The 144,179-nt window shown below is 35.7% G+C and overlaps 1 long non-coding RNA gene and 1 pseudogene across 2 annotated transcripts; one reads left to right on the top strand and one right to left on the bottom strand.

Annotated features, from left to right (window-relative positions):
• The first annotated feature begins 37,627 nt into the window (after positions 1-37,627).
• On the top strand, positions 37,628-38,262 carry LOC103892328 (transcription factor BTF3-like; annotated as a pseudogene).
• A 2,409-nt stretch (positions 38,263-40,671) lies between these two features.
• Positions 40,672-141,615, bottom strand: LOC129049732 (uncharacterized). Of its 2 annotated transcripts, none has more exons than XR_008513019.2 (3): positions 141,415-141,615; positions 73,667-73,828; positions 40,672-40,688 (listed from the first exon to the last, which is right to left on the bottom strand). It is a non-coding gene; the product is annotated as an uncharacterized LOC129049732 (long non-coding RNA). The 2 variants fall into 2 exon arrangements; XR_010136947.1 differs by lacking the exons at positions 40,672-40,688; positions 73,667-73,828 and adding exons at positions 105,276-105,865; positions 110,828-111,038.
• Positions 141,616-144,179: the final 2,564 nt, after the last annotated feature.

The following is a 144,179-nucleotide window of genomic DNA, read 5'->3' as shown; positions in this document are numbered from 1 at the left end:
TTAGGAAAGAAGTAATAAACCACTTGTAAATAATGGTAGTCTTGCATTCTGTATACTTAAATGTCAATTATCTGAACATAAATTTTCTCCTGTTCTTAGTTACAAAAGTATGTTTTTGAGATAATTCAGAGACAGGTATTATTACCATTGTGGCAGTTCCATTTTCTATAGCTGTAAATGTATTAATGTAAAACATGGAGGATAAATGAAGAGTTCCACCACCATTGAAAACTGTAGTGCATAGAAGTTAAATCAATATATGGCTTTTAAAAACACAACATGGTGATAGCAGAGAAGTGAAATCTGACTGCATTCAAGGAAAGTGACAAAAGTGGTAGGTGTCTATTAAAATAACAATCACAGGGAGGAGAAATAAGAACATATCTTTTCCACACTTTCATTGCATGATGTTCTGCCTTTTGATTTCTCAAGATTAATAACCTCAGTAAGGAGGAGGCTTTTATAAACATGTGTGAATAATGACAGATTTTAAGAAAATATAGAGAAGGATTTTTTTCTTCATCATTTGAAATAGACTTGCTTTTACACTGTTAATTTTTTGGCAGCTGGGATAGTGTGCTCATATGTCACCTAGGTTAATTCAGTTCTCAGTAACTAATGCCAATGATAGCAACTTCCTTTTGAAGCAATTTAGGTATTTAATTATGCCACAGATCAATCATGAAACAAAACACATATCCAGGCATTAAACAGTAAAATGTAAATTCAGCCTTACTATTCAGGAGTTCAGGTAACATCAGCAGTTATCTTACCAGGAAACAGCTCAATGGACAACTTAAAAGCTGTAGTAGATGATGAGAGATTGACAAAAAATGTCAGAGAACAATATTATCACCATAAGTTAAAGGATAATAGTAAAAATAAATAGCAAAGTACCGTTGTTCTAAATAATGTGGTCTCTAACTGAATTTTTTAAAATTATTTATTTATTTATTTATTTATTTATTTATTTTAGACAGAGTCTCGCTCTGTCACCAGGCTGGAGTGCAGTGGCGTGATCTTGGCTCACTGCAGCCTCCACCTCTCGGGTTCAAGTGATTCTCCTGCCTCAGCCTCCCGAGTAGCTGGGATTACAGGTGCGTACCACCACGCCCAGCTAATTTTTTTTTGTATTTTCACTAGAGACAGGGTTTCACCATGTTGGCCAGGATGGTCTCTATCTCTTGACCTCATGCTCTGCCTACTTCAGGCTCCCAAAGTGGTGGGATTAGAGGCGTGAGCCACCGTGCTAGGCCTGAATTGTATTCTTAACAGTTAGTGCTTATCTCAAGGGAGCGCCAATAAAAAGGGAAATCTAGGAACCCTGTAATAAAAATTGTGGTCATGTTATGCAGAGTTAATATGCTTTTAAGATATACTATGCATACTTTTAAGGTGTTATAAGTTTATATACATGTCTTTGCATACTAAGATACAAGGTAGATCCCAAATTACATTTGATTATATTCTGGAAAATCGATGTTGAATTGGTTGTTTGAAACTCACAGCTTGTTTTTCAAATAAACATTTTTATAATTAAGATTTTTGTCTTTCAGCCCAACTCACAAAGTAATTTGGTCCACAATGTAGGTTAAATCTTGTCAAACAGAAAATAGATGAAAACAATTTAAGTCAGAAACATAAATTAAAATTAAAGTCTGAACTTGGATAAGGAATTATTTCATTTCCTTTTTTGCAAGTTAGTGCTCAAAGGGAAGTGAACTTGTTTACAGAATTAAATAGAGAAATCTGTGGAGCTTTTGAAAGAGACTTTTGAACACTTTTATAGATATTACACATTGAAGATAGATATGATCTCTTTACACATATATTTGATGTCATTTTCTAACATAACTCTCATATTCCTTAAAACATGTGAATTGTTAGAATTCTTCTAGCCTGTACTAGTTTATTAGGGCTGCCATAACAAAATACTACAGACTGGTTGGCTTAAACAACAAAAATTTGTTTTCTCAAGGTTCTGGTGCCTAGAATTCCAAGATCAAGGTGTTGGCAGGGTGTTTCTTCTGGGATCTCTGTCTTTAGCTTGCAGATGGTCACCTTCTCACTGTGTCCTCATAAAGTCTTTCTTCTGTATGGGCACATGTTTGTGTCCTAATCTCCTCTTATAAGGACACCAGTCATACTGGTAACCTCATTTTACTTGAATTATCTCAAAGACAAAACTACACTTGTACCCTTTAAATTTATACAAATGTTTTTAAAAGACTCTATCTCCAAATAAGGTCACATTCTGAAATACTGGGGGCTACAGCTTCAACATATGGATTTTGGGGGGGATACAATTCAGCTATACCATATCCCTAATTGGATCATGGCTAAGTTGGATAGCTAGAATTCTTTTAGCCTTAGTTACGTTCTTGTTAACTTAAGAAGGAAGAATAAGCATTAGAGAAGAAATGGAGGTCAGGGGATCCATGAAAGGATATTCTTTTTATTTTGTCACAAACAAAAATATTTGGAAAGAAAGGGTGTGCATGTATGGGATTAACTGAGCATAGAATGGCCCTGACCAGGGAATAAAGAGATGTTAGGGATACTATTGGGTCAGTTTTCTTTTGCAGATAGGTTGCTGTGCAAGGAGAACAGGTACGAGGCGGGCTGAAAAGCTGGGTTGGGGTCTAGAGGGGAAACAAGTGTGCAACCTGCTGTTTGCATTCATGGGCACATCACAGATTGAACATCAAAATCTAGGAGTTGCTGTAGATCGCTTACATCAAGGCATCATTCATTTGATAAAAAAGAAAACTTTATAGAACTGAGCTTTTGGAGAGGGACGGCTCTGTGTTTGAAATTTGATTATTACTCACTAATTGTGTAAATTTGGGCAAGTTATTTTTATCTCTCTGAGTCTGTTCTCTTATCTGTAAAATGTGGATAATATTGTATATATCAAGGGAATAAAGCATGGATATAGAGTATCTGCATTATGGTTAGTCTCTGTAAAATGTAGCTATAACAACAACAACAACGATATTAATAATAATTCACTTATTTGTTTCATTGAAGCACATAATAAACTCACAGATAGGGTAGATGAAAAAATCTGACCCTTAGAAATAAACAGACATACACTTAATGACATGAATTTAATGTATTCACTTTCTAGGCCTACTGTAACAAATTACCACAAATTTGGTGGTTTAGAACAACAGAAATTTTATTCTTTCATAATTCTGGAAGCCTAAGACTCAAATCAAGGTATTGGTAGTGCTCATTCTTTCTGGAAGCTCTGAAGGAGAATCTGTTCCATGTTTCTCCACTAGCTGCTGGCAGTCCTTGGTATTTTTTGGTTTGGAGGTGCATTAGTCTAATTTCTGCCTCTATCTTCACATCACCTTCTGTTTTCCTCTGAAGAAAATTGTCATTGGATTTGGGGTCCATCCTAATTCAGAATGATCTCATCTCAACATCCTTGATTTAATTACCTTTGCAAAGACCCTTTATCCAAATAAGGTACCATTCACAAGTGGACACATCTTTTGGAGGACTACCATTCAATCTACTACAAGAGAGAAATAAAATAATTTAATAAAACTTTAAGGATAATTTAGGTAATACTATTAGACATTTGATAAATGCTTTATAAATTAGGTTTTTAGCTCATTTAAGGCTTTATATTTAAAAGAAAGCATGAAATAAAATTAAAAGTATTTTTTGTTTTATCATATATCTAATTGATATTAAATTAGACATACATTATAATAGGTAGAATCTGACACTACAAATGAAGTAGGATTGGGATAATAATAAGTTGTAATAACTAATATTGATTTTTTTTTTTTGCATGCTAGGGCATATTTAACACACATTCCTTTACCTTAAATAATCCTTGGCTGGGTGCGGTGGCTCACGCGTGTAATCCCAGCACTTTGGGAGGCTGAGGCAGGCAGATCATGAAGTCAGGAGATAGAGACCATCCTGGCTAACACGGTGAAATCCCGACTCTACTAAAAATACAAAAAATTAGCACAGCGTGGTGGCATGCACCTGTAGTCCCAGCTACTCAGGAGGCTGAGGCAGGAGAATCTCTTGAACCTGGGAGGCGGAGGTTGCAGTAAGCTGAGATCACACCAGCTTACTGTGCACTCCAGTCTGGGAGACACAGCAAGACTCCATCTCAAAAAATAAATTATAATAGTAATAATAATAATAATAATAATAATAATAATCCTCATAAAAACCATAGGGAACACAATGGTGAGCCTAAAATAGCTTGACAAGGCTTCCACATTTGAAAAATTGTAATGACAGTGGACGAAATTCACAATGACTTATAAATATCTTAAACTTGAAATTTTATTGAATAGGTAATGAGTCATAGTAAAGACTTTTAGAACTATGACAGGCCAAATGATCACATGGGAGAAGGTAACAAGATGGTTTTCTTCTGAAGGAACTTTCTAGTTTCCTGAACATGAAAGCAATGAATTAACATGAAGCCTGTTCATTCATCATTTAACAAGAGAGCTCTTGAAAGATTGAGGATTTCTTCTGGGTGTTGGTATTGACAAGAAAAACAGAATGAATGCTTCACAAAATGGCGGCACATGAGCTGCTTCTTGTCCAGTACCTTGTGGATGTGATAAAACCTCATTATCTGGGGAAATCTGACTCTGAAAAGGTAATGTTACCATTTCAGGTGCCAAATAAAAAGGGAGTAATATCTCTTAATGTATGAAAAGAACCATTTTGTTAAAGAAGAAATATCTTCTTTCGGAGAGAGAGAGGATTTGTGACTCTTAGTGGTTAACATTAAGCATTTGAAGTGATTGGTGGTGGGGGCAGCCACAGTACAGCGGTGTCCTCAGGAGAGCAGTGGGATTAGGACCTGGCTACGCTTAGCTGGAGCCTGCAGAGGTGATGGGTATCGAAGTGCTAATTTACAGCAGCAGTATTGAGAGCCAAACTAGGGAAGGATGTTAATTAGACAAACTGTGCTTTGCACTGCCCTCTTCAAATAGAATAAAATTGTGACTTGAAGATTATAGAATTGATCTTGGCAGAAAACTAGGTGTCATTTGAGCTGAAGATCTTTTGATGTTTACATGTACTCTTGATTGTACACATTTTCTCGTAGCTAAAGGGACCAGTAGAAATAAGTCTTCAGAAGTTTTTTGTTTTGTTTTGCTGTTCTTTAATCATGCAAGAAATACCTTCTTTCTGAAGACTAGAAGTTGGAATTCTCAACATATCTATGACATCATATTATTAAAATAAATTAAAAGTAATCATGTAGAATGACTAAAATTTGTAGAAAGTGTAATCTTGTCATTTGATTAGCCTGTAACCCATTAAAAATTTATAGAGCACTATATTCATCACAATATAAACCCTCTTAGTAGATAAAATAATATGTCTTTGGGATCTAATGCTCTTCCTCTCTCTCTCTCCTTTTATTCAAAATATAATAAATTAAAAAAATAGAAAAAGTAAAATTAATATCGTATTTTGAAAATTTTGATCTGGGTCAAAAGTGGACTGTAACAGATCTCACCAAATACTAATTTGGAAATCTAAAGACAACTTTACTTGCTCTTAAACCTTTATTGAATTATAGGACAACTAATAATTAGGATTTATAGCAGAGAACAGTTATAAAGGATAATTGTTGAAGTTGTTTTAGAATAGAATAACTTACTGCTGACCCCAACACACACTTATTTTTAATGTTAGTGCTTAAGTAATCTTCAGAAAGCATTAAAACACCCACAAATCCTTTTTGTGGTTTAGTAGGAAGAATAATATATAAGAAAAACTCATAGTTATGTAATCTGCTAATCTATTTTCTTTCATTTATTTTTTTCATATTCTGTCTGTATTACATTTAATGGTCCTAATTCCCAATCCATACCTAAATGTGGAAGAGGAAGAGATGGGAAAGGATATTTTTTGAATTCTCTTTTCTCCTTTCCATAGCAATGTTCCACCATAAGCTCATTAAGGTGACTAATCCAGGGTATTCAAGGAACACTACTAGTTCATCTCATCTACATAAATATGAACATAAAGTACATGACATGAACATAAAGTATATGACAGTGGCAGCTTGTGGAAAGGGCCACTTACAGCACTTCAAAATTTCTTCTATGGGCCTTGAAATAAGTGTGAAGGAAATTAACAGATTTAGAAATGATTTTGAGAACTTACTTCTATGACTGATGACTTTTCAGTTCTGATTTCTATTTACATGTGTCCTTATCATAAGTCTTTTTTGTGCTTCTGCTAGCTTGAATCTTTCTCCCTACTTTGTAACTATGTTCTGTTAAGAAAACAAACCTAGCTGGATGTGGTGGCTCATGCCTGTAATCCTAGCACTTTGGGAGGCTGAGGTAGGAAGATCCCTTGCGGTCAGGAGTTCAAGACCAGCCTGGGCAATATATGGAGACCCTGTCCCTACAAAAAATAAAAATAAATTACTTGGCATGGTGGCACATGCCTGTAGTCTCAGCTACTCAGGAGGCTGAGGTGGGGTTTCTTGCTTGAGCCTGGAAAGTTGAGGCTGCAGTGAGCAGTGATTGCACTACTGCACACCAGCCTGAACAACAGAGTGAGACCCTTCCTCAAAAAAAAAAGACAAAAAAAGGAAAACAAACCTAAAATTAGGTTTTGCAGATCTCTTACATAGGATCTGCAGCTATCAAAAATAGCTCCCTTCTAAAGGTAAACCTAGAGCTCAAGGCTGTTTTAATCTTGTGACTTTGCCTTCTCAATAAATGGATTCCACTGTTGCCACAGCAGGGAAAGGGAGCAGAAGGGCTATACATTGGCTTTTAAATGCCTCAGCCTGGAATGGACACACATCATTTTTGTACACAGTCTGTTGTCCAGAGTTAGTTCAATAGTATTGTCAAACTGCAGGAGGGCTCTGAAAGGTGGGGCGCGCATGGATAGGCAGCGTGTAGTAAACGCTTCTGCCACACAACTAAATGAGCCTCAGTGAAACAACCCTATTAACACAGATTATAAGTAGCATAAACTGTACAGTAAGGAGATGGATTATAGTCCTTTGTCAATTGTGTTGAAAGATTCTGGCTCCTGCACTTGGTTAGGTTGAACATTCTTATAGAAATATCATTTCTTCCTCTAATTATTATTTGAGATAATGAAGGGAAGATTACTTGTGAATATGGGAAAAAATGGAAGAAATTTGTTCTTTTATAGGAAGTGACATGACAACAGTTCTAGTAATAAAGGTGAAATAAGTGGTTAAGCAACATAAAACTGATGAATTAAGTGAGGATCAGTCCTGTAGATTTCATTGTCTATTTACTCATAACTTTATTTTCCTCTACTAGAAGCATACCAGTGAAACACTATAATTTCATACTGAATACATTTGTGCATTTATGTTCTGGTTTTTCTTTCCACGGAGGAATTGAAGGATGTTTGTTATAATTGCTATCATAAATATTTTATTCTTTGGATTTGAATCCCTTATCTAAATAAAAATACGGAAAGTTTAAAGTAGTTAGATTAATATGTTGAAAGATGCAATAAATAAGTGAATGTTTCAAATGATTTTTATAAAACTAAGTTTTTGGGTTATTAAAACTCTTAGTGTGGCTGGGCACTGTGGCTCATGCCTGTAATCCCAGCACTTTGGGAGGCCGAGGTGGGTGGATCACCTGAGGTCAGGAGTTTGAGACCAGCCTGACCCACATAGCGAAACCCCATCTCTACCAAAATATAAAATTAGTGGGCCATGGTGGCACATGCCTATAATCTCAGCTACACAGGAGGCTGAGGCAGGAGAATCGCTTGAATCTGGAAGGTGGAAGTTGCAGTGAGATGAGATCACGCCATTGCCCGCCAGCCTGGTCAACAAGAGCAAAACTCCATCTCCAAACAACAACAACAACAACAACAACAACAAACAACAGCAACAACAAACCAAACAACAACAGCAACAAAAAACTCTTAATGATATAACACAAATAGTGAGGATGATGGAGATGGTGATGGTGATGATGAGGATGATGTTAATGATCGTAGCTAACACTTACTGTCTGTCATATGTGAAACATTGTTCCAAGCACTTTCTATCTGTTATCTCTTAATTTTACACTAATCCTTCTAGGTAAGTTGGCTAGTATTTTAAAGATAAAGAACTTTAGGCACAGCCATGTTAAGTGACTTGTCCAGATAACTTGAAAAGTATTTTATGTCTGGAAGGGAACTAAAGTTACCTGTTCTTCTGCTTCTTCCCCCATCCCCCTTAGAGACAAGGCCCAAATCAGCTCAGGTTTCTAAACTAGAAATCCAGAGTTATGACTTAGGTCTCCTGACTCCTAGATCAGGTTAAAAATCAGCATGCTTTAAAGCCAAAAAGCTGTTATTTAATCTCTCTAAAGTGTTTAAATTGCCTTTTCAACTCTTTGGATGTAAACATATTGTTATCTAGGGTTACGGTACTGCTATGGAATAAGGTGTATATAGGGTAAGGTAGGCTTTGGCGAGGCATGGGCACTGAAAGCAAATTGTGAGCCAAAAAGTGTGCTGACTTTAGTGCAGCATTTTATTTGGGAATAGTGAAAGAATAAAAGAAACCTATGATCTCCTAAACTGTGGTGAAGGCATATTTTTAAAGAAGAAATAATATGTCAAGTTTTGCTTTAATTGGCTCTCTATGTAAATGCCTTTTGCATCATATGGAGTGTCTTAAATAGTTACATGCTAAATGTAGGTAATGTGTCAATATATGTGCTAGAGAAGAGTTGGTATAGATGGGCTTATTAAAATTTCCACCACCTGTTAATATTCCTTAAGGCAGTACCTTGGAAATGTATTAGTTGGTATTATTAGCTGGTAATTTAGATGGGTACACCAAAGAGTCATTTATTTTATAGTGCCATTCGCTTTCAAAATTATCTTACCACATTTTAAAAAGTTAGATATTTAAAAAATACAGAAATATACATGAAAAAATATAACCCACACCTCCATACTATCAGTGGGAATTAATCCAAGTTATTTTTTCTTTTTTTAAATTTAATTTTTTTTTTATTATTATTATTATTATACTTTAGGTTTTATGGTACATGTGCGCAATGTGCAGGTAAGTTACATATGTATATATGTGCCATGCTGGTGCGCTGCACCCATTAACTCGTCATCTAGCATTAGGTATATCTCCCAGTGCTATCCCTCCCCCCTCCCCCCACCCCACAACAGTCCCCGAAGTGTGATGTTCCCCTTCCTGTGTCCACATGTTCTCATTGTTCAATTCCCACCTATGAGTGAGAATATGTGGTGTTTGGTTTTTTGTTCTTGCGATAGTTTACTGAGAATGATGATTTCCAATTTCATCCATGTCCCTACAAAGGACGTGAACTCATCATTTTTTATGGCTGCATAGTATTCCATGGTGTATATGTGCCACATTTTCTTAATCCAGTCTATCATTGTTGGACATTTGGGTTGGTTCCAAGTCTTTGCTATTGTGAATAATGCTGCAATAAACATATGTGTGCATGTGTCTTTATAGCAGCATGATTTATAGTCCTTTGGGTATATACCCAGCAATGGGATGGCTGGGTCAAATGGAATTTCTAGTTCTAGATCCCTGAGGAATCGCCACACTGACTTCCACAAGGGTTGAACTAGTTTACAGTCCCACCAACAGTGTAAAAGTGTTCCTATTTCTCCACATCCTCTCCAGCACCTGTTGTTTCCTGACTTTTTAATGATTGCCATTCTAACTGGTGTGAGATGGTATCTCATTGTGGTTTTGATTTGCATTTCTCTGATGGCCAGTGATGGTGAGCATTTTTTCATGTTTTTTTTGTCTGCATAAATGTCTTCTTTTGAGAAGTGTCTGTTCATGTCCTTCGCCCACTTTTTGATGGGGTTGTTTGTTTTTATCTTGTAAATTTGTTGGAGTTCATTGTAGATTCTAGATATTAGCCCTCTGTCAGATGAGTAGGTTGTGAAAATTTTCTCCCATTTTGTAGGTTGCCTGTTCACTCTGATGGTAGTTTCTTTTGCTGTGCAGAAGCTCTTTAGTTTAATTAGATCCCATTTGTCAATTTTGGCTTTTGCTGCCATTGCTTTTGGTGTTTTAGACATGAAGTCCTTGCCCATGCCTATGTCCTGAATGGTAATGCCTAGGTTTTCTTCTAGGGTTTTTATGATTTTAGGTCTAACATTTAAGTCTTTAATCCATCTTGAATTGATTTTTGTATAAGGTGTAAGGAAGGGATCCAGTTTCAGCTTTCTACATATGGCTAGCCAGTTTTCCCAGCACCATTTATTAAATAGGGAATGCTTTCCCCATTTCTTGTTTTTCTCAGGTTTGTCAAAGATCAGATAGCTGTGGATGTGTGGCGTTATTTCTGACGGCTCTGTTCTGTTCCATTGATCTATATCTCTGTTTTGGTACCAATACCATGCTGTTTTGGTTACTGTAGCCTTGTAGTATAGTTTGAAGTCAGGTAGTGTGATGCCTCCAGCTTTGTTCTTTTGGCTTAGGATTGACTTGGCGATGCGGGCTCTTTTTTGGTTCCATATGAACTTTAAAGTAGTTTTTCCCAATTCTGTGAAGAAAGTCATTGGTAGATTGATGGGGATGGCATTGAATCTGTAAATTACCTTGGGAAGGATGGCCATTTTCACGACATTGATTCTTCCTATCCATGAGCATGGAATGTTCTTCCATTTGTTTGTATCCTCTATTATTTCATTGAGTGGTGGTTTGTAGTTCTCCTTGAAGAGGTCCTTCATGTCCCTTGTAAGTTGGATTCCTAAGTATTTTATTCTCTTTGAAGCAATTGTGAATGGGAGTTCACTCATGATTTGGCTCTCTGTTTGTCTGTTATTGATGTATAAGAATGCTTGTGATTTTTGTACATTGATTTTGTATCCTGAGACTTTGCTGAAGTTGCTTATCAGCTTAAGGAGATTTTGGGCTGAGACAATGGGGTTTTCTAGATATACAATCATGTCATCTGCAAACAGGGACAATTTGACTTCCTCTTTTCCTAATTGAATACCCTTTATTTCCTTCTTCTGCCTAATTGCCCTGGCCAGAACTTCCAACACTATGTTGAATAGAAGTGGTGAGAGAAGGCATCCCTGTCTTGTGCCAGTTTTCAAAGGGAATGCTTCCAGTTTTTGCCCATTCAGTATGATATTGGCTGTGGGTTTGTCATAGATAGCTCTTATTATTTTGAGATACGTCCCATCAATACCTAATTTATTGAGAGTTTTTAGCATGAAGTGTTGTTGAATTTTGTCAAAGGCCTTTTCTGCATCTATTGAGATAATCATGTGGTTTTTGTCTTTGGTTCTGTTTATATGCTGGATTACATTGATTGATTTGCGTATATTGAACCAGCCTTGCATCCCAGGGATGAAGCCCACTTGATCATGGTGGATAAGCTTTTTGATGTGCTGCTGGATTTGGTTTGCCAGTATTTTATTGAGGATTTTTGCATCAATGTTCATCAAGGATATTGGTCTAAAATTCTCTTTTTTTGTTGTGTCTCTGCCAGGCTTTGGTATCAGGAAGATGCTGGCCTCATAAAATGAGTTAGGGAGGATTCCCTCTTTTTCTATTGATTGGAATAGTTTCAGAAGGAATGGTACCAGTTCCTCCTTGTACCTCTGGTAGAATTCGGCTGTGAACCCATCTGGTCCTGGACTTTTTTTGGTTGGTAAGCTATTGATTATTGCCACAATTTCAGCTCCTGTTATTGGTCTGTTCAGAGATTCAACTTCTTCCTGGTTTAGTCTTGGGAGGGTGTATGTGTTGAGGAATTTATCCATTTCTTCTAGATTTTCTAGTTTATTTGCATAGAGGTGTTTGTAGTATTCTCTGATGTTAGTTTGTATTTCTGTGGGATCAGTGGTGATATTCCCTTTATCATTTGTTATTGCATCTATTTGATTCTTCTCTCTTTTTTTCTTTATTAATCTTGTTAGCGGTCTATTAATTTTGTTGATCCTTTCAAAAAACCAGCTCCTGGATTCATTAATTTTTTGAAGGGTTTTTTGTGTCTCTATTTCCTTCAGTTCTGCTCTGATTTTAGTTATTTCTTGCCTTCTGCTAGCTTTTGAATGTGTTTGCTCTTGCTTTTCCAGTTCTTTTAATTGTTATGTTAGGGTGTCAATTTTGGATCTTTCCTGCTTTCTCTTGTGGGCATTTAGTGCTATAAATTTCCCTCTACACACTGCTTTGAATGCATCCCAGAGTTTCTGGTATGTTGTGTCTTGGTTCTCGTTGGTTTCAAAGAACATCTTTATTTCTGCCTTCATTTCATTATGTACCCAGTAGTCATTCAGGAGCAGGTTGTTCAGTTTCCATGTAGTTGAGTGGTTTTGAGTGAGATTCTTAATCCTGAGTTCTAGCTTGATTGCACTGTGATCTGAGAGATAGTTTGTTATAATTTCTGTTCTTTTACATTTATTGAGGAGAGCTTTACTTCCCAGTATGTGGTCAATTTTGGAATAGGTGTGGTGTGGTGCTGAAAAAAATGTATATTCTGTTGATTTGGGGTGAAGAGTTCTGTAGATGTTTATTAGGTCCGCTTGGTGCAGAGCTGAGTTCAATTCCTGGGTATCCTTGTTGACTTTCTGTCTCGTTGATCTGTCTAATGTTGACAGTGGGGTGTTAAAGTCTCCCATTATTAATGTGTGGGAGTGTAAGTCTCTTTGTAGGTCACTCAGGACTTGCTTTATGAATCTGGGTGCTCCTGTATTGGGTGCATATATATTTAGGATAGTTAGCTCTTCTTGTTGAATTAATCCCTTTGCCATTATGTAATGGCCTTCTTTGTCTCTTTTGATCTTTGTTGGTTTAAAGTCTGTTTTATCAGAGACTAGGATTGCAACCCCTGCCTTTTTTTGTTTTCCATTGGCTTGGTAGATCTTCCTCCATCCTTTTATTTTTAACCTATGTGTGTCTCTGCATGTGAGATGGGTTTCCTGAATACAGCACACTGATGGGTCTTGAGTCTTTATCCAATTTGCCAGTCTGTGTCTTTTAATTGGAGCATTTAGTCCATTTACATTTAAAGTTAATATTGTTATGTGTGAAAGTTAATATTGTTATGTGTGAATTTGATCCTGTCATTATGATGTTAGCTGGTTATTTTGCTCGTTAGTTGATGCAGTCTCTTCCTAGTCTTAATGGTCTTTACATTTTGGCATGATTTTGCAGTGGCTGGTACCGGTTTTGCCTTTCCATGTTTAGCGCTTCCTTCAGGAGCTCTTTTAGGGCAGGCCTGGTGGTGACAAAATCTCTCAGCATTTGCTTGTCTGTAAAGTATTTTATTTCTCCTTCACTTATGAAGCTTAGTTTGGCAGGATATGAAATTCTGGGTTGAAAATTCTTTTCTTTAAGAATGTTGAATAGTGGCCTCCACTCTCTTCCGGCTTGTAGGGTTTCTGCCGAGAGATCCGCTGTTAGTCTGATGGGCTTCCCTTTGATGGTAACCTGGACCTTTCTCTCTGGCTGCCCTTAACATTTTTTCCTTCATTTCAGCTTTGGTGAATCTGACAATTATGTGTCTTGGAGTTGCTCTTCTCGAGGAGTATCTTTGTGGCGTTCTCTGTATTTCCTGAATCTGAATGTTGGCCTGCCTTGCTAGATTGGGGAATTTCTCCTGGATGATATCCTGCAGAGTGTTTTCCAACTTGTTTCCATTCTCCCTGTCACTTTCAGGTACACCAATCAGATGTAGATTTGGTCTTTTCACATAGTCCCACATTTCTTGGAGGCTCTGCTCGTTTCTTTTTATTCTTTTTTCTCTAAACTTCCCTTCTCGCTTCATTTCATTCATTTCATCTTCCAGGGCTGATACCCTTTCTTCCATTTGATAGCATTGGCTCCTGAGGCTTCTGCATTCTTCACGTAGTTCTTGAGCCTTGGTTTTCAGCTCCATCAGCTCCTTTAAGCACTTCTCTGTATTGGTTATTCTAGTTATACATTCCTCTAAATTTTTTTCAAAGTTTTCAACTTCTTTGCCTTTGGTTTGAATATCCTCCCATAGTTTGGAGTAATTTGATCGTCTGAAGCCTTCTTCTCTGAGCTCGTCAAAGTCATTCTCCATCCAGCTTGTTCCGTTGCTGGTGAGGAACTGCGTTCCTTTGGAGGAGGAGAGGCACTCTGCTTTTTAGAGTTTCCAGTTTTTCTGCTCTGTTTTTTCCCCATCTTTTTGGTTTTATCTACTTTTGGTCTTTGATGATGGTGATGTAGAGATGGGTTTTTGGTGTGGATGTCCTTTCAGTTAGTTTTCTGTCTAACAGACAGGACCCTCAGCTGCAGGTCTGTTGGATTACCGGGCCGGCCATGTGAGGTGTCAGTCTGCCCCTGCTGGGGGGTGCCTCCCAGTTAGGCTGCTCGGGGGTCAGGGGTCAGGGACCCACTTGAGGAGGCAGTCTGCCCGTTCTCAGATCTCCAGCTGCGTGCTGGGAGAACCACTGCTCTCCTCAAAGCTGTCAGACAGGGACATTTAAGTCTGCAGAGGTTACCGCTGTCTTTTTGTTTGTCTGTGCCCTGCCCCCAGAGGTGGAGCCTACAGAGGCAGGCAGGCCTCCTTGAGCTGTGGTGGGCTCCACCCAGTTCAAGCTTCCCGGCTGCTTTTTTTACCTAAGCGAGCCTGGGCAATGGCGGGCGCCCCTCCCCCAGCCTCGCTGCCGCCTTGCTGTTTGATCTCAGACTGCTGTGCTAGCAATCAGCGAGACTCCGTGGGCGTAGGACCCTCCGAGCCAGGTGCGGGCTATAATCTCCTGGGGCACCGTTTCGTAAGCCCGTCAGAAAAGCACAGTATTTGGGTGGGAGTGGCCCGATTTTCCAGGTGCTGTCTGTCACCCCTGGAAAGAGAACTCCCTGACCCCTTGCGCTTCCCGAGTGAGGCAATGTCTCGCCCCTGCTTCGGCTGGCGCACGGTGCACTCCCCCACTGACCTGCGCCCACTGTCTGGCACTCCCTAGTGAGATGAACACGGTACCTCAGATGGAAATGCAGAAATCACCCGTCTTCTGCGTCGCTCACGCTGGGAGCTGTAGACTGGAGCTGTTCCTATTCGGCCATCTTGGCTCCTCCCCCCCATTTTTTTCTTAATTTATAAAACTTTACTGGCAGATGTGAAGTTCTCTTTCTACTTCTTTTCAATGCTATATTTTTCTTATGTCCTCCTTGAGAGTCAACCTCTTTTATAAATTTGGAGCTATGTTCCTCCACTGTCTGTTATTAAACCTTAGCATCTTATGTTTGTACCCATAAACAATATACATTTAAAAATCTATAAATGGAAACATGTTTAATATCTTTCTACAACTTATTTTTTCCCACTTATGTTTTAAATCTGTTCTAATACGTTTAGATATAGTTCATTCAGTTTAATTGAGATTTCTTTGTATTTATCTCCCTGGAAGAAATGGAATTATGGGTTGTATGTTGTGCTTTTAAAAAACTTCATTAGATAATGCTAAAATGCTCTTTAAAGTGGCTGTAAAAATTTATTCTTCCACCAGCATATAGAGAGGTCTCATGATTTTCCCACATTCTTAGCAATATGTGAGTAATAGATTTTTAAAATTGCTTACTTCCCTCAATTTTTAGTTGCTTTTCATTTAAAAAATCAAATTACTGTAAATCTTTAATTTTCTTGCTAACCATATAACGTTACCTACTTCTTATAGAGCAGCATTTTTGTTATGATAAATGTACATCAACAGTGTTTAAGAAAACTATATTAAACATGTTATGTTCTCAGTTAATAGGATTGTACTTGATAATTGTTTCATGAATAAAATCACTGTATCTGTTCAGAGTAACTTATTCCAATTAATTCAATGACCTGCATTCAATCCCAGCTATAGTCTGAGTAAATTATATGATTATATATTATAAATACACACGTAAATAAGATGTTATTTTTATACATACATATATTGTCTATCTGTAACCTATCTGTCTTTAGTTTATAGTGAACAACATAAAAGCACCTCCAGAGTATCTACTTTGTCCTGCTTGTATACTTTGTCACTCACAGCTGCTCTTCAAATCATTGCATTTAGCCCTGAAGATAAGTTCACAGCTTGAACTTTTCATTTAGCTAATTGGTACTTGTTTTTACTACTGAGTTGTCCTCATTCAACTGGGTAATGGAACTGGAAATTACTTCCTCTAAGAATCTTATTTAAGTGAAGACAAACCATAAACATAGAAGTACTTTGCTTGAAAGCAGCAACACAAATATAAGATAGCCCTTGACTTTAGATAAAAATGTCATATCTAAGGTGGAACTTTTAGTATGGCACAAGAAGGAGCTACACTAAAAGTTCCATCTCAGATATAGAAACATCAGCAAATTCTGATCTTTAGATCAGAATTTTCAAAGACGAGATCAGCAAATTCTCTCCTCAAAAAGTAACTGTAAAATTGGACAGATTGTCAAAAACAACCATTTCATAACTGGAAATCTACCAAAGGCAGGCAACAAAGTGAGAAGTGTGAATTCATGAAAAATTATTGAATATCATGTAAATACAGTGAGAATCAGTCTCATTCTTGCCTGGGGCTATTCCCTTTCCTCTCAGTTTGGATGGTGCAGTAATTTTACCATTATGGGGAAGGCCAGGAAAACCAGAAGCTTCACCGCTGGAGGTGCCTCTCTTTTCTGAGTGGAAGGTGAAAAGTCCAATGCTCAGCAGTGTTGTCAGTAAAATTAGTGATCTTGATGACAAGGCACCAGTGAAGGCCAATAGTTCTGCTAGTCTGAGATCATCATCATGGCTGCAGCATGCAGAAGACAAGTGAACTAGACAGAAATTTAACGGTGAGATCCAAAAAATGAGGTAGCCGTAGGAGGGCTTGTTATACTTTTTTGCACCTTCAATTAACTGGAAGTCTGTAAATGTGCATGGGAGACTGAACAAGGTCTAGACTTTTCACATATCTGAAAAGTGGTGGTCTGCATGCACAGATAAAAAGCAAGAGGACCTGATGGAAAGTAAAACCTGGAGTGTACCTGAAAACTTCTGAACTTTTAATATGCTCTCTAACCAGCACTCATATACTTGGAAAGAAGGTTGAAGGCTTTCTTGGATAAAAGTGTTTGAGCACAGCTTATGACATATAACTGCCTGACCATTAATCTGTGGAAACATGGGGCTAGTGCAGAAGAAATGAATCTTAAAAGTTAAAACAGAATTAAAAAAAATTGAATATAAGCATCAGTAGTAACACACTGCAAGTGAGACATATTTCCCAGATTTGGTCCAGGAACGTTGCTAAACAAATAAACAGCAATAACTACAACCCCAAGGAGGGAAATATTTGAATCTGGAGTGTTTATGATACATTTTTTATTGAAATGTTCACTTTCAACAAAATTGTGAGAAAGGGAAAGAAATGGAAAAATACAGCCATAATCAGTAAAAAGGAAGCAATTAGAGAGTGTTTGTGAGTTTACCTAGATGATGCATTTAGAAGACAAAGATTTCAAAGGAGCTATTACATTATGTTCAAAGAATTAAAGAAAAACAAGTTTAAACAATTGAAGAATTGAATGACAGCATGATGGCACTTGTTTAATAACTAGATCTTGATAAAGATAGTTTTTATTTTTAAAACTAGTAAAAAAGCAAAAGGAAATTCTCTCTCTTTGAAGAGTATAATATCTAAAATGAAAACTTTACTAGAGGGGCTTAACAGCAGCTCTGAGATGGTAGAAAAAAGAGTAAATAAATTGGAGAATCCATCAATAGAAATAATCTAATCTAAGGAATGGAAACAAAAAAATACTATTTCAGAAAAATAAGCAGAGTTTAAAGGAGCGGTGGGAAATCATTACATGTACCAGCATTCGTGTAATGAGAATACTGGTAGGAGAGAAGAGGGGAAAAAAAGGCAGAAAAATATTAGAAGATTCAAAGGTCAGAAACTTCCTACATTTGATTAAAAGTATTAGCATATAGTTCTAAGCAGCTCAACAGTCTCCAAGTAGGATAAACAGAAAGAAATCCCTTCCTCCCTTCCTTTCTTTCTTTTCTTTTCTTTCTTTCTTTTTTTTTTTTTGAGATGTTGATTTGGTCTTGTTGCTCAAGCTGGAGTGCAATGGTGCAATCTCAGCTCACTGCAATCTCTGCCTCCTTGGTTCAAGTGATTCTCCTGCCTTAGCCTCCCAAGTAACTGGGATTATAGGAGCCCACCACCATGCCCAGCTAATTTTTTGTATTTTTAGTAGAGTCGGGGTTTCACCATGCTGGTCAGGCTGGTCTCAAACTCCTGACCTCAGTTGATCCACCCATCTTGGCCTCCCAAAGTTCTGGGATTACAGGCATGAGCCACCGTGCCCGGCCAGAAATACATGTTTCAAAATAAAAATTTTGAAAGACAGAGGAAGTCTTGAACATAACGGGAAAAAAATAGAGATATAACAGTAAACTTAATGGCTGATTTTCCATCATAAACAATGAAAGCCAAGCCGGGCGCGGTGGTTCACGCCTGTAATCCCAGGACTTTGGGAGGCTGAGATGGGCTGATCACGAGGTCAGGAGATCAAGACCATCCTGGCTAACACGGTGAAACCCGGTCGCTACTAAAAAATACAAAAAATTAGCCGGACGTGGTGGTGGGTGCCGGGAGGCGGAGCTTGCAGTAAGCCAAGATCGCGCCACTGCACTCCAGCCTGGGCATCAGAGCGAGACTCCGTCTCAAAAAAAAAAAAAAGAAAGCCAGAGCGCCAGAGACATAGCATATTTAAAATGCAAGGAAAAAGCAAAATAAGGACTTTTAGTATGGCACAAAAAGGAGCTACTAATAAGAATTCTATATGCAGCAAAATTATTCTTAAAAATGAAGGTGAAATAAAGACATTCCCAGGTAAGCAAGAAGAGAAATAATTTGTTACTAGTAGACCTGTCTTACAAGAAATATTAAATATTAAAGGACACTACTTAGGCTGAAAGGAAATGACATTACAGGGCAACTCAAATCCACAGGAAAAAATGAAAATCACAGGAAATGGCAAATATTAAAAAAAGGAAATATATTTTTTCTACTTCATTTTCTTAACTTTAAAGAATATAGAATTTTATGAAGCAAAATTTGTGGATTTTAAAAAAATATAGAGAGACCCTTGTTTTCCTGTAGATTCTGGGAGAACGGTAAGATTCTTAAGTCTGTTCCTTAATTGGTGTGCTCCTTAGTTCCAGACCTGTGTGAAGACAAGTACAGGTACAGGTGACAGGACTTCAGCCATAATGTAGTCTTTATCTGAGGTGAAAGGTTCAGGACCCTCCACAAGTTCCCTTTTTGTGGTGAGAGGAAATGTCCTTAAAACTTGTATTGAGGCTGGGCGCGGTGGCTCACGCCTGTAACCCCAGCACTTTGGGAGGCCTCTGTGGGCGGATCACGAGGTCAGGAGATCGAGACCATCCTGGCTAACATAGTGAAATCCCGTCTCTACTAAAAATACAAAACATTAGCCGGGCATGGTGGCGGGTGCCTGTAGTCCCAGCTACTCGAGAGGCTGAGGCAGGAGAATGGTGTGAATCCGGGAGGCGGAGCTTGCAGTGAGCCGAGATCGTGCCACTGCACTCCAGCCTGGGTGACAGAGCGAGACTCCGTCTCAAAAAACAAACAAACAAACAAACAAACAAAAAACACCCAAAAAACTGGTATTGAGGGGAGGACAGCCAAGGTTGCTGAGTAGACATAGCCAGGAGGAACATCTCCCAGCAAGAGACTGGGACAATGGGAAGATTGGCACACTCTGAACAGAACTTCAGAGGGAAAGCATTGAAATGGATGAAGGAAGGACACAGACTCTGGGCTGAAGGAAGAGGAAGTGGGGAACCCTGCATGCTGCTATCAAGCACCGGGACTCGTTCCTGGTCCACAGTGACTTCTGGGGAAGCAGTGAGTTGAACAGGAGAGGAGTGGTCCACTTTTGCCATGGGCCTGGCAGAAGGAGACCCCACAACCGCCATGGACGCTTGAACTGGAAGGGAGAGCTGCTTAGAGAGGTAGTAGAGGCAGGATTCCTGCCTGTGTGGAGCCCAAAAGGTTTGGTGTGGGAATGTCTAAAGTGGAACCTGGCCAGTGACAACTATCCCCGAAAGCTTGCCATACTCCTGTAGGAGACTTTAACCTTAGGGTGACTCTTGGACCTGGATAGAGGTGGGTGGTCTTGCCCATGAGATAGGGCCAGTCTGATCTGAGGACCTCCTTGTCTGCTGGCCTCTCTTGGGGAGCCAGTCTAATCACACCTGCCTGCAGCACAGTCTTGGATGCCCAACCAGCATGCTTCCTGAGGGCCCTCATCACAGCTCCTTCACTGGCAGACCACAGTTGACCACCAGAGAGCTCCAGCAGACCAGCTCCCACTGATGCATAACAGCCTACCTGTACCTTCCCCAACTGCAGCCTGTCTTGTGCCACTTTGCCGGTAGGCACTCGCCAATGGCCATTCCCCCATTTTGCTGGCGTGCACACATGGGTACCTCACCTCCTATCCCCCACTGATATGTGCAACTGATAATGGCATGAGCACACCCACTGTCCTGCCAAACTGCTAACACGTGGGCACCTGGCTGTGTTACCATCACTAGTGTAAATGCATGTAGCAGATGCCAGTGGCACTACCCCTCTGCAGTGCCACTATAGTTGGTGTGAATGTGTGCACAAATGCCAGCAACCATGCACCCGCAAATGCCCTGCCCCTGTCACCAACACCGCTGGCCTCAGTGTGAGCATGGATGCTGACAACCCTGCTCCTGCCAGTGCCCTGCTCCTGCTATGTGGCCCACTGCTGCCAGTGTGAGTGCGCGCAGGAATGCTGCAGCCCTACTCCTGCCAGAACCCCACCACAGGCAATGCTCATGCACCCCACCATGCTGCCGTGGCTGACGGCATGCATAAGTGAGCATGGATAACCTGGCCACTGCTCTGATGAAGCGCTTTAGCCAGCACCACCCATTGTAGTGTTGTGGCCAGAGAACTGGGAACACCTTGGCCTCTCTAGTGCAGCAAGTTCCTAACCTCGAGGGGACAGAGAACAAAGCTGGGGGGCCTGGTAGCAACCTCCTCAGAGTTACAGCACACAGCCCAGGAGTGCTGAGCTGAGAAGTAGCCCCTGAAAATCTTTCAGAAATGAAGCAGTCAACTGAAACCACCTTATGCTACAATCAAACCCCCAAGGACATCGAAAAAGATAAAAGCAAAAAATCCCATTCAAAGGACATTAACCTCAAAGATTAAGGGAATATCAGCTCACAAAGATGAGATGAAAACAACACAAGAGCTCTGGCAACTCAAAGTGCCAGAGTGTTTTCTCACCTCCAAATGACCAAACTAATTCCTCAGGTTCTTAACTAGGCTGAAATGGCTGAAATGATAGAAATATAATTCAGAATATGGAGAGGAATGAAGATCACCAAGATTCAGGAGAAAGTTGAAAATCCAAAGAATACAAGGAATATGATAATACAGGAGATAAAAGACGAAATGACCATTGTAAGAAAGAACTAAATTGATCTAATAGAGCTGAAAAACTCACTTGGAGAATTTAATAATAAAATTATAAGTGTTAACAGCAGAAACAATGCAGCTGAGGAAAAAATCTCAGAGCTCAAAGACCTGTTCTTCGAAATAAGTCAGTCAGACAATAAGAAACAAAAAGGAATAAAGGAGAATGAACAAAGCCTCTGAGGAATATGTGATTATGTAAAGAGACTAAATCTATGACTCATTGGTGTCCCTGAAAGAGAGGGAGATAAAGCAAGCAACTTGGAAAACGTATTTGAAGATATCATCCATGAAAAATTCCCAAAGAGGCCAACGTTCAAATTGAGGAAATGCAGGTAATCCCTGAAAGATACTATACAAGATGACCCTCCCAGCCTACATCTTTCTCCTGTGCTAGATGCTTCATGCCCTCAAACATTGCACTCCAAGTTCTTCAGTTTTAGAACTTGGACTGGCTATCCTTGCTCCTCAGCCTGCAAATGGGCTATTGTAGGACCTTGTGATCATGTGAGTTAATACTTTATATACATATACATATATATATATATGCCATTAGTTATATATATACACCATTAGTTATATATATACACACCATTAGTTTTATATATATATACACCATTAGTTGTATATATATTTTTTATATACACATATATATATACATATATATGTGTACCATTAGTTCTGTTCCTCTAGAGAACCCTGAGTAATAAAATGATCATCCTGAAGACACACAGTCATCAGATTTTCCATGGTCAAAATAAAAGAAAAAAATGTTAAAGTGAGATAGAGATAAGGGGAAGCCACCTACAAAGGGAACCCCATCTGGCTCACAGTGAGCCTTTCTGTAGAAATCCTGCAAGCCAGAAGAGAATGGGGGACCATATTTAACATTTTTAAATAAAATAAATTCCAACCAAAAACTTTTTATCTGCTTAAACTAAGCTTCGTAAGTGAAGGAGAAATATGGTCCTTTTCAGACAAGCAAATGCTAAGGGAATTCATTACCACCAGACCTGACTTACAAGAGATCCTTGAAGGAGTGCTAAATATAGAAAGGAGAGTTTTTGTGGTCACCACAAAAACACACTTAAGTACATATATCATTCACACAATAAAGCAACAGCAAAATCATGTCTGCATAATAACCAGCTAATGACATGATGACAGGATCAAATCTGCCCATATCAATATTGACCTTGAATGCAAATGGGCTAAATGCCCAAATAAAAGACACAGAGTGGGAAGTTGGATAAAGGAGCAAGACTCAACTTGCTTAAAGTAAAGGGATGGTGGAAAATCTACCAAGCAAATAGAAAAACATAATGAGACAGGTGTTGCTATTCTAATTTCAGAAACAAAAACAAAAACAAAAACAAAACCAGACCTTAAACCAACAAAGATAAAACAAAAAAAAGGACAAAAAAATGGCATTACATGATGGTAAAGGGCTCAATTCAACCAGAGGACCAAACCTAAATATATATGCACCAAACACAGAAGCACCCAGATTCATGAAAAAGTTCCTGGAGACCTAAGAAGATACTTAGATAACCACAAAATAGTAGTGAGAGACACCCCACTGATGGAATTAGACAGATTATTGAGGCAGAAAACTAACAAAGATATTCAGGCTCTGAAGTCAACACTTATCCAAATGGACCTCACAGACATCTACAAAACTCACTACCCAAACATAAAAGAATATAGATTCTTCTCACCTACACATGGCACAAACTCAAAATTGATCAATCAGCTATAAAACAATCCTCAGCAAATGCAAAAGAATTGAAATCATACCAAACACACTCTCAGGCCACAGCGCGATAAAAGTAGAAATCAGTACTAAGAAAATCACTCAAAACCATACAATTACATGGAAATTAAACAACCTGCTCTGGAATGACTTTTGGGTGAACGACAAAATTAAGACAAATCAAATTCTTTGAAACTAATGAGAAAAAATTTACAACATACCAGATTCTCTGGGACATGGTTAAAGCAGCATAAAGAAAGTTTATAGCACCAAACACCCACATGAAAAAGTTAGAAAGATCTCAAATTAGGCACTGAACATCACACCTAGAGGTACTAGAAAACTAACAGCAAACCAACCCCAAAGCTATCAGAAGACAAGATAACCAAAATCATAGCTGAACTGAAGGAAATTGAGACAAGAAAAATCATTCAAAAGATCAACAAATCCAGGCACTGATTATTTGAAAGAATAAATAAGGTTGATAGACCATAGCTAGACTACTAAAAAGAAAAAAGGGAGAAGGTCCAGATAAACACAATCAGAAATGACAAAGAGGACATTATCACTGACTCCACAGAAAGGCAGAAAACCCTCGGACCTACTATTATGAACACTTCTATGAACACAGACCAGAAAACCTAGCATAAATGGGTAAATACCTGTAAACATACAACCTCCCAAGATTGAAGCAGGAATAAATTGAATCCCGGAGTAGACCAATAAAAAGTTCTGAAATTGAATCAGTAATTAAAGCCTACCAACCAGAAAAAGCCTAGGACCAGATGTATTTACTGGTAAATTTTACCAGATGTACAAGGAAAAGCTAGTACCATTCCTACTAAAAATATTCCAAAAATTGAGGAGGAGGGATTCCTCCCTAACTCATTCTATGGGGCCAGCATCATTCTGATACCAAAACCTGGCAGAAACACAATAGAAAAAGAAAACTGCAGGCTAATATACTTGATAAACATAGATGCGAAAATCCTCAACAAAATACTAGCAAACGAAATCCAGCAGCACATCAAACATCTAATCCACCATAACCAAGTAGGCTTTATGCAAGATTGTTTCAACATATGCTAATCAATAAATGTGATTCATCACATAAACAGAACTGAAAACAAAAAACACATGATCATCTCAATAGATGCAGAAAAATCTTTCAGTAAAATTAAACATCATGGTAAAACCTCTCAACAAACTAGCCATTGAAGAAACATACCTCAAAATAGTAAGAGCCATCTATGACAAACCCAGAGCCAACATCGTACAGAATGTGCAAAAGCTGGAATCATTCCCCTTGAAAACTGGAGCAAGACAAGAATGCTCACTCTCACTACTGCTATTCAACATAGTACTAAAAGCCCTAGCCAGAGCAATCAAGCAAGACAAAAAAATACAAGGCATCCAAATAAGAAAAGAAGATGTCAAAATATTTCTGTTTGCAGACAATATGATTTTCTACCTAGAAAACCCTGTAATTTCTGCCCCAAAGCTCCTAAATCTGATAAACAACTTCAGCAAAGTTTCAGAATACAAAATGAATGTAGAAAAGTCAGTAGCAATTCTATGCACAAACAACATCCAAGCTGAGTGTTAAATCAAGAATGCAATCCCATTTACAATGGCCACACACACAAAATAAAATACCTAGGAATAGAGCTAACTAGGAAGGTGAAAAATCTCCACAAGGAGAAGTACAAAGCATTGCTGAAAGAAATCAGAGTTGACACAAACAAACGGAAAAACATTCCATCATCATGGATAGGAAGAATCAATATTGTTAAAATGGCCATACTGCCCAATGCAATTTACAGATTCAATGCTATTCCTACCAAACTATCAATGCTATTTTTCACAGAATTAGAGAAAAACGATTCTAAAATTCATATGCAACCAGAAAAGTGCCTTAATGGACAAAGCAATCCAAAGCAAAATGTACAAAGCTCGAGGCATCAGATTACCTAACTTCAAAGTATGGTACAGAGGAATAATAACCAAAGTGGCATAGTTCTGGTACCAAAACAGACATATAAACCAATGGAACAGAATAGAGAGCCCAGAAATAAAGCCCCACACTTACAGCCATCTGATCTTTGACAAAGTTGACAAAAGTAAGTAATGAAGAAAGGACTCCCTATTCAATAAGTGGTCCTAGGATAACTGGTTAGTCATATGCAGTAGATTGAAACTGGACCCCTTCATTACACCGTGTACAAAAATCAACTTAAGATGGATCAAAGACTTAAATGTAAAACCGCAAACTATAGAAACCCTGGAAGATAACCTAGGAAATACCATTATGGACATAGGACCTGGCAAAGATTTCATGATGAAGATGCCAAAGGCAAATAGCAAAAAAAACAAAAATTGATAAATGGGACCTAATTAAACTAAAGAGCTTCTGCACAGCAAAGGAAACTATTGAGAGAGTAAACAGATAACCTACAGAATGGGAAAAAATGTTTGCAAACTGGACATCTATATTAGTCCGTTTTCATGCTGGTGATAAAGACATAACTGAGACTGGGAAGAAAAGGAGGTTTAATTGGACTTACAGTTCCACATGGCTGGGGAGGCCTCAGAATCATGGCAGGAGGTGAAAGGCACATCTTACATGGTGGCAGCAAAGGAAAATGAGGAAGAAGCAAAAGCAGAAGCCTCTGATAAACCCATCAGATCTTGTGAGACTTATTCACTATCATGAGAATAGCATGGGAAAGACTGCCTCCCATGATTCAGTTATGTCCCCCTGGATGCGTCCCACAACACATGGAAATTCTGGGAGAAACAATTCAAGTTGAGATTTGTGTGGGGACACAGCCAAACTATATCATTCCACCCCTGGCCCTTCCAAATCTCATGTCCTCACATTTCAAAACCAATCATGCCTTCACAAAAGTTTCCTAAAGTCTTAATTCATTTCAGCATTAACCCAAAAGTCCACAGTCCAAAGTCTCATCTGAGACAAGGCAAGTCCCTTTCACCTGTGAGTCTGTAAAGTCAAAAGCAAGCTAGTTACTTCCTAGCTACAATGAGGGTACAGGTATTGGGTAACCACAGCCATTCCAAATGGGATAAGTTGGCTAAAACAAAGGGGCTAGAGAGCCCATGCAAGTCCGAAATCCAGCAGGGCAGTCAAATTTTAAAGCTCCAAAATGATCTCCTTGTCTCCATGTCTCACTTATAGATTACGCTGATGCTAAAGGTAGGTTCCCATGGTCTTGGGCAGCTTCACCCCTGTGGCTTTGCAGGGTACAGCCTTCCTCCTGGCTGCTTTCATGGGCTGGCATTCAGTGTCTGTGGCTTTTCCAGGTTCACAGTGCAAGCAGTGGATATACCATTCTGGGGTCTGGAGGATGGTGGCCCTATTCTCACAGCTCCACTAGGATATGCCCCAATGGGGACTCTGTGTGGGGGTTTTGACTCCACATTTCCCTTCCACACTGCTCTAGCAGAGTTTCTCCATGAGGGCCTTGCCCCTGCAGCAAACTTTTGCCTGGGCATCCAGGCATTTCCATACACCTTCTGAAATCTAGGTGGAGGTTTCCAAACCTCAATTCTTGACTTCTGTGCACCCACACACTCAACACCATGTGGAAGCTGCCAAGGCTTGGGGCTTCCACCCTCTGAAGCCACGGTCTGAGCTCTACATTGTCCCCTTTCTGCCATGGCTGGAGCATCTGGGACACAAGGCACCAAGTCCCTAGACTACACGTGGACCCTTGGCCTGGCCCACAAAACCACTTTTTCCTCCTGGGCCTGCAGGCCTGTGATGTGAGGGGCTGCCATGAAGGTCTCTGACATGGCCTGGAGATATTTCCCCATGGTCTTTGGAAGTAACATTAGGCTTTTTGCTACTTAGGCAAATTTCTACAGCTGACTTGAATTTCTTCTCAAAAAATGGGGTTTTCTTTCCTACTCCATCGTCAGGCTGCAAATTTTCTGAACTGTTATGGTCTGTTTCCCTTTTAAAATGGAATGCTTTTAACAGCACCCAAGTCACCTTTTGAATACTTTGCTGCTTAGAAATTTCTTCTGCCAGATACCCTAAATCACAGGGCGGGGCAAAATGCCACCGGTCTCTTTGCTAAAACATAACAAGAGTCACTTTTGCTCTAGTTCCCAATGAGTTCCTCATCTCCATCTGAGACCACCTCAGGCTGGACCTTATTGTTCATATCACTATTAGCATTTTTGTTAAACCCATTCAACAAGTTTCTAGGAGGTTCTAAACTTTCCCACATTTTCTTATCTTCTTTTGAGCCCTCCAAACTGTTCCAGCCTCTCTGCCTGTTACCCAGTTCCAAAGTCCCTTCCACATTTTTGAGTATCTTTTCAGCAACCCCCACTCTACTGGTACTAATTTACTGTATTAATCTGTTTTCACACAGCTGATAAAGACATGCCTGAGACTTGGAAGAAAAAGAGGTTTAACTGGAGTTATACTTCCACATGTCTGGGGAGGCCTCAGAAACATGGCGGGAGGCGAAATTTGCTTCTTACCTGGTGGTGGCAAGAGAAAAATGAGGAAGAAGCAAAAGCAGGAACCCCTGAGAAACCCCTGATAAAAGTCTCCGATAAAAGTCTCAGATCTTATGAGACTTTTTCACTATCACAAGAATAGCGACGGGCCCCCATGATTCAATTACATCCCCCTGGATCCCTTCCACACCTGGGAATTCTGGGAAACACAATTCAATTTGAGATTTGGGTGGGGACACAGCCAAACCGTATCAGTATCCGAGTAAGGTCTAATATGCAGAATCTTTAAGGAACTTAAACGAATTTACAAGCATAAAACCCCAATAAAAAGTGGGCAAAGGATGTGAGCAGAAACTATTCAAAGAAGACATACATGCAGCCAACATGCATATGAAAAAAATGCTCAACACCACTAATCATTATAGAATTGCAAATCAAACCCACAATGAAATACTATTTCACATCAGTCAGAATGGCTATTATTAACAAGTCAAAAAATAACATGTTGCTGAGATTGTGGAGAAAAGGAAATGCTTATACACTGCTGGTGGGAATGTAAATTAGTTCAGCCATGGTGAAAAGCAGTTTAGTGATTTCTTAAAGAACTTATAACAGAACTACCAGTAGACCCAGCAATCCCATTATTAGGTATATGCCCAAAGGAACATAAATCATTCTACCATAAGGACACATGCATGCGTATGTTCCTCACAGCACTATTCACAATAACAAAAACATGGAATCAACCTAAATGTCCACTAATGGTAGATTGGATAAAAAGAATGTGGTATATATACAGCATGGAATACTATGTAGCCATGAAAAGGAACAAGATCCATGTCCTTTGCAGCAATATGGAGTGGGAGGCCATTATCCTACACAAACTAACACAGGAACAGAAAACCAAATACTGCATGTTCTCATTTCTAAGTGGGAGTGAAAAATTCAGTATACATGCACACAAAGAAGGGAACAATAGACTCCAAGCCATATTTAAGGGTGGAGGGTGGGAGAAGGGTGAGGATCGAAAAACTTCCTATCAGGTACTATGTTTATTACCTGGGCAATGAAATAATCTCTTCACCAAACCTCTGTGCTGCACCATTTACCTAAATAACAAACTTCCACATGTACCCCTGAACCTAAAATAAAAGTTTAAAAAAGAGCTTATATTTACCTACAGAGCTACAGTGCAATAGAGGGGAGAGAAAATAAACTATAACAGAACAAAATTTTTGTACTTTATAGCAGGGGTCCCGAACCCCCAGGCTGCAGACCAGTGCCAGTCAGCGGCCTGTTAAGAGCCTGGGACACACAGCAGGAGGTGAGTGGCAGGTGAGCAGGCATTACCACCTGAGCTCCACCTCCTGGCAGATCAAGGCAGTAGATTCTCACAGGAGTGCAAACTATTGTGAACAGTGCATACAACGGATCTAGGTTGCAGGCTTCTTATGAGATTCTAACTAATGCCTGATGATCTGAGGTGGAGCAGTTTTGTCTGAAACCCTCCCCCCACCTCCATCTCCAATCTCCCCATTGGTAAAATTGTCTTCCATCTTCCATGAAACTGGTTCCTGGTACCAAAGTGTTGGGGACTGCTGCTTTATAGGAATTGAGTTACTGTTAATCTCAGGCAGATTATGATGTCACTAAATTAGATTAGTTGCTAAGAAAATAACAAGTAAATGTAGCAATATATCAAGATATATTAATATGTTAAACTAAATATTTTTACTTAGCACAAAAAAAGGCAGAAAAGGAGGAACAGAAAAACAAATGAATAAACAAGACATGAATCAAATGGCAAGTGTAAATTCAGCCATATCAGGTCAGGAGTGGTGGCTCACACGTGTAATCCCAGCTTTTTGGGAGTCTGAGGTGGGTGAATTACTTGAGCTCAGGAGTTTGAGACCAGCCTGGCCAATATGGTGAAACTCTGTCTCTACCAAAAAATACACAAATTAGCTGGATGTGGTGGCATGGCCTGTAGTCCCAGCTACTTGAGAGGCTAAGGAAGGAGGATAACTTGATTCTGGGAGGTGGCGGTTGCAGAGAGCAGAGGTGTCACCACTGTACTCTAGCCTGGGTGACAGAGTGAGATCTTGTCTCAAAAAATAATAATAACAAAAATAAATAAATAAATGCAACCATATTAATAATAACATTATATGTGAATGGGCTGAGAACTCATATTCAAAGGCAGAGATTGTCATCCTGAATAAAAAAATCAAGATCCAACTATATGCTGTGTAGGAGAGACACATAATAGATTAAAAAACACAAATGGGTAGAAAGTAAAAGAATGGGAAAAAAAAATCCACTATGTAAACAGTCACCATAAAAGAATTGGAGTGGCTATTTTTATATTAGACAACATAGACATTAAGACAAGAATATTACTAGTGACAGAGAAAGATATTACCTAATGTAAATGGCCAATATATTTTAAAGACATAACAATTATAAGTGTATACACACTTAACAAGATAGCCCCAAACTAAGTAAAGCACAAATATAATTAAAAGGAGAAATACAGAATTTGATAATAACTGTTGGATAATTTAATTCCTAAATCTGAAAATTAATATAGAATACTGGGCAAAAATCAGAAAGTATACAGAAAATCTGATCAACATTTTCAACAAACTTGGCAACTAAAATTTATATATTACTCCATAGATTGACAAGATAATAAGCATTCTTTTAAAATACATTAGATCACACTTCACAATAGCCCATATACTAGACCCTCAAACAAATCTCAATAATAAGGTCTCAAATCAAATGAACACATTAGGATCAAATTAGAAATCAACAAAAGAAAAAATTGGGGAAATTGCCAAATATTGTAAAATTATAAACATTTCTAGGTAACTCATGAGTCAGAGAATTAATCACAAGGTAAAATAGAAAATATTTTGGTCTAAATGAAAATAAAAACACAAAATTTAATTGATATGATTAAACCAGTGCTTAGAGAAATTTATAGCTTGAAACACCTTATATATCAGTAAAGAAAAAAATTCAAATCAATAATTTGTTTGCCCCTGAGAAACGAGGTAAAAGCCATGAATTTAACCCAAATCAAGTACAAGGAATGCAATGATACAGACTAGTATGAATTAGAACCATAAAGTAGAATACAGAACAGTAACAGGGATAATTAATAAAACCAAAATTTGAAAAGATAAAATTGTTAAACTTTAGTTAGAGTAATCAAGAAAATAAATGACTGAAGACACAAACTGACAAAATTAGGAATGAAAAAAGGAACATAGAATCCTACGGAAATTAAATAGGCTATAAAGGGCATTACGAATATATAAGTTTTGATGAAATGGAAAAATTCCTAAAAAGACAGAAATTACTAAACCTAACACAAGAAGAAATAGAAAATTTGAATAAACTCATAACAATTAAAGATTGACTTAGTAATTATAAATCCTCTTTCAAATAAATTCCCAGGTCCAGATGCCTTACTGGTTATTTATATCAAATATGTAAAGAAAAAATTTCACCAATTCTTCACAAACTTCACATCCCAACTCATTCTGCCATGTTTTATTATTGTGCTCCCAAAGGCAGACAGAGACATTACAGAAAAGAAAATCACAGACCAAAATCTCTCAACAAAATATTAGAAACAAAATCTATCAGCATATTAAAAAAAGATGATATACTATGATTAAATGGGACTTATCTCAGCATTCAAGTTTAGTTTAAAATCCAAAAACCAATTAATATGATACAATGTATTAGTCGAATAAAAGACAAAAAACATTATTTCATTAGACACAGAAAAAGTTTTAAAAAATCCAGCACCCATTAACAAGAACAACAACAACAACAAAAATCTCTCAGCAAACTTGGAAGACTAGGGAACTTCCTCAACCCAATAAAAGACACCTGCCAAAAACCTACAACTAATGTCATATTTACTAGTAAAAGATTAAATTCCTTCCTCCTAAAATTAGAAATGAAGATTTTCACCTTTTCCCCCTTTTTATTCAATATTTAATAAGATTTTAGTGGTTGCAACAAGTTAGGAGTCAGCTAACTATATCCTGTGGATCCAATCCGGTCTGTCACTGTTTTTGTAAATATTTACTTTGTATCTTGGTTAAACCCTTTTGTTTACATAGTGGCTTTTGCAATACAGCAGCTAAATTGAACAGCAAAGTAGTTGTGATAGAGAATGTATGGCCTGCAAACAAAAATACTAACTGCCTGGCCCTTTATATAAAAAGTGGACTGACTCATAAAGCAAGTAATGTTTGAGGTTGGTACTAAATACATTGAAAAGGAAGAAATAAAACTGTCTTTATTCTCAGATGATATGATGTCTTATGTAGAAAACCACTCAAATAATGACTATAACTGATTAACATGTTTAGCAGGGTCTTGGGATACGAGATCAATATAAAAAAATTTAGAGCATTTTGTTCAAGGCAATGAACAAAGTTTCCTGAGAATATTAGTGTTCCATGCTTTGGTGTCAGCTGCCATCCTCTAATGGCAGCTCCTTTGACTCATGCAGCCCCAGCTCCTGAAACAGTTGTGTAAACCCCTGATTCCTAAATAAAATCCTTACAGAACATATTTACAGAGTGGTTCTTATTCTACCAACTGAATCCTGATAGATACATCAAGAAATCGAATTTTATTCTAAGTACAATAGGGAGATTTTGAAGAATTTAAGAATAAACTGATTTATGGTTTTATAACATTACTCTTTTTATATGCTGTCAAGATCCTTGCTTTTGAAGCCTTACTGGTATGCAGACTCTATTTTTAACTAGGTGTTTGCACAATCTGTATCTTTGGATATTGGTTCTGATTCATTGATTTGGCATCTTGGGTGTTATCTCTATCTTGGCTTGAGACCCTGGATTTCAGACTTATTTCAGCCAATCATTTTGTATTTGGTTTTAGATCTACCTTTTCTGGTCCAGCTGCTCAATGAGTTTTGCCTACCACTTTTCATGACCAAATTCTAATATATACAGAATTTATGAAATAATGTTTTTTTCCTTATGTAAAATTTAGTTCCTTTGGGCCTGGTAAAAAGCTTGTTTTCTAGGAAATACATTATTTCTTAAGGGCAAGAATTTTTATGATGATATGCCATTTCATCTTAGATATTATTACATGTGTAACTATGTCTGCCACTAACCAATACAAACACAATAAAAATGACAGTTTTAAAATATGATTATTTTGGAGCCATTTTGATAAGTCAAAGGATCTTTGAGTCATGATAGACCTTGAGTTTATCTAACACTTTTTCAGAAAAAAAATCTTCCTGTAATTAGAAAGGAGAATGATAGTAATAAGACAATCAGATTTATTTTTGTTTCAGGAGTAAACTAGAAATTCTTGTAATAAATATAGTATTAATATCACAGAGATCTGAAGAACCATTATCATAGTCTTCATTTACAGATAGTACTTAGTAGACTAGTATAGTTGTAGGCTCTATTTATAGTAATCAATTAGATGTGTACTGTTCTAAATCTATATACAGTACCATTTGTCATAAGCAGTCATATTGAGTATCTGCAAAATTGCTTAGAAGGCCACTGAGCTAGCAAATAAGAGTGCATGCTTTAGCCTAGTTGTATTGGTACATTGGTAAAACAATGAATTGCTAAATCTGGGTCTATATTAAAAAGGTGAAAACTGTTGTATATAATGGTTTTAATATATCTCCAATTGAAGACATATATATATATCTCCAACTAAAAATAAGCAATTTAAAAACAACCAGAATAAATAAAAACCAAACCAAACCAAACCAAATTCCAATCTCCAATACTTGATAGAAGCGTATATATTAATACGGTATTAACAAGATATATAAGGAATTGTCTTATGGCTAATTTGGTATAAATACCAGAATGCAGAAGATATATTAAAATTTCATTTTTATATAACACCATTTGTGATAAGCAGGAGTCTAAGAAGGCCCCTGGTGCATATACACTTTCTCCCAGTTACTCAATCAAAAAGTAATCTAAGTACTGTCCGCAAAGAAACTTTGCAGGTGCAATTAAAGTCCCAAATCAGTAGATCTTAAAATAGAGAGATTACTCATGTGGTCAGATTTAATCAATTGAGCTCTTTAAAAGCAGAGTCTTTTCTTTGGCTAGTCACAGAAGATGAAATTAGAGATACAAAGCATGAAAGGATTTGACCTATAGCTGCTGACTTGGAGGTGAAAGAGGTTATGTGGTGAGGAATGTTGGCAGGTTCAGGGAACTGAGAATGGCTCTAGCTGATAGCAAGCAAGAAAATGGGTCCTGACTCCTACAACAGCAAGGACGTGAATTTTGTCTACACAAAGAATGACCATGAAATGAGATTTTTCCCAGATCCTCAGACAAGTACTCAGTCTGGCTGATACCTTGATTTCAGCCTTGTGACATTCTGAGCAGAGAACCTAAGCATGCTGAGAGGGCCCTCTGACTTACAGAACTGTGAACTAATAAATGGGTCCTGTTATAAGCCTTTAAGTTTGTGATAATTTGTTACACAGCATAAAATCTAACACATTGTTTAAATAGGAATGACAATTACCGTTTCATTTTACTTTTTCAGAGTGAAGTATGAAATAATTTCATGATTATGAACCTTGGATGAACTATGAACTTTAAATCAAAATGTTCTGTACTACATTTTGTTAATCAAGGGCAAAAGGGGAAATGTAAACACATTTAATATCTCAACCTTTTTTTTCAGGGCGGTACATTGATATTCTGTTCCCCTGGGAAATCTATTTTAATGAAATGACCTTGAAACCAGCACTGAAAAATATGTATTTCAGTCAAAGCTTAATATATAGACTCGTCATTTATTCATTAGAGAATAATTATGGCTACCAGAATAGGAAATACACTCCCTATTAGGTCTAAAAATAATTGTAAGAGCTTAACTGTTCTCATGGATATGACAACATCAATCTCATTAACCACTGAAACTTACCACACTAGGGTGCATAGCATTGATTTTTCAGCCAGGGTCTATGGTGGTGACTTTGACAGGCATTACTCACGATAACTGATATGAGTCATAGGACTATGACTGATAGAGAACACTCCCAGAAAGCTTCTGCATGGGTCCATAAAGCTGTTGTTCTTGCCAAACACGTTTTCAATTTAAATTTGGAGGTGATTCATTTGAATTAGTGCATAAATACCAAAGATCTCAGAGAAGAGAGCACTAGCATGGGAAAGCATGGGCCTGTCTACAATCTAATTCTGTCTCAATCAAAGTAACAGTTCAAATTTAGTCTCAATCAAGGCAACCTTCAATGATTAGAACTCATTTCCAGGACCATGAAGTTTTGGTTTCCTGGGCTGATTTTTACAGCAAATTGCTTTGTGACCTTGAGCAAGTTTTTAAATCTCTTTCCTTTTTCTAAAATAGTAACAACAAAATTGGAATGTCCGAAGCTCTTTCCTGAAGTGTTCAGGAAATTACTTTTTTTGTAAACAGCATTGAGAGACTCAGAGTGATGGGACAAAAAGTCAAATCTCATAAACAAGATAAACAGCTCATCAAATATTTTTAACTTATAGTGTTAAATCAGAACTGAAAAAGAAAATTCTTGGCAATAAATGGTGAAGGTATTTCTTAGAGTGAAGGTACAAAAGTACCAAGAGAATACCTAACAGGAATCATAGCCCACTTTTAACTTTTAAAGCCTTTTATAAAAATGTTCAAGCATAAATTTCTCAAGTAGAGGAATGCTATAATAAACCTCAAGCACCCATAAATCACATTAATAATTACCAACTTATTTCAAATCTTGTTGGAGTTAAAATTCTCAAGTAGACAGATGATATAATAAACCTCAAGTACCCATAAACCACATTAATAATTATCAACTTATTTCAAATCTTGTTGGAGTTATGTTATCCCAGATCATTTTGAAGAAAATCCCTGCATCATATAATTTCACATTAGAGTCTAAGCGTTCAGGTAAAATACAATATATTTTCAAATATATTTCAAAAAAGTTCAACTATATTTCAAAAACATGCAATCCCAAGAGATTCTTTTGAAATACAAAAAATAGTCAAATAGACAATACTGAAGTTTTCTTTAACATTTATAACGTAGAATTATATAAGGAATACTATTAAAGAAAAAAACTGTTTCAAAGCAAGAATTAATAATTCTCATTAGAAATATTGTGGGAAAAATGTAATGCTTTTATTAAAATTTAACAAGAGACTTTCAATTACTTTAAAGTTCATTTTTAGCATCTGTTTCTTGGATCACAGGTCAGTTTTCTTGCTTGTGACTGCTCCTTACTTAATTTAACACCTCTAAGCATATAGGTCTTTTAAAATCATCATAGTCTTAAAGTAAATTCATCCTGTGTACGTAGGTAGTAGAAGCTGTCCAATTTCTACATTGCATTAAAATGTTCATAGTACATGTTTGGGTGACTTTTCTATCCTTAATATAGCATATTTAAAAATGGTTTTAACTTAAACAATTAGTTACTGAATTTCTATCCATTTAAATATGCTCTTGGTCTCTTGATGTCAGTTTAAATCTTTTTCTTACATGTGGGGACATTATTAAGATTTCCAAAATATACATTCAAATCAACATAAAAATACCCAGAAATTTTATGAAAAGTAGACTACTGTAGGGTAGCTTGCTGTCTCATGAAATAATGCCAAAATAGTATTTAAACTAGAGGACAGATCATTGTCAAGATTAAACTAGCAAAATCACATGAAAGGGGAATCAAATCTGGGTTAATGCAGGAACTAATTTTTTTTAAAGTCTTCTACAACAATTCTACTTACTGCATGGGAGAGAGTTAGAGCAGCTGGCCTGCAATCTATTTTGCACAGGTGCAAAGACGAAAATCTTCTGACAAAAAAAAAAAAAAAAAAAGAAACAGGTGACCTGACCTAATCTCAATTGGACCTATGAATAAATATACAAATACATTTCTTTATCTCTTAAATGCCCTTAACAGGATGTTCTTGGTTAAAGATTATAGTAAGTAGAACCCAGGATCTAAGACATGGTTTCCTGGATAATATAATAGCACAAAGGCTCTTCAACACTCTGGAGTGAAAAACTGGACATATTTTATGATATAAACACTTTTGCTATGTCAGGAACTCTCTGAATCTCATGTATTCCGGGCTGGTGGTTCACGTTCTGGAAGAGAAGGAAGAACTTGGGGAGTTGCATTTGATTATTTAGACTTCAATTTGCTTTGCTGGAACCTCTTGATTTTACATAGACAAAATTATTTACTAAAGCATGCTACTGGGTATGATCTCTGATTGCTGTGAGTTTGTCTTGATAATCCAATATTATGGATTAGTTCATTTTTCTCCAGAAAGGGGCAAGATGTGTCAGTGTATGCAAAAGAATTCAACGCACATATTCAAATCATTTACTTGCTTAAAATGCCACTACTTTCAGGTTAACTCAATTTCTTTTTTGGTAAATACTCAGGCTTTGGGGTATCCTTTTCTTCCCAGTTCTTCTCCCTGGACAACACGTCTCTCCTGCCCGTGTTTCTTACAGCTTCATCTTTTATACTGCTCAGTCTTCAGGTGAAAGGGCTCACTTGTCGGAGGCTGGTTCTCATGTTCTGCTCTTATTTTGTGGTTAAACTGGCGATTTTCCTTACTCCCCTTCAACCACAGCAGCGTGGTTCACGAAAGGTAAATAGGAACAATTCTCAGAACATCGTAGTATATGGCTGTTATGGGTTGAATGTTTTTGTACCCTTCGAAACTAATGTTGAAATTTAATCCCCAGTGCAACAGTGTTCGGAGGTGGGGCCTAATAGGAGGTGTTTATATCCTGAGAGTCCTCGGGATATAGCACAAACCATGTACGTACAACTTTACCTGAAAATCAATTCGGTTTAAAAAATGCTTGGTCCCCTCTAGCTGCCCTCTTGCATCCCCACGTGCGTGCGTCTACTCCCAGCGGGTCCACCAGACTCCCTGAGCATCATCCTAATTCCCCACCTAGACCCTTATTGGCTCCGGGAAGATGAAAGACGCAATCATGAACCAAGAAAAACTCGCCAAACTGCAGGCATAAGTGCTTATTGGTGGGAAAGGAACTGCTCGCAGAAAGAAGAAGGTTCATAGAACAGCCACAACAGATGATAAGAAAAAACTTTAGTTCTCCTTAAAAAAGTTAGGGATAAACAATGTCTCTGGTATTGAAGAGGTGAATATGTTTACCAACCAAGGAACAGTGATCCACTTTAACAACTGAAGTTTGGGCATCTCTGTCAGGGAAGGCTTTCACCGTTACAGACCACGCTGAGACAAAGCAGTTGACAGAAATGCTGCCCAGCATCTTAAACCAGCTTGGTACAGACAGACTGACTAGGTAAGGGAGACTGCCTGAAGATCTGCCCAAACAAGCGGGAAAAGCACCGCTTGCTACTGGACAGGATGATAATGATAAAGTTTCAGATCTTGTGGAGAATTTTGATGAGGCTTCCAAGAATGAGTCAAACTGAATTGAGTCAATTCCTGAAGAAGGTAAAACTCGCAGAAGTTACTGGGAGCTGCTATTTTATTATGACTGCTTTAAAAAATTGTTAATGGATCGGATAAAATCTAGATCTTCAATATTTTTAAGTCCAAGCCCCTTGGACACTGCAGCGTTTTTCATTTTTGCTTATACACAATTCATTCTTTGCAGCTAGTGAAGTCGAAGAAGCCTGGGGATAAAGTTTGAAACAGGTTAAAAAAATTATTTGCTGGAACATAGCCAGATTCAGAAGTTTCTCTTTTAAACAATATAAATGAATTTTAGAAAATAATAACACATACATTTGAAATTTCAAACAAAAGTGAATCGTATGAGATAAAATTATGTTCAGAATTATTTAGTATTTAAGTCAGATGTTACACTCCTATTGCAGTGTTTATACTTCAAAACCATGGAAAGTAGACTCGTGTAGGGGAGCTTGCTGTCTCATGAAATAATGCCAAAACAGCATTTCAACTAGAAGACAGATAACTGTCAAGATTAAACTAGCAAAATCACAGGAAATGGGAGTCAAATCCATGTTGGTGCGTTTAGTTTTGCCCTCTAATACCACCTCACGTGTTCTGGTAATAGTTTCCTATCTAGATATAGCTATTTTAGATCGGTTATTTTATTTCTGCTTTTGTGACCTCAATGTTTTGGCTCCTTTGATTTCTTCTTGGGAATTGCAGAAAGATGAAAGACGAATCCTCTTATTTGCTTGAGATTTAGATAATCAATTGTTAAAGCTGTACTGCCCTTGTTACAAATTCCTATAACTGAACTTTACTTTTTTCGTAAACTCTCTCTTTCCATAATATATGCATCCTAATGGATTGTGCACTGTTTAGCCTGGACTATTTCTTTCAGAATCCACTTGTGGATATCACATCACACTGTACATTCTCATCTTCTACTTGTACTTTTTTGCTCTTTCTGCCAAACACACCTTTCTCATATTATTGAAGTCTATTGCCATTGGGCTTTTTCTTTCTCTGTGTTCTTATCTTCTACACTAAAAGCTATTTTTACTCTTTGTTTTACTATTCTACAGGTGGTGCCTAAAGGCCTTTAAGAATAAGAAAGAATCAATTTTTCGTAGATGATCTAAGAAAACCACAATCCTTGGTTTTATAGCATTGTGCCTTTAATCTTTTTTTCATTTGAATTGAGCTATAGAAACTCACATTCTTTAAAATCAGATGGATTCAATAGGAAGGAACTATCCCCTCCTATCAGGTTTTGTTTTTAGATCATCCATTAATGGTATGAAATGCTTTCCTTTTGTACTTTCTGCCTCCATCTCTGTCCTCATCAATCTGGAGTGCTGCTAGATTAATTTTTCTATGAATTGGATATGATTTTCACATTCATGCTCAGAAACAAAGCAGCTTCTACAAACTGAGAGAATAAAATTCACATCCCCTGGCTTGCCATTCAGGGCTCTATACCTACCTTACAATGACCTTAACCATATCTGTCCTTCCAGTGTTATTTTTCCCTTCTCTCTTTCATGTACCCGTTCCCTGCATTGCTTGCTCTTCTTTGTACACAATGTACTCTTTAACACCAGGGACTTAGATTACATTGTTGGCTTCAACATGTACTGTTTTTTTCTTATCATCTCTTAATGAATCATTTCCTTTTTATTCTTCAGGATTTATTTTAGAGATCCCTGCCTTCCTGAGCCTGGAATACTCACCTGTACTACTTGCAGACTCTGAAAATAAACTGTCCTTATTCTGAAAATTGGTGGCACTTCTTAAATTCTACCTTAAACTTAATCACTTGTTGATTAATTAAAAATTATTGAGAATCTAACCTGCGTTAAACACAGTTTTAGGCTCTAGGGATACAGCAGTGAACAAAGTAGATAACAATTTCTGCCCTCATAGAGTTTATCTTATAGTGTTACAGCTTCCTAGGAGAGTTTTAAAACATTGATTTATACTTACTCACACTGGTAAGTGAAGACAGAAAAACAAGTGTCAGAATATTTATGTACTCCATGTTTTACAAAAGCAAAAATAAATTAGTTCTTATTAAGAAATGCTGCCAAAACGACTGAAAATGTGTTGGTATCACTCTATTTTGATGCACTGAGAAATACAGTTGCACTTGGGACATTGATAAATAAGTGCTGCTTTAGGAAAGATGAATTAGTGAAGCACAAGTTCTCATTTGTGAAGACAGGAGCTAGAGAGAAACACCATAAAAAGACTGCCAAACTCAACGGGAAGACTTACCACGTCTGGTGAGCATCCTGCTGTTTCAGGTTATTCTGTGAGGCTTGACTCAGCTCCTCAGCTTCCCCTGATCAAGCAGTTGAGGTGAGGTCCCAGTGATGTTCTTACCATGACCCAAGTGGAGTCACGATGTTATCTTTATTGCGAAACCACTTCTCTTCTTGCCCTAGTACCAATGAAAAAGTTACTGGATGCTGCTACTTTTCTTTTTTGTTGAAAGCAAGCCCAACGTATGAACGTCTTCCTCAAGAACTTGTGTAAGGATTGAAATAAACTCTCCCTTCTGCTTTTCCCTTAAGAGTCCATCAGGATCATCTATTTATTCAGGTCTATCATGAAGTTATATTCATAATAAAAGTCAAGATTTCACTTGGCTTATGTGGGATCTTGTATTGTTTGAAAAGACTCGTCTCCATCTATAATTTTCTGGGGGTTCCTAATGAATGTTTTATATATTTTCATTGACAGATAGACTGGATGATCACATGATATGGAGTGGGCAGTATTGTCGTGTCTACTAAATTGTACTATATTTTCTGGATCCTGTTGTGCTCTTTGGAATGACTTTTGTTTCTTCTGAGTAACGAAATGCCCACCAGGCACTGCTGTTGATGACCTTTGCATCCCTGGATACCACCAAATACTCCAGGCAAAATGTCCCTGTCAGGCCAGCTGCTGTTTTCCACTGGGCACCAAAGACTTCTTCTATCTGGCAACATTATCATTTTTGTCTTTTCCTATTGGGCACCAAAACAGATAAACTGGAGCCTTCATGCAACCAAAACTACTCTGGTCTAGGGAGAAATAAAATAAACATTGTCTCCTCTTTCGATGTTTTATTCTGTTGCAAGTAGGGACTGGCGAAGAGGAGGCTTTTTGCTCTGGTACATTTCCAGAATAGTTTAGTTATATATTTTTTTTAAACTTTTTCTGTTTTCCCATTTGTTTCCCTTCCTTCCTCCATTCCTTCCTTTATTCACTTTATTCTCTCTCTCTCTCTCTGCAAATTGTTCACCCACTCTTTTCCTAAGAACTGAACACTAGTCTTCTGGGTGTAAATAGACAGAGCTGGTTAGGTCTTCTTTCTCTTATAATATAAGTGATTTTGTAGACTTCTATCTCAAGTGAAAAGATCATGGAGGTCAAACTCAATTGAACAGATAAGCTATGAAATGTTCTATAGTATAATAAGCACTCAGAATGTAACTGTTGAATGAAAGAATAAAATCTGTTTTATTACTTACACAAATCTCAGTTTAAATGTAGTCTGAAATCACTGTACAGATATTTTGGTACATCATTTATTTCCTCTGAAGTCCTCGGAAATAAGTGTTTGCTTTTATTTAACTTTGCACCATCTAAGCCTCCTATTTTAATATTTTGTATGTAATTGCCTAAATATGTTTTGAAGTAATGAATATTTCCTTTATAGTTGCACTAAAATACATAGGTGTGGTGTGTATCATATAGTAAAATATAATTAATAACTGGTATGTAGCCTAAAGAATCACATTTGGTTAGCCTTAGTATTGCTTGCATATTGTAATTTAAGTTTTGCTAAATGATTATCTTTAATCTTAAGGGCTAAAAACCTGTCCTTTGTAGTCTTATAGCTTAAAATTTTCTGCTTGAATTAATTACTAGGAGTAGACATTTTGCAAAATGTGTTTATATGATTTCTATCAAAATGAAGGACTTTTTAAAAAACAAATGAAACAAAGCAGTTAGGTAGTGTCACAAAAGTCAATGTAACACAAATCAATAATCACAGAATATTATCAATGTTTTAAGAAAAAAACATTTGTCCAGGATCTCATGCTAAATATTACTTATGTTCTGTCTTTGGTATGGTTAACTATTTATATGCTACAAATACATATTTTAACATTTTTTCCCTCTTGTAGCAACAGGTCATTGCTTGGCATAATATTTCATCCAATAATAGATGAATAGTTTAAGGATAGGCTGTAAGATCAGCAATAAGGATGACTTAAAGGAACATGTTCATTTAGTGACAGAAGATGCTAAAAGTAATTTAAAAATGTAGAAGAAATGGTACCCAGAAAAAGGCTGAGTTGTGTACCTGAAGCTGCAGTTATACTGGCAATTTAGGATGAAACAATTTGTGGTGAGACAGGACGAACAATGTTAACACGACTGTTCCTAGTCATAATGTAAGTGGCAATATGATAGTACTAGACAACTGGAGTGCCTTGGTTAGTCTTGTGTATCTAAACAGGATATTCATGCTAATGTTAAGATCAGAGGTTTTAAATGTAGAAAATAATTTTCTCTTAAGGCTTACACACTTACCAAGTAGGCATTAATAAAAAAATTAGTGAATATATGATGTGCAAGTTCCCTAGTTCAGAAAATAGCACTGTCATGTGCTAGTTACTTAGGTCAGAAGAAAGTGCTTTTTTATCTTAAATATCAATCCGTCAATAAGGCCACTTTATATAATTCCTCAATATTTTGTAAATCTTTCTACTTCTTTCATCAAAACCACTGTAGTCCAAGTTGCCATAGTTTTCATCTGAACTATAGAATAGTCATTAAACTTATTTTCCTCATACCTTTTCTCTCTACTCCAATCAGGGTTTTTTTTGCAGTGCAGTTAGTGAGCTTTTCAAAGGGAAAACCTCATAATATCAACTCCTTGCAAATAATCTGTCAGTTGTTTCCACTGCTCTTAGAATAAAGAGAAAATTATTTTAATGCTCCAACAAGGACCAATAGAATATGGTCACTGTTTCTTCAGTATTATCTAGCTATTGATAACTCCCCAAATCTGTAATTACAGCTCATCTTGTCTCATAAACTCCAGACACATATCCATTTGCTTAAATGGTTAAAACGGATTCATTTTCCTCTGCACAGATTTTGGAGACTTTGATAAATTGTGTCATGGCATTTTGCAATTTTGTTTAGGTTGTTCCTTTTCAGCATTACATTGCTCATAATACTTCCTTGTTGTTTTTAAACGATCTCTAGGTTTGATATCTTGTAATATTAAATTGATTATCAGAAATTACTTCAGAATACTTTTCAAGAATGTTATGGTTGAAAATTACTAATCTAATACAGTAATCTCCTTGCAGAGTTAGTAGTAGGCTACAAAATATTATCAATCTTATCTGGAGCTAGATAAAAAGTAATTCTGATTTTCTTCTCATTCTGTGTTTCCGAAATTCACTACAATAAACATGTTTTGTTTCTGTAATTACAATTTTTAAAAATGAGGACTCGCAGGCCAGGCGTGGTGGCTCATGCCTGTAATCCTAGCAGTTTGGGAGGCCGAGGCAGGTGGATCACCTGAGGACAGGAGTTTGATACCAGCCTGGCCAATGTGGCAAAACCTCATCTCTACTAAAAATAAAAAATTAGCTGGTTGTGTTGGCGCGCGCCTGTAATCCCAGCTACTCAGGAGCTTGAGGCAAGAGAATCGCTTGAATCCCGGTGGGCGGAGGTTGCAGTGAGCCGAGATCGCGCCACTGCACTCCAGCCTCGGCAATAAGAGAGAAACTCCATCTTAAAAAAAAAAAAAAAGAAAAGAGGGCTCTTTTGAAAAAGTCAAGGTCTGAATTAAATACAGTATTGCTAGTAGAATGAACTGTTAATAGAGTAAAAACTGCAAAGTCTTTACAAAATATGAAAAAACATATAAAAGCACTGGAAGGCATCCTATATTAGATAGAAGCTGGAGATTATGCTCTTGAAAAACTGTAACTAAACAGGATAAAAGTCGTGACCTTGTAGCTATTTTTCTTGTGGTTTCTCCCAACCACTATGTGTATGGCAGCAGAAAGCTAGTCTTACTTGCTGGAGATGACCAAGACACAAACAAACAAAAATAAACTCAACTCAAGGCTGGAACAATAACTGGAACTTTCAGCGGGAAATACTGTGAGACTACAGAATTATTGAGAACAAAACTGAGTATAAATTGCCTGAATCCCTAATTGACAGCTAAACTATATGTGTACAGGAACAAACCTAGAAACTTTCCAAAACCAGGCAAATTATCAAAGAGGAAAGTAATCTTGAAAGACAGAAAGACACTCGTCAAGATTTGTGTTTTAATTTAGTCATTTTCCAAATTGTGCTCTCAGCTGTTGCCAAATGCAGGGTATACAGAGTTAATACTTTGAGTCCAGTCTAGGGAATTGCCTAATAGAACCACAACAAAAATAAACATAGAAAACAACAACAACAACAACAAAAATATCAATTAAAAAAATCTTCAGAACAGATTGCAATTATCTATAATATTTAGTTTTCAATGGAAAAACACTAAACCTGCCAAGAAACAGCAAAGTGTGACCTACACTTAAAAAAAAAAAAAAAAAAAGAAAAAAAGAACGATCAATAGAAATTGAGTGGAATCAGAAACTGAATTTAGCAGATGAAAATATCAAAATTTTCATTATAAATGTGCTGAACATTTAAAGGCAGACATATTCAAATAATTAAAGAAAATTTGGTCCCCTGGGTAAAAAGTTAGAGGAAATCAACAGAGAAATTGAAACTACTGAAAAAATGTATGTTAGAGCTGAAAAGTTCAATACCTAAAAGGAAACATTTATAGATAGGCTCAACGATATATTTGGGGTGGAAAAAATTGTAAACTTGAAATTAGATTATTATAATTTACCTAACATGAGTAACAGATAGAGGAAAGTTTTTAAAAAAATAAACAGAGGCTCAAGACCGGTGGGACAATATCGATTAGTCCAACATATATGTAGTTTATTTCTCAAGAGAGGAGGAAGGAAAGATACAATAAAAAATGTGAAATTATAATGGTGAAAATTTCACCAAATTTGGTGGAAAAGTAAAGTTCAGATTCAAGAATTTGTAATGAAAAATCAAGTAGAATGAAAACAAAGAAAACCACACATAAACATTTCAGTTAAACTACTAAAAGTCAAAAAATTGAGAAAAATCCTGAAGGCAGCCAGAAAGGAATAACGAATTACGTGTATGGAAATAGTAGTACAATTAGTGATTGACTTATTATGTAAACTAGAGTCCAGGAGATATTAGAATGACAAATTCAATACCTTATACAATGAATCTAGCATAGCTTCTGTACAAAATTCTGAAGAAAGGTCTTTAGGTTGAGTGAAGAAAAAATACAGATGAACTCATATCCAAAAGAAGAAGTGAAGTATACAGAAAATAATGAATATATTGGTAAATAAAATATTACATTTTCTTTTTTATCTTAAATTATTTAAAAGACAAGGTGACTTAAAACAAAAATTTTAACACTAAATTATTGGATTTATAATACATATAGAGGTAAGACATGTAGAAATAATAACACAAGGGATGGGGTATAACTGTAGATAGGCTGCTGCAAATTTCAAATATTATATCTGAAGTAATTAAACATTAACACTAAGAAGATTATGATAAATTAAAGATAGATATTGTAATTAAAGATAGATATTGTCAAACATTAAAATATAAAATAAGAAGATAAAGCTAGGAAGCCAAGACAGGAATTGAAATGATGAAAATGAATTCAATAATATAGATTAAGTTAAAAAGAGAAAAAAGAGAAATAAAGATCAACAAATAAATAAGGAAAGCAGAAAACAAACTGAAAAATGGCAGACCTTAATAAAACCATATCAATATCAATAATTATATTCAAATAAAATAGGCAAAAAATTCTAATCATACAGATTTTCAAGTGGATGAAAAGCAAGAACAAGAAGCCACCGTATGCATTCTGTAACAGATACAATTAATCACAAAGACACTAATAGAGTGAACGTAACAGGTGGAAAAAACATACTATACAAACAGTAAGTCTAGGAAAGGGAGAGTGACTGTGTTAAGGTAAGTAAAAGGTCTTTAAGACAAGAAGGGTTACAGGAGACAAAGAGGAATTTTCCTAATGATTCTAAGATTAATACATTAAGAAACTGGAAGATGTGTATATATATAAAAATATATATATCTTCTGTAATAAGATACATATCTGCTATAATAAAAAATATATATCTTCTGTAATAAGATATATATATCCTCTGTAATAAGATATATATATCTTCTGTAATTAGATATATATATTTTCTGTAATAAGATATATATAGATATCTTCTGTAATAAGATATAGCTATTTTGTGTAATAAGATATAGATATCATATATGCATATGATATATATAATATATATATCTTATTACAGAACTCCAAAGTACATGAAGCAAAAACTGACAGACATAATGGAGAAATAGAAAAGTGGACAAAGACTGGTGATTTTAACACATCTCTTCCATCATACATATATATATATGTATATATGTATATATGTATATATGTATATATGTATATATGTATAGATGTATATATGTATATATGTATATATGTATAGATGTGTATATATAAAACCTTGAATAATTTATATATTATATATGTATAAACAGAGACATATGTATGTATTATATATAATTTATATTATATATAATTTATATATCATTTATATTATATATAATTTATATATCAATATATAATTTATATTATATAATTTATACATTATATATAAATATATAACTTATATAATTTGTATATTATATATAAATGTATAATTTATATTATACATTTATATATTATATATAAATATATAATTAATATTATATAATTTATATATTATATATAAATATATAATTTATATTATATATAATTTATATATTACATATAAATATATAATTTATATATTACATATAAATATATTTTATATATATAATTTACATTATATATAATTTATATATATAAATATATCATTTATATTATATATAATTTATATATAAATATATCATTTATATTATATATAATTTATATATAAATATATCATTTATATTATATATAATTTATATATAAATATATCATTTATATTATATATAATTTATATATAAATACATCATTTATATTATATATAATTTATATATAAATACATCATTATATTATATATAATTTATATATAAATACATAATTTATATTATATATAATTTATCTATAAATACATAATTTATATTATATATAATTTATCTATAAATACATAATTTATATAATATATAATTTATATATAAATATATAATTTATATATATAATTTATATATAAATATATAATTTATATATAATTTACATATAAATATATAATTTATATATATAATTTACATATAAATATATAATTTATATATATAATTTACATATAAATATATAATTTATATATATAAATATATAATTTCTGTATAAATATATAATTATACATGATTTATATATATAAATATATAATTATTATATTTATATACATGATTCATATATAATATATAATTATATATAATTTATATTATATATAATTATATAATTTATATTGTATAATATATAATTTATATATTATATATAAATATATAATTTATATTATATATAATTTATATATTATATATAAATATATAATTTATATTATATATAATTTATATATTATATATAAATATACAATTTATATTATATTATATTTATATTATATATAATTTATATATTATATATAATATATAATTTATATTTATATATAATTTATATATTATCCATAATATATAATTTATATTATATATAATTTATATATTATCCATAATATATAATTTATATTATATGTAATTTATGTTATATATAATGTATAATTTATATTATATGTAATTTATATATTATATATAATGTATAATTTATATTATATGTGATTTATATATTATATATAATGTATAATTCATATTATATGTGATTTATATATTTTATATAATGTATAATTTATATTATATGTGATTTATATATTATATAGTGTATAATTTATATTATATGTAATTTATATATTATATGTAATATATAATTATATTATATGATATTATATAATATATAATATATAATATATGATATATAATATATAATATATAATATATGATATTATACAATATATAATATATAATATATAATATATTATATATTATATCATTAAATATAAATATAATTATATATATAAGATATCATTATATATAATATAATTACATATTATATATAATATAATTATATATCATTAATGATATATTATATGTCTATATTATATATTATATAACTAGGTATACAATTTATATATAAAATGTACATATTATTTATGTATACACATATGTATGTGTATTTTATATATATATAATCTTGAAGAATATATATATTCTTCCAGATTTTTCTAGGCAGACAATCTTGTTTTTTACGATAAGGAACAATTATATTTCTTTCTAGTTTGTGTCTCTTATTTATTTATTTTTGGTTTTGCTTTATTGCACTGGGTAGGACTACTGATAAGATTTTGTGGAGTGGTGAAAGCAGAAATCCCTGTCTTTTACACAATTACAGAGGAGAGAAACTTTTAGTCTTTTTTTCACTAAGTATAATTTTAGCAGTAGTTTGTTTTTTGTTTTTATAGATGCCCTTATCAACTTGACAATGTTTCCTTCTGTTACTAGTTTGCTGAGAGTATTATCATGAAAGGCTGTTGAAATTGCCAAACTTCTCATCCGTCAAAAGATAATAATAAAGCTTTTCTTTTTGCTTGATATGATGAATTGCAGTCAACTCTCATTATACATAGATCTGTATTTGTGAATTTATCTACTTGCTAAAATTTATTTGTAAGCCTCCAGTCAAAACCTGTGGTGGTTTTGCTGCATTTGCAGACATGCACAGAGGAGTGAAAAATTTGAGTCACCCAATGTGCACATTTCCAGCTGAGGTCGACAAGGCTATATTCTGCCTTGTTTCAGCTGTCATACTATGACCAAGCATCCTTTTTATGGTGTTTTGATTGGCACATTTTTTACACGTGTGTGCTTTTTAGTACTTATTTTGCTGTTTAAAGTGGCCCCCAAGCATACCACTGAAGTACTATCTAGCGTTCCTTACAGAGAGAATACGTGTGTTCAAGCTTTCTTCAGGTATGAGTTAAGGTGCTCTTGGATATGAGTTCAATGTTAATTAATTAACAATATATATTAAATAATGTGTTTTGAAACAGAAACACACACCCAACAGGGTTATATATTGATCAGTTGTTGAAAATGTTGTGACCAGAAACTCAGAGGAACCTAATCTTGCATTTCATCTAGGAGCAATGATTCAGTATACATTACTTCATTGTTGATGTACACTTTATAGAATATAAGTACTATGAATGAGCATCAATTGTATACTAATTGAAGTTTGAATGTTGAAACATTCTTACATTCTTGAAATGAATCCCATTTGGCGATTTTGTGTTACTCTTTTTACTTGTTGTATTTAATGTGTTGGTACTTTATTTAAAGTTTTTGTGTGCATGTTCCCGAGGAATATTATTCTTTAGTTTTCTTCTTTGTAAGTTTTTCTGTTGTTAGGAATTAGGGTAACATTGGCCTCATAAAATGAGCGAGGAGGCATTTCCTTCTCCTCTATACTCTGGACACATTTTTGTAAAATTGTCATTATCTCTTCCTTAAATATTGAACAAAGTCCATCAGTAAAACCATATAAGCCTCCAGTTTACTTTGTTGGAGAGTTTTTAAGTATCAATTTGATTATTTAGTAGATTTAGAAATATTCAGTTTATCTATTTCTTTTTCATTGATTTTTGAGAGTTGGGAGTCTTTCAAAGAATTTTATTATTTCATCTAAGTTTTTGAAATTATGGATGTAGTGTTACTCATAGTATTATTAACCATAGTGATAGTCCCTCTTTGATTTCCTGTATTCGTAATTTCTGTATTTTCTCTTTTTTCTTGATTGGCCTCAGTTTTGTTGATTTGTTATTAAAGGAATGAGATTTTAGTTTTATTTCTTTTCTTTTTTTTGTTCTCATTGACTTCTGCTTTTATTTTTTATTTATTATTTTTATGTTTTTCCTTCTACTTGCTTTGGATTTAATTTTCTCTGTTATTTCTATATTTCTTAAAATAGAATCAGAATATTGATTTGAGGTATTTTCTCTCATGTAGTGTAAACATGTAACCTATGCATTTTGTATGTTTAATATATAAATTATCATTAAGTGCTGCTTTAGTGGCATCATCCAAATTCTACTATGCTATATTTTTACTTTCATTCAATTCAAAATATTGTTAACTTCCCTGTTATGTTCTCTTTGACCTCCATGGTCTATTAGAACTGATTGTTTAATTTGCAAATATGCAGAGGGATTTTCTAGGTATCTTCTGGCTACTGATTTCTAATTTTAATCTATTATTGTTACAAAACATGTTTCCTAGGGAATTGTTAGAGAATTGTTTGTGGATATCAATCATTTAATTATGTTGAGGTTTGGTTTTTGGCCTAAAATATTGTCTTTCTTGAAGAATGTCCCATTTGCATTTGAAAAGACTATATATTCAGCTATTATTTAGTGGCGTATTCTATAAATAGCAAATAAATGAAGCTGATTTATAATGTTTTTCAGGTTTACTAAGTACTTACTGAATTTTTGTCTATGCTTTAATTTTTTGTTGAAAGCTCACATCTTGTGTAGGACAATAGAGGCTGAGGTAAATCGACTTTATGCCTGGAAATTGGTAAATGGGCATTTTTTTTTTATTATGTGTCTACTTTGTTCAACCTGCTTTCTACAGTATTTATAATACTATGAATAAATGAATAAATGGGTTAATAAATAAATGACTCAAATCTCCTCTCATGATTAACAATGTCTATACTTACTATCCATAGGTATTACTGGAATTTTTGTTTTTCCATGTACAAGTTCTCCTCATTTACAATGGGGATATGTCCCAAAAAAAACCATCATAAGTTGAAAATGTCATGTGTCAAAAATGCATTTAATACGTTTAACCTATAGAACACCATAGCTTAACCTAGACTGTCTTAAATGTGCTCAGGACCCTTACATTAGCCTACAGTTGGACAAATTCATCAATCACAGAGCCTGTTTTATAATAAAGTGTTGAATATCTCATGTAATTTATTGAATACTGTACAGAAAATGGAAAACAGAATGGTTGTATGGGTACTCAAAGTACAGTTTCTGTTGAATGCATATTGCTTTTGCACCATTGTAAAGTTGAAAAATCCTAAACTGAACCATTGTAAGTTGGGTACCATCTGAAATGCTAAATTATTAACCTCAAAACACTGTTGGTTTAATCATAAAGGCTAAATATATAAGTTTCATAATTTTCAGGGTATTAATGGAAATGATGGTTGTCTTGTTGGAAATAAATTATATTCTTAGTGAGTTTTTGCAAATGTTATATTCAGTAAGTACAACATTTTAAAAAGAAGAGACTGATTTGTAATTTCTAACCAATGTCTCATCATTTTCATTTTCTTTGTTTGTCACACTATACCCTATTAATGATGTGATTTTTTGCCTTATTTGAAATAGAATTTAAAAGAATTCATGGTAGATATTCTGTGGAGTTTAAAAACAGTAAACATCAAATGTTAGTTTTACAAAGTCTTAAATCTCTTTAAAACATTGTTATTAGGGGAAGGACTTATAACTTTATATAGACTGTGATATGAATGTTATATAACTGTAGAGGCAAATAGTTGATATGTAATAGGAGATACATTTTCTATGATGCTCTTCCTAAAACCAATTAAAAAACCATTCAGTTTTAAAATTAGAATGTGAAAGGTCATGGAAAAAGTGGTTGGATTTATCACTTATACATTATCTAGATGGAATACATTTGTACCAACCTACTGGAACAATTTCATCTGATTTAGTCACTGTTAGCACAGCTTAAAATATAATTCACTAGGAATACGTCTGCAATCCCATTGATTGTAGACATTGTACTATGCACAATATAAAGGTCACAGTAAGTAAAGCTCTTTAGGAGCAAGGTAGCCTTTGCAAATTGTTTGGAATTAATTTGTTTTGAGTAAACGGAAATTAGTCTGTTAAATGAAGCTTATTAAAAAAAAAGGATTACAAAGGGATAGGAGACCATCTCATCAGGATAGCTTAAAACCCACATATTTGTATGAGTCAGGAGAAGCACTGTCCTTTAAAAATGATCGTATTCTTTCCAATTGCCTGAGCTTTGTTCCTCCTGATGTAATCTGGAGATCTGGCAAAGTATAAACATATTTAGAATCTTATTCATTAGAATACTGAACTCATTCATCAGCAGGATTGACAAGGTCTGAGACAAAGAATTTTGCCTGACACACAACCTGTACTGAGATTTTCCTGTGGCTATAATGTAGCACACCTGACAGATGTGTAAGTCATTTAACCCAGCAGGCAGTACTCATAAACACCACAGACTGGCACTCAACATGATAGGGATTATTTTTCTTTTGTCTGCCTGAAGTTATATGGCCTATAATCAATAAAGGATTGAGGCATAACTAGCTAAAACATAGGGTGTGATATCATTTACATGCAACATTTCTCTTGCTTATAAAGCTTTCAAAATGTCACAGAAGCTGAGGTACTTTTTGACACAGGTGAAACATGCAAACCATGCTTCCTTTTTTATGATCCAAACTGGTTTAGAAAAGAAAAGCATCAGAGATGTTATTTGCTTATGGAGTAAAGGTAATATGTTACCTGTTTATATTCTTGATAGTTCCTTAAAGACATAATGGGCTTTATTAAATCCATGTTAATTTTTAAATTGAACTCGGTGAAGATGAAAAGCAACTGCAAGGACAGTATTTTAAATTCTCAATAACAATGTGTCTGAACCAGAAAAAGAAAGGAAGAAATGAATATACATATGTAGTTTTTCAAATTATACTATATGTCCTAAGGGAAGGAGATAGATGCTATTAATTTAAATGTCATGTTTGCATGAGAATGAAACACAGCGATTTTAAATTTGGCTTTATTAAAGTTTCTTTTTTAGCTCAAGTTTATCATTTGGCAAATAGCAATTGGGGCAACAGCTCATTGATAAAGTTTATTTAGGTCCTTTGAGGAGAGGTAACAAGCAGGGGGCGGGGGGCATACAGTGCTTTCAAAATAGCATTTTATTACATTTACAAATTATTACATAATCAAAATCTTCTCGCAGTCTGCAACTATGTAGGGAGTTTAGAAACAGAAAAATTAACAATACCTTAAAGGAATATATAAATACCACAGTTGCACCATGGTGCCCCCCTGGCATAAATAACACTTATTTTAGAAGCTGTTTTTGTAAGCATGGATTTCTGAGAAAAAGATTCCAGTTTTGTTTTACATAGGTCATGGCTGTTAAAAGTTTGCTTTAGGGTTCAGTGATTTGCTGGGTGCACCTGTATATGCAGATGCAGAAATTGTTTCATCTTGGAAAATAACTATAGTTTAGCACTTTTGTGCCAAAATAAGTCTGTGGAAGTTAATGAAAACATTATTTCAGGCTATGCCTAAACACAAAGAATAGTTAGGAATTCTGAAAAACAAATACATATCAGAAAGGTTGAAATAAACAATTTCCTTTTCCATTGTTTTGTTTATGTCTGCTGCTAGTTACAGTATGCTAACTGCCTTCCTTTCACTGACATTCTAACCCCTTTATTTCCAGGCTAACGACCTTTGATTTTTGGTCAATTGATGGTGGTATTTTTTTGCAAGATTTTTCTTAGCTAATTTCTGAATTAGACATTTTGCCATGTTAGCTACTTTGGAAAGGAACTTCTTAAGTCCATTGGGATCTCTATGTGTATATCTGTGGCTTTATTTTCATTTTAAACAAAATTATATAGAAAGGGAGTGGTCATAGCCAAGAAATGATTTAAATAGGACTTACAACGTAGATGCTGAGTGTATACTAGTCCCCTCAACTGGGAAGATTTTTCCTTCAGGTTTAAACTCAATTTCCATTTCTTTGGGAAAGCCTTACCTGGCCTTCCTGAGTAGGTCAAGTTCTCCTGTGATGTGCTTTCAAAGTACCATGTAACACTGCTTTTTAGTGACTGTTGCCATTGCAGTTTCACATTTATATTTGGCTCTTTGATTAATATTAATATCTGTCTATCCTACTACACACCAAGTCCCAGAATTATAAGAATTGTATGTTTTCTCATTCTTATATCGTTGGTGTCCAGCACGTGATGGTGATCCAATAAATGCTTGAAGAATGAACGCACATTATATAACACTACTCTGTAATATCGATACAATTTCATAATGTTTAAGTATAATTTTGAAACATTCTTAAAACAGACACTACTGTTCTGGCTCTTTGCTTTGTATTGTGTGATTTTGGCAGATCAATCAATAAATGCCTACTCTGGAATCATTTGAGAGATATATCCAGAAGTTGGAGGACTTGGCTTAGATGTGTGGCCATCACAGGGTTACTGATTTCTCACTCTCACACAGTTAACCTCACTCCTCAGTCACAGTCAAGCTCCTGCTTTGGACCAAAGAGGAATAAAAATTATTTCCCATCAATGGATACCTGAGAAATAGCAAACACCTAAAAGGGGAAAATGCTGAGAAAAGATTTAGAGATGAGTCAAAGTATCTTGAAGACAGGTGAAACAAATGGAGTGAGAACATTAAGCCTTAGTAGGCATTTATTGTCTTTTAACCTAGAGAATAAAAAACAAGGAAAGAAGAGAAACTCTCAATTCCTGACCTGTCTCTTTATGTTCGGCCATGAAATAAGAAAATTAAACTATTTGTGAATTTAAAAAATACATCTAGAAAAATAAAACAAAAGTTTCTGAACTTTGATATCTGAGTCTTAAAAGTTTCTGATGCAGTCTTTACTCTTTTGGTATTACAGCAGATAACCAGTATGTTCCCCATTTTCAACCATCTTCTTCCATGATATTAATGTGAAAATCATAAGCAAGCACCATATACATATAAATACTTTAAATCTGTTTTGTCATTTTATCTGGGAGGCAGTAGAGTGTAGATATTAAGAACAGGGTAGTGTAGAGATTAAGAACTGGGTTAAAGGATGCAATGTATATGGCGTGTTTAATAGTACAGTTCCTGATAAAATGGTAGATGTTCTATAAAATGCTGGTCACTTTTCTCATTATGATTGTTGCCACAGTAGAATGGAATGTCCCATTGTCCAGTTTACTCAAGCACTGTTCTCAATGCTGGGGTTTTCCTTCTATGAGACTTCTACCCTTCTGTATGTTAAAGACCTCCAGATTAATTTTGGGAAACTTAGAATATTCTGGGCCTTCAAAAAAGAGTGCACATGAATACCCAGGAAGTCTGCACGGAGCTCAGAAAATTCTCATGAAGGGACCTGATGACCAGAGGCCCACACCCCTCTGTGAGGAGAGGTACAGCCAGCATGTCTTCTCTGTCTGAGTAAACGTTACTCTGAGTAATGTTTCTTGCTGTTGGCTTAGCTTCCATGCGGCTCCCAGAGTGTTTGTGCATCTGCGCATGCTGACCTCACTTCTCTCCACCTACTCATCTCAGATTCAGCTCCCTTTTCTCCCACCTTTGATGTCCAATAAGGCCATACCTTATTCACCAACTCCTCCATCCCTCCCACATCAATACAGGTGACTCACCTTGATTTCTCAAGGGGGTGTGGGTGGAATGATCTAATTCTTCTTCCAGTCTCTTTCCATATTTATTACTTTGGCTGTGAAAACCTTCTTCTTTTTTTAAAAACAATACTCTAAAATGTCTGTTCTGCAAGTAAAAAATGAAAGAAACCAAACACTGATTATATTTTGATCTTTTTTGTTTTGTTTTTGCACTATAAATTCTATTTCTCTCTAACACAATAGTGAAACTCTTTACCTACGGGGGTGGGAGGGGATTCACATATAAGGAATTCAGAAAAAGAAAATAACATGGATTAATATTCCAATTACTAGTTTGCTACATTATTATTATTAAATTCCACCTTAACACTATCAAATAAACACTATCACTCTCATTTATTAACACAAAACTAACACAGTGACAATGCAAGTATCTTGTTCACAGCAACAGCCCAAACAAAGACCAGGAGCTCTGACTCCAAAGCTCACAGTGTAGTGCTTCTTCGAAAAGACTGTGTTCCCTCTTGCCTCAGGAACTTTGCGTGCCCTGCTTTCTTTGTCCAATGCCTGGCTAAATTGTACCATAATGGTTTCATGCTGTGTATCACATCACAGGGTTTGCACAGGATGATCCATCAAAAAGTGGGAAAAAATATGCAATTCTTATTTATGTATTTCTATCTATGAAGTAAGAATGAGTAAAACGTTATAAATGTTTACTCTGACTAAGTACTGATGCCCTTGAGGGATTTTGAAAAAGAAAGGAAGTTCCACAATGAGGAAGGGGCATGGCAGAAGCCTCTTTCTTGTTAGCACTGTGCAGAGCAATGTTTGTAGCTTATGCATGCCCCGTTAAGTGGATTTATGGGTTATACTCTTATTCTAAATAAATTGATCCTTACAAAACGGGGAAAGGTCATAAAGCGTTTTCTAAATAGAAACTGTAAACTGAAGATAATTTAATACTATTATTGCAAGAACAAGCAAGTGACAAAAAAGAACAAAACTGACATATCAACTATCTTATGAGCTTTGTTTTCTAGTCACACAAAACAAAGACAATTAGACAATATATTAGCCAGGAAACTAGAAGTTCTCAAAAAGATTAGAATAAGATGTTACATATAATATTTATTTAAGTTACAATTTGTCTTTTCACATTCTGTGTTTTAAGATATGGGAAAATGGTGTCATTTAGTATGGAAAAATAAGGTAGGTGTGAATATCTGTATTCACTTCCAACCAACTGATAATTTGGTTTATGAACGCCATTCCTATATTATTACCTGCAGAATGATCACGTGTATTTGTCACTTTTTTGGTCCTGATTTTTATATATACATATATATATATAGTATTCTTAACAATTAACCTCACTATTTGTGTGTAATTTGTGTTTTATTATCCATTAACTGTTGATGGTAATGCATGTATATAATTCATAAATGCATATTTTTTATGGATGGGTTACATGATGTTCATGATAAAAAGTTACTAATCCTTAATAATCATTTAGGATTCAGCTTGGACATTATAGGCATACCTCTGACATATTGTGTGTTCCATTCCAGACTACCAAAATATAAAGCAAGAGAAATGGGGGAATAGCCCTTTGGTGGGACAGTCAGAACACACACAACATTTATCAATTAATTCATGATCTTTTATGGGTGTGGTTTATGGCACCCCAATACAATTAAAATGTTAATATCAAAGATCCCCAGATTACAGATTAACATAATGGATATAATGACAATACATTTTTTGAAATATTGCAAAAATTACTAAAATATGACACAGACAGGAAGCGAGCACATGCTGATGGAAAAATGGTGTCAATAGACTTGCCAGAAGCAGGGTTGCCACAAACCTTTAATTTGTAAACAGTGTGAAAGGCAATAAAGTGAAGTGCAGTAAAATAAAGCATTGCTGTATTTTTTTTTCTATTGTAATATTTTTGCAGAATCTAAAAGAATTGACTCTTTTGCAGCTTCCTCTCCACCAAGTCTGTGATGGCAGGGACAGTGTCTTACTCATACTTGAATTCTCACGATAGAGCAATGTATCTGACAAACAGAAGTCATGTGAGGAGACTAACAAAGACATATTCACCATAAACTACCAAAGACTTAGCTGATATCATAAAATTGAACCCAGGCAAATCTAGGCATAGCTCTCTACTTTCAAGTTCTCCTTTAAAGCCTGGGCAGGCACTTTCCTCTGCTCCCCATGGTGTCCCTGCATGTCTCTTTTTGGTTGGGCTTCCCAGTGGACTCAATATTCAGCATATTGAGTACTTTCTCCAGTCACTTCTGCCTGTGGCTTCTGTAAGATAGCAAAAATTAGCAAGAATTTTTTGTGACTCATACTCAGCAATGGGTCTAGGTCCAACTCTCGTTGCCTTATTCTACTTTAGTCCTTCCTCTTTTTAAGCAGGCCACAACATGGATAACTGATTGATGAGAGAGAGGTGAGGAATAGTAAGTGTTAGAGGGAGAAAGTGGACTCTAAACTTTCTCTAAGGAGCACTTATTACCTCCTTCAACTGTAATGATCACATATGGAATGACAGTAATAGTCTCAAGCAGCCACGTGTGCTGGAGGTAAAGGGTTACCTTATAACACTAGAGAGAATAAGGCTAATGGCAAACTGTAGGATGAAACTGTTGTAGGAATCCAGGTTGTGCTAAAGGTGTCCCATAACAAAGTAGAGTCAGTAGAATTGCAGGGATGTAGATGAATTTGAGGAATATGAAGGAGGTAGAAAGTAAGGATTTGAGTCCTGGATGATCTCATGTTTCTGGCTTGGACAGTTGCATGCTTGGTGATGCCATTCATTAAGAAAGTTATCATTTAATAGTATTCATTGTGTATACGTAGCACATTTTCTTTATCCATATACACAGTAGACAAAATACAGTCATCCCTCGGTATCCATGGGGGATTGATTCCAGGAACCCCTGTGGACACCAGAATCCACAGACGCTCAAGTTTCTTATATAAATTGGCTTCGTATTTGCATGTAACCTATGCAAAGCCTCCCATACATTTTAAATCGTCTTTAGATTATTTATAATGCCAAACACAATCTAAAAGCTATGTAAATTGTTATCCTGTGTTGTTTAGGGAATGATGACAAGGAAAGAAGATTGTACATGTTCAGTACAGATGTAACCAAATATAGACTTTTTTTTTCCAAATATTTTTGGTCTGTGGATTACTAAATGCATGAATGTGGAACTCACGGATATGGAACGCTGACTACTGCATGATCGCATGTGTATGCAGAATCTGAAATAGGGAAATTCACAGAAACACAGAGTAGAATGGTGCTTACTAGGGTCTAGAGGCAAGAGAGGGGTTGAGGGGATGGGACTGAGGTGATGTTGGTCAAAGGATACAAAATTCCAGTAGACAGGAGGAATAAGTTCTTGAGATCTATTGTACAACATGGTGACTATAGCTAATAGCAAATGTCTTACATATTTGAAAAATGATGATGGTAGATTTTAAGCATTCTCACTACAAAAAATAAGCATGTGAAGTAATTATAGTTTGATTTAGCCATTCCACAAAGTATACATATATAACACCATATTGTACATTATAACTTTATGGAATTTTCTTTATTAATTTAAAAAATAGAAAAAGAATCACAGACTAAAGAGGAACATGTTTTCAGAGTAAAGAAGATAAATGTATGGTAAAACAAACAAATAGACAGACAGACAAAAACCCCCCAAAAACACAGGCCCTTTATTGGTTCCATTCTGAATCTGGTCTCCACATTCAATCGGGCAATCAAATTTGACCAATAGCCTTTTTATATTTTCGTGGGGAGGCCTAGATCACATTCTTCATGATGACACTCTGAAACATTCACTGCACTCCTCAAGCCTGTGTTGGAAAACTCGCCATCCTGCTCTCCCTAACTGTAGGATCTTCCGAAAGACAAGCTGCTCCTCTACTGCTCAAAGAAATTAGAAGTAATCGGCCGGGCGCTGTGGCTCACACCTGTAATCCCAGCACTTTGGGAGGCTGAGGCGGGTGGATCACGAAGTCAGGAGATTGAGACCAGCCTGGCTAACGCGGTAAAACCCCGTCTCTACTGAAAATAAAAACAATTAGCCGGGCATGGTGGCGGACGCCTGTAGTCCCAGCTACTCGGGAGGCTGAGGCAGGAGAATGGCGTGAACCCGGGAGGTGGAGCTTGCAGTGAGCCGAGATCGCGCCACTGCACTCCAGCCTGGGCGGCAAAGCAATACTCCGTCTCAAAAAAAAATAAAAATAAAAAAAGTAATCAGGCAGAGTCGGCCCCCCCCCTTCCCTTTCTGTCATCCCCACTTCCAGTCATTCCCCATTCTGTCTGTTTCTGGATTATCTTTGGAGTCTCTCCACTTTCCTTTTATTTCCCCACTGTTGCTACCCAGTCCAGATTGTTAGAGGCTTTTACCTTGATTTTTGCAGCAGCCTGGTCATGGTTCTCTAGTTTCCTCTCATTGCTCTCTCCATTCTATCCTCCACTTTGAAACCAAAGTGATATTTCAAAATTGCAAATCTGATTATATCACCCCTTTGCTTCAAACTTTGAAATGGCATCTTAGCCTGACTTCACAACATGGCTCACTTAGACTTCTCTAACATTGTCTCTTGCCACATCTCTCTGTTCTCTCCACACTGATTCAATTCTTAAAATGTACCACATTTTTTATTATGGCCAGATATTTGCACATACTGTCCCATTTGAAATGAAATATGATTTATTTTATATTTGTATTACTGATATTTCTAATGTTGAATCTTAAAGTTTTTATTTAACTGTCACTTCCTCCTGGAAGTTTTTCTGATTCTCACTCCTTCCTTGAATTAGGGAAATATGAATTAGGTTCCCCTTTTATGAGCCCACACTGCATCTTATATTTTTCCTATCATAGCACATCATGGAGCTTAATAATTTTCTAGGTTTCTTTGGTAAGAATCCCACAGTGCACTAAATAAAGACAGGACCTGTTTTTGTCTCCTAACTGTCTCTTAGTACCCAATAAAGTTCCTATTATATACCAAATGTTCTATAAATACTTCTAAAGCATATTAAATGTTGAATGATTTATATGACATTATTCTATAAATTTGAGCCATTTTAAATGTGTATGATAACTAACCTAGATTAAATAAAGAATAAATGTCTATGAAAAAAGACTTTAAAGTAAATAAATACATAATAAATAAATAAATAGCTTGACTTTTATCAATGTAGATATCCAATCTTGATGATTCAACACATTGGAATCTTGCTTTTGCCCATCTGGAGTATTTTGATAATTATTTAACACATTTTTTAATAGAGACACCATCTGCAAATTTCAGTCTTGCCATCTTTTCCTAATCTATCACACAACACTGAAGTCCTAGAAAGCCTGAATTCCTGAGATTTTGATTGATGTGAATATAACTTCTAATTATATTTACTCATGAACATCATAATATTTTAAAAGTAGGCCCTTTTTTTTAACTTAACTGTGAATAGCCATTAATCATTTTTCTTCTGCAGAGCATGGTTCTCCATCCTATGTTAATTATCACTTGCTATTATTTCCTATAACTGAATATTATCTCCATTCCCCTGAGGTCACTTCAAATTCTGTTGTTACTTTCGAAATCCTTCTTGTTGAATCCATCCTGCTCATAACCATCAGGTTAATTTTAACAACATCACTGATCATTAGAGAAATGCAAATGAAAACTACAAGATACCATCTAACACCCGTCAGAATGGCTATTATTAAAAAGTGAAAAAATAACAGATGCTGGCAATGTTGTAGAGAAAAAGGAATGTTTTTATACTGTTGGTGGGAGTGTAAATTAGTTCAGCCATTATGGAAGACACCGTGGTGATTCCTCAAAGACCTAAAGACAGAAATGCCATTCAACCCTGCAATCCCATTACTCGGTATGTACCCAAAGGAGTATAAATCATTCTATTATAAAGAAACATACATGTGTATATTCATTGCAGGACTATTCTCAATAGCAAAGACATGGAACCAACCTAAAGGCCCATTAACAATAGACTGGAGAAAGAAAATGTGGTACATATACACCATGGAATACTATGGAGCCATAAGAAGAAACAAGAACATGTCTTCTGCAAGGACATGGATGGAGCTGGAGGCCATTATCCTTAGCAAACTAATCAGAAACAGAAAACCAAACACTGCATGTTCTTACTTATAAGTAGGAACTAAAGGATGAGAACACTTTGACACACAAAGGGGAACAACAGACACTGGGAGCCTGTCAGAAGGTGGAAGGTGGGAGGAGACACAGGATCAGGAAAAATAACTAATGGGTGCTAGGCTGAATATCTGGATGATGAAATAATCCATACAACAAACCCCCATGACAAAAGTTTATCTGTGTAACAAACCTGCACTAGTACTGCTGAACTTAAAAGTTAAAAAAGAAAAGAAAACACAAAATATTGTTATTTTCATTGTATTTCCTGTGATGTAAAAACAAAAAAAGTTTAACAATTTTATTCATTTCCTAGGGATCTAGCTTTCAAAATTTAATGCAGGAGAAATTTTTCTTTTCAAAGAAATACCTGTAGATTCTCCATTATATGTGTTACATGTGTGTGTATGTGAATGAATGCTTGGCAAGGGGCCACCTCTGGAAGAAAAAGGGAGATACTAGTTGTAAGGACAGGAGAGTCTAGACAAGAGCTAGTGAACTGTGGTGTTTGTAAAGGAAAACAGGAAAGATGTGAGAAAGAACCATGAGCTGTGAAACTCTGGGGAAGGACAGGGGTAAAGATAATTTTCAGAATAATTTGCTGTTTGTAGGCAATGTAGTACTCTCATGCTTCACCATTTCTTCAGGTAAAGTAAATCAATACATTGAACCAACAGATTTAATGGAGTGTGAATTGCACCTCTCACTACCAAAAATACACACTGAAGCTCCACTTGCAAGATCAATAACATCAATAACAATAGAAATCGCCCAAAAAATATCATTACTTTGGTCTTTCATCTTCCCTTTAATATTTACTTACAGAGGCAATTATTTCCTCTCAGCTCTGTATATTTACAGATCTCTGGAAAAAAATTATGGTCATTTTAAATACAGCTATAATTTTGCGATTTAAAGTAGCTGGCACCATGTGATAATCAAACTGAACCTGACTTAAAGTTAAATTTACCCTCCTCCTCCTCTTCCTCCTCCTCCTTCTCCTCCTCCTCCTTTCTTCTTCCTCTCCTTCTTTGCTTGTGACTTCTTAGTGTACCTGTGGCACAGTATAGATGATCTCAAGTTCTTTATAGCTCCCCTCATCAAGGGGCAGAATCCACTTCATTACGCTATGCATCTGGATTGGCTTTGTGGCTTGCTTAAATATGATAGAATGTGTTGGAAACGACATTATGTGAATACTTCTGTCATTATGCGAGGAAGCCTGAGATGAAAAACAACTTGGGTAGAGAGCGGGACTGGCTCAGCCATCCCAGTTCTTCTAGTCACTCCAATTAATGCTCCTGAAATGTCAGTGAGGATGTTTTACACCAACCTGTCCCCCCCATCCAAGCTGCCAGCTGACTGACGGAGCCCTCCTGTGCTGGCTCAGGTGATATAGGCAGGTGAGCTGCCTAGTTAATTCACAACTGGGAGAAAATAAGAAATTGCTGTTTTAAGCTACAGTTTTGGGTGATTTCAAGAGAGATCACTAATACACTCCACCAGATGATTTTACTGGTTAAAAGCTAGAAGAACCTCATGGCCACTTGTGGCCCATGAGAACTAATCAGGCATCCTTTGTCTCAACAAACTTTAGGAATTGCTGGTGACCCTCCATGCAGCTACTTCTCCTAGACAGCCCCTCCTTTCTCTTTTGAATTTTCCAGGCAAGAGCAAGGCACCAGTTCACCATATCTGTCTAAGGAAAAGAACATCTATCAATCTCCTGAGAGTGCCTGTGGAAACTTCTCTCATTAGACTTTAGGAGATACTTCCCCCATGTCTTGATCTTCTCTTTTATAAGAAATCCTTTTAATTTTATTTTTCTTTCCCATGTAGATAGACAGTATTGTATATGTGGCTTTTAGCCACTGATCTACAATCCTTTCTCTACAATTTTGAGATCTAAATAGCTCTTAGAAAATAGAATAGAATGTATGTATGTATATATGTGTATATCTATAATACAATATACAATTATATGTATACACATATATAATTATTTGACAGCAATACCTAACATCGGGCTATTTATAATCTTTATAAACCTTACTTAACCCACTTGTTGGGAATGTACATACATTTTGTTGCAGAAATCTTCATATATGATATTCACTGAGGGTGTGATATAACATATGGTATATTATCTTTTCTTTTTTACTTTTTTGAGATGGAGTCTCGCTCTGTTGCCCAGGGTGGAGTGCAGTGGCATGATCTCAACTCACTGCAACCTCCGCCTCCCCTTCAAGCGGTTCTCCTGCCTCAGCCTCCTGTACTGTCTTTCTAAAATTATAAAAATTGAATTATTAAATACATCTTTCCCCAAGGATTTCAGAAGAAGAGACTCCACAGCTCCACAGGAGCTCTTTTGTTTTCTTTGAATATTTGTATCCTGATTGAGTATCTGATTTTGGTATCTTATATCTATTATCCATTTTTCTATTGAACCAAAATACACATTTCAACGACTGTTAAACTAGGTTAAAATTCACCAAGTCATTAGACTTGGATTTATGTTTCTTTTAGAAGAGCTACCATCCATATGGCAGGCTGCAAAAGGCCAGTCTTAGCAGATATTGTGAAGATGTGACTTACGTTTTCAAATAAACTATCTTCTAAATGGATCAATAAAGTTATTTATACTTCCCTTAAGTTATAGCTTAAATTTTTTCTCTTAGACATTAAAAATAGTCAATGAGATTAACCAGTTCTATTTCAGAATGGGTCTAAGTCAGCGAGCTTAAACTATACTCAGCAGGCCTGCTTCAGGGACTCAGCAAGGAGAGGCAGTTGAAGAATGAGGTGGCACATGCAAGTCTCAGAGTTCTCAATTTCCCCTTTATTGTGCTGTAAATAATAAAATTCATGATTTTCCTTGAAGACAGTATTGACATTGCTAATATGAAATACACAGATGTTTCGGAATTTTTGCATAACAAATTGAGTGTTTTTTTTATTCCAACTTTTAGCATCAGGTTAATACAGCCAATATTTATTTCATAAACCTAATTTCTATGCTTTATCCAATCATCTAAAGCTATTATCATAATTTTATTTTTATGTATTCTTTAATTTTAATTTTTAATTTTTTGGGGGTACAGAGTAGGTGTATAATATTTATTGGTTACATGAGATGTTTTGACACAGGTATGCAATGCGTAATAATCATATCAGGGTAAATGAGGTATCTGTTGCCTCAAGCATTTATTCTTTGTTACAAACAATCTATTTTAAACAAAAATAATAACGGATCCATGCTTTACTACTGTTAAAACCTCTTGCTGCACTTTGTAAATATTTTACTTTAGCATTTTCACTTTTTTTTTTTTTTTTACAATTTTTACATTTTAGAGTTTTTACGGATTTAGGTCTTACATTTAAGTCTTTAATGCAGCCTGAGTTAATTTTTGTGTAAGGTGTAAGGAAAGGATCCAGTTTCAGCTTTCTGCATATGGCTAGCCAGTTTTCCCAACACCATTTATTAAATAAGGAATCCTTTCCCCATTGCTTGTTTCTGTCAGGTTTGTCAAAGATCAGATGATTGTAGATGTGTGGTGTTATTTCTGAGGCCTGGGTTTGGCTGATGCTTTTCTGGGTGATTGCATTGGTTCTTGGAAGACTGTGTCAGGGCTGGGGACCCACAATACTATTTTCCTGATCAGATTGATGAACTGTCCTCTGGCTTATAGTTTATCATTGCCCTGTCCATACATTAATGCTTTATCTTTTATTTTTAAAATAGAGCTTTACAGTTTTCAAAGTACTGCCACATATGTCACCTCATTTGACCTCTTCTTTATGAGACATACAGATTCGCACATAAAAAAGGTATAATATGCTAAATAATTTCTATTGGTCATAGAACTATCAAATATAAGGGTAAAACTAGAAATCAGTTCTTTTATTACCATTATGTAATTTCTAAAAGCATAAATTCTCATCTCATAAATAAAAGATTCCTGTTCCTTTTACTTTTTGCTGCCACAGATTTTGAAGTTGTTGACAAAGAAGTGTGTCATTGAAACACTTTTTTTTGTTTATTAATTTTTGTGTAACCATTAAAAGAAGTGAATACACTGGAATATGTATCCCTAAACATTTTCTATACTTGACTGTAAGTTGAGCTGAAATCTCAATTTAATACATATATATATATCATGTAGTTTATATGATTTAATTAAATTTAATACATATATATATATCATGTAGTTTCTTTGGAAAACAAGTATAATGGTCTTGTGAGAATCCTGTATAACAATTGTTCAGGGAAATATATTTACAAATCTTTTGGAAACGTTATCTAAAAATACTAAAACAGGGTGGCTGGCTAGATGGCCGAATAGGAACAGCTCTGGTCTGCAGCTCCCAGTGAGATCAATGCAGAAGGCAGGTGATTTCTGCATTTCCAACTGAGGTACCTGGCTCTTCTCACTGGGAGTGGTTAGACATTGGGGCAGCCCACAGAGGGCAAGCTGAAGCAGGGTGGGGCATTGCCTCACTGGTAAGCTCAGGGCATCAGAAAACTCCATCCCCTAGCCAAGGGAATCCATGAGGGACTGTGCCATGAGGAATGATGCATTCCAGCCCAGATACTACACTTTCCCCACGGTCTTTGAACCCCACAGACCAGGAGATTCCCGCAGGTGCCCACACCATCAGGGCCCTGGGTTTCAAGCACAAAACTAGGCAGACACCTAGCTAGCTGCTGGAGTCTTTTTTCATACCCCAGTGGCTCCTAGAACACCAGTGGGACAGAACTGTTCACTCCCCTGGAAAGGGGTCTGAAGCTATGGAGCCAAGTGATCTAGCTCAGCAGAACCCACCCCCAAGGACCCCAGCAAGCTAAGATCTACTGGCTTGAAATTCTTGCTGCCAGCACAGCAGTCTGAAGTCGACCTGGGAGGTTCAAGCTTGTTGGGGGGAGGGGCATCTGCCATTTCTGAGGATTGAGTAGACCATTTTCCCCTCACAGTGTAAACAAAACCACCAGGAAGCTCGAAATGGGCAGAGCCCACAGAAGCTAGGCAAAGCTGTTGTAGCCAGACTGCCTCTCTAGATTCCTCTTCTCTGGGCAGGGCATCTCTGATAGAAAGGCAGCAGCCCCAGTCAGGGGTTTATAGATAAAACTCCCATCTCCCTGGGACAGAGCACATGGCGGAAGGGGTGGCTGTGGGTGCAGCTTCAGCAGACTTAACCTTTCCTGCCTGCCGGCTCTGAAGTCAGCAGAGGATCTCCGAGCACAGCATCAGCACAGCATTTGAGCTCTGCTAAAGGACAGACTGCCTCCTCAAGTGGGTCCCTGACCCCCATGCCTCCTGACTGGAAGACACCTCCCAGCAGGTGTTGACACCCACCTTTTACAGGAGAGCTCCAGCTAGTATCTGGCAGGTGCCTTTCTGGGATGAAGCTTCCAGAGGGAGGAACAGGCAGCAATCTTTGCTGTTCTGTAGCCTTCGCTGGTGATACCCAGGCAAACAGGGTCTGGAGTGGATCTCCAGCAAACTCCAGCAGACCTGCATCAGAGAGGCCTGATTACTAGAAGGACAACTAAGAAACAGAAAGGAATAGCATCAACAACAACAAAAAGGATGTCTACACAAGAACCCCATCTGAAAGTCACCAGCATCAAAGACCAAAGGTAGCTAAATCCATGAAGATGAGGAAAAACCAGCGCAAAAAGGCTGAAAATTCCAAAAACCAGAATACCTCTTCCCCTCCAAAGGATCACAATTCCTTGCCAGCAAGGAAATAAAACTAGACAAAGAATGAGTTTGACGAATTGACAGAAGTTGGCTTCAGAAGGTGGGTAATAACAAATTCCTCCAAGCTAAAGGAGCATGTTCTAACCCAATGCAAGGAAGCTAAGGACCTTGAAAAAGTTAGAGGAATTGCTAACTAGAATAACCAGTTTAGAGAAGAACACAAATGACCTGATGGAGCTGAAAAACACAGAAAGAGAACTTCGTGAAGCATACATAAGCTTCAATAGCTAAATTGATCAAGTGGAGGAAAGGATATCAGAGATAGAAGATCAACTTAATGAAACAAAGCATGAAGACAAGATTAGAGAAAACAGAACAAAAAGGAAACAAAGCCCCCAATAAATATGGGACTATGTAAAAAGACCAAACTGACGTTTGATTGGTGTACCTGAAAGTAACAGGGAGCATAGAACCAAGCTGGGAAACACTTTCCAGGATATTATCCAGGAGAACTTCCCCAATCTAGCAAGACAGGCCAACATTCAAATTCAGAAATACAGAGAACACCACAAAGATATTCCTCAAGAAGAGCAACCCCAAGACACATAATCATCAGATTCACCAAGGTTGAAATGAAGGAAAAAATGTTAAAGGCAGGTAGAGAGAAAGGTCAGGTTACCAACAAAGGGAAGCCCATAATACTAATAGTGGATCTCTCTGCAGAAACCCTACAAGCCAGAAGAGAGTGAGGGCCAATATTCAACATTCTTAAATAAAAGAATTTCCAACCCAGAATTTCATATCCACCCAAACTAAGCTTCATAAGCAAAGGAGAAATAAAATCCTTTCAGAGAAGCAAATTCTGAGAGATTTTGTCACAACCAGGCCTGCCTTAGAAGAGTTCCTGAAGGAAATACTAAATATGAGAGGGAAAAACTGGTACCAGCCACTGCAAAATCATACCAAATTGTAAAGACCATTGACACTATGAAGAAACTGCATCAACTAATGGGCAAAATAACCAGTTAACATCATAATGACAGGATCATACTCATACATAACAATATTAACCTTGAATGTAAATGGGCTAAATGCCCCAATTAAAAGACACAGATTGGCAAATTGGATAAAAAGTCAGGACCCATTGGTGTGCTGTATTCAGGAGACCCATCCCATGTGCAAAGACACACATAGGCTCAAAATAAAGGGATGGAGGAATATTCACCAAGCAAATGGAAAGCAAAAGACCCAGGTGTTGCAATCCTAGTCTCTGATAAAACAGACTTTAAACCAATAGAGATAAAAAAAGACAAAGAATGGCATTATATAATGGTAAAGGAATCAGCGCAACAAGAAGAGCTAACTATCCTAAATATATATGCACCCAATACAGGAGGACCCAGATTCATAAAGCAAGTTCTTAGAGACCTACAAAGAGCTTAGATTCCCACACAATAATAGTGGGAGACTTTAACACCCCACTGTCAATATTAGATCAATGAGACAGAAGGTTAATAAGGATATTCAGGACTTAAACTCAGCTCTGGATCAAGTAAGCCTAATAGACATCTACAGAACTCTCCACCCCAAATCAATAGAATATATATTCTTCTCAGCACCACATCACACTTATTCTAAAATTGACCACATAATTAGAAGTAAAACACTCCTCAGCAAATGCAAAAAAATGGAAATCATAACAGTCTCTCAGACCACAGTGCAATCAAATTAGAACTCAGGATTAAGAAACTCATTCAAAACCGCACAACTACATGGAAACTGAACAACCTGTGCCTGAATGACTACTGGGTAAATAATGAAATTAAGGCAGAAATAAATAAGTTCTTTGAAACCAATGAGAACAAAGACACAATGTACCAGAATCTCTGAGACACAGCTAAAGCAGTGCTTAGAGGGAAATTTATAGCACTAAATGTCCACAGGAGAAAGTGGGAAAGATCTAAAATTGACACCTTAACATTGCAATGAGAAGAACTAGAGAAGTTAGAGCAAACAAATTCAAAAGCTAGCAGAAGACAAGAAATAACTAAGATCAGAGCAGAACTGAAGGAGATAGAGACACAAAAACCCTTCAAAAAAATCAGTGAATCCCAGAGCTGGTTTTTGAAAAGGTTAACAAAATAGATAGACTGAGAGCCAGATTAATAAAGAAGAAAAGAGAGAAGAATCAAATAGACACAATTAAAAATGATAAAGTGGCGGTTCCAAGATGTCCGAATAGGAACAGCTCCCAGCATGAGTGACGCAGAAGACAGGTAATTTCTGCATTTCCAACTGAGGTACCGGGTTCATCTTACTGGGGCTTGTCGGACAGTGGGTGCAGGACAGTGAGTGCAGTGCACTGAGTGTGAGCCGAAGAAGGGAGAGGCATCACCTCACCCGGGAAGTGCAAGGGGTCAGGGAATTCCCTTTCATAGCCAAGCAAAGCTGTGACAGACGGCACCTGGAAAATCAGGTCACTCCCACCCTAATACTGCGCTTTTCCAGTGGTCTTAGCAAACAGCACACCAGGAGATTATATCCTGTGCCTGGCTCAAGGGTCCCACGCCCACGGAGCCTCGCTCATTGCTAGCACAGCAGTCTGAGATCGAACTGCAAGGTGGCAGCGAGGCTGGGGTGGGGCACCCACCATTGCTGAGGCTTGAATAGGTAAACAAAGCAACCGGGAAGCTCGAACTGGGTGGAGCCCACCACAGCTCAAGGAGGCCTGCCTGCCTCTGTAGACCCCACCTCTGGGGGCAGGGCATAGCTGAACAAAAGGCAGCAGAAACCTCTGCAGACTTTAATGTCCCTGTCTTACAGCTTTGAAGAGAGTAGTGGTTCTCCCAGCACGGAGTTTGAGATCTGAGAACGGACAGACTGCTTCCTCAAGTGGGTCCCTGACCCCTGAGTAGCCTATCTGGGAGGTACCCCCCAGTAGGGGAAGACTGACACCTCACACGGCTGGGTACCCCTCTGAGACGAAACCTCCAGAGGAAGGATCAGAAAGCAAAATTTGCTGTTCAGCAATATTCGCTGTTCTGCAACCTCCACTGCTGATACCCAGGTAAACAGGGTCTGGAGTGGACCTCCAGCAAACTCCAACAGACTTGCAGCTGAGGGTCCTGACTGTTAAAAGGAAAACTAACAAACAGAAAGGACATCCACACCAAAACCCCATCTGTACATCACCATCCTCAAAGACCAAAGGTAGATAAAACCACAAAAATGGAGAAAAAACAGAACAGAAAAACTTAAAATTCTAAAAATCAGAATGCCTCTCCTCCTTCAAAGGAATGCAGCTCCTCACCAGCAACGGAACAAAGCTGGATGGAGAATGACTTTGACGAGTTGAGAGAAGAAAGCTTCAGACGATCAAACTTCTCCGAGCTAAAGGAGAAAGTTTGAACCCATCACAAAGAAGTTAAAAACCTTGAAAAAAAGATTAGATGAATGGCTAACTAGAATAACCAATGCAGAGAAGTCCTTAAAGGACCTGATGGAGCTGAAAACCATGGCACGAGAACTACGTGACGAATGCACAAGCTTCAGTAGCCGATTCGATCAACTGGAAGAAAGGGTATCAGTGATTGAAGATCAAATGAATGAAATGAAATGAGAAGAGAAGTTTAGAGAAAAAAGAATAAAAAGAAATGAACAAAGCCTCCAAGAAATATGGGACTATGTGAAGAGACCAAATCTATGTCTGATTGGTGTACCTGAAAGTGACGGGGAGAATGGAACCAAGTTGGAAAACACTCTGCAGGATATTGTCCAGGAGAACTTCCCCAACCTAGCAAGGCAGGCCAACATTCAAATTCAGGAAATGCAGAGAATGCCACAAAGATACTCTTCGAGAAGAGCAACTCCAAGACACATAATTGTCAGATTCACCAAAGTTGAAATGAAGGAAAAAATGTTAAGGGCAGCCAGAGAGAAAGGTCGGGTTACCCACAAAGGGAAGCCCATCAGACTAACAGTGGATCTCTCGGCAGAAACTCTACAAGCCAGAAGAGAGTGGGGGCCAATATTCAACATTCTTAAAGAAAAGAATTTTCAACCCAGAATTTCATATCCAGCCAAAACTAAGCTTCATAAGTGAAGGAAAAATAAAATGCTTTACAGAAAGGCAAGTGCTGAGAGATTTTGTCACCACCAGGCCTGCCCTAGTGCTCCTGAAGGAAGCACTAAACATGGAAAGGAACCACCGGTATCAGCCACTGCAAAAACATGCCAAATTGTAAAGACCATCAAGGCTAGGAAGAAACTGCATCAACTAATGAGCAAAATAACCAGCTAACATCGTAATGACAGGATCAAATTAATACATAACAATATTAACCTTAAATGTAAATGGGCTAAATACTCCAATTAAAAGACACAGACTGGCAAATTGGGTAAAGAGTCAAGATCCATCAGTGTGCTGTATTCAGCAAATCCATCTCATGTGCAGAGACACACATAAGCGCAAAATAAAGGGATGGAGGAAGATCTACCAAGCAAATGGAAAACAAAAAAAGGCAGGGGTTGCAATCCTAGTCTCTGATAAAACAGACTTTAAACCAACAAAGATCAAAAGAGACAAAGAAGGCCATTACATAATGGTAAAGGGATCAATTCAACAAGAAGAGCTAACTATCCTAAATATATATGCACCCAATACAGGAGCACCCAGATTCATAAAGCAAGTCCTTAGAGACCCACAAAGAGACTTAGACTCCCACACAATAATAATGGGAGACTTTAACACCCCACTGTCAACATTAGACAGATCAATGAGACAGAAAGTTAACAAGGATATCCAGGAACTGAATTCAGCTCTGCACCAAGTGGACCTAATAGACATCTACAGAACTCTCCACCCCAAATCAACAGAATATACATTCTTCTCAGCACCACACCACACCTATTCCAAAATTAACCACATAGTTGGAAGTAAAGCTCTCCTCAGTAAATGTAAAAGAATAGAAATTATAACAAACTGGCTCTCAGACCACAGTGCAATCAAACTAGAACTCAGGATTAAGAATCTCACTCAAAACCGCTCAACTACATGGAAACTGAACAACCTGCTCCTGAATGACTACTGGGTACATAATGAAATGAAGGCAGAAATAAAGATGTTCTTTGAAACCAACGAGAACAAAGACACAACATACCAGAATCTTTGGGATGCATTCAAAGCAGTGTGTAGAGGGAAATTTATAGCACTAAATGCCCACAAGATAAAGCAGGAAAGATCTAAAATTGACACCCTAACGTCACAATTAAAAGAACTAGAGAGGCAAGAGCAAACACATTCAAAAGCTAGCAGAAGGCAAGAAATAACTAAGATCAGAGCAGAACTGAAGAAGATAGAGACACAAAATACCCTTCAAAAAAATCAATGAATCCAGGAGCTGGTTTTTTGAAAAGATCAACAAAATTGATAGACTGCTAGCAAGACTAATGAAGAAAAGAGAGAAGAATCAAATAGACACAATAAAAAATGATAAAGGGGATAGCACCACCAATCCCACAGAAATACAAACTACCATCAGAGAATACAACAAACACCTCTACACAAATAAACTAGAAAATCTAGAAGAATGGATAAATTCCTGGACACATACACCCTCCCAAGACTAAACCAGGAAGAAGTTGAATCTCTGAATAGACCAATAACAGGCTCTGAAATTGAGGCAATAATTAATAGCTTACCAACGAGAAAAAGTCCAGGACCAGATGGATTCACAGCAAAATTCTACCAGAGGTATAAGGAGGAGCTGGTACCATTCCTTCTGAAAATATTCCAACCAGTAGAAAAAGAGGGACTCCTCTGTAACTCATTTTATGAGGCCAGCATCATCCTGATACCAACGCCTGGCAGAGACACAACAAAAAAAGAGAATTTTAGACCAATATCCCTGATGAACATCAATGCAACAATCCTCAATAAAATACTGGCAAAGTGAATCCAGCAGCACATCAAAAAGCTTATCCACCATGATCAAGTCAGCTTCATCCTTGGGATGCAAAGCTGGCTCAACATACACAAATCAATAAACAAAATCCATCACATAAACAGAACCAATGACAAAAACCACATGATTATCTCAATAGATGCAGAAAAGGCCTTCGGTAAAATTCAACACCCCTTTATGCTAAAAACTGTCAATAAACTAGGTATTGATGGGATGTATCTCAAAATAATAAGAGCTATTTATGACAAACCCACAGCCAATATCACATTGAATGGGCAAACCTGAAATCATTCCCTTTCAAAATTGGCACAAAACAAGGATGCCGTCTCTCACTACTCCTATTCAACATAGTATTGGAAGTTCTGGCCAGGGAAATAAAGCAAGAAAAACATATAAAAGGGTATTCAAATAGGAAGATACAAAGTCAAATTGCCCCTGTTTGCAGATGACATGATTGTATATTTAGAAAACCCCATTGTCTCAGCCCAAAATCTCCTTAAGCTGATAAGCAACTTCAGCAAAGTCTCAGGATACAAAATCAATGTGCAAAAAACACTAGCATTCCTATACACCAATAACAGACAAACAGAGAGCTAAATCATGAGTAAACTCCCATTCACAATTGCTACAAAGATTATAAAATACCTAGAAATACAACTTACAAGGGATGTGAAGGACCTCTTCAAGGAGAACTACAAACCACTGCTCAAGGCAATAAGAAAGGACACAAACAAATGAAAAAACATTCCATGCTCGTGGATAGGAAGAATGAATATCACAAAAATGGCCGTACTGCCAATGTAATTTAAAGATTCAATTCTATCCCCATCAAGCTACCATTGACTTTCTTCACAGAATTAGAATAAAACTACTTTAAATTTCATATGGAGCCAAAAAAGAGTTTGTATAGCCAAGACAATTCTAAGCAAAAAGAACAAAGCTGGAGACATCATGCTACCTGACTTCAAACTACACTACAAGGATACAGTAACTAAAACAGCATGGTACTGGTACCAAAACAGATATATAGACCAATGGAACAGAAATAACGCCACACATCTACAACCATATGATCTTTGACAAACCTGACAAAAACTAGCAACGGGTAAAGGATTCCCCATTTAATAGATGGTGTTGGGAAAACTAGCTAGCCATATGCAGAAAACTGAAACTGGACTCCTTCCTTACACCTTATACAAAAATTAACTCAAGATGGATTGAAGACTTAAAACTAAGACCTAAAATCATAAAAACTTTAGAAGAAAACCTAGGCAATACCATTCAGGACACAGGCATGGGCAAAGACTTCACGAATAAAACATCAAAAGCAATGGCAACAAAAGCCAAAATTGACAAATGGGATCTAATTAAACGAAAGAGCTTCTTCACAGCAAAAGAAACTGTCATCAGAGTGAACAGGCAACCTACAGAATGGGAGAAAATTTTTGCAATCTACTCATCTGACAAAGAGCTAATATCCAGAATCTACAAATAACTCAAACAAATTTACAAGAAAAAAACAAACAACCCCACGAAAAAGTGGGCAAAGTATAAGATCAGACACTTCTCAAAAGAAGGCATTTATGTAGTGAACAAACACATGGAAAAAAAGCTTATTATCACTGGCCATTAGGGAAATACAAATCAAAACCACAATGAGATACCATCTCACACCAGTTAGAATGGCGGCCATTAAAAAGTCAGGAAACAACAGATGTTGGAGATGATGTGGAGAAATAGAAATGCTTTTACACTGTTGGTGGGAGTGTAAATTAGTTCAACCATTGTGGAAGACAGTGTGGCAATTCCTCAAGGATCTAGAACCAGAAATACCATTTGACCCAGCAATCCCATTACCAGGTGTATACCCAAAGGATTGTATATCATTTTACTATAGAGACATATGCACACGTATGTTTATTTCAGCACTATTCACAATAGCAAAGAGTTGGAACCAACCTAAATGCCCATCAATGATAGACTGGATAAAGAAAATATTTCACATATACACCATGGAATACTATGCAGCCATTAAAAAGGATGAGTTCATGTCCTTTGTAGGGACATGGATGAAGCTGGAAAGCATCATTCTCAGCAAACTAACACAAGAACAGAAAACCAAATACCGCATGCTCTCACTTATCAGTGGGAGCTGAATAGTGAGGACACATGGACACGGGGAGGGGAACATCACACACTGCGGCCTGTTGAGGGGTGGGGGGCTAGGGGAGGGATAGCATTAGGAGAAATACCTAATGTAGATGACGGGTTAATTGGTGCAGTGAACCACCATGGCACGTGAATATATATGTAACAAACCTGCACGTTCTGCACATGTATCCCAGAACTTAAACAATATTTAAAAAAAAGACAAAAAACCCAAAAAACAAAAACTAAAACATATTGTAATTTTCAGACTCGCCACAAGATGGCGGCAAATTACTTTGTTTAGTTTAAAAATGGCTAGTCTTTTCCTAGGTTGAAAGATTAAACCTCTTTCTGTTTCCTGAAAGTTGCTGCAATAGATGTGACCTAGTTGGAGATTGCACATACAGTTTTAGCTTCTCTTTCTTCAGCAAGAATTCCCAACTTCATTGACATATGTATCAACAAACTCGCAGTTCTCTGTGGTTGAAATATTGGCAACATTATTTATTTTTCTTCTTCCTTTTAGAATCTATCTCCAATCCTTACCATAAAACAAATTCTTTGTTTTTCTTTTGTTTGTTTTTAATGTCAAATAGATTAGCCTTCTTTTTTCCTTTGCCCCTTTCATAAAAGTTGCTTTTATTTGAGTTTTGATGATTACTTAGTTATTACAATAATTTCCTACTTGGCTTCTGGAATCCAAAATACTCAAAATGCAACTAAAGAAACCACTATTACTTAACAGTTAAGAACAAAGGACTACTGTAATTGTGTCACTGCCTTGATTCAACCCCTCATTGTCTCTAAAACCAAGGCACTTTCCTTTTTTGTTTTTCTCCAAGCATTATTCTCAACTCATTCTCTCTCTCTTAAAGTAAGTCTTATTGCTGTTACCAGCATGCAGATCATTTATTCTCATGACTTTCTTCACAAATATAATTTTTAGTATTCCCTGTATTTCCTCCACCTGTTTTATCTACTTCATCTCTTTTTTACAAGGTTATGGAAAACTTGCTTCCTTTAGAAAGGATGCCTTACCTCAGAGTACACCAATGTCACCTTGTTTTCTTATTCCGAACTTCCCTAGGGCTAGTCTATTTGCTAATATGTTTCTGTCTTTCTATATAGATTTACTTAACATTTGTATGCTCTTTTGAAAATATTCTTTAATTTTTTTTGCATACCTCTTATTTCATTAGTGTTGCTTATCTCTTGCTTCCATTCCAAGAAGTTATCAATCAATTACAGCACAAATTTAAGGCTCCTATTGACTCGCACTTAATTTATTCTCCAAATTATATCACTAGTATACAACATAAGTTACTCAATACTTATTTTTGATCTATTTATATGCACCAAAATATAATACAATCAGTTTTCAATAACACCCTATCTCAATGATTAAAGATTTGGCAGATTTTATTTATTAAATGGATTTTACTTTCCATGTATGAAGGCCTGAATATAATCTTGGTGTATCAACTATTGCCATATAACCAAGCCATTTATAGTTTTATAATGTGACTTATAGATATTTGATAAAAATTAGTACATTGAAGATGGCTGACTAGACATAGCCAGGAAGAGCCATTCCCACCAAGAGAGAGATAAGGTTTTTAGTGAACAAAGATAATTTGGACAGATCTTCAGAGAGAGAACACCAAGAGTGGATGGAGATGTGAGGTACGCTCTGAGGCTGAGGAGAGATGGGGCTGGGAACCATGCACAGGGTACTCAAATGCTGGGGCTAGTTCCGGCCTTGAATGGCTTCTGGGGAACAAATGAGTGAAGGGCCTGTGGGACTACTCATCTTCTCTGTGGACCTCTGGAATCTTGGCTACAGGAGACCTCATGTCCTCCATGGATTCTTGAGTTGATGGGGGATCTGCCTTGAGAATAGACAGAAATGGGGCTTCAGCCAGCAAAGAACTAGGGGCCTTTGTGCATGGCATAGCTCTGGCAGAGTGTGTCCATAGGCTTCCATCACCCAGGGATACCCCTTTCATCCTCCAGGCAGGTTGAGTCCCTGCTGACAGCTGGGTCAGGAAAAAGTGGGGCTGACTTCTACACAGGACTGGCGCATGTCTGTTCTACAGCCCTTGTTGCCTGCCATCCCCTCCCAGGACCCCTGCCTAGCCACTCTGAAAGGCGCATGTGAATAGTGCAGCCACCACTGCCTAGCATGGGTGCTTTGCTTCACGTGATCACATTCCTGGTTGCTTGGGAGCACTTTGGGTCACCCAGCATACCTGGAACCTGACTCTGAGGGTCAAGAGGGTGGAGCCACAAGTCATTCCCAGGACTCCAAGTCTATAGTGTGCAGCTTGGGAGTGCTGAGTCAAAATCTGTGGCTTGCCCTTGAGCAGGAGAGAAGCCCACACTCTCAGAGCACTGAGAGGAGTGAAATACTTAGGTCATGGGCTGGAGTGGGAGCAGGGCATGCCTCCCTTTAGAGGGCTGGCCTGGAAAGGGTGTGGCCTATCTCCTTGTCAAGGCCTCCACCCAGGGAGCCCTGTGGCCGATAATGCCTAATGAAAGAAATGCTGGGGCAGTGTCAGTGATGAGGGGGTGTCCCCCAAGGGCCAGGAGTAAACTTGGTGAAGGGGTTACCTTTCTTCCCATCACATCACAGAGCATGGCTGCAAATGCGAGGAAATATAGAGGAGCTGCTTGGCTAAGAGCCTGTCTACCACCCATTAATCTAAGTGTCATCTACTGGATTACAGCCCAAACTATACCACCAAAAATATTTTAACAATTTATCCCCCTATGAAACAAAAGGGAAGAATTCAGCCACAAATAAAGACCCTGTACAGAGGCTTGGACCTCTGAAAATGTCCAGAAATGAAGCCAATTGATTACACCCAAATTATACCACAGGTAAAAAAACAGCAAATCCACTTTGGGAGGCCGAGGCAGGGCAGATCACAAGGTCAGGAGATCGAGACCATCCTGGCTAACATGGTGAAACCCCGTCTCTACTAAAAATACAAAAAATTTAGCTGGGCATGGTGGTGGGTGCCTGTAGTCCCAACTACTTGGGAGGCTGAGGTAGGAGAATGGCGTGAACCTGGGAGTCAAAGCTTGCAGTGAGCCAAGATCATGCCACTGCACTCCAGCCTGGGTGACAGAGCGAGACTCTGTCTAAAAAAAAAAAAAAAAGAAAGAAAGAAACACCAAACCTTCCAGTTGAGAAAGAATCAGTGCAATAACTTTGGTAATATAAAAAAGCCAGAGTGCATCCTTACCTCCAAACGAGTCTATTAATACTAGCTGTCCAGCAATGGTTCTTAACCAGTCTGAAATGACTAAAATGACAGACATAGAATTCAGATTCTAGGTGGCAGGGAAACTCATTGAGAATCAGGAGAAAGTTAGAACCCAATCCAAGGAATCCAAGGAATCTGAGAACTAAAAGAGAAAACAGCCATTTTAAGAAAGAACCAAACTGAAATTTTAGAGCTGAAAAATTCAATACAAGAATTTCATAATACAACTGGAATAGAACAAACTGAGGAAAGGCTCTCAGAGCTCAAAGACTAATCCTTCAAATCAAGTCAGTTAGACAAACAAAAATAAAGAAAAATGGGAATATTAGATTATGTAAAGAGACTAAATCTATGACTCATTGGCATTCCTGAGAGAGAAGGAGAGAGTATGAGCAACTTGGAAAATATATTTGAGCATACAATCCTTGAAAGTTTTCTTAATCTCACTAGAGTGGATGATATTCAAGTTCAAGAAATACAAAGAACCCTGGCTAAATACTGTAGAAGACAGCCATCCTATGGTGCACAATCATCAGATTCACCAAAGTCAACCCAGAAGAAATGATCTTTAATGCAGCTACAGGGAAGAGTGAAGTAATGCACACAGGGAAACAATCAGGCTAGCAGCAGACCTTTTAGCAGAAATTTTACAACCCAGAAGTGTTTGGGGGCCAATTTTCAGCATCCTTAAAAAAAAAAAAAAGAAAGAAATTCCAGCCAAGAATTTCACATCCCACCAAACTAAACTTCCTAAGTGGAGGAGAAATAAAATTCTTCTCAGACATGCAAATGCTGTGGGAATTCGTTTCAACTAGACCAGCCTTAAAAAAGGTCCCTAAAACAGTGCTAAGCATGGAGTCAAAAGAATGACATCTACTATCACAAAAACAGAATTAAGCACATAGCCCACAGGCACTATGAATCAACTACACAATCAAGGCTACATAACAACCAGCTAACAACAGAATGACAGGATTAACATCTCACATATCAATACTAACCCTGAATGTAAATGGGAAAAACACCCTATTAAAAGACATAGAGTGGCAAGCTGGATAAAGAGAAAAGACACAGCCATCTTTTGTTTTCAAGAGACCCATATCACATGTAGTGACATCCACAGGCTCAAAGTCAAGGAATGGAGAAAGGTCTACCATGCAAACAGAAAACAATAAAAGATAGGAGTCACTATTCTTCTATGAGATAAAACAGAAGTTAAACCAATAAAATTAGGAAGGATGAAGGATATTACATACTAATAAAGGGTATAATCCAACAAGAAGGCTTAGGCACTCAACATTGGAACACCTAAATTCATAAAACAACTTCTTGGCCTATGAAAGGATTTAGACAACCACATAATAATAGTGGGAGACTTCAATGCTCCACTGACAACATTAGACAGATCATCAAGGAAGAAAACTCACAAAGAAACTCTGAACTTAAACTTGACACTTGACCGATTGGACCTAATAGATATCCACAGAATGCTCCCCTCGATATTCACAAACTACGTTCTTCTCACCTGACCACAGAACATATTCTAAGATTGATCACATGCTTAGACATACATCAAGTCTCAATACATTAAAAAAAATTGAAATTATGCCAGGCACACTCTTAGATCATAGTACAATACAACTAGAAACAAATATCAGGAAGATCTCTGAAAACTACACAAATATATGGAAATAAAGCAACTTGCTCATGAATAGCTCCTGGGTAAAGACAGAAATTAAGGCAGAAATTTAAAAATGCTTTCAAATTAATGAAAATAGGGATACAACTTATCAAAATCTCTGGGATGCAGTCAAAGCAGTGTTAAGCAGAAAGCTTGTAGCACTACACGCCTTCATCAAGAAGTTAGAAAGATCTCAAATTAGCAATCTAATTTAGCACATAAAGGAACTTAAAAAAAAAAAAACAAAGCTAGCCTAAGAAAAGAAATAACTAAAAACATAGCCGAACTTAGTGAAATTGAGACCAAAATATCCATACAAAACATCAACAAAACCATGACTTGGTTATTCAAAAAAAAAAAAAAAAAAAACAACATTGACCATTAGCTAGATTAACAAAGAAAAAGGAGAATCCAAATAGGTACAACAAAACATGACAAAGATGACATTATATCCGATCCCACAGAAATACATAAGATTCTCAGAGAATACTATGAACAACTCTATGTGTGCAAATTGAACCAGCAAGAGACTGAAGTCCTGAAAAGACAAATATTGTGCTCTGAAATTGAATCAGTAATAATGTTAAAAAGCCCACTAACCAAGAAAAGCACTGGATCAGATGGATTCACGGCCAAATTCTTCCACAAGAACAAAGAAGAACTGGTACCAATCCTGCTGAAACTATTCCAGAAAATTGAGAAGAATGAGCTCCTTCTTAACTCAGTCTACAAAGCCAGCATCAGCCTGATACCAAAATCTGGCAGGAACACAACAAAAAAAGAAAACATCTGGCCAATATCCTTTATGAACATACATGCAAAAATCCTCAACAAAATACTGGCAAGCCAAATCCAGCAGCACATCAAAAAGTTAATACACCATGATCAAGTAGGCTTTATTCCTGGGATTCAAGGGTGGTTCAATTTATGCATATCAATAAGTGTGTTTTACCACACAAACAGAATTAAAAGCAAAAAGCATATGATCCTCTCACTAGATGCAGTAAAAAATTCAATAACATCTAACATCCCTTTATGACAAGAACCATCAACAAACTAGGCGTGCAAGGAACATACCTCAAAATAATGAGTCATCTTTGATAAACCAACAGCCAACATTATATTGAATGGTTAAAAGCTGGAAACATTCCTCTTGAGAACTCACCTCAACTGAGCCAAGACTGTGCCATTGCACTTGAGCCTGGGCTACAGAGAGACTCTGTCCCAAAAAAAAAAAAAAAAAAAGAGAGAGAAAGAAAAAAAATCACTTTGTCTAGCCTGTATGCAGAACATAGGGAAAATTCTATACTATTCCTAAGTTTCATTTCAATCGCATCCTTCAACACTTTCTGGTGGATTTGTTTGCTTTTGCCCAGGGCACATGTTTTAGCTTATATAATACTGTGTTAGAATTTACACAGGACAAAATATGGCTTTACCTTTTTATAATATCATATTTGGTCACATACATTGACCACTGGTCTGTTTTAATCCCAGGGACATTTTGATTTTTGTAATGGATAATGTTTCTCTCTTGCTTTTTGTTCTTTTGAAATTGCAAATTTGGTTCACCTCCAGTAATTGCACAATGCTGTATGATACTAATTTGGCATGGTAAATTTTTTGCTTGGATTTATTATTTTTCTACTCAATTCTTCCTCACCTCTTTCCTAATTGTTCTCAATTACTTATTTTACTATTCCCTTATATGAATATTTTCTAAGTAATTTTACTCTTTTGTATAATGATATAGGTCCTGAATAAATACCATTTTGACATTTAAACATGACATACTATGGCACTGGGGAGAGATGTCCAAGTCCCAGAGTCTAAAGGCATTATAGATATAATGATAGATACACCAAAGAGCCAAAAGAATCAGTACCATCAGTAATCTACACTGAAATGGATGTAATCTCCTGCATGAAGACCCTTTTGACAAATTAATATTCCCTTGAGAATGATATTTACTTAGCAAAAAGGACAAGTATGGAAAAAATTTCACACCCCTACACTTTTTCCAAGCTACCATGTGAAAATGAACACCTATATTCAGATTTTTGTTTCTGGCAATATGGTTGAAACTGGATAGTCTGAAAACTTCCTGCTACAAAACATTTTTAAAATATATAACTTAACTTGAAAGAAAGTAAAGGACCACAAGGCTTAAAAGTGAAGAAAGAACTGGGAAGCAAATAAAAAGCTGTGGCTTTGGGCATTGCCAATCACAAGATGATTGGATTTTGGTTGCTGCACAGAAACAGGAGTCAAGGACTTTGAATTGAACAAGGTGAGACTTGCATTGAACTACTCGATTAAAGCCAGTGCCCTCAAAGTGCTGAATTCTCAACAAAAGAACTGAACAGAAAAAAAATTCATTCTATGGGAGAAGAAACTTTTGTATATTTGGAAATAATGCACTTCTATTTAACTCACAAAAGAAGTCATAGTGGAAATTAGACAATATAACTGAAAAATAAAGAAAATACAATATATCAAAAGTTGTGGGCTATGACTAAAACAATGTTCAAAATGGGATTATTGCAAAAAAAGGTTGAAAAATATGAGCTCAGTTACTAACTTAAGAACTTAGTAAGAGAACAACAGGAAAAATTCAAAGTAGTAGAAAAAAGCAAGACTGACAAAGAGAGAAGGCAAGAATAAACAATCAATAACTGAGGTGAATTAATCACACACAAAGCAGACATTAAAAAATATGATCATCTTCTTGACAATAATTTTGAGAACTTGGATGAAAGGCATGATTTGTTTAAAAAATACAACTTGAAAAATATGACTTAGGGAGTAGAGAACATTGAAAGATCTGTAACTACTTCATAAATTGAAACAGTTTTTAAAATGTCTACCATGAATCAACCTCCTCCCCTCCCTCTACAACCACCACCATCTAGGCAAACTGATTTTACAGGCAAGTTATACCAAATACTCAAGTAACACATAACTTCAGTATTGCCATATATAGAATACACTGTTCCAGACAATGGAATAAGCAAGAATATTCTCCAACTCTTTAATAGAACAGCTTAACTAAAATCAGACAGTTGCAAAGAAAATTGGTAAAAAGAAAATTAGAAGCCAGGCCACTACATCAACTTAGAATAAAAAAAATTAGAAACGAATCAATTAGCAAACAAAATCTACAATGTATACAAAATGCATTGTGATCAAGTGAGTTTTATCACCGAAATGCAAGGATAATGCACCACTGAAAAAACTATTAAAGGAATTAATCACATTAACAGATTAATAAAGAAGAAATCACAGGATAATCTCAATAAAATGAGAAAACAAAATCAACAAAATTTAATGATCTTTTCTGATAAAATTTCTTGAAAAGTAGGAATAGAAAAACATTTTAATTTGCCAAACATCTCACATAGTGGTGAAACATTAGAATATTCCCATTAAAAATAATCATAAGAAAAGAATGTCTCATTTTACATCGTACCAGCCAGACCAGTAGCCCAGAAACTGGAGTAAGCAAATATGAAGGTTAAAAGGAATAACCAGTTTTCTCTATATTTGAGGTTAATAGGTAACTCAAGAGAAATTACAACTAAATTATTGAAAATAGGAGGTTTCAACATATTTATTATGTGTAAGGTCCAGTAAGAAACATTTAAAATGTAATTTTAAGAGGTTAGCATTTTACGATAGCAACTAAAATGTAAAACAGTAGGAATAAATTAACAAAAGATGTGCAAGCCTTTTATGAAGAAAATTATGAAACTATTAAAAGTCATTAAAGAAGAACTAAATAAAAGGAGAGATATATTGTATGCAATAGAAAAATTCAAAATATGAAAGATATACATTATCTTAAAATTCATGTATAAATTCAAAGCAATATTCCAATACAAATTTTACCAGTATTTATATAGAACCTGACAAGATGAGTCTAACATTCACATAGAAGAGCAAAGGGGAAAAAAGCTGAGACAGCTTTTTTAGAAAAGCTTTTGTAAAAAAGAACAACTCAAGGAGATATCCCTTTTATATATCAAGACATTTTAAAGTAACAGTAATTAAGAAAAGGCAGTATTGGTGTTAACATAGATTAATGAACCAATAAAACAAATAGCCAAATATATATTTTTATATATATTATACATATATATACACATAACATACATAGATAGATATGGGTGCACACATATGCACACGCAGACACACACATACAACTATACACATGTGAAATGAGGCCTTTAAAATCAGTGGGGAAGGATGGAATTTTATTAACTATCCATGTAATATCCTTATCTTTAATTATAAACAATAATGTCAAAAATGCTCTTTTGAATAGAAGATCTAAAAAATCCAAAACTTTCAGGCTTTATGAAGAAAACAAAGAAAGATATTACTTCAATAATAAAGAATTTCTTAAAGCACAAAAGTCTAGAACAGTCTAGGGTATTGTTAATAAAATGAATTATAGTACAATTAAACACCTCTGTTCATTAAGAGGCATTGTGAAAAAGAGAAAAATCATGAGAACAGACTAGATGAAGATATTTGTAGTGTATAGAGACAGTGTATAGAGATGACAAAGGATCACTACCAAGAATATTTCAATGCTTTCTATGAATCAATAGTAAAACAGTCGAATACCCCAGTGGGAAATGGGCAAAGGAGATAGAAAGAGTGAAAGACATGTCATTGGACAATACATACATGAAATGACATGCAACTTCATAAATAGCTAAGCAAATGCTGATTATAGCCACAATGAGATTTTATGTCACAGCTTAGCATGAAATGAAAAGTTGAATATGTTGACAAGTATATACAGCAAAGGAAACTTTTACACAGTGCTATTATGATTGATGATTGAAAATTTGGTAAAATAATTTTAAGGAGAGTGGCTATTATCTAATAAACCTGACAATGGACATACACTCAACCCAGCAATTCCTAGACATGTATTCTAGGTATATAATATTGCTTATGTGGAGAAATAGGAATGCTTTACACTGTTGGTGTAAATTAGTTCAATTATTGTGGAAGACAATGTGGCAATTCCTCAAAGACCTAGAACCAGAAATACCGTTTGATCCAGCAATCCCATTACTGGGTATAGTCCCAAAGAAATATAAATTATTCTGTTATAAAGATACATGCATGTGTATGTTCACTGAAGCACTACTCACAATAGCAAATACATTGAATCAACCCAAATGCCCATTAATGATAGACTGGATAAAGAAAATGTGGTACGTATATACCATGGAATACTATGCAGTCGTAAAAAGGAATGAGATCATGTCCTTTGCAGGGACATGGATAGAGCTGGAAGCCATTATCCTCAGCAAACTAACACAGGAACAGAAAACCAAACACTGCATGTTCTCACTTACAAGTGGGAGCTGAACAATGAGAACACATGGACACAGGGAGGGGAACAACATACACCGGGGCCTGTTGTGGGGACAGGGAGATGCAGGTGGGGCTTAATATCTAGGTGATGGGTTGATAGGTGCAGCAAACCACCATGACACACATTTACCTATGTAACAAACCTGCATGTCCTGCACATGTATCTTGGAACTTTAAAATAAAATAAAATAATTTAAAAAGAAAAAGGAGGTGTGCATAAGAGTGTTCATAGTTAATTGTTTGAAATGGAAATATTTGAGATAATGTAAATAACTATAATCAGCAGAATGAATAGGTAAATTGTGGAAAAGTCGTATGGTAGAATTCAAGTAATAAGAATGAATGAACTATACTAGAACCATTTGTGTCATTGTTAGTAAATCTTCCAAATGTGTTGAGTGAAAAAGCTTCTTGAGGAACAACACACACAGGATTACTCCAAATATTTAATTGGAAGTATATAAGTAGTGACAGTATAAAGGTAGACAATGAGAATAATAAACGTTTAATTTAGAATGGTGCTGTCTTCTAGGGAGGAAGAAGGATATAATTGGAAAGAGGGACAGAGAGCATTTAACTGTACTTATGGTATTACATTTCTTAAGCTGTATTTTGGGCTTATGGGTGATTATTTACTATTTTTATATTTTTGGATATGTCTGAATTATTTTATTCAAGAAAATCCTCAAAACAAAAATGAAAACAAGTAAAATTAGCTCTAGCTGCAATGTACCTATTAAGTATATCTAGCCATTTTTAATAGTGCTTATTTATAAGACCTATACATCATATACCAAATCATAATAAAATTGTTTCTAGGGAAAGACAAATGTCCCTGACTACTGAATGCCGACTGCCTTTTTAATGGGAAATATAATCTTAATAAATCTATTTGACGCCAAACAGAGGCCACATATATTGGGCATATTGTGTGTGTGTGTGTGTGTGTGTGTGTGTGTGTATGTCTGTGTGTCTGTGTGTGTGTGTGTGTATTTTGAGAGAGAGACAGAGAGAGCAAGAGCTTTGAATTGATGAATACCTGATGATTACAGTCAGAGATTTTACCTATGAAAGACGAAAAATTGTCTACAAATATCACATTTAGATATTTTCTTTCTTCTTTCTTTCTTCTCCTCTGTCCCTGTTCAGCTCAAGCAATAATTTTCAAATCTCTATCCAATACTTTTGTATGTCAGTAATTATTGCTAGAGACTGCAATGCTCGAGGACTATACAGCAAATCCTTCTTTCATTAACTCTAAATTAAATGCTATATAAATATAAACATGGAATGTCATATGACTAGGAACACAAATGGCTACTCTGTAAGTTACATATTTGTCGTTTTATTTATGGCCAGGTCCATTATTTTTTTCTCAGTGCCTCTTCTAATGTAGATTTAAAAAATCTATTTATTGAACAAAAATGCTATGCAGCAAAAACACGAGTATCTTTTTTCTAAGGATAGAGCTGATTGTAATTCAGCAGGAACTTTTCTGAAGATTAGCTCTCTTCCTGAAGCTACAATTTTCACAGCAAATGTAAGAATAATTTATCCAACTTTTGTTATAAATATGACATTTCTTTTCTTATATGTGTACCAAGGGCTTAACAAAAGCTTTTATTATCAGGTATTTTATCTAGATTCAAATCCTTTAAAGAAGGCCTGATGTTAATTATTTTATATCTAACTTCCTATATATTAGATTAGGTATTCTGTGTAAACATTTTTCATCTTAGTGAAAGTTAGAAAGTCAAAATGATTACAACTATGTATTGATGTTCTCATGAATTATCAGAATATATTTACCAAATGCTAATTGTTCCATATCATTTAAGTAGGAGGGCCCTTATTTTTTTGTAATTTGTATAGTAATAATGATATTATGACTAAGCAATCCTTTTCAGGTTTCTTATGAATCAACCCAGGTAAAGGAAAAGAAAAAGCTCACTGAGGAGGCAAGAGGTGAACTTGCCTCTGTATTTTTCCTTTCACGACTGTGTAGGACATTTCTTTGCAGAATTTGCCAGTTTTCCCATTGGCGCTGTGTGTGGAAATCATGTGTGCATGTCCAAATCAGGTTGTTCAGTGCCTGCATGGATTTTTGTCCCAAGGGCCTTAATATAAACATATGGAAACATCTCTCTTTTTTCCCAAACTATATACTGAAAGTCGGTCTAATCGGCAAGACTTAAAAGTTAATGTTTGAAATAATCAGTGATAAGACACTTTGCTGTAACACCTATAATTTTGGTCCAAAGTTATTTTCCAGGACCCTGGGGCTGGGCATGTTTTCGAGACCAGGTTTCTTAGAGAAGGGTCTGCATTCCTGCATTTGACTTTTCTCTGAGACTAAAGCCATTGAAAGGATGGTAACCAGGACTGCCTTTCCCTTCAAGACACAAGGGTGTGGGGTTCATAATCATTTCTGATGACCAAGTTGTCTTTAAATGGCTTTTTTTTCTGACTCCAGGTTCTTTTAATGGTGGTAACAACTAGAATTCCTGATGTGGACTGGGGGTATGAACTGTATATAGGAAGATTCCATACACATTTCCCCTAATGTGGACACTTCAGGCTGTTAGCATTTGGCCCTGCCAAGTGCCTGTTTTTTCCAAACTGTTTCAGGGAGCACTGGCTGCTCTCATCCTCTTCTTTGTTAACTTAACTCCAGCTCTTTGGTAACTCTAGTAAAAGTTGTCTTCAAACCATAGCCTAAAGTGAATATTTTCTTCTCAATGTCTTTGGAATTATTTATAATGCAATTTCATTGCAACCTACGTAGTTAGTTATGGACAACTTATAACTTATAGACAGCTTTTATAACTTATAGATACTTGGACATTTAATTTGCCCATCCTCTCTGCAGACAACCAATATCTGCTGCCTTTTCAATAAATTTATTTCCTGATATCCGTAGCTGTAGCATGTAGACTGATGGTCTAGATATAGTTCCAACTTTGTTACTCGAATTTTTACTAAGCTACCAGCAACTGTTTAAAATAGATGACTACTGAAATACATATTTTGCACAGAATCCCATTATATTAGCATATTTTGTTGACTGCAATACAGTCATAGGTCATTTCAGGCTTTCTAAGTTTGGCAACTCTATGTTGTCAAAAGGAAAAGCTGTCTGGAAATTGTCTTGCCTGACATGACAAAACAAAAGAGAATGACTAAATACTCTCATTAGGTATACATAAAAAGAAATAAAATAATGAGAAAGCAAACACTATACACACACAATATATAGTGTGACTGTGACTAAAGTATAGATAGTCAGCAACTATCTATACTTCCGAAACTGGCATCACAAAAAAGAGAGCCTTCTCCATTGATCTCTGATCTAGTTCCCTCTTCCACTAGGGCTTATTTGGGGGAAAACATTATTTAAAATTACTGCTACATCTTAAATGTCGTCCCATGTATATGCATGGCCTACTAAAATAGAAAATTTGAAAATGTTGCATGGTTAATGCATTATTCCTTTTGGGGAATAGAACCAGGAGAAATGAGTTATAATTCCATACGAAGAATAAGCTTTAGCCTACAAACTCAGCTAAACAAGAACTATCAAATTACATCACTTTCTTTAAATCAACTCAAATCTTTTCTGAAGGGAATTTTACCTCAGTTGTTACTGAGATTCTCTGTCCCCTGTAACATTGTACAAATTCCCTGTTTTCTATGAAATACTTAAACATGGTAGAATCTCCTCCAGTTTTAGGTCCCCATCTGTCACTTCTGAAACATCACTTACGGAGCCCACATGGCCTCTTCAGATCTCCCATTGTTTCTTCCCCCCGGACCAGGAGAATTTCCTCGTGTGCATGACACAGCTCCCATCTACTGAAAACAGCCACCTCGCTGAATTACTGACACAGGCTTTTCAAGGACATTTCCCAATTTCAGGGTCATCTTTTTTTTCTCTCTCGCTGTCCCCAGAAGAATAAATTTTGTTCATTCCTGTGTAGCACTCTTGGGCTAATCGCCTCAAGAAGTTTAGATGTTTGTAAAAAGCAGTGAGAAATGTTTAGTCTCAGAAGCTTCTGCTTTCAGCCTGGCAAAAATCCCCAGGCAAAATTGAACAGTCTCATCAAAAAGGATGGAGAGAAATATATCAAGATAGCAAGTATAATTTAATAGCTTAACAAATTAACCTGCTATAAGTATATCTGGGATGTTTATTTTCAAAGTAGCTCCCTAGTCAATTTGCTTTTGCAACATAGCCAGACATTTATCAAAAGTGGTGTTGGTCATGATGTCTTGGTTTGAGTCTTCTTGAGAAGGGTGTATAGATTGTTAACATCCCTTGATGCCTATAAAACTTAGGTCGTGGATTGAGGTTTTCATTTATCTTCAGTGTTAAAGTGTAAAGTCCTTGAGGGGAGGGTGAGGGAAGAGTCAGTATGGTTATCTATTGCACACACATGCCCAATGCATGAGATAGAGCAGTCTTTTCACATACTGTTTTGAAAAAATGAAAAAATTTTTGTAACAATATAGTAACTAGCCTTATTGCTTTCCATTGCAAAACAACCTATAACACTGCTCCTAATCATTTTCACAATGATAAGGCAACTTCTGAATCATCAAAGGCAGTTTCAACTACGATTGTCATAAATTGTCCATACACTGTATTTAATTCTAATTTCTTAATATTAGTTATTGATATTTGATGGAGTTTTATGAAATTTTGCCAGCACAGTTAATTTTTTGTTGACTAGAATGCTTCTGTGACAGAACTATGCTCTTTTAATGAGACTTTCAACTGCATACGCTTACGATTAATTTTCAGTAGGATGGAAAATATTAGACAGCAATGGTGAAGGGGTATTTGCATTTACAGGAGCTATTTTGTATCAGCATTTTTCAAAGCTTAACTTGAATCTCATGATTAGCAATGAATTGGCTTCTATGTAATCACTAAACATCATTTATAAGGCTGTTCTTGCATTGCTATAAAGAAATACCTAAGACTGGGTAATTTATGATGAAAAGAAGTTTAATTGGCTCATGGTTCTGAAGTGCAGTGCTAGCATCTGCTCGGCTTCTGGTGAAGCATCAGGAAGCTTTCAATTGTGGCAGAAGGCGAAGCAAGAGCAGGCAGCTCACAGGGTGAAAGTGGGAGCAAGGGAGAGTGAGAGACAGAGAATGAGTGAGTGAGAGAGAGAGAGAGAGAGAGAGAGAGAGAGAATGAGAATGAGCAGTGGGGGAGGAAAGTGATACACACTTTTAATTGACCAGATCTTGTGTGAAATCAAAGTGAGAGCTCACTTATCATCAAGGAGATGGCCCAAGTCATTCATGAAGGATCTGACCCCATGATCCAAACAACTCTTACCAGGCCCCACCTCCAACACTTGGGGTTACATTTCCACATGCTACTTGGAGCAGACATCCAAAGTATATGACATCACAATAGTTAACTTTTCCAGATTGTTCAAAGATCTCTAAAGAAAGACCATATTTACAAGAAGAAAAGTTCACATATTATATTTACTAACATTTTAGTCTCTTCTCAGAGTAGTCTGCAGAAGATCTAATTCTACTCTACACCCTTGTTCCTAAAATCATGCAGGATCTTTTAAATTATGAAATGATCTACCCCTTAGTAACTGTGCGAATCATCTGTTATACAATCGTATATTGCATACACTCTTTCTATAGCATTCTTTCTAGTATAATCTTGTGATGAATTGGACTCAGTAGAGTTCCTGACTGTGTTACCATGCTTTTAAGTACACTTAATATTCTGAATAGGACATTTTTGCTTTAAGTAGATCCTTATTATTTTTAGGTGTTTGTTTTGTTTTCCTTAATATAATTATATATATATGTATATATTTCCATATATATCTTAGAAATGATGGGTTAATCAATTTCATTCAAGAGTCCAATGTGTCTTTGGTCTCTTTGAGGGAACGTTTCATAAATCCAGATTCTCTGTTTTTATTTCTGATTTTCTTTCAGAAATTACTTAATTTGAATGTGATATGTATTTTCCACTAAGCTTATGTTTAAATCAGTGTTTAGTATTCCAGGCATACTTTTCCACTAGTGAATGTGAGCATGTCCTCAGTAAAAAGTAGGCCTTCTAAGTATAGACAGGTTGTTTAAACATTGACGTGTGCATGTTTTCAAATCATGTTGAAATGTTTGACAAATATTTAGATTTAAAATAATTATCATACAAGTCAAAACAGGGGTATCCCCAAAATTTTAAAAGTGATTCACATCTCTCACTCCCTGACTGCCTGTTAATTATACTCTATATTTAAAGGACACTACTTTTTCTTGAAAAACAGTATTTGATGGAAATCAAGCATTGGTGAGCAGATATAATTAAAAAGTAAAGAGAGAGAGAGAGTGAATTGCAGGCTACTTTTGTTTTGTACCCTTATTAATCTAATCCTAGTACTTTTCTTTTATCTCCTATGCAGGACTGCAAAAGGAAGATAGTTCTGTGCTCACAACAAGGATTAGGCCAGGGCCTTGATGACTGGCGTGGGTGCCACTGCTGTGCGTAATGTGCTGCTTCCTAAGTGGGAGGAGATGGAGTCTTGCCATTCTGTGGCATCACTCAGCAGGTGCAAATGAAGTATGAAATGAAAAATCCCAACCCACACAATGCACAGAGAAAAAACAGATTGCACTTTGTAGTCACTGCTGTGCCAGGCTATTTACTGTCACAGACAACGCAGCTCCAGTCAGGCAAGTGCCCCAAATCTCTCTGCTCTGACACCTGCAAGAGAAATGGTGTTTCACTCTGCGCTACTTTGCTTATGGTGATTTCCCTCCATGAGTCTCTGTCCTTCGAGAAGAAAACCAGTTAAAGTGTTTAGGAGCTCATGACTTTCTTAACAGGAAAGAATGATGTGAGAGGGGCTTGGGGGTTCTGTTTGGAAATGTGGGAGATTCTCAGAATGGATGATAAAATGATTTTAAAATTGGGTTCCACATGGAATTATCATGCTTTTTGTAGCTTATGAAAAAATATCATAGCTAATATTTATGCTTGCTTCGTTGTTTGAAGGTTAGCAGGGAACCTACTATCATTGTTGATATCTAAAGTAAAACTGAGTAAACAAAATTATCTTAGTTAATTCGGGCTAATTGATAGCACCATGCTTTTAGATAATTTTGTCTGTCATTATCTCTGTATCTGTCTCAATTGATTTCAATCTTTATCTGCTATAGTCACTTCAAGCAAATATTTAACTGTTAATTTTAAATACAAATATTAATACCTCTGGGATCAGGTTTGTATCTTCTTAGAGTATACTGCAGGAGATAAAGTCTCTGTCTATTTGGAGTCTATGTTCTATGAAATTTGAATGCTGGATGTCAATAAGAAGAGTAGCATGGTAATATGTACAGTAAAATTAGACTAATGTTAACAAGGAAGATGTAAAGGAGACAATTAAGAAGATAAAAGCTAGTCTATTTTAACCAAAACAAGAACTATGAATAGTTCAAAAATGAATGCTATTTTATTATACCCAAATGGAAATGCCAATATAAAATGAGTTAGATAAGTGAAAATATCAAAATAGAGATGAGCAATGTGGTAGATATAGGATTGTTAGAACTTCAGATTGTACATATTTAGGGAAGCTCTAGCTTTCTCTCTAAGCCTAAGTTTCCTCATCTGTATTAGAGAATAATATTGATAAAACAGTATCTAACTCACAAGGTTTTATAGGGAATAAGGAAAATAATCCATAGATAGCACATAGCAAAATGCCTCACTTATAATAAGTGCTAGACTAATAACAGCAGCAATTGGATTCACTTATTAGCAAACTCTAGAAATGTTTCAGAGAATACATTAATCTGAACTTTACAGTTTGTATTTAACCATAATTATACATTCTAAATCTGAATAAATTAGCATTTACAAATTTTATTTACATGTGATCCTAATAGGAAAATTGTATTTGGAATAGGATTTTAAAAACCTAAAATGGGAATTAGTCACTAATATTATTTCATTCTTGTATACAAAATGAAATATAATCAAGTTTCTTCATTTTATGCGACTTCAGGGACCACCAACTTCCTTTACTTACAAAGATACTCTTTGCCACAGAAATGTGGTTTATGCTCACTGCATTCACTGTTAGCTGAATCTGGCAAAATTCACTCATGGAATCTGATTCCATGAATAAGTTAAATATTTATTTTTATTGATCATCTTCTGCCAAACCCAATGTCTTCTTGTTAGCACAAAGTGTAAAATTTGTAACTCATGGCTTCCTTACTATCTAAGGTGATGGTTCTTACATATTGGTTGGATAAGCAAAAATAGCCCATGTCCAGCATAGTGAAATATAAGAGATATTAAGGAAATCTAATTAACTAGATTTCTGACTGATTAGAAGTATAGAAGGAGAGGGAAGTAGCCGACTATATTTTACCAAGTGTTTTACTTTGCTTCCTGGGTAGGTTGTGGTCCATTTATTGAGAGAAAGCATACAGGAGTAATATAGTTCGGCTCTGTGTCCCCACCCAAATCTCATCTTGTAGTTCACATAATTCCCACATGCTGTGGGAGGGAACTGGTGGGAGATAATTGAATCACGGGGGTGGGGGTTTCCTGTGCTGTTCTCATGGTAGTGAATAAGTCTCACGAGAACTGATGGTTTTAAACATAGGAGTTTCCCTGTACAAGCTCTTTTTCTTTTTGGCTGCTGCCACCCATGTAAGATGTGACTTGCTCTGCCTTGCCTTCCACCATGATTGTGAGGCTTCCCCAGCCACATGGAACTGTATGTCCATTAAACCTCTTTCTTTTGAAAATTGTCCAGTCTCAGGTATGTCTTTATCTGCAGCATGAAAACAGACTAATACAGGGAGAAAGAACAAATTTGGTAGGCTATTTGATGAGCTCAATTTGGACATATTGTTTTTGAGGCAAACGTGGCATATATCTAATAGACTTTGAAAATATTGGTCTATATATCAGATATAGGTTATAGTGAGTTATAGTGACATGGTTTAGAAATGCAAGTGTGGTAGTTTTTTTTATGATCAATAAATACCATGTCCTCAGTAACTATTATGCACATAGACAATAAACGTTGTTGATGTATGTGCAATTTTCAGAAAGCAGCTCTAATTTCATTCCTTGCTTGGAAACTCTTTCATGACACATCTCTGAAACCACAGTGTCATTCAGAAATAAGCCTTTGTTTTTTCTTTAAAGTAAGGAGAAACAGAACTCTGATAATTACTAATATTAAAGAACAAGTAGAACACAAATCAGCAAAGGGAACTAAGTAGAAACTGTCAGAGGTGTAAGAGAACAGGAGAGATGAGTATCTCAGAAGTCAGGTGAAACTGAGTTTAAGAATGGGGCAATCATAAATGGTAGACTGGATAAAGAAAATGTGGCACATATAAACCATGGAATACTATGCAGCCACAAAAAAGAATGAGTTCATGTCCTTTGCAGGGACATGGATCAAGCTGGAAGCCATCTTCTCAGCAAACTAACACAGGAACAGAAAACCAAACACTGCGTGTCCTTACTCATAAGTCGGAGTTGAATAATGAGAACACATGGACACAGGGAGGGAAACATCATGCACCGGGTCCTGTTGAGGGATGGGGGGCAAGGGGAGGGAGAGCATTAGGACAAATACCTAATGCATGTGGGGCTTAAAACCTAGATTATGGGTTAATAGGTGCAGTAAACTACCACGGCACATGTATACCTATGTAACAAACCTGCACGTTCTGCACATGTATCGAAGTACTTAAAGTAAAATAAAATAAATTTAAAAAAAATGGGGCAGTTAACTGTCAAATGGAATTGTAAGGTGTGGGAGCTAAATAAGAACACAATAGAGAGGAACAACACACACTGGGGCCTATCAGAGGGTTGGAGGGTGGGAGGAGGGAGGGGATAAGGAAAAATAACTAATAGGTACTAGGCTTAATACCTGGGTACAGATTATTTCATCTATGTACAGACTATGACAGAAGTTTACTTATGTAACAAACCTGCTCTTGTGCCCCTGAACTTAAAATAAAAGTTAAAATAAAGATTAATTATATGTTTTTGTTTTAATCAAGAAATCATGGGTGGTATTTGCTGCAGCAATTTTGTTAAACTATTGTGGATGGAACCTCATTGTAGTGGCCTGAGGAAGGATGAATAACAAGAAAGTAGACACAGTAACCATGGAGTGCTCTAGAGAGGAGTAGAGCTATAGAAGCAACAAAAGGAAGAGCATATGACTGGAGAGAAGTAAATTGTGAGGAGAAATTATTTTAAGATGACAAAGACTAGTCATGCCAGAATGTTCTTAATCTCTAGAAATGATCTAGAAGAGGTTGCCAATGTGTGTGTGTGTGTGTGTGTGTGTGAGAGAGAGAGAGAGAGAGAGAGAGAGACTGACTACAAAGTCTTACAGGATAAAAACAGCACATGTGAGAACTGCAAATAATTAACTTTGATTCAGAGGAAATGCACTTTCTATAAGATGAAAGAAGGTAAAAATGTAAGTAGTACAGTAAAATGAAAACTTGAAAGGCTTTGCCTCTGATAGCATTGATTTTTTTCTGAAGTAAGAGACATGATTTATCCTGAAGGGGAGGCAGTATCAAAAAATGGCATGACTTTTACTGTTGACTAAGAGGGAAGAGACGTTATGGAAACATACAAATAGATAAAGAAATATAAGTGCTATGGAGGAGAATAAGGTACTTTGAAAGAGAATAGCAGGTTGCATAATTCAGACTGAGCATTAGGGAAGGCTTTCAATTCAACTGATGCCTAAAGAATGAGCAGGAATTAGGAAAAAGGCAGACAGTCTATCACATCAGTAAAAGGAACTGTGATACTTGATTATTAATAATCATTTAACTGGCATTCACTTCCCTTTGTATGAAGGTCCTACTGGAGGGTTGGAATGAAGTCTTGTTTTTCTACCTTCACAATCTAGCACTATGATATTAGTTAAAAGTTGATATATCTCTAAACCTCATTGTTCGGCAGATGCTGTTCGGCATGCGGAAACTGAAGCTCAGTGAGGTTACTTCTCCAGTGTTTCCTGGGTAGTCAGTGTTAGGATTCATCGCTCAGGTCTCTCTGATGCCACAGGTGGCTTGATCCCATTTCCTAGGCTGTCTCATAAATACCTTCTTCTAGGACACACTTGAAAGATTTCTTCCCTTTCTCATGTTTATCGTCTTCCTTTGTTCCCCCTTTTAAGACTGGATGTCACTCAGACCTCTGTCTATGGCTCTGCACTCTTCCCTTGTTTTCCATACTCTTTGATGACACCCTTTATGCCTACAGCTTTAATGATCATATCTAGATTTCTGATTCCTATGAGCTGACATTGCCTCAAATTCTATGTGTCCCAAATTGAACTTGCCATCTTTTTGTGTGCCCAAATGGCTCTCCTAATTTGTCATCACTCTAATGCATCTTGAAAACATTTTTGTTTCTTTCCTCTTTTTTGAAAAACAAATCTGTCATAAAGTTTCCCAGTGAAATGAAAATTACATTTCTTCTCTCTTCTCTACACACTAGCTCAGGCTGAAAGAATTACATGCTGCAATAACTCTCTGCTCTCTGTGCTTAGAGTTGTCATTACCAAATACAAAAGTCTTTGCCTGGCTTTCATGGCAATTCGTCATGTGGGTGCCTTTCTTTCACTTGCTTTTATATTTTCTTGCCACAAAAGTCTTTTGTAAACACTGGATATTGACTTTAAGAGCTTATACAAAGTCTATTTTAATAGATTTTTGACGCAGTGAGCGGTAAATGGTGTTTGTTGTCTGTAACTATTCCACACCCTTGCTGAAGCTTCCTTGTAGGTGGAGCATACTTCCTCAATCCACTGACCTGAATCCTGACCATGTGGCTTACATTGTCCAGTGAAATATAGGGAGAAGTTCAGTGTGACAGTGAGGAGTGCAGACTTTCAGATGCAATGAGTGTTTCTTCTCGTTGTTCTGTGCTCCTGTCCTGCACCATAAGAGCATGTCCCAGGTCATCATGTTCTTTTGACCAGGCTCCTGGAATGAGAGACACTTGGAGCTGACCTGAACTGGACCTCTAGAAGCAGAGCTGCTGAGAACATCTGCAGAAACATGAGTAAGATATGTGCACTTGCTTTTTGTAAACTACTGAGATTTTAAGGTTGTTACACAGCATCATTATAGAAATAGCTGACTAATATACAACCGTTCTAGAAACCAGGTCTATAATCACAAAACCAATCATAACCCTCAGGTTTAGTTCCTTCCTAGCTAGTGGGCTTTGGGCTAAGTGTTTTGAAGAAATGTTAGATCATAGTTACAAAGGACTTCTTTTATGTGTTGGGAAAGCTGGGATTCTTTATTTAAATATCAAAATGATCTCAAGTTTGTTGTTAGACATATTCCAGTTCTCAGTAGAATGTAAATAGCAGAAACGAGCTACTAGAAATTAGTCTTTTAGAAGTAGAAAATTAGTAGAAATGTGTATAAATTAATTTGATAGAAATTAGGTTTTGTCTGAAATGACTTTCTGATTAAATCTTCTCTGGACAAGATTTCTGGAGATGCATCTTGAGACACACAGACTTTTCCTTGCTTACTCTTACATTGGTTCTTTAGTTTTGGTCTTCTAAATATGAGGAACAGATTACACTTAGATCCTTTATCAACCCTTCTAAGTCTACGAAGCCGTGTTTTCACAGACCATCTAATTTTCATAAGATAAGCTTAGTTTCTTGATTCCTTTTCCAAAACAGCCATTTTCTAAAGGGTTTCCAGAAGGAGTTATTTCTTGTCTCTCTTTTGTGGTCTTTCTAGGGTCCTTTATAAGACCTTATTACTAAAGCCCCAGAAAAGACATTGACACAAAATCAAGTGACTCTTCAAAGATCCATGAAATAGTGTCACAGATTATCTTTGATGTGTGACTGTAATTTGCTAGAGAATCATACCAGGTTAATGGCCTCTCTGGAGCCTATTGAATTTATGCAGATACAGGGCTCTCAACTATCAAGGTCTCAACTGGAAAAGAGAGACGTGGAAAAGCCAAGATTTCATGTTTGTGAATTTATTATCATATTTTTTTTCCACAGTGGATTGAGAAGTCCCTGAGTCATATACTCTACCAGAGAATGAATGATGTCTGGTAAATAAGCTGATGAATCTGACACATAAAAGTACTGAGGGCCCAGTCAAGGCAATATCACTGCCTGTGAAATGCTGAAGAGAATCAGTTGAAAGAGAAAGAAGGTAAACGTATTAGACTTTCAAAAAAGCATATGAAGTAGATTAAGAGAATTAATTGGAAATTATTCATCCAAATGGCTCTCAATAGGTAAAAGTAGAAATTATTTTATAAATCTTTTGGAGGCTAGTGTGAAACATTGTGTCAATAAAAGTAAAATGGAAGGTGGCCATCAGAGAGCATGTTAGGACACTGTAAAAATGTCATATCCTGTCCCTTTGTTCAAATGAGAATCACGTTATCACTGACACTGGAGTTTTTTGATGCCAAATTAATACATAGTTTTCTTATTTGTAGAAATTCTAAATGAGAAGACCCTCACTTCTTTTGATCCTGGAGCATGTGGGCCAAGCCCACTGGATGCCTGTTTTTGTTAAAAAAAAAAAAAAAAAAAAAAAATGTTATTGCAACACAGATGCATGTGTTTGTTAGTGTACTGCCCATGGATGCTTTCATGCTAGAAAAGCAAAGTTGGGTTGTTGCAACAGAGAGTATATGGCCATGAAACCTAAATTTTCTAATATCTGCTTTTTAGGGAAAAATTTTTGGTAGCCTCTGCTCAAGCACAATGGCTTTCACATATTTTGATTATCCTAAGGGAATAATATATTTTACATCCTCACCAGTGCATGAGCACACACATACAAGAATATATCTGGGAAGACACTTCATGCAATAGTTGCTACTCAACAAGCCCTTTTTTTTTTTATCTGTTTAATTCTATTCTGTTTCAGCTTTGAAACAATGCTGCTAACCCTTAGCTGCTTTAAAATATTTCAGCCTCTGCCTCAGGACTATGAAAGCAATATTTTCTGCAAATGTCAATGTCACTCATCTGTTTAGAGTATTGAGTTTAGCTTAGCAGTGCATTTTATATAAAATAGAAACTTCATTATCTTTGTTAATGTTAGCATGCAAACAACAAAAAAGTTGGTGAGACATCTGACATATTGCAAAAAGGGAAAGGATTGAAAGGGACAAGATGCAGTCTATGAGAATATTGGAATGCTACTGACTTAATGACCTAACGTTGTTTACAAGGCTTCCTCAAGAACCCGATTAATTTCAGATGGGTATCTTACATTCTTGAGAATTTTGCTCAACTCCATTTGTTATTGCTAGGTTTTTTATTTGTAGATTGAACAAAGGCTTCACATATAATACATACAGATACAAATCCAAAATAAGATATAAACTTGAATCACTGTCAAATTCTTTACTTTTTTTCGTTGATTCTTTTATTCATTTATGTAGTGAACATTTATTCATTGAGGCCAATCTCTATCCTAAACACCATGCATATCTGTGTCACTCACAATATAATGATATCCTTATGAAGTGTACTGTTCAATATGAGTCAGAAATTAATCAAATAATCACATAAAACTGCATTTGTGAAAAAAGCTATGAAGTTGAGATACATGTGCTATGAAGTACATAATAGGGCAATTTGACCTAGTCAGAGAGGTCAGTTGAGATTTCCATGAAGGAATAGTGATAGGGATAATATCACAAGGAATTTCAGGGCTGAAGAGGACAGGGATGAGTGAGCTCCCACAGTATGATAATGTATGCCCAGAAATATACTCCAGCTTTCTCCTTAAACATTGCTATTTTTTTCATTTCTCCAGCCTTTCTCTGGTGGTATTTACAATTAGTTATTTATCTTTTTTTCCACTGCCTTTTGTCCACAAAATGAAGAGAACATAGTTTAAAAATTCTATTATGTGTCTATTTATTTGAATATTTCCATATAACACACTTTTACATTTGTGGAAATTGTTCCTGTTCATTTGGATTAAGTCCTAGACAGTTTCCCTAAATAGCTCTGTAAATCATCATGAAGACATGACCTTGGTTTTCAATCAGCTTATATTTATGGTTGGGAAATGCTTCCTTGTGAAGCCAATAGGTTCAGAGTCACTGACCAAGGATTTATGGTTGCACTTATTATGACGGGCTTGGACTCTAGAATGATAGCAAGGTAAATCCACTGTAAGAATGGATTTTCTTGTTGAGATCTAAAGCTTTACTTTTTTTTTAATCTATAGAAGTCTCATTTGGTAAGGCAACTGAAAAACAAATCATAACTTTTCTTTTTCATGCTTATTTAAAAGATACCCATCTGCTTAATTTCTGATCCTTAATATGTTGACATGACTAGAATGTTTTTATTTTTTGCTAACATAAGGAATGGAGTAACAAATAGATTTCAATTTATACAGTTTGTCTTTGTAACCATACTCCCATGTGAGTAATGTGGGATAAGCAAGACAGTCGTACAGCTGCTTTGCTAGAGATGAAGAGTAGAATTTTACTGTAGGAAAAATATTGAAAGTGCTAATTTGGTGCACAAATCTATAGCTGGACTCAGTCCAAGTTGACTAAATAGGTAATAGAATAAAATACTAAATAAAGACAAATGTACTAGTAAGTATCAGTAAGTAGTAAGACTGTATTCCAATTTTTTTATCGATAGAGTGATAACATTTTAGTAATTTATTTAAAAAGTTAAATAGATAAAAGAATTTGTGAAAACTGGGTTTCAAATATAAGAGCTATTAATATCCACATGCAGAGCAAGGAGGCTAATTAAATGTTTTTTTTTCATCCTCCTGTACCCCAATGACCTACTCTTCTAAGGAAATGCATAGAACTATAGTTAAGCAAATATAACTTGTAAATGTCTAAAAAAGATTACAATCAATTCATTGACCTAGAAATCTGCTTTACCTTGGGATTATTGCATTAGTGTGTTGCTTCCCTCAGATATGATGTGAGTGTTCAAAAGTTTTCCTTACAAAAGTCAAGACTGGTCTTTGCTGCTAAAAAGAACAACACAGGAAAGCCTTACAGCCCTTTTTTTCCTCCTCTGAGTTACAATGCTAGGAGAGTCATAGAGGCCTGTCACCACGAGATGGCGCTCAGCTTCCGTCTCAAAAGGAAGTGAGTTCCATGTTTTTCAGCCCCTACTTATTACCATTCATTTCAAGGAGTGAAAAACAGTGTTCAGAGAAAAATCTTTGTTAGCACAAAGCGTCTACATTTGTGAGAGACAAAATTATGTTTCTAGTTCATTCAAAGACTAGTTGCTAATCTCGGAATTTTGCAAGTTAACTCACAGGAAGATGAAAAAAAAATCCTACATTTATTGGTTAACTAGGCACACTCATTCGCTTTTTATCAGTCCATTGATGTTTTATGGGGAAGCATGGAAAAGGCAGTTGACATTTTCATGCATTTTGAAGGAAGAATAAAATGGCTGGTTCTCGGCTGTGCTTGTTCACAGGTTTTGTAAGCCGAGGAAATGGATACTACGGTTGTTTGTAAAACCGGATCCAAACAAAGGAAGAGAGCAAGGATGCTTTCCTGTAACACTGACACATGTACCACTCTCTAGAAAAAGGATGAGGCTGCAGAAGAAGGTTTTAGCTTAGCATTTCAATTCTAAAATGGATGGTCCTATTTAATTTTCCACATACAATAACTGTCCTCGCTGAAGAATAGATTAATATTACTAATCTCACTTATGTAGCAGCCTTAAAAGGCCAAACCAACACGGATATTTCTAAAGCAGATTGTAGTCATTTCTGCCGGTATCGTCAATTCCCTACCCACGCTGAAAGTCATTGTGTTGGTAATCTCACGCTATTGCTTCAGTAGGCGTCTGCGTCATTCTTTGCTCTCCGTGAGCTATAGACAGGCATAATGGATGAAGTGATGAGAGGGCACAATGATGAATTAATATCCCAGAGGTCCTAAAACTAGTCACAATGAAAGAAGGCTTTTCTGTGGCCACTGGGTTCCTGGAGTTGTGTTATGAAATGTGATTCTGGGGTTGTCTGCTTACTGGTATCCCTGTGGAAGGATAGAGGGAAGAGTTCCCTCAACTGCAGGAGAAAAAGAATAAGAAAAAGCAAAGCATACATGTACTTGTACTATAACTAAATGGAATCATAACTATATATGTGTAAATATATATATATATACACACACACACACACCAGGTTTTTGTATAAATAAATGTGAAGTTTTCTTTTTATCAAACGTTGTACTAGATAAAACATCTACACTGGTTGCAGCTTTACTATTTGTTTTTGCTTGGCATTTTGTTATAGAAATAGCATACATATTAGTGGTACATTAAGCTGCTGCTTCTAATATATGTGGATTAAGCAGCAGAGATAGCTTTTCTATTCTTTGCCATCTTCGGAAGTGTTATTGTGGAAAACAAAGTCAAAGCAGACATGATGAGCCAATGTCAATTTTGATTATACCTTATTCTATTTGTTCTTTTATGTATTTTCAAACTCTCACTGAGTGCCACCTTACACTAGGCACAGTACGTGACACTGAGCATAACGGCGGGAAAGAGATCACAGTTCCTTCTCACAAAGATGCAGAAATGAATATGACTCTACCTGCAATAGTGCAGTATTACATGAACTGTGGTGGAATTGGAACAGTGGCATTTAGCTCAATCATAGTTATTAGCCTAAAATATTTCAATTAAAGATTAACTTACTACCAAAAATATGTAAAAATCATTTTCTCTGTGGGGACAGGATAAGCTAGGAAAAATGCAAGCTTAGAAAGAAAGAGTGTGAGTGTGCTTCCTTTGTCTGAGAGATTATTCCTTTCTGGCCAGAAGAGGGTTTGGGATGGAACTCGGAAAGAGGAGTGCACAGAGAAGCTTAACCAGTGTTTTGCTATTCTCGCATCATATATTTATGGTGTGTTTTTACAGTTCAGTTTGACCAATTATGTTTTTCTGGGATGAAAATATTTTCACATCCAAACACAAAAATGTAGTTAAAAGTATTTGGGGGAAATATAAATAGTTAAAACAGCCAATTTAGACAACTCATGTACTTTCTTTTCTCCATTCAAACAGATATTTGAGAATTCACTATATTTCACAACTGATTTTCACTCCCTGTATATTGAAACAAACTCGTACATATCTTAATGACATGCTAATCTGAAATAATGAGCCTCATATATAATATTTGTGTCCTTTAAAACGAATACGTAACCATATGCTATAATTTTGTGGTGCTTGTTAATACAAGTAGTCTTCAATTTTTCAAAAACGAGGGAGTAGACACGATAATGTGAACATTAAAACAAATAAATACACATACATTATATAGTGTTTAGTTCATGAGCTGGTTTGAAATTTGCTCCATGATTTTGATAGGTCATCTGTATTTGCTCTTGTGTGAAACACTTTCAACAACCCTTATTGGCAAAGCACTTGGAGATCATTGGTTGAAAAGTGCAACTGACTCTGAGTGCCGGCTTCAGAGCCTTACAATTGAGAGCCATCATAAATTTTATCTTTGCTGGCATAAATACGGAGATCATTTTTATGCAGAGAGGGAGCTCTTTTATTTTGTAAACATTTTTATGCTAGGTGCTTCAGTAATGAATCTTAGATCAGTATAAAAATTGTTTGCAATAATAATCTATATACCAGTCTCTATGTGATGTTCTTATAGCTTTCTCTGCTTGCCCTGGAATAAGAAAGCATTAATATTTTGAAATAATTCTGTATGTATGATTGTCTGTTTTTATGGTAATCAGAGTACAAAAGATAAAAACACACAGGTTTATTTCGAAAAAAGGTGTTTACTTGAGGGATCTTTTCTGATAGCATAGATTTCTGTTAGCTTTTTAAATTTAAACAAGTATTCTGGGATAATATTAAATTTATCAGTCACAGAAAGGGGAGCTTTGTAGTTGTTGGAAATCCAGTTTTATTACCTATCACCCAGAAAGAAAAGAAATCTTAAAGGATAAAGGTAGAAGTAAATTCAATTTTCCTTGGTATCAAGTTAATTTTTTCAATCAGAAGTTCTTTGAGCAGGTGAAGAAAAGACACTAAAGGAATTGGAAGCTATAGTAAAAGCTCTGATGAAGAATACATCATAAATAGCTAACAAACCATAAATGAAAATTGGGTGACTTTAAGGTGGGAACTACTAACAGGCTGCGAGGCAGCATTTGCCCTCTTTTAATGGAAATTTTAAGAGAGGACTTGAGGTGATGAAGGTCATTGAACCGGATGTCAATGGCTCCTGAGTAGTACTCCAGGTGGGCTACTAAGCTCATTCTGAAGGATGATGTAGATTGGGGTGCATCAATCAGCCAGGCAGAAGTCAACTCCCTCACCAGTTCTTTTCTGTAGTAGTTCAGACACTGCACAAAGTACAGGAAATCAGGTCATTTATTTATTTTGGGCTTTTATTAAGATATAATAACAAATTCTTATATTTGTTTGGTGTGTTATATTTTAGAGCCCATTTGCCACCTCAATTCAGTCAGACTATCAAATAAGACATGTTTTAATTTTCCATCTTAATACATATTTCTATGCTTTATGTGATAAAAAAATCAGTTACAATTTATCTGGGATCAGGGCAATAAAAGAAACTGATCTTTTGCAAATACAGTTTGCTCTTATGTATAGGAAAAGTTAGAATAAAAGCCATTAGAGTTGTGTATAAAAGATACATTAGAGTTCCATTTATATCATTGATTACACTGTTTCTCAGTTATACAGTTTTGAAAAAAACACAAGCAATTAATCATGGTAGATTACACTCATTTTGTATTTGGTCAGCAGTAGCAAGCAGTTATTAAGAAGTCTGAGTTCCAATTGTTTCTCTAAGTAATCCTTTGTAATATCTTTTGCTTATGGGATTTCTGTAATACCCTTTAGTAAATGTGATTATTTATATCTAGAAAACATTTTAAAATAGCTCTCACTCTTTTTTATAATTATACTTTTAAATATATTTTAAACGTATTATATTTTTAGTATGATGCCATTAAGAGTCCTGCCATTTGTCTTGTTTAATCTGAATATGCATAATTACAAACCATACGAATTAAAATCACTATACATGCATTATTAACTGGGTAAAATTTAGGAGTAAAAATAAGATTAAAATATTCAGGTAAAATAATTACTCGTAGCTTATGTAAAAGAACAACAAATAAGAACTGGCAACTATTAAAATTTTTATTTTAAAGAAAAGCAGTAGTTATACATTGATGACACAATTTAGTATTGGTAGAGGGCAAAATTTCTATCAATAACAATTCTTCAGATAGAATTTTCTTTAGCAATTGGAAATATTAAAAATAACTTTAGATATTGGCCAGATATATGACATTTATATGACCTACTTGCCAGTATTGAAATGATCCACTGACAAAAAAAGAAGATATAGTATTATGACTTTTATAAGAATTTAAGATACCCATACTTTATTATCCTGTTTTATTTAAACAGAAAATAAGAAACTAAAAAATAATTAGCAAGGCCGGAGAGTATTTTAGATTAAACTGATTTGAAACATGTAGTTTTCCTTTAGAAACTGCAAGCCATTGGCAATATGGCTTGAAATGACTGGCTTAATAATAAAATGTTTCTATCCATGTCTATCAAATTCTAGGCAATTAAATTTAGCCATGCATTTTTGCATTAAACATGAACCATATCAAACTGTAGTCCTTTCAGTGGGGTCCTGATTTGTGTAGCCTTCTTTATCAGTTGCTTGAGGGTTTTAATAAGCTTTTTTGAGTTTAGAGTTTTTAAGGTGTGACAGATGACTCCAAATGGCTCCTCTGTAGCTAAAATTTGGAGCTATAACTTGAACTTAAAATTTGAAGTTATATCTTCAAAATTTAACTACAGAGTATAGTCTGGTTCTTACACCCCCAGCCTCTACCCTCCTCTTTCAAATATCATTCTGTACATCAGACAACTAGTAGACAAGTGTAGCCAACCAGTTTTTCTACAACTTTCATCACAATATTTAAGGTTATCTTCATTTTGGCTTCAGCTTATTTTTCTAGTCCTAAAATATATTTTAGTTTCTTCACTTCAGACAGAGTATCCCATTTACTTAATCAATGCATTTTGCCTTCATACCTTTATCTATATATACATAATTCTTTCTCTGTAATTATCCTGATACTCTTGGCTGTGACTGTTAACTCTACTCATTTTTAAAAGTCTAGTACAAATTTGAACTTCTTATTGAGTTTTCTATATTCAGCCTAGAGTTCAACCTATAGTTACACATTTTCTGTATTTTGATACTTTTGACATTTTGCAGGTGGGTCTGCTTACTGTTCTTCAGCTATTATTTTGTAATCAGGTATCTATAAAATGTCTCAAGCTCTTTCTCCTGCCTTTATACCTCCTTCAATTTTACCAAACTTTTAATGTCAGATCTATGAGAAAATCTGGTCTAGACTTAAGTTACTTAAGTAAAGGACTGTATCTCATTTAACTTTAGATTGCTGACATTTAGTATAGTTTCTGGCATGTCAAAAGTACTTAATGAATACTTGTAAAATAAATGAACAAATGGATTTTCACAATGAAACTTTCCAGAATACACCCAATCAATACCACTTTCCCCCATTCCAAATATCATTCTATTAGAAATATCATTCTATATCATTTCATATAGCCATTCACTTTTTTCATTACCTTTTTTATATAGCCATCTTGATATGGTTTGGCTGTGTCCCCACCCAAATTTCATCTTGAATTGTGGCTCCCATAATTCCCATGTGTCATGGGAGGGACTTGTGGAAGGTAATTGAATCATGGGGTTGGGTCTTTCTTGTGCTGTTCTCGTGATAGTGAATAAGTCTCACAAGATCTGATGGTTTTATAAAGGAGAGTTCCCCTGCACATGCTCTTTCTTGCCTGCCCCCATGTAAGATGAGAATTTGCTCTTCATTTGCCTTCCACGGTGATTGTGAGGCCTCCCCAGCCATGTGGAACTGTGAGTCAATTAAACCTCTTTTCCTTTATATATAACCCAGTCTTGGGTATGTCTTTATTAGTAGCATAAAAACTAACTAATACACATGTAGACTTAGTTCTTTTTTTAATTTTAATTTTTAGAGTTGGGGTCTCACTCTGTTGCCTCGGTGGAGTACAGTGGCTATCATAGCTTATTGCAGCCTCACACTCCTGTGCTCAAGCAATCCTCCTGCCTCAGCCTCTCAAGTCACTGGTGGCATGAGCAACCACACCTGGCTCTAAATTCTTTTTTTTTTTTTTTTTTTTAACAGGAGTCTTGCTCTGTCGCCCAGGCTGGAGTGCAGTGGCACGATCTCGGCTCACTGCAAGCTCCGCCTCCGGGGTTCACGCCATTTTCCTTCCTCAGCCTCCTGAGTAGCTGGGACTATAGGCGCCTGCCACCACGCCCGGCTAATTTTTTGTATTTTTAGTAGAGATGGGTTTTCACCATGTTAGCCAGGATGGTCTCGATTTCCTGACCTCGTGATCTGCCCGCCTCGGTCCCCCAAAGTGCTGGGATTACAGGTGTGAGCCACCGTGCCCCCTAAATTCTTTTTTCATTTTAATATTATTTTCCTTAACTAAATTGTAGGAACTCGAGGATTGATTATTATATATATCCCACAGTGCGTACTTTACCCAGAGTAAGCACACAGTGCATAATTTTGGAAAATTTATTTTTTCATGGTGTTTGTGTTTTCATGTAGTACATATTTTAGATACATATGCACATGAAGATTTCAGTATGTTCAGAAATTTGGAGACTCAATAATTCAGATTATTTATTTATGATTTTAATGCTGCTAATTCATGAAAATTACCGAGGCATCTTAAAAATAAATAGGATATAAACAAGATGATTTACTAAATTGAAGAGAAATCAGAACCAATGAAAAGAAGCTGGGATAGCTACTGTTGGACACTGCAGAATGAATTACTGTGCTTGAGATTCAAATTTAGCTTTGGTTCAGAAAGTAAGGTAAAACAAGAAAAGTAGTTAGGTATGTAGTTACTTTATTCTGAGAAAATACCTTTAAAGATAAAATTAAGCACACATATTCTTCAGGGTGTTGAATTTTTTAATCTGTTATTGAATTAGGAAGGTGTTTATTTCATGTTTATAAAGAAGCAAGATATATAATTGTTCAAATAAACATTTCTTGTGTTGGTCCTCTAGGAAATTTGAGGGCTATTACAAATTTCGGGAAAACCTAATGAAAAGGCACTGTGGGAAAAGGGTGCCACTCCAAGCAACTTTGGAAAGGAATGGAAACTAAGACTGATGGCAAAAGCCCTATAAGCACTCTATGAGCTGATGAAAACTATATTCTAGTTGATAAAGTTGTTTTCCACGGGAATATGGATTAACTATTTTGAACCAACTATACATTAATCCTGGAATTGAAAAATTAAGTAATAGACGGCTGAAGGTGAGAGCCAGTTTTCTCACTTTTGAAGTGGGAGGTTACAAACAAACAAGGGGAGAAGCATGGATGCATCACCTACCTATAAGGTAGGTAATGAATTAGAGTTGGAGATATCAGTATGAATTATGTTTAGCTCAATATAGATAAAAATAGATACATATAGAAATATTTATAAATATATGTGTGTATACTGGTTAGTATACTGGTTAGTATACACACACATATTCTTTTACTCTGAGAGGGCCAAGAGACAAAGATATTCCAGCAGCAACAAGCATATATGGGATCCAGACCTTGTTTCTAAAACCATCCTCCAATGAAAAGAACCATGGCTTCCTGAAGAAAAGACTGGTTGTTGGGCAGGAAATATATAATATAATCCTGGAGCATCTTGTGGTTCCAAAATTTAAGGAAGTATCCAAAGACCCATATACATACATGATCACTCACCCAATAATGAGAGTATGGGGTATGTCAAAGGGACATTTGAGCTTTCCGAAAGCTCTTAAAATGGCAAAATCTAGAACATGTTGAACAATCATGAACATATTTAATCATATCCCAGAGTATCAAATAAATACTTATAAGCTTATCCTGATATAAACAAATGACTGGATAAATAGGTTAATGGAGAAGAATACACAAATATACTCTTTCATAGGAAATTCCAGATAATTTATGTAGATATTCTGCTCTCAGGGAGGTGGAACATAAGCTTACAGTCCTTTCTTATGGATTGGATTAAGTGGCTTCCTTCCAAAGAATGCAGTATGGAAAGGCAGAAAAAATAGTAACTTTATAGTGGAAAAACCTGATAAACACCGCCTCTTCCAGGGGGTTAAGATGAAAACACAACCCTGATGTCATATGCATCCTTAATATGATGTGATAAGAATGGCACTTTACCTCTGTTGTCTTCTTCTTACTCTTAACTTCAGTCTAATCATGAGAAAAAATCAGACAAATCCAAAATGAGAAACATTTTACAAAATACCTGACCAGCACTCCTAAAAACTGCCAAGGTCATCTAAAATGAAGAAAGTCTCAGAAAGTGTCAAAGCAGGAGGTGATGAAGGAGTCATAATGACTAAATACAGTGTCTCATCCTGATAGAATCCTGGAATAGAAGGAGAATATTAGGTAAAAAATAAGAAAATCTGAATAAAGTATGCACTTTAATTAATAACAGTATGTCAATATTGATGAGCTAATCATGACAAATGCAAGAGGCTAATGTAAGATTGGGTGTGGGGTATATGGGAACTCTCTGTTCTGTCTTTGCAACATTTTCTTAAATCCCAAACTATTCTAAAGAAATGAGATTATTAAAAATAAAACTTAAAGCTTAAAATTAACTCACTCTGAAATATGTGCAATCCTGAGTTATGATTCAGATATGTTAATTTATTATCTTGTTACATGTCATAAAATAGGAAACAATGAATACATATCATCCCCATAAGATACTCTCAAATACTAGATGCACTGTCTTAGTCCATTTGTGCTGCTGTAATAAAATAGCTGAAACTGGGTAATTTGCAAACAATAGAAATTTATTTCTCGCAGTTCTGGAGGCTGAGAGGTCCAAGATTCAGGATCAATTAAAGCCAGCAGGGTCAATGTCTGGCAAGCACTGCTTTCTGCTTTAAGATGGAGCCCTGTTGCTGTGTTCTCTGGAGGGGATGAACGTTGTGCTCTCACATGATGAAGGGATGGAAGAGATGGATTTGCCCTCTCAAGCTCTTTTAAAAGATTCTAATCCTATCAATGACAGTGGAGCCTTTATGACCTAATCATTTTCTAAAGACCCTACCTCTTAATACTGTTTTGCTGGGGATTAGGTTTCAACCTCATTTTGGAGGGCAACCAGCTAAGCCATAGCATACACTGAATAATTTTTTGAGAAGGGCTGGATTTCAGGAAAGTTATAGTGAATTTCACCATTGAATTTTTCCAAAGACCTTATATCTTGCATTGACATATAAAGAATCTATAAAGAGGTAGACAGATTTGACTATGGAGACATTTTTAAAAAGTCAAAGAAGATCATAAAGTGATAATGCAAAGGGAAAATTAGGAGCACATATGAGAACATGTGAGATATGAGAACAATCAAGTTAATTTATGGAGCTGTCAAAACATTAATATGAAAATATGAAGGTTCTGTTAGAATATGAAAGAATATGCTCAACCAATTTATAAGACAATAAACAGTCCAAAACTTAATTATATGTTTAATTTTTCCAGGAATTGAATAAATATGGATGCAAAAACCACAGATACAATTGTATGTATTCAAATAAATAATTAAAGATTAATACTCAGTAGTAATAAATACACATTACCATGTGTAAATTCTTACTGTTTTGGGAGCTGAATTGGCATATTTCTAGAATAAAAGTTAAATAAATTAATAACTTTTGACTCTTAGGAATGTATTCATAGAGAATAATTAGAACAAAAATTTCAATTAGGCATGCTTAACAGAGCTTTATTTATAAAAGGGAAAAAGTGGAAACAACCTAGATAATCAACAGTAAGGGGCTGGCTAAGTAAATTAGACTATATCCATGTGAAAGAATATTTTTTCAGTATGTAAAAATTATATTTAAAGCAGATCAATGCTAAGTAAAATATTTAAAGTAAAAATATTTAAAGCTAAATCAATGCTAAGTAAAAATTACAGTATACCAAATTGTATACAAAATATAATTCAATTAAAAATGTAAATCCAAATAATAACTGGAAAGAAATACATTTTAGTAGTGGCTATCTCAGAGAAGTGAAATTATGGTATGATTTTTGCATTTTTCTGCTCGAATTTTTCTCTGTTGGTCATGTATCTATCCCTTTATTCATAATAAGAAAAGTATTATTTAAAGTAAACATACTAATATCCACATAACATGCATAGGCCTCTGTGTGAATAATAAAAAGACACATGGGAAGGGGCTGTGATAAGTCATAGAAGTCTGTAGGAGAAATACGCTTAAATTTTACTTCTTACAAAATAGAGAGACCTTTGCTTTGGAGTTTGGGTTAAAATCCAACATAGTAATGAACTCTAATATAGTGAGAGGGGGAGGATTTCTGTGTGTTTGTTCAATGGTAGGGCCATGACATATGGCCTTAAACTTTCTCCTCTGCTCCCAGGAGCAGATCAAAGTTTTGTGAAGGTTCAGGCTTATACAATTTTGGCAGTCCTTTATAAAAAGTAATGTAAATTTATTAATATAAAGTTTGGCATGGGGGTTTGGAAATGACCCAAAAGAGTAAAGGGTCCTGTAACTGCAGTATTATTAGCCACGTGGTAAATATGTCTCTGTTGTTCCAAAAAGTGAGGGGAATTTTCCGGTAGGCTCCAAATTTAAACAGGTGTCAGCCCTTCCCCTTCATCCCTGCACAACATACTAGGTAACTCAAGGAGGTCTGTAAAACAGTTACAGCCACAGTTGTTTCCAGTACTATTAATACTTTCTAAGTATCATAATACTTTGCTTGCCATAGTTCTTAAGTGTTTAGAAGCACATACAAACCTTTGGGATGTTTAGCAGGTAGTCAAGAAAACTTCATTTCCTTTGTTGTTTGGCTCTTTGCTATGGGATTTAGACTCTCCTAAAATCTCCTGATCCACTTTAATATGAGCTACACATCTCAGCACATAATGCATTTCCAAGAGTCATTTTCGTCTTCTGCTGACATGGTTTCTGGAAGACCTTTTGTGTGTAGACCCTTGCTTTCTGTATGAAAGGCAGGTCATTGGAGGAATAAGAACCAGCTTTCTTCATTTTTCTAGATCGTCATTACTTTTCATTAAATGAAATCAGATGGATTTTTTTTTCAATCTGAATCAACTACCTTAAGCTACTGAAGATGTCTTTAGGCTGCTTCTCAGTCTTACTTTTTAATTGTGTGTGAGTTTTCATGATTTACTGAATCTTTATAGGCACTTTCGTTGGAAGTTGTATAGGCTGCCTTAGATACTGCTAGTAGGATGTTGCTATGGATTCGTGGTTCTGCTAAATAGTTTTTGTTGGTTATGGATGCTTTTCTCTACAGTCTTTCCAAAATAGTTCATAAAGGAAATCTAATTCCAAATCCATCTCCTGCATTCTTGCCAAGTACTTTAAAAATGCAAAGTCTTTACATTCTGGCCTATATTTCCCTTATTTGTGAGTTGACCCCAAATTCACCTTAGTACTCACTCTGCTTGGCATCTCTCCCAGACCTATTTTCCTTTTGCCAGTTTGGCTTGCAATAGATCTTAAAGTATAATCCACTCCAAGAATTACTTCATCAATCTTTGAAAGTTGCTCAGTCTGCACTTTTTCCTAAGCTTGTCCCATCATATATTCCCACTAGGCTGTGCTTTCAGTCCATCTTATGGGAAAAATCTATTGAATTAAATAGGAAATGTGATTTGGAAAGATTTAGGCCTCACTGAGGTGTATGTAAGCTCCTTACTCCATGCTACTTCGCTGCAGAGCTAAGAATCGAAAATTAGGAAAAGGCCACAGATATGTAAAAAATCCAGTGATAGTCTTTTATATATCCAAAGAAATTACTGTGAAAACTAATTTCCAACACATTCTACCATGTACTTCTGCTAAGCTATCTCTTTAGCATCGAGCTAAAAGAAGACTAAACTATATATATATTTCCTTTAAAAAAATCTTTTTAGGAAGCCATAGGTCTTTGGCCTCTTGCTGGAGACTCTTTAAACTTCTTTTCACTGAATATTTCAAAATATAAATGAGAGAAAAAAATTTGAACCTGCAACAAGCAACATCTTCTACCCCCATGGAAGAAAACTGAATTCTATAGCAACATACATTGGTAGTTTGTGTTTATTGCAAAATATAAAGCCCCATGGAATTATCTGTAAGTTCACCGCAAACCATGAGAAAGCTGAATTGACTATCTAAAAAATAAATTGTATATTTGGGGATAGCAAGGTTCACAAGAGGAGGACAACTGTGAGAAAACTCATGAGGGATCAAGAGGCCACAGGAGACTGCAGAATGTTAAGACAGAAAGTGGTCACACTGACTGTGATTGAGGGGATCTTATTTTGAAACATGAGTGTGTATAACCCATCTTAAGTTACCTTCTGTACTGTGCAGTGATTTACTCCACTACTGAAGCCTCAGGAAAGATGTACTAGACAGTGTTTTGTGATAAGTATTGTGGGGAATTTAAGAAGAAGAGTGACTATTTTCTGATAAAATCTTATGGAAATTTTCAGAAATATTGTAGAGTACGTGAAAAAAATTATTAATATTTTAATGAACAGAAGCAAACTCAAAAGACTATCCCAATGGCAGAAGGTGGAATTATTTTTGCAACAAAGTAAATAGTGATTATATAGAATTATAATCCAAAGAATATGATAAATACAGATAAATTCATACTTACATAAATAATAAGTGAATAAGTGAAGGAGAAGAAACCAGTCTTCCTTACAAGTGCATTCCAAAAAATATGTGTAGATGCTCATATCCAGGAGGTAGAGCTTAATTTCATGTCTTTTGAGTGTGAACTAGACTTAAGAAATCGCTTACAAAACATAGAGTATGGAAAGGGTAAACAATGACTTTATGGTGTAGAAATCTGGAAGACACTATGTGAACCAAGAGATCGAGGTTAATATCACCAGTGATAAATCATGTTGATATCATCCACCCCTTGTTTTGATGCAAGAAGAGTGTCACACCTCTGTGGTGTTCTTCCCGAACACCCTATCAGCCAGTTTAAGAATGAGAAAACAGACAAACTCAAATTGAGTGACATTCTCTCTGGCCAGAATTCTTCAAAAGTGCCAAGGTTGTGAAAGATAAGGAAAGACTGAGAAACTGTTAGAGAGTTGAGAAGGCAGAGTGACATACATATGGCGAAGGACAATGTGATATACTGGACTAGATCCTGGAAGACAGAAGGGACATTAATGAAAGCATTGGTAAAATCTGAATGAAGTCTGTCATTTAGTGGCATTGAGCCGATGTTAATTTCTTCATTTTGACAAGTGTACCATAGTTAGGTAAAATGTTAATATTAAAGAAAGCTGGGTAAAATATATATGTCTATTCTCCATATTATCAAAAATAATAATCTGAAATTATTCCTCATTAAAAGTTTACTAAAATATTAAAGGTCTGTGTTACTTAGCATAAACTACTTTAGACTCACTGCAAATAAAAATTGTAATTCAACACTTCAAATAAACACATATTAACTAAGTGATTATGACAGGCAAGTCTTCATTTTAGGTTTCTAGAATACATGAGTGAAAAAATACAAAAAGTACAGCCCTCTTGGGGTGAGGCAGACAATAAACAATAAGTATAGTGAATAAATGCATTTTATTTTGTGTTGGAAGGTGATGAATACTATTGATGTAGTTTAGATCTGTGCCCCTACCTTAATCTCATATTGAATTGTATTGGTAATCCTCAATGTTAGAGGCAGGGCCTGGTGGGAGGTCATTGTATCATAGGGGTGGGTTCTCAAAAATGGCTTAGCACCAACCCCTTAATGCTGTCCTCATGATAGCCAGTGAGTTCCTGCAAGATCTGTTTGTTTAAAAGTGTGTAACATCCCTCCACTTCCTCTTGCTCTGACCATGTGAGATGCCTGTTCCCCCTTTGCCTTCCAACATGCTTGTAAGTTTCCTGAGGCTTCTCCAGAAGCCAAGGAAATGCCCCTATGCTTCCTGTACTGCCTGCAGAACCATGAGCCAATTAAGCCTCTTTTCTTTATAAATTATTTATAAAGAAATTTCTTTTGGCCTCAAAAAGTGACATTTATTGAAAGAAAAAGAAATGATAAGATGTTCATCCCTTAGCTTCCTTCTCTCCCCTTCATGCTGTACCTCAACCCACCCCAAGATTGAACTCTGGATGTGGCTAGGTAGCAGGACAGCCCCCAGCCCCTCAGATGAGATCAGCAACACTGAGGGGCATCTCCTTGATGGAGGAGAAGGTCTCAATATCTCGAAGAGTCCTCTTGTCTTCTTCTGTCACCATGTTAATAGCCACACCCTTATGGCCAAACCGGCCACCTCGACCACCTTTAAAACTGCGATTAACACAAGAAAATTGTCTAAAATAAATTTTGGATTTGATTCAGATAAAATACTCTAAAACCCCTAATCAAGGAGAGAGAAAGAGAAATGTAATATTTGTACATCTGTTCAATATTTAGTGTATCAGATGCAATTGTATTAAAAATATAATTTACTAGACATTTCTGAGTGATTCTCTAATTCTTGCTAAAATTAGCTGTTTGGATCAGACATTAAAATGAACTCATTTTTCAGATTGAAACCTTAAAATTAACACTGAGACATTATATTAATTATGAAATGTAAAAGTTGAGGCTGGGCACGGTGGCTTACGCCTGTGGTCCCAGCACTTTGGGAGGCTGAGGTGGGCGGATCACGAGGTCAGGAGATCGAGACCATCTGGGCTAACATGGTGAAACCCCGTCTCTATTAAAAATACAAAAAAAAAAAACCCCAAAAAACAAAAAAAAAACAATAAACAGCCGGGCATGGTGGCAGCCACCTGTAGTCCCAGCTACTGGGTAGGCTGAGGCAGGAGAATGGTGTGAACCCAGGAGGCAGAGCTTCCGGTGAGCAGAGATAACCCCACTGCACTACAGCCTGGGCGACAGAGCAAGACTCCATCTCAAAAAAAAAAAAAAAACAAAAAACAAACAAAAAAGAAATATAAAAGTTGAAAACTATTTGGTAGATTCAAAAATTAGCAAGAAGTAAACAAATATAAAGTTCTTTTCTCTTTTTTAAAGTAATTTTGGGGTCAGCAAAACATAAATTCTGTAGTGGTTTGATAGAAAAATTTCACCTTAAAATTTCAGCAGTGACAGATAATACCTTGGTTGACAAGTAAGAAAAATTTTAAATAAAATCTCAAGTTATGTGCTGTTGCCCTATCAATAACATTATATTGTTCTCTCATTTTTTCTTTGCCTTTAATAATTGGTATCAAATTTATTGTCTGGATAGTAAATACATTGTTAGTGTATTAATGACAAACTCTTTCCCAAGTAATGATATTATATACACAGTAATCCAGTGCAATTATGACTTAAATATTGAACTAGGTGTTGTAGAGATCATATATAGGAGTGGGATATGAATTAACAGAAACTTATTTTGAATATTCAATGTTATAGAAATGTCTATGCTTATTGACATTTTTGGTAAGAATTTTTGTTAATAAAATGCATTTGGGTTGCTACTTGACTGATCGTGAATTAACATTATTTGTGTTATAGAATGAATTGGAAAAGCAAATACTTCTGTGTTCTACTGTCAAATGTGATGCATTCAAATAAGGGATGTTATGACAGAAAAAACAAATCTTCCTCAACTTGTCCACATCAGTTCCATTCCTTCATTTATAGGGAAGCTTGAGGAATGTTTAGTGAAATGCTGGCAAATAGACTTCAAGAGAAAGTCTAATTAGTAATGTTTTTTCTTCTAAGGTAAGTAGAGAAAAAAGGTAATTATGGAAACCCCAAGTTTCGTTCTCAAATTTAAGCCCAACTTAAATATAGTTTAAGGTCTTTCTTCCTTTAAACTCACCACTCTTACTGCTTTTTGATTTTGTGGTAGTTCATCCATATTAATGTACCTAATGACAGGCACTCTGAAAAGGTGAGAATGAATTCTTTTCCTTTGACATATCAGCTGAGGATGATGGTACAAAGCATGTCTCTCAATGTGTATCTGCATGGACTCCGGGTCTGAGAAAATGATATATACTTCTACTTTATGCCTGCAAGATTCAAAAGGCCTTTTCAAATATTCATGTCTTTTTCTTTTTCCTTTTTATTCTCTGCCGGTATGTGTTATGTGATGAGAAGAATGTCAGAGTCTCTGGAGTCTTATCTTTAAGTTTTAGGCTTGCCTGAGGGGGGAAATATATTGGAAATTTGCTGGTCGAGCTGTTCACATTTTCTCATAACATGTCTAATAATTGCGATGCAGTTTATTCAAATAATTTAGTCAGGATTTGCATACTTAGCATGATTGACTCTGAAGTGAGTTATTGGGCAGTGCCTGGCATTCAATCAGTAACACCTGAGGAGAACATTTCCTTTGTGTTGCAACCAAGAAGAAGTTAAAAAAGGCACAGAGAAGAGGGATCTTTTTTTTATAAGGGGAATTCTGATCATTCTTCTCTGATCTTGTTTTCAACTTGTGTCTTAATTTCTTCATATTTGATGCCTCAAGTTAATAGGATTTGTATTGCCATAGGCACTATTGCCATTTCATATGCTATATTAGGGAAGTGGAGTTGCTGATCAGAAACGTGATAATGCAACTTCCTCTTCTTTCTAAATTAACCTTGGAATGGAAGGGAAATGCATTCATGATTTTGTTATTATACTCACTAGTATCGGCTGTTGTTTGTCTTTTTATTTTCTGTGGTTTTGAAAACTTAACATATACATTCATGGAGTATATTACTTAGTGTCTTTTTCTTCTATCACGTTTCTGGACTAACCTTTGAAAAAATATTTCGCTTTTAATTTTCATCAGCTTCTGAGGCTCATCTATCTCCAAATCAACCAGGAAAACAAAAGTAGAAGAAAATCACCAGGTGTTGGGAAAATTATTTGGAGGATGTTAGCCAGATTAACCTTTACATAATAATTATGAATTAGTAAAGTTTCTCTTCCATAAAATCCACACATTTAGTGAGCTTCAGAGAACATAGAAGAGGAAAGAGAAAATGACACTGAAGTGATGTATTAGCCATGGTTCTCTAGAAGGACAAGACTAATAAGATAGACATATATATGAAAGGGAGTTTATTAAGGAGTATTGACTGACACAGTCACAAGGTGAAGTCTCACAATAGGCCATCTGCCATCTGAGGAGCAATGAAGCCAGCCCAAGTCCCCAAACCTCAAAAGTAGGAAAACCAACAGTGCAGCCTTCTGTCTGTGGCCAAAGGCCCGAGAGACCCTGGTAAACCACTGTATAGGTCCAAGAGTCCAAAAGCTAAAGAACTTGGAGTCTGATGTTCAAGGGCAGGAAGCATCCAGCATGGGAGAAAGATGAAGGCCGGAAGACTCAGCCAGTCTAGCCCTTCCACGTTCTGTCTGCTTTATTCTAGCTATGCTGGCAGCTGACTAGAGATTGTGCCCACCCAGTTTGAGGGTGGGTCTGCCTCTCCCAGTCCACTGACTCAAATGTTAATCTCCTTTGGCAACACCCTCAAAGACACACCCAGGGACAATACTTTGCATCCTTCAATCCAATTAAGTTGACAGTATTAACTATCACAAGTGCTTCATCATGTTATAATAAAACAGAATTGTGGCTTCAAGGACCCGCAGTCTTTAAAACTACCCAACACAAAAGATAAAAGGGAACTAAAACTATAATTTCCCAAGGATTAACAATATAAGCTTCATTCTAAGTGAAGTAAATAATTTGTCAACCTCCTCTTCATACTGAATGTAACCATACTAGGATATAACATGTGTTGGAAAAGTGATTACAAATGACTCAAATCAGTGCCCTAAAATTTCAAACAAATTACCACTATTGATACATAAGGAATCCACATTGGGATTAGCAGTATTATTCACTTATGCAAAAATATCTTTTCACATGAGGTGAAAACATAACCTCTGGACACAGTCTCTCTTTTAGGTTTTCAGTGGGAATTGTGCCTAAGTGATTAGGACAGGATATGGTCCAATAAATAAACTGAAAATTTTGTAACAAGCGGTAGAGTAATGCATATTAATTCTGAACAGATTGACACTGTAATTTGGGATAAAAACCATAATGATTACAGAACACAGTCAGTGTAAGTCTGATGGACTACAACAGATGTGTCCACCTGTTTAGGGTCCAGCTCTGCTTCACTTGGGCTGCATAACACTAGCTATTTGGAAAGGTATACAGCTTAGGAAACAGAAAATATATTGGATTCTGGATCAATTTTTTGTTCTTCTTTGTAACTATTAATGTCAAAAAGACAGAGCACACCAAAGGCTAAAATAAAAGAAAGTCTAGAGGAGATGTAAACATTGTTACATGCCTTTCACTGGAGATAATTTGGAAACCTTCATAAAGAGATTTTCAAGGTAAGGAGTGTGTAATAGATTCAAACAGTTTTCATTTTTCTAACATCAACAAATCTTGTATAAATTAACTCAATCGGAGTTTTTTTTAAATGCTGAACTGAAGAAAGAAAGATGGAAAGAGACTCCAATATTATAATGTTCATGCCTAGGGGCGCTCCATATACCCAATACCAAGTAAGACTAGGCTTTTGTGAATATTTATCACTTGAAATCATGGGGAAAATACTTTTTTTTTTGACAGAATATGCCCCAGGTTTAAAGATTATACTGTATGTCATTAGGGGGTAATTTTATTTTTTCTTAAGGTAGAAGGAGATATTGGTACTATAATAATAAATCTGCCTCTTTGTTATAAGAAAAGTTTAATGTGTGGTTATAAACATTGGTTGTTTTAAAGACGGATTGTTATAGATGTTATTACTAAAAATATCCTTCCTGTCTGTACTCTTTATACTTTCTTACTTAAATTTATTAACAAAATTGAGTATATGTGTGTCATTCTCCTTTCTCTGTTGTCTCTGTCATCCTCTGGATATTTAGCCAATCCTTAACCTAAAAAGCCTTTGTCATTATAAGGATAAAACATCATTTTGTTATATCTTAATATAGAGAAACCAGTCTTCTAGCTCATTTATAATCTTCAAATGTGTTTGTTGGAGATGTTTTGTATTCATTAATTTATTTGATTTTTTGTATAATAATTTCCCTCTAAATAAGATTTTCAAATTTCATAATGAGAAGGACACAAGTTAGTTTAGAGTACTGTAGACATATTCTTGTCAAAGATATCAAATGGGTAAAATGCTATCGGAAACATCCAAGAAGTTTAAAAAATTTTGTTGGCCAGGTGTGGTGGCTCACGCCTGTAATTCCAGCACTTTGGGAGGCTGAGGTGGGCGGATAATTTGAGGTCAGAAGTGTCAGACCAGCCTGGCCAACATGGTGAAACCCCTTCTCTACTAAAAATACAAACATTAGATGGGTGTGGTGGCGGGTGCCTGTAATCCCAGCTACTTGGTAAGCTGAGGCAGGAGAATTGCTTGAACCTGGGAGGCAGAGGTTGCAGTGAGCTATCACGCCACTGCACTCCGGCCTGGGTGACAAGAGTGAAACTCTGTCTCAAACTAAAGAAACAAACAAACAAACAAATAAAATAAATAGATAAATAAATAAATAAATAAATAAAATTTTGTCTTCCTTGCTTGCCCTTTCTTATAATCAGAAAAACTAGAGAAACATCTTTCAACATAGTCTATATGCAGTACCAGATTTGACAGAATTTGTATTATCCAAAAACTCTAGTGGGTAAATGGCATTATAGTTTATAATGAGAATATTTTGTCATACTCTTTGCACTCAAGGAAGTGTAAAAATTTAACAGATATACAAAAAGGAAGAGAAAACTAATATAAATAGATGAGAGATATGCAAGTGTTCCATCCATTTAGAGGGCCAAAACAGTGGTTGATTTCAGGGCAATTATGTATTTGCTATAAATTCCTGCTTTGAGGTCAGAAAATTAAAAGTGTTCAGAAAAATTGATGTAGTTTATACAATTCTGGACATAGTACATTTTATCTTATCAGTGTTATTTTATAATATTCAGAGTAGATATATTAAAAATAATAAAATCATGACCTAATGACTACAGTACTGTGTAATTACACATGCAACATATTATAGTGGATGAGTAAAGACTTTTTAGATTCTGTAGTTGTTTAAATTCAGTAGTTTCAAATTCTGACTGTGTATCAGCTGAGAAACTTTTAAACAATACTGATATCTTGGTGCCTAGCTCCTGTATCCCCACTCTCCCACTCACGGATTGTCATACAATTGACCTGAGGTGGGGTCCAGGCATTAATTTTTTTTTGAACTTTTATTTTAAGTTCATGGGTACGTGTACAGTTTCTTTACCTAGTTAAACTTGTGTCATGTGCATCCAACAAAGGTCTAATATCCAGCATCTGTAAGGAACTTAAACACATTTTCAAGAAAAAACAGCCCCATAAAAAAGTGGGCGAAGACTTGAACAGGCATTGATTTTCTTTCTTTTTTTTTTTTTATTATACTTTAAGTTCTAGCATACATGTGCACAACGTGCAGGTTTGTTACATAGGTAAACATGTGCCATGTTGGTTTGCTGCACCCAACAACTCGTCATTTACATTAGGTATTTCTCCTAATGCTATCCCTCCCCTAGTCCCCCACCCCATGACAGGCCCCCGGTGTGTGATGTTCCCTGCCCTGTGTCCAAGTGTTCTCATTCTTCAATTCCCACCTATGAGTGATAACATGCAGTGTTTCATTTTCTGTCCTTGTGATAGTTTGCTGAGAATGATGGTTTTCAGCTTCATCCATGTCCCTGTAAAGGACATGGACTCATCCTTTTTTTATGGCTGCATAGTAGTCCATGGTGTATATGTGAAATATTTTCTTTATCCAGTCTATCACTGATGGGCATTTGGGTTGTTTCCAAGTCTTTGCTATTGTGAATAGTGCCACAATAAATATACGTGTGAGTGTGTCTTTATAGTAGCAAGATTTATAATCCTTTGGGTATATACCCAGTAATGGGATCACTGGGTCAAATGGTATCTCTAGTTCTAGATCCATGAGGAATCACCACACTGTGGTTGAACTAATTTACATTCCCACCAACAGTGTAAAAGTGTTCCTATTTCTCCACATCCTCTCTGGCATCTGTTGTTTCCTCACTTTTTAATGATTGCCATTCTAACTAGTGTGAGATGGTATTTCACTGTGGTTTTGATTTGCATTTCTCTGATGACCCATGATGATCAGCATTTTTTCATGTGTCTGTGGGCTGCATAAATGTCTTCTTTTGAGAAGCGTCTGTTCATATCCTTTGCCCACTTTTTGATGGGGTTGTTTGCCTTTTTTGTAAATTTGTGTAAGTTCTTTGTAGATTCTGGATATTAGCCCTTTGTCAGATGGGTAGACTGCAAAAATTTTCTCCCATTCTGTAGGTGAACAGGCATTGATTTTCTTTTCTTTTTTTTTTTTTTTTTAAAAGAAGCAAGTGATTTTATTGCCATGTTTAACTGAAAATTTCATAGGAATACTTTGTTAATCTCGAGATAGTTTTGTGTAGTCATTTTATTTATGAAAGACAAAACTCTGTATCATTACTTTGATTGTCAGCATAAGTCTGGGATCAAGAGAAACAGGGTTAGTCCTTCAAAATCACCTAATAAAAGTAGGTTAGTAGGTCATGTTTTATAGATGTCCTGGTGACCAATTATTTTAAAGTACATTTCAAAAAGGAGTCATTACCAAAAATAAAAATTTCTTAGTTTTTTGAGCAAAAGGAAAATGTTAACACAAAGATATTTCTTATAAAGAACAGGGAACTGTTTCAAGCTACTAAATTATGATTTGTTTGTTTATGGCATGTCCTCCCGTGTTAATTTACAATCTATGAAAACTGACATATTTTAAGATTAAAAATTAAGAACTTAAAATTAAGTGGTTTTGTTTAATTTGATTTACTGGTTCTAGAAAGAAAATGCTCTGAAGTGATTTTTTAAAAAAGATTATTGTTAACTGAAGGAATACAGTGTATTACCAATTACCCTAAAATCATAAAGTAGAGTATTTCCCAGAGGAAATAGAAAAGAGCTACAATAGTTAATGGATATAATATTTAAAATGCCATAGGATAGTGGTATACTGCCAGCAATCCCACCAATCAACTGCCAACAGAAATAAGGCAACTCTTTATAAACAAGGTATTGAAAAGACTTTAAGAAATCAGACTCACTGATATCAACAAGGTTTGCCAGTGAAGGACTATGCAGCCAATCCAGGACAGGGAACAGTGCAAGAGAACAAACTGTGGGCCCCACACTTATACGTACAATGCAGCTAAGTGCTTGCAACAATAAATATTTACTACTGGTCATATCATCTCTGAACACACCAGCACCTATCACCGTGTCTTCTAGATGGTGGTATTAAAAGTTATTACAAAAATAGAAATTAAAATAGAGGACAGGATGTCTGACTTTTACAGTTCCCAGTACGGACTCCTTGTTTTGAGTAAAATAATAAAGAACAGCACTTGTAGAGAGAAAGGAATCTTCAGATCCTTCACATGCATTTGTTTTTGAACCTTACGAAAATGGGGTGAGGTGTGCAGAGCATATACAAATAAAAATTTAAGTGAAACCCACTTGCCTGACTATATGAGTATCTGGCACTTGGAATGATGTGGGCACTAACTTGGGCTTTGAGAAAAAGTCCATTCTTCAGAGAATGCAGAACACTTTGTGTCAAGGGAAAGATTTCTTTCCAGAAGTGGGGAGCAGATCTTGTGTATGAAGAAGTATTTTCTTTCCACAATGATGATCCTCAGCATATATATTCAGTTTGGATTGAATCATAGTCAGAGTATACTCTAAATTCCCAGATCCTTGTCAAGCATTGTTGCCCTTATATTTAATAAAGAAAGTCTTTAGAAAAAACTTTGATATTCATTTTTCTTTTTTTCTTTTTATTATTATTATTATTATTATTATACTTTAGGTTTTATGGTACATGTGCACAATGTGCAGGTAAGTTACATATGTATACATGTGCCATGCTGGTGTGCTGCACCCACTAACTCGTCATCTAGCATTAGGTATATCTCCCAATGCTATCCCTCCCCTCTCCCCCCACCCCCACAATAGTCCCCGAAGTGTGATGTTCCCCTTCCTGTGTCCATGTGTTCTCGTTGTTCAATTCCCACCTATGAGTGAGAATATGCGGTGTTTGGTTTTTTGTTCTTGCGATAGTTTACTGAGAATGATGATTTCCAACTTCATCCATGTCCCTACAAGGGACGTGAACTCACCATTTTTTATGGCTGCATAGTATTCCATGGTGTATATGTGCCACATTTTCTTAATCCAGTCTATCATTGTTGGACATTTGGGTTGGTTCCAAGTCTTTACTGTTGTGAATAATGGAACAGGCATTGATTTTCTAAGAGGTCTTTTGGTCATTACATTGTGAAGCCAGGGTTGAGAAATAATTATCTTCACTTTTCTGTTTCTAAATTGGGCTAACTGGAGCCATCTCTCCTTATATCAATGAGATCTTATGAGAAAAAGTTAATAAAATATCTTCACATATATTTGTGTAACATTTTATGGTTGTCAAAAAGAGTTTCAAATCTATTGGAGGTACACTAGCTAATTAAAGACTACAGTAGAGGTAAATACGTTTTTTGGAAAGATCACTTGTCCAAATCTTGGTGGTGTCAGTGAATACTTCCTGGGGAAAGAGACTACAAATCTTTGGCATGAAATGCAAATAGGGGTTCAAGGTTAATCTGTGCAGAAACACATGTCGGTATTTCATTCCTTTTTGTGGTCAAATTATATTCCATGGTATGAATATGCCGCAAGAATTTAGTCAGAGAAACCACATATTATATGATTCCACTTATATGAAATGTCCAGAAGAGACAAATCTATAGAGACAGAAAGTTGATTAACAGTTGCATAGAACTGAGCTGTAAGGAGTATGGGGAGATTGGTAAGTGACAGCTAATGAGTACAGAGTTTCACTTTGTAGTGATTATGAAGTTCTAAAATTGACTGTCATGATGGTTGAACTTATCGGTAAATATACTAAAAACCATTGAATTATGTAGTTTAAATGGACGAATTATACATCATGTGAAATATATCTCAATAAAGTTGTTCTGAAAAACAAGTAGGCTTGCAAGTCCAGATGAGTGAGAGCACTGTATCTGGAGGGAGAAATCTCAGAAAGCACGGAGAGTTTAGTAACTGGTAAGTAGCTCCAGATGGCTGGCACATAGGGTTCAGATAAGGGTCCCAGAGGTGGTTAGAAGTGAAGCTAAAGAAAACAAATGGGTCTGATCATGAAAGATATGTTTAGCCTTTAAATTTTTAAAAGTTGTGGTAAAATATATACAACATTTATCATCTTAACCATTTTTAGTGTGTAGTTCAATAGTGTTAAATATATTCACATTATTGTGCAATCCAATATCTGGAACTGTTTTATCTCGCAATACTGAAACTCTATGTCTGTTAAATAACAACCCCCCATCTCCTCCTGCCCTAGTCCCAGGGAAATATGATGACGATATATCATCACATAAAAAATGTCAACAAAGAGACAGAAATTGTTAGAAAGAACCAAGTGAAAATTTTGAAATTGAAAAGTGAAATAAGAGTGATTAGAAAATCACTAGATGACCTCAATAGTAGGTTTTAGCATTAAAGAAAGAATTAGTGAACTTGAGGATAAATGATTAGAAATGATGCCATGTGCATAGCAGAGAGAAAAAATAATGAAAACTTGTTCACAGGGATACAATCATTCTACCATAAAGACATATGCACATGCATGTTGGTGACAGCACTATTCACCATAGAAAAGACAGAGAATCAACCTAAATGCCCATCAGCAGTAGACTGGATAAAGAAAAGGTGGTACCTGTACATCATGGTATACTATGCAGCCAAAGAAATGAATGAGATCATGTCCTTTGCAGCAACATGAATGGAGCTAGAGATCATTATTCCAAGTGAACTAACATAGGAACAGTAAACCAAATACTGCATGTCCTCACTTGTAATTGCAAGCTAAACACTGAGTACATGTGGACACAAAGAAGGGAACAACAGATAGTGGGGCCTACTTGAGGGTGGACGCTGGGAGAAGGGTGAGGATCGAAAAACTACCTATCAGGTACTATGCTCATCACTTGGGTAATAATCTGTACAGCAAACCCTTGTGATGCACAATTGACCTGTATAACAAACGTGCACATGTACTCCTGAACCTAAAATAGAAGTTAAAAAATAAAGAAGAAATTTGCAAAAAACCCACCAGAGATTCAGAGAAATGTGGGATGGACCATTAAGTCCATCCATATATGCGTAATGAGAGTACCAAAAGAGAGAGCATGAAAGGGACAGAAGAAAACATTCTATGAAAAAATGGCTAAAAACTTCCTGAATGTGAGGAAAACTATTAATCTACATATCCAAGAAGCTAAATAACTCCAAGTAGAATAAATGCAAAAAACAAAATCATAACTATATACACTACAGCCAAAATATTAAAAGTCAAAAAGAAAGAGAGTATCTTTAAAGCTCTAAGAGAAAAACAATCCATCATGTACAGGAAAATCACAATAAGATTAATAGTAAATTATTCTGAAAATAATAGAGGCCAGAGGCAATGAGATGACAAAGTGATGAAGTTAAAACAAAATAAAAACAAACAACCAGTAAGATGAAGCTTATATCAGAAAACCTATTTTTCAAAAATGAAGATAAAGACATTTCAAAAATAAAAAAGAGAAACAGAGAATTTATTGCTAGAAGACATGCCTTACAGAAATGCAAATGGAAATTTATCACACTGAAAATAAAGACGTTAGACAATAATTTGAGTCCACATGTAAAAACATAATGAACATAAAGGTAATATAAAGATAATTACAAAAGGCAAAATAATTGCATATTTCCTCTTCAATTGTCTCGATTAAAAATATTAAGAGAATGAAAACAAGTAAATATATCAATATAGTAACTTGAAAACTTTCCACGAAGAAAAACCCAGGCCCAGATGGTTTCAATGTGAATCTACCAAACATTCAGAGATCAGTATCTCTCCTGTACTCTTCCAAAATATGCAGAAGGGGGGAACATTTCTTAATTCAGTCTAAATGTCACGTTTATTCTAATACCAAAACCAAACACATTACAGAAAACTACAGATCAATAAACCAGCTGAATATTAGGATATTAATATACAAAATAACTCCTCAACAAAATACTGTCAGACTGAATCCTGCAACTTATAAAAAGCGTGCATACAGGCTGGGTGCGGTGGCTAACGCCTGTAATCCCAGCACTTTAGGAAGCTGAGGTGGGAGGATTGTTTGAGCACAATAGTTTGAGACCAGCTTGGACAACATAGTGAGACCCTGTCTCTACAAAAAAATTTTATTTCTAGGTGTGGTGGCAGATTTCTGTGATTCCAGCCACTCAGGAGGTGGAGGGATCGCTTGAGTTTGGAAAGTATCAGGCTGCGGTGATCTGTGATCTCATCACTGTGCTCCAGCCTGTGTGACAAAGTGAGACTCTGTCTCAGTAAAAAAGAAAAAAGTTATACCACATACAACATGACCAAGTGGGATTTATCTTAGAAATGCAAAGTTTGTTTAATATCTGAAAATCAATTAGTATAATAAACCATATTAATAGAAGAAAGGATAAACTTCATAACATCATCTCAATATAGGCAGCAAACATTAAAAAATACAATACCATTTCATGATAAAAACACTCAACAAACTAGGAATAGAAAACTACCTCCTTAACTTGGTGTAGGCCATACACAAGAAACCCACGGATAACCTTATATTTGATAGCGGGAGGCTGAATGCTTTACTTCTAAGGTCAGGAGCAAGACAAGGATATCTGCTCTTGCCACTTGTATTTAACATTGTGCTGGAGATCCCAGATAGGGTAATTAGGCAAGATAAAGAAACAAAGGTCATCCAGTTAGTGAAGGAAGAAATAGAACTATCTTTAATGGCAGATTTAATGGTCTTGTATGTTTCCTCATATCCTGAGAAACACATGTACTCACACATACGACTATTGGAACTAATAAATGAGTTCACTAAGGGTGCAGAACATTAGATCAATACACAAAAATCAACTGCTTTTAATATATTGTCAATAAACATTGTAAAAATAACATTAAGAAAATAATTCCATTTATAATAGCATCAAAAATAATATTTAGTTATACATTTAATAGAAGTGTAAAACTTATACACTGAAAACCATAAAACCTAATTTCACAGAATTAAAAAAGATCTACAAAAGTGAAAGAACATCTTGCGCTCATGGATTGGAAGAGTTAATACTGTTAAGATGTCAGTACTCTAAATTGAACTATAGACAATGCAGTGTCTATCAAAACTCCAGCTGGCTTTTTTACAGAAATTAATTTTCAAATCTGTATCTGATCAGAGATTTCTATTCAGTTGCCATAAAGAATGCCTATAACTGAACAATAAAAACAATTTTAAATGAGCAAAGAATTTGAATATGCATTTCTTCAAAAAAGATATACAAATGGCCAATGAGCAATAATAATAATAATAATAATGATAATAAAGATGTTGAGCATCATTCGTCATTTTTTAGATAAATAAAAATCAAAACTACCACTTCACATCCACTAAAATGGCTATGATCAAGAAAAGAGATAATAATCATTGTCAAGGATGTGGAGAAACTGGACCCTAATGCATTGTTGGTGAAAATGTAAGTTGGTGTAGCCATTTTGGAAAACAGCTTAGTAAACAGTCAGAAGATTAAACGTGAAGATATCTTATTACCAAGCATTTCCACTTCTACTAAGAGAAGTAAAAACATATATCCACAAAACACTTCTACACAAATGTTCATAGTAGGTTTAATCATAATAATTGAAAGATAGAAGTAACTGTTCAGATATAACATATTGCATAACACATAGTTGAATACTATTTGGCAATAAAAAATGAAGTACCAATGCATGCTACAACGTGGATGAACCTTGACAACCTTGAGAAATGGGAGGTGATAACTAATGGGCATGTTTTTCTTTTCTTTTTTTTTAAGGAGGAACTAAAATATTCTAAAATGAGATTGTGATAATAGTTACACAACCTCGTAAATACACTAAAAATACTGAATTAGATGTTTTAAATTGGTTAATTGTATATGTGAATTACATTTCAAGCTGCGAAAAAGATATGAACTGTTTAAACAAAATAACAAGATATTATTATAATATGTATATAAATATAATGGATGAAAATAATAAAAGCTAGAAGGAGATATATCACTGTAAAGTTCTTATACTATTAGCCAACAAAGGATCTAAATTGAATTATAAAAAATACTAAGATAATCCAACATTGTCTGAAAAATAGGAAAAAGAATATATGGGAAAAAGGAGAACAAACAGTAGATGTACCTTTATTGCAAGATTGACTACAAAGCTTAGTCATCAAGACTGTATGCTGTTGACATTAATATAGAGAAATACATCAATGGAACAGAATAGATAACTTAGAAGTAGACATATACAAACATGTACAATTGATTTTTAGCAAAAGTGAAAAATAATTCTGTGGAAAAATGATAGTCTTAAAGAACAAGTGATTTGGCAACAACTGGATATAAACATTCACACAATGCACTTTGATTGATGCCTTGCAGCATATGCAAAAGTAAGCCCAAAATGGATTACAGACCTAGAAATAAGTCTGAATGCAACAAAACTTGTAGAAGAAATCACAGGAGAAAAATTTTGTGACCTTGTATAAGGTCAAGATTTCTGAGACACAACAGCCAAAGGCACAATCACAAAAGGAAAAGTTAATAAATTTGGCTTTATCAAAATGTAAAAGCTTGTGGTATTTGGAACATACTGTGAGGAGAATGAAAAACAAGCTACAATAGCAAAGGCATGGAATTAACCCAGGTGCCCATCAGTGGGAAATTGGATACAGAAAATGTGGTACATATGCACCATGGAGTACTATGCAGCCATAAAAAGAACAAAATCATGTTCTTTGCAGCAACATGGATGCTGCTGGAAACCATTATCCTAAGTGGACTAACACAGAAACAGAACTCCAGATACCAAATGTTGTCACTTATAAGTGGGAGCTAAACATTGAGTAGACATGGTCATACAAATGGGAACAAGAGACAATGACACTGGGAAATACAGGAGAGAGGACAGAGGGAACAGGGTAAGGGTTGAAAAAAAGTACCTATTGGGTACTATGCTCATTACTTGGGTGACAGACTCATTCATACTCCAAACCTCAGCATCATGCAATATACCTATATAAACAACCTGCACATGTACCCCTGATACTAAAATAAAGTTTGACAAAAGAAAAGAAAACAAAAAGGACAAGCTATGGACTGGGAGAAAATATTTGAAAAATATGTGTCTAATAGAGTATATAAATATCTGTCTAATAGAATATATATAAATAGAATAAGATATGTCTAACAGAATATATAAAGATCCATCAAAACTCAATACGAAACAACTGAATAAAAATGGGCAAAATATATGAGCATGCTTGTCATCAAAGATGATGATATAGAGATGGCAATAAGCAAAAATGAGATGCTCAGTATCATTTAGTCATTAGGGAAATGCAAATCAAAATCAAGATGAGATACCACTACATAATTATTGATAGGCTATAATTACGAAGATTGATCATATCGAATATTGGCAAGGATGTGGAGGAAGGGGCATTTCTTACACTGCTGGTTGCAAAAAAAAAAATGGTACAACCACTTTGGCAATGTCTTAAGATGTTAAACATCTTCACAATGTGCTTATTTCACATTGCATGCCTGTGTCAGAACATCTCAGTTACACCATAAATATATACACCTACCCACAATTTTTTTTTTTAAAGTGAAACACATACCTAACATGTGATGCAGGCATTTTATTCCTAGTCATTTGTCATTAGGATGTGAAAGCCTATGTCCACGAAAAAACATATGTGAATATTCATAAAATTTTAAAAAGTTTATTTTTAATTGCTATTTTTAATAGGTAAAGTTGAAAAGTCCTTCAGCATATGAATTGATAAACAAATGGTAATATATCTATACAATGGACTAGTACTCAGTAATAAAGAGAAATAAGCCATTGGTACAAAATGATTTTGCCCAGTGAAAAAAGTCAGCAAAAAGCAATAATCAGAATATGCTCATCTAACAGCAATGTTACACTCAAGATTTTACGGACGTATGTGAAATATTAGTTGAGAGTGACTAAACCCACGTAATATAAATATGTATTGCCATTTATTTTCTTAAATTGTATTAACTAATATTAAAAGTTAATTTATTTCTATAAAACCCCTGGAAGATAACTTAGGAAATACCATTCTGGACATAGGACTGGGGGGGCAAAGATTTCATGATGAAAATGCCAAAATCAGTTGCAACAAAAACAAAAATTGAAAAATGGGACCTAATTAAACTAAATAGCTTCTGCACAGCAAAAAAAAAAAAAAAAAAAAAAAAAAAAAAAAAAAAAACTATCAACAGAGTAAGCAGACAAACTACAGATTGGAAGAAAATATTCGCAAACGATGCATCCAACAAAGGTTTAATATCCGGAATCAATAACAAACAGAAACAAATTAACAAGCAAAAAACAACCCCTTTAAGAAACAGGCAAAAAACACAAACTGATACTTTTCAAAAGAAGACATACATGCAGCCAACAAGCATATGAAGAAACGCTTAATGTCACTAATCATTAGAAAATGCAAATCAAAACCACAGTGAGATGCCATCTCACACCAGTCAGAATGGCTATATTAAAAAGTTAAAAATAACAGATACTGGTGAGGTTTCAGAGAAAAGGGAATGCTTGTACACTGATGGTGGGAATGTACATTAGTTTAGCCATTGTGGAAAGCAGTTAGGAGATTTCTCAAATAACTTAGAACCAACAATCCCATTACTGGGTACACATACCCAAAGGAGTATAAAACATTCTACCATAAAGATACATGCATGCATATGTTCATTGCAGCACTATTCATGATAGCAAAGATGTGGAATCAACCTAATTTAGCCCAGCAATGGTAGACTGGATAAAATAAATGTAGTAAATGTACACTATGGAACACTGCACCACCATAAAAGAAGAAAATCATGGATGGCGCTGCAGGCCATTATCCTAAGCAAACTAACACAGGAACAGTAAACCAAATACTGCACTTTCTGACTTATAAGTTGGATCTAAATATTGTGTACATATGGACACAAAGAAAGTAAAAGACACTGGGGTCTACTTGAGGGGAGGGTGGGAAAAGGGTAAGGACTGAAATGCTACCTGTCAGGCACTATGCTTATTACCTGGGTGATGAAACTATTTGTATACCAAACCCCTGTGATACACAATTCACCCACATAAATACCTGCATATGTACCCCTGAACCTAAACTAAAAGTTAAACAAGAAATATGATCTGCTGGATTTCTACTTTCACGATGTTAGCTTCATTTTTAGGCATAAAACTTTTTGTTATAAATACTTTTTCTGGTGTTTGAAAATAATGTATATGCTCTGTTTATTTCCCATAAATGCTATGCATTTGTTCATCTAGTTAACTCATCAAATTTTCTAAAAAAGTTATTTAACATTCAGGAAAAGTTAATTTAGTTTTTTGTTTTTTTGCATGTACACAAAAAACATAAATACTGAAAATATTGAAATATTTTAGAGCAAAGGTTTTAGAAAATATATAAAGTATATTAGATAGAACCTTTTGTTGTCAGTAACAGAAATGAATCCAATCAAGCAAAACAATTTATATTCATATTTCAGAAGCTATAGGACCAAAATTGAAAGGAAGAAATGGATGGGGACAGAACAAAAATACATCCTCCAATTCTCATGAAAAAAGTATTTACAGTAATAGAATTACCACAATTCCTGATGACTCTGTGCACCTGGAGACTCACATTACCTGGTTCTTTGGCAATCTTAAAAGTACGGCACTGCTGCAGCGGTATAAATAAGTATCCCACTAGCCACCTCTGGCTTGGGAGACAGGATGGAATTGTGTGGAGAGGAAGAGAAATATTTCAGAATAGTTTTGAGATAAAAGAAATGTGAAGCAACTATAGTGTGGAACAAAGCACTGGAAAAGATGGCATAATTTCAAAGAAATATTTTTGTGGTCTGCAGATCCTCTTACAAAGTGTTTGAGAATTTGAAATAGAGATTTGAGTTATCTTGAGTTTACTCTTTGGTCTAAAAATGGTGCTTCTTTTGTGTAACGTAATCCCAATGGGATTCTTCCCCTGTGAATCACAGAAAACAGAAAATAGTCTTCATGACTCTTTTCACAGTTCTCTGAAGGATAACACATATCAATTTCATTCTAGATGCATAGGAAAATAAGTTAATTCATACATAAAATGGAGGCCTTAGTGCATTTGGTAGAGGCCTAATTTTTCGTGGAATCCCAGTTAAGGAAGGCCTAGAGTACATTACAGGCTTTATTCAGGACTATTTCACAGAAATCAAGGGCAAAAAATGTACAACTAGTCTTTTGGAAGCTGACATTTCCTGGCCAAAGAATCAGATTAAGTTTTAATCAGGCTATTTCAAAGAATTGGTGACAAATAGCAAAAATTGTCTACTGAACACTGAGTCCTGCTAGGGGATTAGCCAATAGGATCATTATGACCCAGCCAACGTCCCAGAAGGGCATAGAGTAGAAAGTGTGTGTCTGTGTGTGTACGTTGTGTATCTGAGTATAGAGGAAGGTTAGCTTTGTTTCTTCATTTTCTTGAGTTATGCATGTGCTACTCATCCTCTTTCTTTTTGTCCCATGTTCATCTTTGTCCCATATGGCTCTGGACTTACATGACACATTATTTTTTCCAAGGCTCCCATTTTCTTTTATTTTTCTTTTTAATATATTTCAGTAGGTTTTGGGGGAACAAGTGGTGTTTGGTTATATGGATAACTTATTTAGGGGTGATTTCTGAGATTCTGGTACACCCATCAGCTGAGTGGTATACACTATACCCAATATATAGTCTTTTAACACTCACTTCCCTCCCACCTTTCCTCCTGAGTCTCTAAAATCCATTGTATGACTCTTATGTAAGGCCCCCATTTTCAAACTGCTTATGTATTCTTAGAAGATTTGCTTTTCTTGGACTAAGTGCACTGGCTCGTGCCTGTAATATCAGCACTTTGGGAGGTGGAGGAGGGAGGATCCCTTGAACCTAGGAGTTCGAGACCAGCTTCGATAACATGGAGAAATACCATCTCTACAAAAAAATAGCCGAGCATGGTGGCATGAACCCATAGTCCGAGCCTGTACTCAGGAGCCTGAGGTTGGAGGATTGCTTGAGGCTGGAAAGTCCGGGCTGCAGTGAGTCGTGATCATGCCACTGCACTGCAGCCTGGGCAACAGAGCCAAACCCTCTTTCAATAAACTTTGCTCTTTTTTATACGCTGCCAAATGAGAAGTAGTAACTTTCTCTATAATCCAGGGAATGATTTTCTTCTATGTTATAGTTCTAGTCTTCTACTTTCAGCCTATAGTCCCAATTCTGTAGTCCTTTCATCAAAGAAAAGGTCATATTTATTTTTTGCTTTTTAAAATTGATTTTTGGATAGACAATTTATAAAAACAAGATGAAGTCAAAAAGTTACAAAGATATTTCATAGATTTTAACACTCAGTAATTCTTCCCCGATGTAATCAGCATTACTAATTTTTTATGTAACCTTTCTGATATTTTATTTATGTGGAAGTATATTTTTATGTATATTATTCTGTATATCTGTTTTCTTTAACAAATGTTAGTTACTATAAATACTAATATATATATACTGCTTTTTTCCCCCACAGTACAGAACATTTAAATCTTAATATCTGCCATAAAACTAACTTCCTTAGTAAAATGTAAAATAGAAAATGAGAAGAGAATTTGATTCCTTTGACATTGATTATCTTCTCTGGTAGCCTAAATTTCACATTTTGGCTTAACCAGCAAATGAAATGTGTATATGTATAGGTCACATTACAAAATTTTATATTCGTTAAATGCACAGTTAGAGAAAATAATTTATTACATAACTTTAAAATGAATTCTTAAAAATGTGTTTAAATGAATCTTTTTTTGGTTTTAGATTTTGTCATGTAGACAAGACTTTAGAGTAGTGCTAAAATTTATTAAGAGATCAGATACATTTAGTAAGAGATCAGTTCTCATAGTATTTATTTTCACAAAATTTGTGTGATTCATCAGTCAAGCTTCTTGCCAAATAAGAGAGTCAGTAGTTTTTAGCATAATGATCATTTGTAAGGTTTCTTGGTTTAAGCTGGTGATTTTGATCTCTAAGAGTTTCACATTTATGCCACAAAATGTGAGGACATAAAACTTCTCATTTGCTAATTTGGACATAATTTTACATTGGAAAACTATTCTTATCTTACAATTTAGGTTTTGTAATACATAAAAGATAGCTTTTATATTATTTTGGAAAAACTTGTTGGATTAAAAAATATAGTTACTCCTATTTTGGCCTATTGGAATCTGACATTCATTTGTTTGTAAGGAATAACCTGGGAAATATGGCTGTATAGCACTGGCACTTGCAAAATAGAAAATATAATTAGCTTGAGATGTAGTAAATGACTTTGTTTTTTCCATAAAGCCAACATTACGCCAAATAACAATAACTCTTAGAAACATTTCTAAGTCATTCCATTTTATTTTTAGTTTTATAATATTTACTTGTAAATTAAATTTTACTTTTCAAATGAAATAGTTTTCTAAATGAGTAGAAAACACCTCATGTGGTTGTTTCTAATTTCATTTTCTGTTAACATAGCTGTTGGCACTAGAAATGCAGAACAATTTTCAGAGTACTGTCAACCATGTAATTTCTTGGCAAATACATGACAATTACTTCCATGTAATTATAGTGTCAGTCTATGGGATTACACAGCTTAGTCTAGGAAGACAGTTACCTGGTCATCTTGTCCATCATTCTACGGTATTTGTTTCCCATGTTAATGTCCTTGTCACACCATGAATTATGGCTCCCCTTAGTACTGCAGTCCAGTCAAAGCTATAGAATTCAGCTAAAGGCAACTCATTTTCTTATGTTCCTAGATTATTCCTTTGGATTAAGACTAAGGCACCGTTGTGGGTTAACCTTTGTTACTTATTAATGCTCTAGGGCCATGTAGTAATGAATGTTGTGGAGTATCTTTAAAGAATCAATAGAAATATTAAACCAATTAATTAACATAAATAGAATATAAAGAAAGACAAACCGTTAAAAAGTGTGATAATTTTAACTTTAGCAACAAGTTACACTTGGCTTTATTGTGTTATTTTACAAATTGAAGGTTTGTGGCAACCCTGCATCAAGCAAGTCTATCAGCACCACTTTTCCAACAGCATGTGCTCATTTTGTGTCTCTGTGACATATTTTGGTAATTCTTGGAATATTTCAAATGTGTCATTAATATTATATCTGTTATGGTGGTCCATGATCAGTGATCTTTGATGTTACTATTATAACTGTTTTGAGCACGATAAACCATGCCCATATCAGATGTCAAATTTTAACAGTAAATGTTGAGTGTGATCTGACTGCTCAAACAACTGGCCATTCCCTCATCTCTCTGCCTCTCCTTGGGCCTCCTTATTCCCTGCAAATGACCAAATTAATAACTCTGCAATGACCTCTAAGTGTTCAAATAAAAGGAAGAGTCACAAATCTCTCACTTTAAATCAAAAGCTAGAAATGATTAAGGTTGGTGAGGAAAGCATGTTGAAATCTGAGGTAGGTTGAAAGCTAGGCATCTTGCACCAGTCAGTTAACTAAATAGTGGATGCAAAAGAAAAGTTCTTGAAGAAAATAAAAAGTACAATTCTAGTGAACATATGAGTGAGAAGAAATCAAAGCAGCTGTGTTGCTCCTGTGGAGAAAGTTTTAGTGGTGTGGATAGAAGATCAATCCAGCCACAACATTCTCCTAGACCAAAGCCTAATCCAGAACAAGGCCCTAACTCTCTTGAATTCTATGAAAGCTGAGAGAGGGAAGGAAGATGCAAAGGAAAAGTTGGAAGCCAGAAGAGTTTGGTTCTTAAGATTTAAGGAAAGAAGCCATCTCTATATCATAAATGTGCAAGGTGAAGCAGCAAGTGCTGATGTGGAAGCTGCAGCAAGTTCTCCAGAAGATTTATCTAAGATAACTGATACATGTGGCTACATTAACTAATGTATTTTCACTGTAGACAAAACAGCCTTCTATGGGAAAAGGATGCCATCTAGTACTTTCAAAGCTGAAGAGGAGAAGTCACTGCCTACATTCAAGCTTCAAAGGACAGGCTGACTCTTGCTAGGGGCTAATGCAGCTGGTGAATTTAAGTTGAAGCCAATGCTCATTTACATCCTGAAAATCTTGAGCCCTAAAGAATTATGCAAAATCTACTCTGCTTGTGCTCTATAAATGGAACAACAAAGACTAGATGACGGTATATCCGTGAACAGCATGGTTTACTGATTATTTTAAGCCCACTGTTGAGACCTGCTGCTCAGAAAAATATTTCAAAATATTACTACTCATTGACAATGCACCTACTCACCCAAGAGCTCTGATGGAGATGTACAGAGAGGTTACTGTTGTTTACATAGCTGGTAACACAATATTCATTCTGCAGCCCATTGATCAACAATAAATTTTGACTTTCAAGTCTTATTCTTTAAGAAATGCATTTCATAAAGCTATAGTTGCCATAGAAAGTGATTCCTCTGATGAATCTGGGCAAAGTAAATTAATTGAAAACCTTCTGGAAAGTATTCTTCCCACTCTAGATACCATGCAGAACATTTGTGCTTCATGGGAGGAGGTCAATATTGTTGCAATGACAATGAAGAATTTAGCACATTACATAAACTTATATGATAAAGCAGAGACAAGGTTTAACGGGATTGATTCAAATTTTGAAAGAAGTTATGTGGGTAAAATGCTATCCAATAGTGTCTCATGTTATAGAAAAATCTTTCATGAAAGTAAGAGTCAATTTGATATGAGAGGGGAGCAGGGAAGTGCTGGGTAGAGAAGGGCATGGTCTCTGACCAGGGCTCCACCCCTGGGTCTGTGCCCATGGACCTAGGTGAGGATGGGCATTTCTGTTTTCATGCCCAAATGTTGCATTTTCCAAGACCACCCTGTCCCCCCACCCATGCCATCCTGTGCCTATAAAAACCCAAGACCCAGCAGGCACAGATACAACTGTCTGGATGTCAAGAAAAATGCATGGGCAGAAGAGCATACAGGCAGCTGGACATGCAGAGGAGCAGAAGAACACACCGGCAGACACCAGAAGATGCCAGCAGGCCATCGACCAGTGGAACAAGGCAGAGGCTTGGGGAAATTGGTTGGGATGGTTGGAGGATAATTCAGTGACTGAGTGGCCCCACGCCAAGGGAAAACCACCGTCCCACTCCATCCCCCTTCTGGTTCCCCATCCACCTACTGAGAGCTATTTCCACTCAATAAAACCTTGCACTCATTCTCCAAGCCCACGTGTGATTTGATTTTTCCGGTACCCTAAGGCAAGAACCCGGGATGCAGAAAGTCCTTTGTCCTTGCGATAAAGCAGAAAGTCTAATTAAGCTGATTAACACAAGCCATCTGCAGAGGGCAAAACTGAAAGAGCACATTGTAACACATGCACACTGGGGCTCAATCCCAGATGCTGCCATGGGGTCGGTGTTCCCTGCGAACTGCCTGCCTGTCTGCATGCTCCCCCAGGGGTATGAGCAGCCGGCCACCCAAGAAGCCAGCCACACCCCCATCACACATCCTGTGATGGCGATAAGGGAACTTTTCCCATTTCAAATTGATAAGAAAAACTTCATTCTTGTCTTATTTTACCAAATTGCTACAGCCACCTCAAACTTCAGCAATCAATTCCCTGATTAGTCAGCAGCCATCAACACTGAGAAAAAACCCTTTACCAGCAAAAGACTACAACTTGTTAAAGACTCAAATTAACTGAAGGTTTTCATAATTTATCAGATAATTCAATAAATGTTAACTAACAATATTCATATATTAGTTAAAACATCCCTGTTGTCCTTCATATTTCTTTATACTTATGGAAATTTTGCCAATATATACAAATACAGTAAATCCGTTGAACCTTCATACTATTTTCATCATCATAATTAAAGCATTTTCTATAATATCGAAATTATTTAGGTAAATATAAATGCCTACAAAAAGTGGATCATACAGATCAAGCTCCCACTCTTAGGAAATAAGAACCTTTTAATATCATTGTAATTTCTATATTTATAACAAAAGTAATCTGAAAGTTAAATAAAATTCTATTTAAATTGGTAAAATTTTTAACAAAAAATGCTTTTTCCTTAAGGGATTTCAACATTTACTTTATCCAAAACTAAGCCAAAAAATAATTTTCTCTTAAACTGAAAATATGAACATGCCTGAATGCACAAAATCTGAAGGAAAATGTTTTCAATATTTTTAAATAATTATTGCTTAAAGTGTGTCTTACTCTATTTTTAAAATGCTATTTGTTTACACCACCAAATTATTAACTCTCAGTAGTTTCTTTTCAGGGCTTAAAAATATCAAAATATAGGAAATTATTTTACAAAGATGTTTGTACATTAACTACATTTTTGGTAATTTATAAATATAAATAAATGTATTCATTTCTTCAAAAGTATTTTTGAGTACCTACCTGATTCCAGACACAGTACAAGTCCTGCAGAGGAGGCAGAGTTACAAATATGAAGATGTTTTTCTCGTTCTTGTTTTCTTCTCAGAAATGGCAGAAAACAGTTGCTAAATGTTATTCAGCACACCACTGGAAAATGGTACTGACTTTGCAATCAGATATACCTGAAAGCCTTGTCTCATACCGTATAAACTTGTTTCCTCATCTGAAAGGAGCAAATTATGTCATTACTAACATCATGGGTTTGTTGTGAGGATTAAAGGAAGTAATCATCATAAAATGTTTAGCATGTCTTGGTTCATAGCAAACTCATTACATTCCTATTTCAGTTACAGACTTTACCCTCAAAACATCCAAATTATGTTAATTATTAACAGCAGATGCTATAATAAGACAGACTGAATCAGTAAGTATTATTGATGTATCTTACAAGACTCATGTGGAAAGTATTGAGGCAGTGTAGAAAAGGGAGTGTTCAATGCTGTCAAGAAAGACTCACAGAAAAGGTAATGAATGGGTGGGATTATGGCAGATGTACCAGAGTCTACTAAACAAAGAAAGTGGATGGCTTGCAGAAAATCCTAGGCAATCAGTATATTGTGTGAATGGCACAGATGTGTTGTAGAAAGATATTTGATAAAATGGACAATGTCTTCAGAGGCATCTATGTGGGGTTGATTCCAGGCAAAGTCTGAGCAACACGAATATCTTTCTAGAATGACTGCTGACAGTAAATATCATCTCCTACATAATTTTGCCTGAAACATGATATATTTTTGTTTCCTCTCTACCTCATAATTCCTAGAATTAAGGAAGTGAAAGCTTTCCCACTGAATATTGACCACCAGGCTCAAATATACAATTATAAATTAAAGCATTAAACAAAGTAGGTCTTCCAAGTGATTTATGAATATTAACTAAGTCACTGATTTAAGTGTCAGATTAAGTAGTTAGACATTCATATTAACTTTTATAATTGAGAACTTTGAAAAAAAGAGTAGCTTGCCTTCATTTAAATTCAGAAAAGCCCATACATTTGAAATTTGTATTTCATGAATACAACCTACTCTTAAATGGAGTATTTCATGGAATGGAGCCAAAGAAATAATATTGTCTAAATAGTATATTCATCAAATTTTTGCCTAGATTTATTATTTGTTTTTAATGTTTAAAAATTGGAGGGTTACAGTGTTATTTTTATGCTGGTCATTGTAAAATTAGTATACACAATTCCATCATTGTTTAGAACCTCCTGGTACATTATATTGTGTTGTTCCAGTCTCTTCTGTATGTTTAACAAAAAATATTAACAACCAAGGGATGTTTTAGATTTTTAATAAGAGAGAGTAGAAAATAAATACTAACAAACAATCAACCACATGTTTGTTAATGCTCGGGGTCTTGCTAAGTTGTCCTTGAGACAATCTCCTTCCTTTGGAATATGCTTTCCCACGGAGACAGCACTTTGTAATGGGAAAGTAATTCTTTAGTTACCAGACTGCCTCCTAAGGTACGTAAGGATTATAGGCCATAGATTTGAAGCAATTTGATTATTTAATATAGCCATTTGCATGTATTACTCATGTATGGGTCAAAATGTATGTGGGTGTAGGGTTTCATGCTACGTGTTAGAAAAGGATTAGTAGTTTATGTTTACTGTGGAGCTCCAGTCCCTGAATATCTGGCCATGATTGGTGTGCTAAACCCCTGCTCACTCTGAACACGACTAGGCTCTCCTGTGCCTTCTATCCCTTCTATCCTGACTGCTTTCAGTAAAAACAAAGTCTGTACTCAATAGACCCATTGAGAAGAATAGTTCAATTATTTCTCCAAGACATCAGACCAACAGGGCACGTCTTTAACACATAGCGTACCTACTTTGACATGCAGTGAAAAGTGGGGTCTCTCTTCTAGTTTCTCCTGGTTGGCTTTCACCTCTTCATCCCCCCTTTATGCTTTAGCAAACTACTTAAAGGTATGAAACTTTTAACTTCTCTATTTGGAAGTTTTTTTTGTGTGGTCTTTTTTTTTTCCTGGAAGAATATATATATATATATTTTTAACAAATATGTCTCTAAATGAAGTGTCACAGTGGCACTTATGTAGAGGGAAAAAAATCTGCTCCAGCTCAAATTACGGAATCAGAATTAATCTCTCATTAAGGTGTTATTCAAATTTCTTGGCCTGGATCAGATCCACATGACATATGAATTCAGACTGTGCAAGCAAGGGGACTTGAATTGATGTAGACAAGAGGACCAATAAGGAAATTAGAGATTTATAGCCAAAAGAAAAAAATAAAGTCACTTTAATTTCACTTCATGAAATCTTTCCAAAGTAAAATCAAGGATATTCCAAAACTGAGCAAAGACAATAAAAGTAATTTGTCAAAATCAAACACATTTAGAGTTACAAAGAAAGCACTTCTAGTTGTGACCCTCAGGACCTGTCATTACTAAAAGAGGCTGTAAAAAAGGTTTGGGAGAAAGGTATTAAGGGAATAGAGGCTGATAAGGTAGAAATCTTCACAGCTAATATAAAAGTAAATCTTCCTAAACCAGAACCAACTGTAAAAAGGAAAGATTTACTGCTGGCTCTTTCTGTCTCTGCTGCTGTAATGGCCATACCATTAGCTATATGTTGTGAAAGCAGCCACTTAGTAAGATGGGTGGCATTATTTTTAAATTGATCCTAGAATTCTCAGTACTGTCTTTTTTTTTTTGTTCTACATTCTTGCGAAAAGTTTCCTGACGAGAGCAGACAGCTGT

Source organism: Pongo abelii, chromosome 15, assembly GCF_028885655.2.
Source record: "Pongo abelii isolate AG06213 chromosome 15, NHGRI_mPonAbe1-v2.0_pri, whole genome shotgun sequence".
Taxonomy (NCBI): Eukaryota; Metazoa; Chordata; class Mammalia; order Primates; family Hominidae; genus Pongo; species Pongo abelii.
Note: the sequence above shows the minus strand (reverse complement) of the source record. Positions and strands in the feature narration are given on the sequence as shown.